Genomic DNA, 144179 nt, shown 5'->3' with positions numbered 1-144179 from the left:
TTTCATTCCAGTCCATTCCTTTAATTTAGCCATACTTTGAGTTAGAAAATTGGATATTTGTGTTTTTGTGTTTTATTGTTGTGTCATTTATTGAGTCTGTAGTTCTTAAATATGTGAGTTTAATCACTGTTGTTATTTGTACTGCTTTAATCTTATCCAGGTCATTTCCCCGGCTTATATATTTCTTTTTTAAGCATCTGCTGTGCAGTTTGTAAATTTTATAAAAGAAATTAGCGCACATGATAACAACAATGATTATCAAAAGTATATGTACCCAATATAAATCGATGTTGCTTGACTCTACTTTGTTAATGACGTTGGCAGTGGAATCCACTGTTTTTATGTCCAAAGTCATTTTTATGGGTTTTACATATATATTTGGTTTGTATGTGATATTGTAATTATTGTGGTCCTCTAATGAAATTTTACTTATTGCATTACTGCGCATCAAATTTAACAATCTTCCTGCCTAATTGTTCGCATAGCTTTACAGGCTACACTTCTAATCGGGCAGAAAGGATTCCGCTCAATTTTACAGTAGGTGGTGAAAAAAAAAGGTGCATCGTAGTGCACTCGCAAAAAATTATGCCACGCAGTGCAAAGGTTAATCTATTACTGCTGCTCCGGGATCCAGTGGCGTCGCGTCAGCTGGTCGTCGCCGGCCTGGCTTTGCTGACGCTCCCTCGTAGGTGTAAGAGACGGCCTGCCACTCACACTTGAATTATCGGCTGCTGCTGTCCTGGGCCTATGGGCTCAGGCGGCACCGGTGCTGGTCTTCGCACAGGTTGGTGTTCAGCTGCTGTTGTCCTGGGCCTATGGGCTCAGGCGATACCGGTGCTGGTCTTCGCACAGGTTAATTATTTAGCTTCATGCATGTATATTTGCATTCAGCGGTGTAGAGTGGTCCTGTGCAGTCCTTCGGGCAGTTTTGCGGCTTTTGCGGAATTGGCTTCGGAAGTGGTTGTATTGGTTTATTTTTATGTGTTGTTTGTATTGGTTGGTCGGCGGTGCGAGAAATGATGTGGCTTTTTATTGCTGGCTTCGTCACTTCTGTTTTCAGGAAGTCTAGTTCAGCTTGTAATTTCTGGGCTGTAGCCCACGGCGGCGGTGGCTGGTTGGTGTATAAAAGCCACTTTAATTTGGCTATTCGTTTCTTCATGCGATGTTTTACGCCAGCTCTTCCCATCACACTCTATTACTGGGTAGCGTTGTCCTTAAGTTGGAAAAGTACTACTTCCACATCGTAGAAATAATGAATAAATTTTTCGTGACTTTGGTCGACTGCTGGTCCTAGATTTCTTCCCGCTATGCACTGCCAATTCCCTCCATGGTGGGTGTTGAAATAAGTTCTTACTTCCAGCGCGATGTCTTCACTATTTGTAACACCTCTGCCTATAATGTCGAACATCAGTTCGAACGCATCCCATTCCTGGAATGCTGGTAGGTTGCTCCGTTTTACCCCTTGGGGCTTAGGGTAGGACATTGGTATTTTTTTTTGTTAGCACACTTTCACTTTTATCTCTTTTTGCAGGTTCTTTAGTCCTGTCACGGTCGCCATGAAATAAGTTTGTTCCGCCATGAAGTATTTCCTCCAAAAGGACAAGACTTGGTATAGTTTTATGTTTGATATTAATTGGTTTTTTATTTTATTTATGTTGGTGCGGCAATGGTGCCGCTCCAGAGTTTTTAGGAGTTAGCTAAGGGCAGCTATGATGCCGCTCCAAGGCTCGATGAGTTAGTGATTATACAGAGTTCCTTAAGTTATAAAGTAAGCTAAGTCTCGGAGCTGCGCTGCTCGCAGGCGGCGGCAGAGAGACGGTTGTGTATAAGTATTCTTATGTATAAGGAAATGTACTTATGTACATTGGCTATGCGCTCACGAGTGGAGGCGCGAGGGGGTATGCGCGTGTAGTCCATTTGATGCAAATATGCCGACACTAGCACTTTCTGAGTGCAGGCTAAGCCTTAGCGATCGGTTCATATTTCGGCCACTCATGGTTTATGACCGGGACTTTGATTTGGGATTCATAGAACATAGAATATAGAGGAGCGTGCCGATACATGCCGGATCGACCGGAGATATCTGGCTCAAGCCCTGGTGGTGTTGCCGACCGGCCGGGCCGAAAGTTGGTTCCGCACGAGCGGACTCCAGCAAGCCAGCTGGATCGAGGTCCGCCGAGAGTTCCTTGACTTCTTCTTGCCACCGCGATACTATCAGCGGCTGGAGGATGAGATAAGGATGCACTTTCAGAAGCCCAATGAGCCATTTAAGGACTACCTTATCGACATTCGCTTGCAGATGCGCCGGGCAGGATTCTCCTCGGACAAGGAGCTGGAGAGGATCTACGAAAATATGCTGCCGGAGTATCAACTCAACACCCGGAGGCAGGATTTCCGTACGCTGACCGAGCTAACGCACCTCGTGACCAACTACGAGGAGACGCGCAGCCGAGACGGGCGAGTGCCCGAGAGCCGCGCCCCGACTCAACGCCCGGCCACCGGAGCCAGCTACGCAGCCGACGGAGACAGGATGCCCACTCGACGACCTCAACAGGCGCCCTCTTCAGGCAACGCCCTCAACGGTTCCCTTAGCCGGAACGCTTGCACCAGCCAGAGCGCGGTGGCACCACGACCAGAAGCCGTCAACGTTTGCGACGCCTGCCGGAACTGTGGCCAATCCGGGCACTTCGAAGCCGAATGCAGGAACCCACGGATCCTATTCTACTGGGATTGCGGCCAACGAGGACGCAGGACGATTGACTGTTGTCGACAGCCACCGTCGGGAAACGGGCAAGGGCCTCGTGTGACCGGGAATCACCCGAGGAAACCGCCGTATCCCCGAAGCCAATAGGACCAACTCTCCATCAGTACCAGGGACGCATCCGCGCTACCATCCACATGGAGGGGCGACGGTTTATCGCTACCCTGGACACCGGAGCCACCCATAGCTTCATTAGCGAAGGGCTGGCTCAAATGCTGGACAACGGAAGGAACACACGGGACATCCGTACCCAGGTGAAACTCGCCGACGGAACATGCCGCGAGCTGACCAGAGCTCTGGCGGCAAATATCTACCTGGGGAGTGAACGGACGCCCACCATTCTCCTCGTGATGTCGGACGCACTGGACGACATACTCCTAGGAATGGATTTCCTCTGCGGGATCGGAGCAACTCTGCTATGCGGCGGGCAGACCCTCCGACTGCAACCGAACGACCAGCGAAGACCAACTACAGAGCCACGCTTTGACCAGCGGAGACCAACAACAGAGCCACGCTCTGACCAGCGAAGATCAACAACAGAGCCACGCTCTGACCAGCGGAGACCAACGACAGAGCCACGCTCTGACCAGCGAAGGGAGCCACGCTCCAACCCACGGGACCAGCCCGCAGAGCCACGCTCTGACCACCGAAGAACGACGAGGGAGCCACGCTCCAACCACGAAGAGCCACCAACGGCACATCACTCAGAGCCACGCTCTGATCAGCGAAACACATCGACGGAGTCACACTCCAACCTCGACGAAGAGCCACCCACGGCACATCACTCAGAGCCACGCTCTGATCAGCGAAGCACAGCAACGGAGTCACACTCCAGCCACCACGAAGAGCCACCAACGGCACACCATGCAGAGTCACACTCTGATCAGCGAAGGACGACAACGGAGTCACACTCCACCCACGCCGAGAAGCTACCGACGACAGCCCAAGGAGAGCCACGCTCTACCCATCGAGGGCAGCCAAGGGAGCCATGCTCCGAACTCGACGACCAGCCAAGTACCTCACCTCGAGCACAGTTTCGAGACACAGCTTCACCAACGACGGAGAACCAGCCGCCCTGTTGGAGACAGGCTTTGCCCGTGGCAGATGCCACAGCCGCGCAACGGAATCCCTTCCGTACTTCCACAAAACGTGTCCGCTTCCAGGATCACGTCGAGGAAACGCCGGAGCCGAGCCCGCCCCTATGCGGAACCGTCAACTCGGTGAGTCATCCCACAGAGGATCAGGTCTCTTTCCAGACAGAGGAACCCGAGACGCAGGATTACCCCGAGCCTTGGGTGAAGGAGTTCCTGGACCAGGAACTGGCCAAATTTGATACTCTCTCAGGGGTATCACACATCGCAGAGCATCGCATCTTCATGCGCACCGATCGACCCCTTAAACAGCGGTACTTTCCAAGGAATCCAGCCATGAGGGCCGTCATTGACAAGCAGATCAATGAACTCCTCCGAGACGGACGCATTGAACCATTGAAAAGCCCGCATAGCGCGCCCATCGTAATCGCGGCCAAGAAGAATGGCGAAGTCCGCATGTGCGTGGACTATCGCCAACTCAACGAGAACACCGTACCGGACGCATATCCGCTTCCGAGGATCCATCAAATCTTGGAGCGACTCCGGAACGCGAAATTCATCTCGACGTTGGATCTCAAAAACGGGTATTGGCAAATCCCAGTGGCCCCGGACAGTCGGGAGTGCACGGCGTTTACCGTTCCCGGAAGAGGGTTGTTTCATTGGAGCGTCATGCCTTTCGGACTTCACTCCGCCCCCGCCACGTTTCAACGCGCCTTAGACACGGTCATCGGTCCGGATATGGAACCCCATGCGTTTGCATATCTGGATGACATCATTGTCATCGGCTCCACACTGGAGGAGCATGTCGCCAATCTTGGAGAAGTCTTCAGACGTCTCCGCTGCGCAAACCTGCGCCTCAACAGAGGGAAGTGTCATTTCTTCCAGCGCCGCATCGTGTACTTGGGGCACGTGATCAGCGAAGCCGGAATCCGGATCCGGACAAGGAACACGGATCCGGACAAGGTCGCTACGATCCGTGGACTCGCACCGCCGACGAACCTGAAGGAGCTACGCAGGTGCCTGGGAATCGCTTCCTGGTATCGCCGCTTCGTGCCGAACTTCGCTGATGTTGTGGCACCCATGACATCGCTGCTGAAGAAGGGCCACAAGTGGGAATGGACGCAGAAGCAGGACCAGGCCTTCCAGGAGCTGAAGACGCTGCTGACCGAAGCCCCTATTCTAGCTTGCCCAGATTTTGCAGAGAAGTTTGTGCTACAAACTGACGCCAGTGATTACGGAATCGGAGCCGTACTCACACAGACCATCGAGGGAAACGAGAGGGTAATAGCGCCACCCGCAGGCTCAACACAGCCGAGAGGAACTACTCGGTGACTGAGAAGAAGTGCCTCGCCATCGTCTGGGCGATTCGGAAGATGCGGTGTTACATCGAGGGATACCGCTTCGAAGTCCTCACAGATCACCACTCCTTGAAGTGGTTGAACTCCATCGACAATCCAACAGGCAGGATTGCCCGTTGGGCATTGGAATTGCAACAGTACCAGTACGATGTCCATTACCGGAAGGGGGCCCAGAACTTAGTGGCCGATGCCCTTTCTCGCCAACCGCTGCCCATCGTGCAGCAAGCGGAGGTACAAGGAGTCAACTGTAAGTGGATCAAGAGGATGCTCCAGAAGATTCGGACTGAACCAGAAAAATTCCCGGATTGCCGAGAGGAGAATGGCCAGCTATATCGTCGCCTTGGACTCCGACCTGAGGAGGAGGAGTACACGCCCTGGAAACTTTGCGTAGGATCGGACTACCGTCACCGAGTACTCGAAGAATGTCATGATCACCCCACCGCCGGTCATCTAGGAGTCCGGAAAACCAGCACTCGCGTGGCCCAGCGCTATTACTGGCCTGGATTGTTCCGCGAGGTGACTCGGTACGTTCGTCGTTGTCCTACTTGTCAGCGATACAAGGTGTGCCAAGAGAAACCTGCGGGTCAAATGTTTACTCGACAGGTCGAGGAGCCGTTCCACATCCTATGCGCAGATTTCGTCGACCCACTGCCGCGGTCGAAACAAGGCAACACGATGGTTCTAGTGTTCCTGGACGCCTTCAGCAAGTGGGTGGAGCTAGTGCCGCTTCGCAAAGCTACCGCGACTCAGCTGGAGCGAGCCTTCAGAGAGCGGATTTTGAGTCGATTCGGTGTTTCTCGGACATTTGTCTGCGACAATGGTACACAGTTTACCGGTGGCTCGTTCCAGAAGTTCTGCCAGTCCATAGGAATGGAGCTGCAGCACACGGCGCCCTACACTCCGAGGCAGAATCCTACGGAAAGGGCAAGTCGAACGATCAAGACGATGATCGCCCCGTACTTAGATGGAGGCCAGCAGAACGAATGGGATCAACTCCTGCCAGAGATATCACTGGCCATCAACAGTAGCGTCTCTGACACTGCCGGATTGAGCCCCGCATTCTTGGTACAAGGCCGAGAACCGCGACTCCCGAAGACGTTGTACGACGAAGTTACCCCCGGACGAGGCACCTTAGAGGTTTCCCCGACAGAGCGAAGCGAACAACTTCAGAACATCTTCGACGTCGTCGGAAACAACGCTGGCCGCGCCGCCGCCGAGCAGAGCCGTCACTACAACCTGCGACGCGGCCGAGGGCTTCGCTGCGAAGCTAGCAGCAAAATACGAAGGACCCTTCCGGGTAGCGAAGTTCCCATCGCCGAACATCGTGCAACTGCACGTGCCAGGAAGCCGACGCCGGCGGACCGCCAGCCTGAACCAGCTGAAGCCGTACCACCACGAGGATGAGGCAGACACCGAAGCCGGAACCCACCGGGAAGACACCGACGCCGGAGACACCACGATCGAAGATGCCGACGACACCACTCTGGACGCACAGCCATCAGCCAAGACCGCACGGCGCAGGGGACCCATCCCACGCCACCAACACTAGCGACGAGCGCCCATGTAGGGGGAGATGACCATGTTTCGCAGGGGCCACTTGTTGACAGGCGCGCCTGTCCAACGTCCCGAACCCCCTAGTGGGGTGAACATGCGTCTCTTTCCAAAAGGCCGTAGCCGTAGCCGTAGCCAACCCTAGCCCACTCCATTAGCTAGGGCCCAGGGCTACTCACTAACACAATCTCATCTGTCCTTACAGTAACCGCCTTCAGCCCGCCTACCACAAGGCACGACGAGCCACGCGCTCCGCAGATTTCCGCCACCACCGAGGCCAACCAGACGATGGACGGACAAGGCCATCCGCCGACTCCCGCCCCGGCGCCACAGGACACCGCATGGATGTACGGTGCGGTCGACGAGCTCCTACAGGCGCTCCACGGCGCCGGACCAAGCCAGCCGCTTCCCAGAGGCAGCTTCGTCGCCCATAGCGCCGGCCCCTTCTGGCCACGGGCTCTACCCGTCGAGGTCATCACCATCGACGACGACAACCTGGAGAGGGCGAACCCGGACGATCGCTCCGGACCCCGTCAACCTCCCAGGGGCATGCCGCCTTTGGCACCTCTGCCCATTGGGCTACACAACGATCACTTCCTCTGGAAGTCGCCCACCACCGTGGCGATGATGAGGAGGGAGTGAATCCGGATGACCACGCCGGACTACGGCCGTCATCTTCAAGGAGAATGCCGCCCCTCGTACCCCAGCACATCGGCTCCTTTGGGTCACAACAACCCCCTCTGGAAGTCGCCCACCACCGTGGCGATGACGAGGTGGAGGCCCACCCGGACGACACCATACCGCGTCCAGCACCCTCAAGGGGCACGCCGCGCTTGGCACCCCTGCGCACCGGCCACATAGGGCCGCCGGCGCTTCCTCTGGAAGTTGCCCTTGACAACGGCAATGACGAGGAGGAAGTGCCCCTAGACCACAGCTTCGGACTCCTGCGGGTCAACCTCACCCCGCCCCAACGACGCGAGACTCCACCCGGAGTACACGCTGTCGACGTTGGATATGACTGGATCGCCTCGCTACCAGAGGATTGGTTCAGTTTCGAGCATCTGGTGGAAGACACACTGGGCGACCTCTTCGGCACCCTCGAGGACCCAGACGAGGCAGCCATAGGCCTGGACCAAAGGGGCCCACCGCACGCGGAGCCGCCGGCAACAGGCTCTCTCGGCCCTCTAGGCGCTGGGTACGACCTCGTCACCGATGACGAGGACAGCAGCGTTGGCACCCGTCGGAACTACAATCCGGCCTCCGAGGACGACGACGATAGCGACGCGACCGTCCTACACGACCCCACCGCGGAGGACAGTTGCGACATCCGGAGGAGGCCTCACCCCAGCACCCGCCGGACTCCGCCATATATGGGCGAAGTGGAAGCCGCCCTGGTCGAGTGCTTCGGGGAAATACCGGAAGGCCTCGACGATTGGGGGGACACCGGCGACAACACGCCGTCAACCATCTCGGCCGACGAGGACGAGGTCAGCCGGGATAGCAGCCAGCCAGACGCCTCGCGACCGTCGTCCCCGAGTCGGACTCCGCCCCACGCCACCGGACCCACTGATGATGAGTCGGCATCGACCATCTCAGCCGAGGAGGACGAGACCAGCCGGGACAGTGGCAGGACCCATGTCTCCAGGTCGCCACCCCCGCGTTGGACCTCGCCCAGCGTCGCTCAAGCCGGACCATCGCCACGGCAAGGCTGGACGCCATTCACGGCCCAGCCCAGGTCCCCTCCGCCCTCCTACGAGGACATATATGGCCCGAGGCCTTACACCGGCCCGCACACCCCCGCTCGCTGCGCCGCCGTCATCTCAAGGCGCACCATGGGCAGACAGCCCGCCCAGCTCATCCGACGAATCGTCGTTGGACACCGGCGAAGAGACCACCAACCCTCCGCGCTGAGTACCGGCTCCTGCAGAGTGGACCACGCCCAACGGCACATTGCCGGCCGCCTTGCTCCGCCGGATTCAAGGGCGGCTGGCGATACCAAGGCGACGGACGACCCGGATCTTGGAGGAGGAGGCGAGTCAACGCTTCCGCGTCCAAATAAATCGAAATGGGAAAGTCATCGTCACTCTCCAGTCCTCCCGAAGATGGGATGGGGTGTGACGAAGTCACAAAAGCCCCTATTATAAATAATGTAAATATTAGTTAGGTTCATAGTTAAGTTTAGTAATTAATATAGGGAGATAAATTAGGATTAGGCATATCATATACCACTGCACACACACACCCCTACACACACCACACACGCACACAGAAAACCGTAGATTTAACGGCACGAAGCCCGATCTTTATTTTGCCCAAGAAGGGCCAGATTACAAAGTAATTAGAAGACAGCAAGTAGGCGTGTACATTTTTTAGGGAACGACTGTAGGCCTACGTCAACTGGCCGCACTAAAACAGTCGCGGCCGCGCTGAAGACATTTCCCCTCTCCGCTGCCAACGCAAGCCGACGCAAGCCGACGCGACAGCGGCAGAGGCAGCGACATTTCCCCTCCGGGACGACAACAACGATCGGCATGTAAACAAGCACATCAAAACATAAACAAGCACGATCTAAACATAAACAACACGATCAAAACATAAACAAAGACGACAACAAAGCCGACGACAGAAAGCTGCGCTGCCCGCAAAATTCCGGGCAGAATTAGGCCACAAGGGCTCTGCCCAAACTTGGCCTTCTTCACTTCTCTGGCGACAGCAAACGCGATCGGTCAAACTCGGTCACCGCGACAAGTCCAAAAGGACTCGAAATTATCGAAGCCAGTACCCAAGTCCCAAAAGGACACGCGAGTGCCTAAGGAGCCTTCGGCTGACGGACACGTGTCCTCGCCCACCGACAACAGCGGGTGAACCGGCTGAGAGCCATGTCAGGGTAGCTTTCTGGAGTGTGGCGTAGGGCCAGGCTAGGTGCCGTTAGGCGTAGTCAAATCTAAGTTAGGAATAAATGTACAAAATCAAATATCGCTTTCTCCCTCTCACTCACACCGAACTCTGCGTAGCAACAATCAACCCTTATTTTGACGCGTGCCAAAGTGTTCTTCTCCCGCTCACTCACTCGCCGAGCTGGTGGCTGGGTTCCCCGCACCAACTTCGCGTGGCCGCTGGGCAAGCTCCGGGCCAGAGCAGCGGGACGGTAGCGGGATTTGTCGCCGCTGGATTCTCCCGGGCACAGATCTGGCGTGGGCATCGGGGCTGCTGGGTTTCCCGGGCCACGTGTTCATCGCCGCCGGCGCGTGTTTCCAAGTTTTCCCCTCCCCCCTCTCCTTTCCCTTTCGATCTGCATTCTGCCCGCCATCGCCGCTGGGTCAAACCGGGCGACGGAGATTGTGCCGATCGAAAGAGTCGCCGCTACTGGGTAACCGAGCGGGCGCAGGAAACGGAGGAGCACCTGGCCATCGCCAGAGTGATCGCGTCCAAGATTCCCCTCTTCCCTCTCCTCCCGACCGATCTGCATTTTGCCCGCCATCGCCGCTGGGTCACACCGGGCGGCGGAGATTTCGCCGGTCGAAAGAGTCGCCGCTGTTGGGCAACCGAGCGGGCGCAGGAAACGGAGGAGCACCTGGCCATCGCCAGGGTAATCGCGTCCAAGGTTCCCATTTCATCAAGTCAGATTTTTCCCCTTGAAACGAGCCCTTTCGCTGCCATTTTGCCCCTAGGAAATTCAATAAAATTCGGCGTCCATGTTCTGGCCGTCTCTAAAAATATAAATATTTCTGGAGAAGAATCCTGGGCCGCTGAGGTTTACCCCGGCCCAAGAAGACACATCCTTACAGAATGAATGAATGAACATTACACTGTTATGCCTCGTGATCAAAATGTTAATACCTAACAGCAAATCGACGCATTTCCGCGAAAGTATCGTATGTCACTTTTTTCCGAAATTGAGATTTTAATACAAAATTGTTAGGTACCTAATGTCTCACCACCCTGTGAAATATCATAACTGAAAGCCCTATAGTTCCGATAAAAATTAAGTTTCAATTTTGTCTTTTCTATAGTGCTTCGTAAGAGATTAAATCAGAAAAAAGCTTCTCCTGTAAAATTTGATTTTTCAACATACGATACTTTCACGAAAATGCGTCGATATATTTGTTAGCTGCAAAATTTGCCATTGCAAACAAAAGCACGTGTGCTTAGTTTGCAATTGTTACGAAATAATTTCTGAAATTAAACTATTTGTGTAAAACACCATTTGTAACGGGAAAAACTAATGGACACGAATTTCACAGGTTTCTACTACATGTTAAATTTATAAATTGTTTAAATTGTGCGTGTTAGAATGTGGTAGAATGTTTACTCCAGAAAGTCTGCGTGTTATTATTTATCGAGTGCATTTCAGATTAAAGCCGCCGCCTCCAAACCAAGATTATACAATAGAAAATTATTATTATTATTTTTTTTTTTTTTAGGCTTTGCTTTTATTTATTGAATCTTCTCATTTATGAGACTAACAATAAGTGTATCAAATCTTACAATACTACTGTGTCGCCTCTATTCCTCGGCGCACAACCTCTCATATAAACTAAGTTCTAGACATTAAGTATATATAAATACTCCCCTCCATATTATAGCTATATTATAAGCATACATCTTAAGACGGCACTGAAGCCACGTTCAATCATTAAATCTTTTAGTTGGCACTGGAGCCGTAAGCAAGACAACCTTGGAGTATATTTAAATAGGGATAATTAAGCTAACGAATAAGCTAAGTTCAGCACCTCAGAGATCGCTGAAACGGGTACTTTATCGACTAGTCGAACTAGTCGAACCAGATCAGTTCTCGGTGAACCGGTTCGAACCACCGGTTCACTCAAAAGCTATGACAGCTCGCGTCTTCCGGCATTCGCTCTCTTCCGTCGAAAACTTGGTACCGAGCAGACGTGCCCATCGCCGCGTCTCCGCGACCAAGTCACCTCTCTTCCGTCGAAAACTTGGTACCGAGCAGACGTGCCCATCGCCGCGTCTCCGCGACCAAGTCACCTCTCTTCCGTTGAAAACTTGGTACCGAGCAGACGTGCCCATCGCCGCGTCTCCGCGACCAAGTCGATCCTCTTCTGTCGAAACTTTGCATCGAGGCAGACGTGCCCATCGCCGCGTCTCCGCGACCAAGTCGGAAATCAAAGTGCATCGTGTCCTCGTTGACGACCGCGACGTACGCGACCACGCAGGGACATCGGCTACAAGAGCCCACGCATTCGCGCATATAAATTTTTGCCAGACAACGACCGCGATCGGCAGCCCCACGCCCGCAGACACGTGGGCTAGATTCGTAAGTTACAGGAGTCAATTCTGTAAGGCAGTAGTAGGACTCACCCTTAGATAAAACAATAAACTAACAATTGAACCTACCCGTAGTAGTATTTCCTTGGTAGTATTGGTCACGGTTTTCAGGTTTCCCCGATCTCTGTCCCGCTGGCGGCCCCAAAATACTGCGTTTCGGCATTTCCATTCGCACGTGTTTTACGGCCATCCAGCCTCCCATCGATCCCCTCCCGTGCTCCCCGCCGCAGCGTCACGTCAGCACAGGCTCTTTCCGTGCCCAGCGTGCCGCCGCGACTGGAGGACACTTGCTCCTCTGCCCCGCGCCGCTAGTAATCCTCTCCCGTGCTCCCCGCCGCAGCGTCACGCCAGCGCAGGTCCATTCCGTGCACAGCGTGCCGCCGCGACTGGAGGACACCTGCTCCTCTGCCCCGCGCCGCTACGAATCCTCTCCCGTGCTCCCCGCCGCAGCGTCACGTCAGCACAGGCTCTTTCCGTGCCCAGCGTGCCGCCGCGACTGGAGGACACCTGCTCCTCCGCCCCGCGCCGCTAGCAATCCTCTCCCGTGCTCCCCGCCGCAGCGTCACGCCAGCACAGGCTCATTCCGTGCACAGCGTGCCGCCGCGACTTGAGGACACCTGCTCCTCTGCCTTCGCTCAGCTAGGACTCTTTTCCCGTGCCCACAGCCACAGCGTCACGTCAGCACAGGCTCATTCCGTGCACCGCGTGCCGCCGCGACTGGAGAACACCTGCTCCTCTGCCCTCGCTCAGTTAGGAATCCTTTCCCGTGCCCACGGCCGCAGCGTCACGCCAGCACAGGCTCATTCCGTGCACAGCGTGCCGCCGCGACTGGAGTACACATACTCCTCCGTCCACGCCCAGCTTAGGAACCCTCTGTCATACCTGCAGCCGCAGCGCCACGCCAGCACAGGCTCCTACCGTGCTCAACGTGCCGCCGCGACTGGAGTACACGTGCTCCTCTGCCCTCGCCCCGCTAGGGACCCCTTCTGGTGCCCGTAGCCGCAGCACCACACCCCAGCGCTGGTTTCCCACGCACCGTGCATCGCCGCGACTACGAGTGCATCCGCGCCCGTATCCACTCCTAGATTAGGGACACTCCGACACCCGCTGCCGCCACGCCTGCATTGGCCATCCCGCGCACCGTGCATCACCACGGTGACCAGTGAAACTCTGCCTGGTCGACCCGTAGCTAGCCTCCGCGCCCAACCGGAGTTAGCTAACGCCTCTCTGACGCCCTGGCCATTTCCCCGACCCACGTCGCCCGAATTCTGGGCGAGATCAAGCTAATTCCGCCAGGAGTCCGCCGGAGTTGCCACTCCGCGCAGCCGCGAAAGCAGTACATACAAGCAGTGGGCGCAAGCAGTGCCTAAAAGCAGTTCGCGACGAGCAGCTTTTGTCAGGGACCGACCGATCAAGCAGATCGACGAGTCGGTAAAAGCAGCGCGGCGGCCAGCCATTGACAAGCAGCGCGGCTGCCCCGCCTGCTCCTAGAACATCTCGTGACCACATCGTCCGGCAGCCACGTTGCCGACCCTCGTTGATCAGAATTTAGTGCGCGCACATTCGCAACCCGGGTCCCATACGCTGTTATAATAATTTCCTACAAATATTTCCGTCCCCTCTAAATAAATTTCTTGAAGAGGATCCCTGGTCACGACTTACACTACCTAACTAGCAGTCATGAGACTGGTACAGAGTAAATGGCCCTGACTAATTATGGCTGGGTTGGATGGTCGTTACGTAGTAGGCGGCTTCTTCTGGAAACTCGTATCAAGTCCCTTGCTAAAGGATTTGGATGGGTGGAGAGTTTTTCCTTGTATGACGCTTTTTGTTTTTCTATTTCGTTCTTAACTGCAGGAATGCCGAGATCCCTGTGGATGTGTTCGTTGCGAATATACCATGGTGCATATAGGCTTTAGTGTGGAGTTGTAGAGCGGGACCTTGTAGTCTAGACACAGGGGCGATCGGGAGTTTATGATCCAGTGGAGGCTGCTGGCTTTTAGTTTTAGATGAAGTTTCTTGCATTCAATATGTCTTCGCCATGTTAGGCGTCTGTCCAGGTAGACGCCCAGGTACGTTACCACGTTGACTTCGGGGATCAGCGTGCTGTTCAGGTAGAGCGGAGGGCATGTTTGTCTGTTGAGAGTGAACGTTATGTACTTACACTTTTGTTCATTTATTTTAATACGCCAGTCAGATAGCCACTTCTCGACCATCTTGAGGTGGTTGGCGAGCTGGGTTGTTGCACGGACTGGGCATCTGGAACGGCTGAGGATCGCAGTGTCGTCAGCGAAAGTGGATAATGTTAGCTGGTCGCTTTTGGGGATATTCGCTGTGTATAGGACAAATAGGGTAGGCCCAAGTGCGCTTTCTTGTGGAACTCCAGCTTCGATTGAATAGGTGCCGGATGTGGTTGCGTTGCACCTCACTGCGAAGACTCTATTGTAGAGATACGACTCAAATACAAATACAAATACAGTTGGCGCCTTGCTGTCCGCGCTCACTCGTTTTACCACTTTTTAGTAGGCCCCGCCCCATGGGTCCTTTTCGTCGTCGTCACATAGCTTAAGGAAGCACACTCTCTTGCTGGACTTTATCGCTTTCTTTAGGGCCGCCCTTGTGATCCTGTACGCCTCACTGCGGGCTGGTAAGTTCTGAGAGCCGGGCGCTCTCTGGATTTGCCTTCTGGCTTGGTGGCAAGAGGAGCGGAGGTTTGCGATGTCATCGCTTCACTAGTACACCGGTGCGTGATGCTTCCGGAAAGATTTCCGTTTCTGCATGCTTGCATTGCATGCACGCTCGACAGCGACCGCCTTTTTGAGCGCAGCATCGTTGGCACAGTCTATCTTGTCGCTAGAGCGCTTGAGAACGTGTGACGGATTGTCGTTTCCGGTGGCTCAGGGATAGCTTGGGTTGGGCAAATATGCCGTAACTATAATTGTATGTTTATTGCCTCGAATATTACAACTGTTTAGAAAGATTGGGTTTAGTCTGTTGCCGGTGAAACGCCGATGCGCGAATGCCCCTCAGATCTCCTAGAGTGAGAACAGCTTGCGGAGTCCCTACCGAGATATAGAAGCTTATAGGGAGCCCTAAGGTCTTCCAAGATCGAGACGTATACAGAGGCCCTAAGGTTTACTAATATATCGAGACTTATACGGAGGCCCTAAGGTCTTCCGAGATATAGAGACGTACGTAGAGGCCTTAAGGTCTTCCAAGAAATATAGACGTAAGATATGGTCGGCGTCCGACTATGTATTACCGCTTTACCAGGATATCTTACTCCTTGTTGCTGGCTTACCCCTTGCTTCTTTGGAGGACTTGACTGATCGCCGGCCGAAAACTGAATGCTTCCCAAGGGCTGGAGCTCGCCTTATATAGCGCTCCGGTGCGGCCGAGTGTGACCGACGCGCCTGGAAAAATTTGCCATTAGAGTGTGGCCAGGTCCTCATTTGGGCCAGTGTGACCCTTTGCGCATGATCATGGCGCGCGCGCGCATTTAATTTAAATATATTCCATATTCATAGTTTTCTATTGTCTATAGTATAATCCCTATTCTATATTTTACGTATCTATTTGTGCGTGTCTGCGCGTCACAAACGCTTGGACGTTGAACGTGTCCTGCCGGTACGCCTTACTTGCGCTAGGCGGAACCGTTCTGCGTGGCTGGTTCTCGCCGAGAGAAACGAGGATTGCCTCGTGGTCGCTGGCCGTGTAGATCTCACTGATCCTCCACCTGGCCTGGCAGGCTAGTGCGCAGCTAGCGTACGTGAGATCTTTAATGGACCCAGCTCCAGCTCAGTTGAATGTTTGCTGGGTGCCCTCTTTGAGCAAAGCGATGTCCAGGGAGGCGAAAGTCTCCGGGATGGTCCGGCCTCTGGCGTTGGTTGAGGGCGATCCACTATGGTGTTGCTTCGTCCCCGGATGTCATTGCTGAGCTCGTCGATGATGCTGCTGAACGCCTCCAGGGTGAGGCTCGGTGCCAGGTAGCAGCTGTAGACACACAATCCACCTACTCTTCTGCGAACGAAGCCATCCGCCGATCTGACGTCGGACAAGTGAGAGGGTTCCCTTCCCCACATCCATATGGCAGCCTTTCCGGAGCGGTCCGCTGTCCATCCGTGTGTGCTCTCAGCCTTGTACGGCTCGCTGAGCACCACCACCTTAACGCCGCCGTGTGCGGGCTTCTTGAGGCTGTCGCCGCCGTGTGCGGACTTCTCGAGGCTGTGGCCGGCGTGTGCGGACTTCTCGATGCTGTGTCCGCCATGTGCGAACTCCTTGATGCTGTGGCCGCCGTGTGCGGGCTTCTCGAGGATGTGGCCGCCTTGGTGCGGGCTTTTCGATGATATTTGGGAAACTTCAGGGGGCGGTTGTGTGTGACGTCGATATGATCCCGTGGACTGTACTCGCAGTCGCTTGCCGCGGGTGTAAGAGAGACGACACATGTGAGTGAAAACAAGATGGCTGCGCTGTGGGAGTATATGTTAACCCTGCCTCGTGTTTTAAAAAAAATAAACTCGCAACGTGATTTGGTACACCTAAAGAGGGCAATCGCTCTCTCTCTCTGCTATTATTTTTTTATTTATTAGTTTATTTAGAAGTAAGGGGGAGGGGGGGAACATATGTACATAAGGAAAAGGTGGGGGTTTACAATGGATGAGGGCATAACACTCGCGGGGTACGGCCGCGAAGCAATGCTTCCTGCGGGCGCAGCTAAAGTCTACTCCTGGTTCCTGCGCCTCTCCTCGATCCTGAGCTTACCCATGATCGTAGCGGCAAGCTGGAGACTCCTCGCCAGTTTTCCTCGCTCCTCAGCATCTCTGGAACAAGGCTTTCCACGCTGATGCTGTTCCGTAGGAGGGTCTCAACCGTGCGACGCAAGTGCTCGGCTGTCTCCTCGACATCATGGCCGCATCGACTGCAGCCTCCACTCTCTTCGTTGCCGAACCTATGAAGGTAGCTTTTGAAGCAACCTTGGCCACTGAGGACCTGGGGCAGGAAGAAATTTAACTGCCCGTGCGTCCTCTTGGTCCACGCCTCCAGACACGGAATTAGGCGGTGCGTCTAACGGCCCTTAGTTGAGGCATCCCGTTGTGCTTGCGAAGCGATTAGAGATGCACTCTTCGCCGCAACTCTTTTCTCCTTTTGGACCTTCTCCAAATTTATCGGCGGGGTGTCACCTATAACTAGCGCCGCCTGGTCCGAGACCGTCCGAAACGCACTGCAGATGCGTAGAGAAGGCGACGCCATGGTGTGACTCCACACAGGGGCTGCATACAGCATGGTCGCTCTAGCTTCGCTCGGTAGTTGGAGCTTACTCGCTTGCCTTTGCCGAGTTCGGGGGGAGGTTTGCCTGCTTGATAAGCGCATTCTCTAGCTCCTCCTTTGTGGTTAGCTCGTCTAGGTCCCATATCTGGTAGGAGACCTGGGGCGTCATCGTGCGGATCGTGGCTCCAGCTCCCAGGGCTTATCGAAGCGCGGAGTACAGACTTGGGCTGTCAGACACCCGCGATCCGCAGTTTCCTCAATCCGGCTGAGTGGGGGCCTTACATCCTGGTCACGCATCAAGGCTTCTTGAAGCTCTTTGAGCCTAGCGAAGGCATTGTTCATGCCTTGGTTAATGCTCCGCACCTTCTGCTCGTTGACCTTCGTAAGCTGGTCTTCGATTATCGTCCCCATCTCCACTACTTGTGGTTGGGGGGCTCTAGGCCTCTTGGTAGGGTGCTCAGGCCCTGTCGGACTCGGGGAGTGCCTGTTGCGTTTCGCTAATGGGATGTATGAGATATCCCCTTCAGCGGTTCCGCCTAGGGGGGGGGGGGGGCAACGGTGGTGATCGCGGCATTTCCTGGCGGGCTGCGCTGTATGCGGGAGCCCTTCTGGAACGCTCAGTTCTTCGTCGACACTTTCGGGTTGACGTCGGACAAGTGGGCCGCCGGCGTCGCCGTAGTGGGTGAAATGTGCTTTAGTGCCTCCAGAATCCGTGCCCTTGCCGCGGGATCAGCCGCGGGTGGCTGCCACCTGGAGTAATAATGTTATTACTGGACATTAATTTTTTTTTTTTTCGCCGAATTCAAGGCTGCATTTAATACCTTATGCCAGGTAGGTTAAAAACTGCCGGCCACTATGGCTCAGATGCAGACCAAGTAGCCGCCCAATGTGGGTCAGACGCTACCTGGGTTTAGACTTGTGTGCAGCTGATGCCTGCTTCCAGGCTAGTTCCACTGCCGGCTATTATTGCGCAGACGCAGATCGCGTTGCCGCCCATTATGAGCAGACGCTGCGTGGATTTAGCCGTTAAGTGTGGCGAACGCTTCCACCAAATCGGGACGACACGGAGCCTTCCTCGCTGGTCGAATATTTCCCTTCGACTTCATTTTGTTTCGGGTGTGCCGGCAGGGCGGTGGGGGTGGCAGTCAGTCCGATCCATGACCTTTTCCACCGTTTGGCCGCGCGTGCGAACCTCGATTTCGATGGAACATGGCCAAATTCCGTCTCCTTGCCAAGGACTTCGAGCAGCAGCCCTGGAATGTATAGTACGGATTTCCTCAGCGATCGTTAGCTGAAAATTGTAGCATTCAGCTTCTGACACTTGTCAGGGTTTTTACCCCGTAAGAGGCGCTGCCACTCAGCTGCAGTGCGCTCGTTTCTCTACACTGCACGCCAGCTGATCGAGCAATCAGCTGACGTGACAGGCACAAATATGAGAGAGTGCGGCGATGGAAGAGAAGAATGAGAAAGTTTCAGGAAGAAAGATCCCCTCTTACCCCTAGCCATCGTCCGCCATAACATTGGGGCACAAAAGTGCCCTCCGCGGGTCGCAGGAGCCGTGCCTCGACAGGTAAATATGGAGGCTACACTCACACTGCATCCTACGTACTGCTACCACTTTTTTTCCCCTAGGGGCATTGCCACAGTACGAGTCTATGTCGGAGCACCCGCAGGGGCGTCCGGTCACCGCGACTTCACTTCACACTCACTCTCTGCTATGCTTGCTTGCCTGCGTGTGTGTGTCTCATGTGATTCGCTGGTCACTTCATCTAATAACTATGATAACCTCTCGTTTTAGGTTATGTTTGTGCCTTGCTTATGACTTTATGGGTGTTGGTCTACGTGTGCTAAGTTCTCTTGGGTTCATTTGTATGGGTAAACTGTTGAAGAAGTTCTGCCGAATGTCCGTGTGTCTCGCGAAAAAAAATATATATATATCCCTGATTCTTGTCCTCGATTGTAGTGTCTCTCGGTATATATGTCACTCCTTACGTACCGACTTGAAAAATTCCGCTCCTATGTGGCTGAACCGAATCAGGTTACCCAGATGGAGATGGGTCTTTAAGCCATATTTATGTCGTCTAAAATTCGTAAGTCCCATGTCCCTGCTCGGCCGTCCTCAGTCACGCCAGAATCTCTTTACAGAAAATTTATAAAGACAAAGGTCTTTGACGAAGATGGAGAGTGTCAGCCACCAGGGTATTAAGTACGAAACGGCTTTATTTCGGTATTGGCAAAAGAGCGAAAGGGGTCAGCGGTAACGCGGATTGGGTCTGGCTCACGGCACTCGCCACGAAGAGACCGAGGGGGATCGATTATGGGGACACTTTTCTAAGGTAGAATCTTCGGTCAAAAATCTAGGCATCCGCCAGGTGAGATCACAGACGGCACTCGCCGAAAGGGTCACTTCCATGTATCGGATGTGCCTCCGTCAGCACTCGCTGCCGTTCTAAATTATGCGGCCGGCGGAGCCTGGCCCCGGACAAGTATCGGATTTCGAAATACATACATTTTATTTAATTTCTCTCTGTGTCGGATTTTCATGATAGTGCAGTTCAAACGTTGCAGGAAAATATTCTAGATTTATGGGCGAATATAAAACCATAGCGAGGTATTTATTTTAGTATTTTAGAAATATTTTATTAATTAATTGACTTTTATTTTTTGTTAATTGTGTTTAATTTTGATTTCTCTTAGTGTTCATGTTAATATTCAGGCTTTTCTTTGCATTAAGTTAGCTAGTTGAATGAGGTTATATGTTACAGTTAGAATTGCTAGCCTACTCTCAGGTGATACCACATCGAGGCCCGCCGAGATTTCCATGTGCACGTGGCCCTTTTGGCCGTGTTAAAATCGCTGGCCACTCGTTGCGGTTTGCACACACACACACGTGGGGAAAGGTGGGTGCTCCGCCGCTGGTCCTGGACCGGCACAACTGTTTCCCGAATCCTTCGGCGCCAGTCGACGGCCGGTTTCCTTCATCGTGGTCTGGGTCTCCTATGGGTCGCCTGTTGGCACTCGTCCGGTGCTTAGAACCTCTCCATGTTAGCTTCTCTTGGTAACCCCTCGTCGTAGCTGCCCGGAGGGGCAAACGCCCTCTCCGCTTGCCAAATAATCTCTGTCCGGTGCTTGTAAACTCTCCTCGGTAACTGGTTTTTCATGCTTCGCGAAGTTCCGCGTGGCTTCGAATTGACTTCTGGAAGCTTCTGTCCTCGCTTCCTCTCGTTCTTTCCCATGGGCGCGTGCCGTTTTCGGGGTTGCTTGTCTAGTACGATCGTGTGCTCTCTCGCTCGCTATTACGCGGCGCTTGTCATGTGACCACTTTTCTTGGTGAATTTCTTGACGATGTGCTGGTGTGTGTGTGTCCGTGTAAATTCAATTGGGATGGGAGTTCGTTCGCCTTCCAGTTGTGATGGGAGTACGGGTCAGCGACTGTAAACCTAACTATCGTTAAATCTAACTTATTTTAAGTTCCCTATTTTACAGGCTTATTCATATTTATTTTAATACTTATTTATGGGGAGTCGGTTGACTCCTCACAAGGTGAAGTCTCGTGGATGAGCGCTCTCCATACGAATGTACTTTGGTTTTTCCGTTATGATGGCTTCCTCAATTGCATTTCCATACCTTTTATAATTTAAAGGTCGTTGGTGAGCCTCCTCCATCTGTATGTGCTTTGGATTTTTTTTAGCTCTAACGCCTCCAAACTTCTACACAATAAATGGACTGATGCAAAATGAATTAGGGTTGGGGTTAGTTACGTAACATTGGAGCATCTGCTCGCCGTTTCAGTTGGTATCATGGGCTTAATTGATTTGAGATTAATCCCGCCGCACAGTGGGCCAAGTGCCTCTGCTAGCAGAACTTTATTAATAAATCGGGTAAATTAATTGATATTTTAATGATATTTATACCCTTGCAGGGTATTATAATTTCAGTCAGAAGTTTGCAACGCAGTGAAGGGGACGTTTCCGACCCTATAAAGTATATATATTCTTGATCAGCATCAACAGCCGAGTGGATCTAGCCATGTCCGTCTGTCCGTCTTTCCGTCTGTCCGTCTGTCCGTCCGTCTGTCCGTTTCTACGCAAACTAGTCCCTCAGTTTTAAAGCTATCTGAATGAAACTTTACATATAGTCTTCTATATACTCTCACTGCTATATATGTCGGAACGGGCCGGATCGGACGACTATATCATATAGCTGCCATACAAATGTTCGATAAATTTTTCGAAAAAAAATTATAACTTGACTGTTTTTCAAAATTATTGCATCATTTTTGAGATGTAGCCATTTTATATTACTCCAGAATTTTGGTAAAAATGTTATGAAAATCGGACCACTATATCTTATAGCTGCCATAGGAACGATCGGGAAATTAATCGAAAAAAATTATAACTTCGTTGTTTTTCAACGTATTTTAATCTACTTTGACATATGAGCTTTTGGTATTATTTCAAAATTTTTGTTTACATTTTATGAAAATCGGACGACTATATCTTATAGCTGCCTTAGGAACAATAGAAAAAGTAATAGAAAAAATTATAACTTCGTTGTTTTTCAACGTATTTTTATCTACTCTGAGATATACAGGCCTGCTCCGGTAATCGTAAAATTTTTTCGATTTCGTTTTGGGCGAAAACGAAGCGTTTTCGTTTTTAGCTGCTCCGGTTTTCGGCAAAGTTCTGCTATCGGAATGTTTCGTTTTCTCATCGTTTCTCACTGCTCAAGCAGCTAACTTCTGTTTTTGGTAATAAGCAAACAACGTAAAGTACTGCCTATTATATTTACAATTGCCCTTTTTATAAGCCAGAAAAAGGCAAAAAATTGTAGAGTTAAGCAAATTTAGGCACCTAAGATGCTGCCACACTTTTCACAGTTTTAATTCCGGCGGTCTCAATTTATTATGTCGTTAATTTTGACCATTTAAGTAATCACATTAAATAGCATTAATTATAAACAACCATTTTGGCGGTCCTTTAAAGTTATTAATGTATTCATTTATATTCCATAAGTATTTTTAACTGGCTGTTTCGTTCCACCAACAATATGGCAACCTTGGCGATAACTTTTTGCGGTGAACCTATCGACCTATCGCCAAAACGAGAAAACTGGTTGAACACGGCAAAAATTTTTTTGTCAAATCTGAGGTGGGGTCAGAAATAAATTTTTTTAAAAATAACTACGTGCCAGAATGATCTTGTGGTGGTGTGGAATAAACATCAATATACCACTGAGTAGACTATTTTTTCCTTTTGTAAATAAGATCTGATTTCATATAAAAAAAGCCATTTAATTTTCATTCCGGCCAGAAAAAGGTGCCCGTTTTTCAAATCGAAAAAATCTTTCGTTTTCGATTACCGGAGCACCAATTTCTCGTTTTCAAAAACGAAAACGAAAAAATCTTGCCGTTTTCGATTACCGGAGCAGGCCTGATAAACTTTTTTATTATTCTAGAATTTTCGTATAAATTTCATAAAAATCGGACAACTATATCTTATAGCTGCCTTATAGGGTCTTCCCACACAACATTAAAGCGCATTTAGCATCCGTTGCACAAATGCTCCATAAGGTTTTGCCGTTCCGAATTTTCCCAAATGGGCCGGCGTTAGTTCAGCATTAAAATCTAACCACGGTTTGTTTGGCGATAGTTAGGCGATAGTTCTTCGGTGCAACTCTGATTCTTCTTCTTAATTTGACCATTCACCACGAAAATGTAAACAAATTGGCGTGGAACAAATGAGATATGGAATTTAAAACGTGGCGCCAAAGCTACAAGCATACCCAAAATAGATGTTGGCGTTTTTTCTGTATATTCTTGCCCCAATATGTCCCCAATTGTTACTATTTAATATAAACCGCCTACCTCTACTTTATTTTAAAGATTTTGGATGCCTATACCACCTATAGACACTCTTCGGGGAATTTGCTCTTTGTTAGAGAAAAATCATTAGAAAAACTAAAATTCCTTGTCATTTAATTCATTTAAATTTAGTGCGGATAAATTCTGACGCAATCTGTGCATTTTGCTGTTGTACAACAGCCAAAATAGTTGGTAAATGCTCCATTTCAAATTTGCAACTGCCAATTCGACAGTCTTTGTTTACGTTTTCATGAGCCACAGCTGATCGATCAGCTGTTCGGATGCTAAATGCGCTTTAATGTTGTGTGGGAACACGAGTTTCACATTTGTGAAAAATCCCAAACGTTCCTCACAAATGCGCTGTGTGGTAAGACAGTATTAGAAGCGATCGGTAAATGTATAAAATATGTAATACTGTCTTCCCACACAGCACATTTGTGAGGAACGTTTGGGATTTTTCACAAATGTGAAACTCGTGTTCCCACACAACATTAAAGCGCATTTAGCATCCGAACAGCTGATCGATCAGCTGTGGCTCATGAAAACGTAAACAAAGACTGTCGAATTGGCAGTTGCAAATTTGTTCCTCGCCAAATTGTTTACATTTTCGTGGTGAATGGTCAAATTAAGAAGAAGAATCAGAGTTGCACCGAAGAACTATCGCCTAACTATCGCCAAACAAACCGTGGTTAGATTTTAATGCTGAACTAACGCCGGCCCATTTGGGAAAATTCGGAACGGCAAAACCTTATGGAGCATTTGTTCAACGGATGCTAAATGCGCTTTAATGTTGTGTGGGAAGACCCTATAAAGCTGGGAATGTAAAACTGTAACTGTCAAACTGTAAACATAATAAGTATATGTCGGAGAGAAAGGCTTTCTCTGAAGTAGGCATGAGGCTTTATTGTGTGACCATGGGTTGAGCTGGTTACAAATCATGTAATAGGTACTAGTTCTGGTGGTATGGGGACTCAGTTAGTGAACTGAGTCTGGTGTGGCTTCGTTTGCGTTGCTAGGTGGTCACACTCGCGTTTGGCTACTTTCTTTTTTCTCTGACTTTGATGCAGCGAGGTTGTGACACGTCTGTGGATTACAAGAAAATATGAAAAGCAACATTGGCAGCGAAGACTCACCGCATCAGCCGGAGCTTGGTACGGATCAACAGCGGTTGAGGCAACAGGAGAACAATATCGACGACGTGGCTATAGAAAATACCTGTTCGCCGATATATAGGTAAAATGTAATGAAACTCTGTTTTGTGAGTGTTTTCAGCATTTAAATCTATAATATAAACCAATCTGCAAGGGTATACAAACTTCGGCGTTCCGAAGTTAGCTTCCTTTCTTGTTTTAAGATAATTTTCTTAATGTATTCTTGACATATTCTGAAAATATTAAAATTATTATAAAATATTAATATCTTACCTCAAGTAAATCTCATACTTTTGACATGAAAAAAAAATATACTGAATTTTGTAACTTTATAGTCTTTCAAAAAAATATATTTTTAAACAGTTTAAATTTAATTAACAATTAAATAAAAAAAAAATAATAACAAGAAAGGAAGCTAACTTCGGCACACCGAAGTTTGTATACCCTTGCAGATTGGTTTTGATGTTTATATTATAAATTTAAATGCTGAAAACACTCACAAAACAGAGTTTCATTACATTTTACCTATACTTATTATGTTTACAGTTTGACAGTTACAGTTTTACATTCCCAGCCTTACATTTTCTCTATATCTACCGATCGCTCCTATGGCAGCTATATGATATAGTTGTCCGATTTTCATGAAATTTATACCAAAATTCTGAAATAATTAAAAAGTCTTAAATCTCAGAGTAGATGAAAATACGTTGAAAAACAACGAAGTTATCATTTTTTTCCTATTAATTTCCTGATCGTTCCTATGGCAGCTATAAGATATAGTCGTCCGATTTTCATAAAATTTTTACCAAAATTCAGAAATAATATAAAATGGCAATATCTAAAAAATGGTGCAAAAATGAAAAACAGCAAAGTTATAATTTTTTTTCTAAAAATTTATCGAACATTTGTATGGCAGCTATATGATATAGTCGTCCGATCCGGCCCGTTCCGACATATATAGCAGTGAGAGTATATAGAAGACTATATGTAAAGTTTCATTCAGATAGCTTTAAAACTGAGGGACTAGTTTGCGTAGAAACGGACAGACGGACATGGCTAGATCGACTCGGCTGTTGATGCTGATTAAGAATATATATACTTTATGGGGTCGGAAACGTCTCCTTCACTGCGTTGCAAACTTCTGACTGAAATTATAATACCCTGCAAGGGTATAATAAAAACAAATTAAATAAATAGATAGATAGATAAGGCTATTCAGAATGTGTCGATGTCAACCAATGACCACTGCACCATGAATTAATATTTGTGAATGAAATTACACTGAACTTATATATAAGCTCTTCTCTGACTCTTGTTACTAATTCTAGTTTTTTGGAAACCCGTCTCGCAGTATTTCCATTGTTTGTATTTCTAGTGCTAGCAATAGGTATACCTACCAATAAGCCCACTTCCTCTCCTCACATGTCAACTAAATTGGCTACTTTTTTGACTTGGGCTTTCGGGCACAGATTACCAAGAAGCCTTCCTGGTCTCCCAATATCGATTAACTTTATTTTTCTGCTAAACTTTCGCTGAGCCATAAGCCAAAAAGACGTCTCCTTGCGATCGACATTACACTTATAAAGTGTAATAGAATCAAGAATTGGACGTGGTTTGCTCCTATTTTGGACATTTTTACACCACAGGGACTTACACTTTTAACAAATACTAACATTAGCTTAAATACGATTGAATCACATTAGTTAGCTCAAATAGCAAGGTCCACGCAAGGAAAGATTTTGCAGAGAGCGCTGTCTAAGCCCTTTGGCCTAAACCAACGGCCGATGTCTGCATAAAATCAAATTATAACCTTAACTGGACCAGTTTCTGAGACATACCTTATCCACAGCGAACTGGCACTTTTCACACTTTACTAGATCTGCAATATTTCCTTTTATTTATTAGCTAATATAATATACATTTTAAAGTCAGCCACATGTGTAAGTACGGTGGAAAACACTTACAAACTTTTTTGTAGGTGCTAATAGCTCCGCCGAACATAAGGTTTTAGCTGAAAGCTTTGACATAGCGGTGAAATCCAGTGATCTTCTTGTGCTCTTTTATTCCATCAGTTACAGCTGTTTGCTTTATTAATTTTAGCTAACAATAAACGCTACCTGTTTTTTTTTTCTGAAAAGTTGGAAACTACAGATTAAAGTGCTGTCTGGACACGATAACTCAAAATCAGCAATCCAATAGGTTTGAAATTTGTCACAAAACTTTTTAACCAATTCTACACACGTGGAGCTTTTTGTTTAAATTTTATTTTATATTTTTTTTTAACAAATTAACTTAATTTTGTTGTCAAAATATAATTTCCAATTTTCATAAAAAATCTGAAAAAATGTTAAAATAAGAAATCCACGTGAATTTTTTTGGGCACTTATCCTTTAACGAATGCAATATATTGTTCGTAATATTGAATAAATTTGTGGATAGTACAGATGTGTACATCCTACACCGTAAACCAACATTTTATGGAGTGTGCGGCATTTGAAGTCATAAATATGAAAAAATAAGAGCTTAGAAACAATAAATTTTTTAAAAGTAAAAATTAAAATATAAGGATACGGTTCATAGTTTAGATACATTTATAAAAAACATTTTTCCAATCTTCGTACAAAATTATATCTACCACCCTACAGTGGTCGCTTCTGTAAAAGGCTTGCTGTTTAATGTGTAGAACTGTGAAAACCACATTCGAAACTTCTTAATGGATGCATCTTCCTTTGCCAAGATTGGACTTCGGCGGAACATTTTATTATTCCATATATTAATATCTCGTTGGAACTAAAATATAGGTACAACAATTATTTTTATTTTAAAGATGGTTTACTTACCATAAGACTTTCACCACAAATAAATATTTTCATAAGTGGTGCAAAGCAACGAGGAGCATAAAATCGATGAACAACTTTTTGTAAAAGGGGCCCCATTGGTGTAATACTTTGAAAAACTTGAAAATTTCCAAGTAAAGTAGAATTAATCTTCAGGCATACAAAAGATGGTCCTATCTAAAAAATACACTTTAGTTGGAAATTATAAATACATGTAAGTAACAAACCTGTCTGCCAGAAATATCCATACGAAAACAGTAATACTTTCCAAATATTACCAATGCATGAGTAAGATTTACTTCCGCTAAATGCTTGCTTTTCCCGAATCGTGGAAACCAACTGTACACAAATAGATAAATAAAAATGGTTGAAACTATAAATTTGTTACCATTTTCAGATCCTTTTTGTTCAAAGTTCGAACTATATCAATAATCTAATAAGTAACTAATAAGAAAAAAAAAGTCTATTCAAGAGGCTTTGTTTTTTTAATTTTGGACTTATATCAACCAAGTATGACGATTTGTAGTAAGGTGCAGGGTGTTATAATTTAGTCAGAAGTTTGCAACGCAGTGAGGGAGACCTTTCCGACCCTATAATGTATATATATCTAGCCATGTCCGTCTGTCCATCTGTCCGTCTGTCCACCTGTCCCTCAGTTTTAATGAATGAAACTTAGCATGTAGTCTTCTATATATTCTTATTGCTATATATGTCGGAACGGACGACTATATCATATAGCTGCCATACAAATGTTCGATAAATTTTTAGAAAAAAAAAATTATAAGCTTTTATATATTTCCTTTAATTTTTTTCTAGTATAATATCATTCTTCCAATATGAGGGAGCATGTAACGTGTAACGTCGGGCTGCGGTGCTGTGACTTTGAGAATCGATACTTGCGGGGGCACGCTATAGAATCCGGTTTTGCCCGTCGGCTTGGGGGGTGATGTTCTTGCTTGTATCGACTCCAGCAATGGCTACCCTTTTATTAACAAATAGATCGAATTGAGCGTGCTGCGACGAAAGAAATGAGCAAAACAGAATCGGTATAGAGAATAAAAGATTCGCGGGAAAAATAGAAACAGAAGAGATGTCGAGATATTCAGGGATGCGAACCCACGGCTGTTGTTGTGGTCGCGACATGCCCTCCCATCCTTGATCACGCGGCTTAGAGCTGGGCTCTGGTGACCCCTTTGAAATTTCCTACGCACGCGTACACATCAGCAGAGTTCAGTTAAGTTCAAATTCAGAAATACATGGTTTTATTGTCCTTAGTTATCGACTAATTCGGAAAGAAAATGTTCGGAATTCAGTATTACTTAAAATTATTAGCAACGAGAGGGAGAGGGATATCTTAAGCCTAAACAATTTAAATTGATATAACTTAATTTAATCTTGAGATCATTTTTGTTCATTTTCTTTGAAATATTTCAAATTCTTTTCTTTAATGATTACTTTTGGACTAAATCGACCAATAACTACTAGACTTAAAACAACAAAATGCAACTAAAGGTATGAACTTTATTAAATGTCTTCAAGTGTGGCGATAATCTTAAGCATATTTGGTTTACTGTAGACAATGGAATTAAGCTTTACTTTACTTTTAGACCCTCTCGAGAAATACGAATGAAAACTTTTACCAGGTGTTTATAACTCCCTTTATGTTTCCTCCCGCGATGAAGATCGATCTTCCGAAGGGGTTATCTGTAAAGCAAATCAAGCGAGGCATCTTCTCGGCTTGACGAGTCAATTTTCGAGGAAATCTCACTAGAAATTCTCGCTGGTGCAGTCGCATGTGCTTATCTTCCGTTTTCCTACAGCCAACTGACTCTTTCCGAGTTAAATTCTAACCTTACGCAAACATTAGCTAAACTTTACAAGAGAATTTACGCTTTACATTAAATTTGGCCCTTAAACCTTAATATTTATAACTGAGGATTATTTCTTATAAGACGAGCGAAGAGTGAGGTTATGGCAGCGTGCCGATGTTAGCAAGCAAAGGGGCTGAAGTGAGGTAACGGCCGCATGCCAAAACCGACAAAAAAAGTGCGACGAACGTGAGGTTATGGCCGCAAGCCGAAGCCACCGGTCTAAGATGCGAGATAAATATTCAATTCCGGTGAGATGTCGTAGGACGGGCACCATTCTCCTTCTTTCGATATTGCTCCTTTCGGCGTTGAGGCACGAGTCTAGGCCTCCATCGTGGTCCTTTATATGCTCCTTTATATCTCCTTAAACTTCCACTCGAGCTGGCCTCAGGGGTGCTCCCCTAAGCCACGCGGTCTCCGGCTCGATCGAAGAAGCTTTTCGAATGGAAACTTCTCGAAATAATAAGACGCCGTCCTCGAGCGGCCGCAACCGCAATGCTCGTGACGCAATGGCGACGAGGTTGACCCAAAAATCAGTCCTTTATAAGCTCCCTTATATCTCCTTAAACTTCCACTCGAGCTGGCCTCAGGGGTGCTCCCCTAAGCCACGCGGTCACCGGCTCGATCGGAGAAGCTTTTCGAATGGAAACTTCTCGAAATAATAAGACGCCATTTTCGAGCGGCCGCAACCGCAATTCTCGTGACGCAATGGCGACGAGGTTGACCAAAAAATCAATCACTTGTTGACCTGCAAACAGTTAAACATTAAACTCACTTCCCAGACTGTTTTGCCAATTTGTTACTTTAGGCTTTGACTATCCACTTTTCACCCCGACTACGAGAGCTGCTGCTGCTACTGCTCGCGAACAAACTTCGGCGATCACGCGGACTCGGGGCAAAACCCAGTCAAGGCGAGACGTTTTCCCAAAACACAATGTACCCCTTTGGAGTCGGGATTATTTGCTCCTTAAGCACGCGCACGTCTAGCTCGAAAAATAGGCAGAGATAAAAATGATGGCGGAAATTGGCAACTGACGTTTGAAAGGAGTCACGATCAGCAACACTATATGCTATCAGCTGATTCTCGATAACTAACTCCACTAGGTGGCAACGTCATCACTAACTCCACTAGTTTTTTTTATCGATCTCCGATGGCGGGCAATTTAAATGGTCGCTTCAGGCCGTTACAAGCAGCGCTTGGCCCGCTTCATTTAGGAATTCAACCGGAATCCTAAGAGCTGCTCCCTCATTAAGAAACATGCAAGATGCGTCCCCTGTATCCATCGATGATTTGCTTCATATTCCCATCCATGGGCTGGGTACCAAAATTGTTTTGTTGTTCCGTCCACAATTGGTTGTGCCATTGCGTATTCATGGGGAGGTAGCGCTGGCAGCTTATGCTCTTACTTGGCTAATGTTATTTTCGCAAACTTTTTACACTTTCCACTTTTCTTGATTTGAGAAATTGGTGGTGGCTGATCGTGACGGTTGAGGTACAAACTAGAAGTGATTCTTAAGACACGGCTAGTCTTTACGTAGACCAACAAAAATATCCACAAACAAATACAAAAATGTTGGGCCAACTGTTGATATCCTTTGCATCCTCTTTTGAGGAGAAACCGTTAGCTAATTGAGCATATCGTATTTCATATGGACGTTTGTTTTGTTTTTTTCATATGTACGGTTCAGGATCGCTCTGGGCGGAGTAGGATCGCTGCGGTGCGTCCTTTTTCAATTGTCTCCCCCCTCGCTTTTTGTATATGATGGGTGCACGTGCATCGCTCCATCGTATCCATATTCTTTGTTTTACAAGTGTCCATTGACCCCTCTATTGACAGGATGACAGCTAAGCCTAATTAATTGCATTTTTATTGCCTAAACCATACCAAATTTTTACAGCTAACCTTTTAATTAATTGCCTTTTTATTACCCTTTTTTTTGCGACATCAAGCAATACGATTAAACATTTTTATACCCTGATATTATAATATTAGTCAAAGGTTTTGAATGAAGGATACAGTTGGCTGAATTATTGTAAGATTTGATTTGAATTTAGATAAATTATGAAGGCTAGCGTAAGTTAGCTTAGCGCGAAGGCGGGAGCATAATAAAGATCTCTGTCGCTCTTAATGAATTCGCCCCGTATTCGCCACCTTCGTAAAGCTAGGCTTTAAGGATAATATGTTTGGTGCTGTCGGGGGCCTCGCAAGTCGCGTCCTAAATTTCCCAGAGAAAAATATGCAGAATATGATGATAATGATTGGGGTTTGAGATCAATCGATCCGTCTTGGGTAGTGGCCGAGCCTTATGATCCCATTGAAGGTTTTACAGATGACATCAATAGCACAATTCGGAAGTTCAATAATAATTTTTTGAGTTATTCGGTCATCGCTGGGAGCCTTGTTCAGTTCCCTGATGACCTTCGTGATCTCGTTAGGACGAAATGATGTTCAGCAGGGTTCGGCTGGAAAAAGGCCTGGAGATGTGAGGCAAAAGTTTCGGCTCTGTCTTTGTCGCTGCTGGCCGACCTAATCAAAAAAATCGAGGGAAAAGCACAAAAGATAACAGCTTATGCGTCTGATATAAGCATAAATGATGTCGAAGGACAATGTAGAAGGAAGAGTGAAAAAGGCACCATACCGCTATACGCATCAAAGACGATGCTTAACAGCGTATGGGGACTCTCACCCGCTCTAATGCATTGGGTCTACATATCGGTAGTGCGTCCGAATCTGCTGTATGGAAAAGAAAACGTATAATAAGCTTATGGAGAGAACCCAGTGGCAGGCTCTGCTCTGCATATCAGGGGCGCTGAGGTCAACCCCTACCAAAGCACTCGAAGCCTTAATCGGTATATCCCCTAGATATCCAAGCGCAACTGACAGCATCAGGAAACTTGTCTCTACAAGGATTTGGGCACAGTTCAATTGGTCGAGACATGAGCAGTACATCTGACTACATGATATCCAGAATGTGCCTAGATGTAAACACAACAGTATTCATGGGACCAAATGACTGGACCGCCGGCTCCAATATGGTTGGAGGAGTTGAAGCGGGCATATACTGTGCAGACCCTGAAATGAGGCTGTCGTATAGGCTACCAATCTACTGCAGTATATTCCAGTCGGAAGTATTTGCCATCAGGAAAGCAACAGAGCTTGCGCAGAGCATAAACCGTCCACATGAGGCGGTCAATTTGTTCGTAGACAGTCAAGCGGCGATAAGTTCCATGCAATCATCAGCCGTCAGTTCCAAAAGTGTACTGGCAAGCGGGGAGTCACTAGATAGCCTGAGCATGACTAAGTCAGTGAGGATCTACTGGGTTCCCAGCCACCAAGGCATAGACGGTAACGAGACCGCGGACGAACTTGTAAAGGAAGGCGTCGGACTGGTGAGTAAAGGAGCAGAAAGCATTCCTGTCCCCCTAAGAACACTCCAAAGCGAGCTAGAGAGACGGGATGACGCAAACGCAAAAAGAAGGTGGAGGAGTAATTCCACAACCTGCAGAATATAAAAAATATTGTGCAAAGAGCGCAACGAGAAACTCACTCACTACGTGCTGCATCTTCCGCTGCAGATGCAGTCAAGCTGATTATTACCGACATCGCTAAATGCCGGAAAGTTGATGAATCCGGGCAACCGAAACCCTGAAGGAAGAATGAGATACCTAGGCTCTTCGGTTTTGGCATCCCTAGAAGATGCCTCCAGGAGGAAGCCAGGCGAACTCCTTGCCTTTGCGAAAAACACCTTGATCATCAAGGATCTCAAAATCTCAAGGCCCATTCAGGAATTTCCACGGGTAACTAAAAGCCATATTGGTCCCACGAGGGCCGTCCGAATAAACCTAACCTAACTGAAAAGTCGGCAGAGAGTAGTTGTTGTTGGACTTGAAAGTCGGCAGAGAGAAGTTGTTGTTGGACTCGAAAGTCGGCAGAGAGAACTTGTTGTTGGACTCTAAAGTTGGCAGAAAGAAGTTGTTATTTTGACTCGAAAGTCGGCAGAGGAAAGTTGTTGTTGGACTCTGAAGTCAGCAGAGAGAAATGTTGCACTCGGAAGTCAGAACAATGTTGACGGTCTCGAAAGTCAGCAGAGAGAGGTTTATATAGAGCATGATACAATCAAAATAGGCAGTCTATTCGGCAGTCAAAGTACTCGCGTTCTGCTTTATTGCTTGTTCGGCTTTTGTATTAAAGGGTTGTTTACGAATTTGTTTACAAATTAACCCTTGTGCGACATGACTTTTTGACACGAGTGCCGAAAACACGTCGATGGCGTTAAATTTATTAGAACACTAGCTGTGAGGCCTGCCGCGAGGTGGAGAGGAAAATTATGTCTTTTATGCGGCAAACCAGGGTCGGTTTTAAAGAGCTATTATTGAGTTTTCGCAAAACTGAATATATGCTCTTGGTGCTAGATACTCAATTTAATAGCCTCAATCTATTAAATGAGTTCAACGATGTTGAATTCCTTTGCGTGAAACTATCAGTTAATGGTACTTCCATTTACATGTTCCTACATTCTTCCATTGTCAGAACTTCCTATTTATTGAAACCATCTTTCCGCTGTTCAGTTGGTCTCCAAAAGACTTTCGGATAGGGACCATTTAGTAGTTCTTGGTGATTTTAACATCCCAGGGGCTATTTGGTCTCTTGATAATTCTACTAATACCTTGTTTGACATTTCGCTGTCCCAAGACAACCATGTTCGAAATTCCTTAGAGCTCTTGTTTGATCTTAGCTTTGTCTCTGATCCGGCAAGAGTTAGTTTAGCTAAGGTGGCGGCCCTGACGCAACCCGAAGATCACTATCATCCTACTTCCGATGTGACTATCGACATTGGGACTGTTACTCGAAATGACTCTGACTGTCCAGCCCAAGAAGTCTTCTGCTTTAGCAAGACGGATTTTGTACGGCTAGATAATTTCATAATTTATTACAACTGGTCCGATCTATACAAATGCACTGACATGGCGGAAGCCGTGGATATTTTGTACAGCGCTATGAATTTCTTTTTTATTGAATGTGTTCCGTTATACTGTCCGTCTACATCAAATAAGTCTCCTTGGTTTACCAAAGAGTTGACCCGCCTCGAAAATAAAAAATCAAGTCTGTATGCTAAACTTAAACGTACCGGTTCTCTAACTGTCCTATAAATTTATTTATCAGCGCGGTCCACTTTTACCGTGCATAACGCGCAGTGCTACAATAATTGTTTGACTCGTTGTAGGTCCCAGTTTTCTGAGGACCCAAAACAGTTTTATGATTTTCTTAAATATCATTCGTTATTCCTCTCCACAAAAAAGGTAGCAAATTGGAGGCCAACAATTACGGAGCAATCTCTAAGTTGTCGGCCATCCCTAAACTGTTCGAAAATGTTATTACTCCTCATCTGCAGCACCTGTGTAGGTCAATTATCTCTCCATGTCAACATGGTTTTATTAAGCGAAGATCAATTACAACCAATCTTTTGGAGCTCACTTCCTTTATTAAAAAGGGCTACCGAAATAACTTTCAGACAGATGTACTCTATACTGATTTCAGTAAAGCATTTGACTCTGTTAACCATTCTCTTCTTGTTCGGAAACTCGATTTAATGGGATTTCCAATTGGTCTTTTTAATTGGATCTCATGTTATCTAAATGGCAGGACGCAAAAGGTTCTAAAACTATCTAATGTTCTTAGGGTTACATCTGGCGTCCCGCAAGGGAGTCATTTGGGTCCCGTATTATCAACGATCTGCCCGATGTTTTCACCAACTCAAGAGTACTCTGATGACGTCCAGCTTTGTGTGCAATATAACGGTGCTACTTGCCAATCAGACTTACAGACAGATCTTAACAATTTTCAAACATGGTGCCGCGTGAACTTACTAAACTTGAATGGCTCTAAATGCGAGCTAATGACATTCTCTCGTGCCGTTCCTAAGCCTGCAACTTATACGCTAAACTGCTGCTCTTTAGAAAAAATTAATATAGTTGATGATTTAGGTGTCCATCAGGATCCTAAACTCGCCTTTATCGATCATATTTCGTGCATGGTGAATAAAGCTAGGGATGTGTGTACAATTTCGTCAAGAAGATAATTGCTCGCAGCTGCCACCAGCCATCTATTGATAAGATTGCATCTGGACGCTGCCCATCGACCTAAACAAACTCGGGAAACTCGCGATACCCGGGTCACGCAGGTCCGCGCACACATGTGTGATTACGGGCCATAAACAGAATCCCGCGATCGGTCACGTTCTTCACACCAATTGCATGCAGACGTCGCAGGAATTAGTTATCTAAGTAGTTCCCATGGCTGTATCCAGCTGTTTATGTTTTTATAGGATAAACCCATGTAACCCAAAAGTAGACCTAAGTAAACACCCTTTGACCCGAAAACATGTATATAAACCCCATGCAGTATCCAATAAAATCAGTACGAAAAGAACTCTTTGCGTATTCACTTCTCCGCAGCCCAATTGGTATTGTACTTATTGCGGCAACCATTGCCACTGGTACTGAACCTGAGGCACGCAATTAAAACCATTTCAGCATTAGGACTCGACACATGCCAACATTTTGAGGCAATTATTTTTGAATATTGGAATGAAATTAAAAACATTCATGTCCAAATACACAAAAAATTTCAAAATCCTAAGGAATTGGGATATGACGATTCCCGATATTTAATGGCCGAAGATGCCATTGTGTCCTTCCAAGTGACATTTGGAGGAGTAATGAAAGCTGCGACGGTAGTCAGTTCCCCTACGGCGGCTGCATTACCGTTGCCAAAGGTAACAATTCCCAAATTTGATGGAAATTACCTACAATGGCAACAATTTCATGACTTATTCAAGAAAATGATTCATGAATCAACAATACCCACAATTCAAAAAATGTTGTATTTAAAAACTAATTTAATTGGAGAGGCGGAACGTTTAATTCGTCACTTGTCGCTAACAGAAAGCAATTATGCGACAGCCTGGAAAATGTTGCAAGAAAGGTATAGCAACAAAAGAGAGCTATGAAACACTCTTATCCAAAAATTGTTAGATGTCGCACCCATATCTAATGATGCAAAAGGAATAAAGGCACTGCATGATAATATAAAAGAAACATTATCTGCATTAAATAATATTGAAATTAAAACGGATAATTGGGATCCAATCCTTTTACACTTATTAACAAAGAAATTGGATCGCCAAACACACTTGCTGTATGAGCAGTCAATTCCAGATACAAGGAATTTACAATCAATACAGGAATTTTTGGAATTCTTGGAGCAAAGATTTCTCACGCTGGAGGCCATATCCGGTGAGAAAATCAAAAAGCCGAGCACGTGTGCTGCAGGAGCAGAAGCACAATTTAATTGCTTCTTTTGCAAAAAGCCAAATCATAGCATTTTTAAATGTAATGATTTTTTAAAAAAGACTCCAGCAGAGCGACTTAGCTGGACGCAAAAGAACAAATTATGTGTTAAATGTCTGAGTGCAAATCATACCTCCAAAACATGCCCAAGGAGGAATTGCTTTACATGCAACAAAGGACATAATACACTACTGCACCTAAAAAGGGTTGCTGACAACCAAGAGACCATTACTGCAGCATCAGTAAATGGCAGACAAGAAAGCTACGTCCTCCTAGCCACGGCAAGAGTCATCGTCGTAGGCAACAATGGACAAATGGCTGAATTCAGAGCACTATTAGACTCTGGATCCCAGATAAATGCCATTTCTGAGAGAGCAATTCAGAAATTGTCATTGAAAACCACGAACTCTATGCTTAAAATAAAATGCATAGGTGGAAAGGCACACACGTCAAGCTCCAGAGTCAATGTAGAGATAAAGTCAAAATATGAAAACTTTGTCTCAAGACTGGAAGCGATGGTAATGCCTCACATTGTTGCTGATCAGTCGACATATCCAATCTCGACGGAAAATTGGAAAATCCCAAACATCACGTTGGCTGACCCTAATTTCGGAAGTCCAGGAAAAATAGACTTGCTGATTGGAGCAGAGCATTATTTTGAAATAATGCTATCAGAGAGTCAGAGAGTGGATTGTAGCTGGAAAAATATTAAATGAAGGAAGAACATCGTCCGTTTGTGCAGTTCTCATGGAGGCAGAGAAAGTAGATGAGCAACTACAGAAGTTCTGGGAGCTTCACAACTTTCAACCCGAAAAGAAGTGTTATTCACCAGTTGAAAGGCAATGTGAGGCCCACTTCCTAGAAAATATTCAGCGAGCACGTCAACGTCGTCCAGTTACCCTTTCTGGAGCATACATCAGCCCTGGGGGAGAGTCTTGACATTGCCACGCGACGATTCCTATCCCTAGAAAAAAGGCTGCAGAGAGATCATGTGATCAAAAAAGGCTATATAAACTTCATGAAGGAATATGAAGAGCTTGGACACATGAAAGAAGTTCCTTTGGTAAATTTACCAAGGGCACACTATTTCATCCCACATCATTGTGTGTTGAAACCAGAGAGTCACACAACAGTGTGCTTGGTTTCATTAAGCGGTGGTCGAAGGAATTCAATGACCCCTATGTTACAAAAACGTTATATACTTTACTTGTTCGTCCTATCTTAGAATATGGATCCTGCGTTTGGAGCCCTCAGTATAGCGTCCACAGTAAACGCATAGAATCGGTTCAAAAGAACTTCTTACTTTTCGCTGTACGCGGTTTAAACTGGGATGCAAACCAGAGGTTACCGTCTTATTCTAGTAGACTCTTACTTATTAACTTACCCTCCTTATCTAATCGTAGAGCCCTGCTTGGTATTACATTCTTATACATCTTAATCCGTGGTGACGTGGAAAGTACTGACTTGCTCGGTCAGCTAAATTTTCACGTAGCAATAAGAAACACTAGAGCCTTTTTACCATTAGTTTTGCCCCACTGTAGAACATCGTTTGAACTGCATGAACCCTTTAGAGTCCTCTGTGCAAATTATAATGATTTGTACACCATATCTTAAAACTTCAATCTTAACCTACTTAGTATGCATTCAAGCAACCAATCCGGCAGTATGCCAGTAGTAGTTTTCTCGCATTCTTTTCTAATTATTTCCTTTGCGCCTTCTAACTGCCAACAGAACAAGCACGTGCTTGGTGTCGCAAGTTCCACTTGATATGTACTGTACATAGTGCATCAACGTCTTGCAATTTAAAAAATTTAGACGATTAAATTATTATTTTCAGTCAAATGCCACCGAAATAACTGAAACTCAACAACGTGAGGAGCAAAGAGGCACGGCGCAGAAGTACTGAAACAGCTCAAAGAATCAGGACAGCAAAAGGTCGTGCACAAGAATCTCAAGAACATCGTAACGAACGTCTTCAAGAGAATATTTCGAAAAGAGCGGCACGAGAACGAAACATAGATACAGCACGAGTACAAGAACGTACATTTTTCGTTTGTATAGCTTTTAAATATACACCAGATATTAACTACTTTGCGCATTCAAAAAGTACCATCGGTGGAATGGATAAAGTATGCCAATATTGTCATTGAAATTTCGGAATGAAGCACCCGGCATGTGCTGTGCATCTGAAAAAGTTGTGCTGTCACCTCTACCCACTCCGCTGGAACCTTTATTATCCTTTCTTGCTGGCAATTCAGATAATACAAAACTATTTTTGCGTAAAATACGCAAATTTAATTCTTTCTTCCAAATGACGTCATTTGGGGCAACTAAAATTTGCGATCTTGCATCCAATGGACGTAATTTTGAAACTGCTTTCAAAATACGAGGTCAGGTGTACCATAAAATAGGGTCATTGATGCCATTGCCTGATGATAATCCGAAATTTCATCTAAATTTAATTTATGGAGAATTGTGAAGAGCGCGTGACGACTCGGTGTCAGTATAATTTCATTGAAGAAGCAGGAGATGAAAGAGCAATTGTGATGTTACTGGAACTTTTTTTAGGTGAGAAGAATCAACTTATTTAAATAATTAAAAGAGTTTCGACACGATTGAAAAATTGCATTAAGTGAACAATGCTGGTAGATTCAACGCAAGGCTTTAAACTGAAAGACAATTTTTGCACTGTTCTTCAGGATAAAAATGAATTGAATCAGAGTATTTTTCCGGACATACAGAATAATTACTTGAATAATAAACAAATGTTGATGTTGACGAAATTAACTTCCAGATACAACAGTTGTCACCAGGCAATCTTATTTCTATTTAATCAATCGATACTGTTGTTGATGAAAATAAAAGTGTAAATTTTCCAACTGAATTTTTCAATTCACTAGATATACCTGGAATGTCACCACATCTTTGATCAAAGAATGGTTTCCCTATTATTCTCCTATGTAATTTGAATCCGCCCCAATTATGCAACGGTACGCATATGGCCATCAAGAAGATCGCCGGAAATATACTTGAAGCAACCATTTTAACTGGGAAGTTTAAAGGAAAAGTGACGTTTTCCAATCATACCGTCAGATTCTACCATACCCTTTAAAATGCTACAGTTTCAATTCGTTTAGCTTTTATCATGTCTATAAATAAATCTCAAGGCCAAAAAATGTCCATTGTTGTTTACATTGAAAATTCCATGTTTTTCTCATGGGCAACTATATGTTGTAGGGAATCCGTCGAATCTACTTGCGTTACCTAAAGACAGGTTAACCAGAAATATTGTGCACCTATTAGTGCTAAATTAAATTGAAATTAAAAGTATTTATAATTATAAATATATTATTATATATAATGTTGTGTATTACACCAAATGATGAGATGTGCGTCTGCTTGGCTTGAGCTTCAGATCTTATCTCCCCATATATTTTCTTTGTCTTCTTTTACATTTAAGTTTACAGTTATTAGTTTGTATGTATGTTAAATGAATAAGTGTGACCAAAAACAATTAACTTATAATTGACAAATATCTAACATGCCCCTCCTTAAGATGATACTAATATTATATTATAATAATAGTTTACATTTTATCTATATTAATATTTCAGTCAAATTAATTACATTTTAACATTTCGTTTTCGTTTTCATTTCATTTCGGTTATACTCAATTTACAGTTTTAACATATATCTTGATTTTATCTTATGATTTTACATTTCTAGAGTTGAAATAATATTTTTTAAATTGTCTTCTTTACAACTCTTCCTCCTTGGCGTGGTCTCAACTCTCTTCTGGTGGGAGAAGTGTTAAGTTCAGATGGTAATTGATTGTTTTCATCTTCTATATAAACTTGATTCTCTACCGTAGAGTCATTGCTATTGACCACTTCGTTGTTGTTTGTAACTTCAGTTGCAACTTCATTGTTTCTTTCCATGTTTTCATTTCTTATTTGATCTAAATGTCTTTTTATTTCGCGATTATTGTGAGATAGAATACAACAATATGATCGAGGGCCTAGTTGTTCATTTATGGTTGCTTGAGTCCAACTAGCTTTCTTTGGATTTTTATAATCTCTGACCATGACCTTTTGACCTTTTCTAAACGTTATGTTGCGTTTCCCTTTATAATCGCTTATACTTTTGTTTTGCTTTGCCTCTATTTGTTTAGTGACTGTGGGTGGTTTTAAAAACGTGAATCTTGTTTTTAATGAACGTCCAAAAAATAACTTAGCAGGTGATTCTCCTGTTGTGCAATGAACAGTGTTTCTGTAGTCTATAAGAAATCTATTTAACATTGTGTCAAACTCACAATTTTCATTTTCTTTAATATTGGCATATAATGATTTTTTTACTGTCTTGACGAAATTTTCTGCCTGTCCATTTGTAGATGGATGCCCTGGTGCAGTCAGTATATGCTTGACATTGTTGTTTTTCATAAAAGTTTGAAACTCCGCTGATGTGAATTGTCTGCCATTGTCACTGACTAAAACATCAACTAAACCATATCGACAAAAAACTTCTCTTAACTTGTTTATTGTAAATAAAGTTGTGATCTCTTTGGTCTTAAAAACTTCAACCCATTTTGTAAAAGAGTCGATGACAATAAGCAAATAATAATTTTTGATAGGTCCAGCAAAATCTACATGAATCCTACTCCAAACTGTATCTGTCGATTTCCAGGGTATGAGTTCTCCTTTCTCAGGACTGGCCTGCAATTCTTGGCAAGGAATGCATGATCTAATCATCTTTTCAATTTCCAAATTAATTGCCGGCCACCAGACATAGGATCGTGCCATCATCTTGGTTTTAACAATTCCCAAATGTGACTTATGGAATTCGCTAAGTATCTTCTTTTGAAGCTTAGACGGAACTACCACACGGTATCCCCATAAAATACAATCATACTCAATAGATAGTTCACAAGATTTGTTAACATAAGCTGAAAATTCATTGCCTTTTAATTTTGAAATTGTACCGTTTTGAATTGCTTCAGCCACTTTTGCTAGTACAGGATCTCTTCTAGATTCCTTTGCTATGTCTTTAAAACTTAAATTGAATGAGTTGTTTGATTGAATGAAATTTACATAATTAAACTCATCAAAATCTTTGTGTGTTTCCCATTGAGGCATTCGTGATAGACCGTCAGCTAAGTTTGATGCACCTTTTACATATTCTACTGAGTACTCAAAACCTGACAAAATTACTGACCATCGCTGAATTCTTGCTGATGCCATCAAAGGTAAACCTTTTGATTCTCCAAAGATTCCTAACAAAGGCTTATGGTCCGTGCGTAGTATGAATTTAGTTCCCAATAAATATTGTCGTAATTTTACTACACAATAAACAATTGCAAGCGCTTCCTTTTCGAATGTGCTATAATTGATTTCGCTCTTTGATAGTGATCTAGATACGAAAGCTATTGGTTTAAGATCGTTATCAATTTTGTGTGACAGTATTCCAGCAACTGCATTGTTGCTAGCATCTGTTGTTAGCACGATTGGCAATTCCGGGTCATAATGTACGAGTACTTGCTCAGAAGTGATTTCACTTTTGATTTCTTCATATGCTTTCTGACAACTGCTTGTCCATTCAAATTGGGTGCCTTTGCGCAATAATTCATATAACGGATTCATTTTCTGAGCAAAATTATTTATAAATTTTGAATAATAATTTACCATACCAATAAATGCTCTAAGCTCTGACACATTTCTTGGTGTTGGTGCTAATGAAACACTTGATTTTCTATCATTAGTCTTGCTCAGTCCGTTTTTATCAATCATAAAGCCTAAGTAACAAATTTTAGATTTGAAAAATTCACACTTATGAGTGTTTAATTTTAAACCTACAGATTTTAATTTATTTAAGACAATTTTTAAATTCGTAATATGTTCTTGAAAATTGCGTCCTGTAATAGTTATATCGTCTTGATATACTACGACTCCCGGAATGCCTTGAAATAAGCTTTCCATAGCTTTTTGAAAAATTGCTGCTGCAGACTTAATACCAAAAGGTAGTCTCTTGACTTTTAATAAACCTATGTGTGTGCTCCAAGTACACATTCTTTGTGAACTTTCATCTAGCTGTAATTGATTATATGCATTACTCAAGTCTAGCTTGCTAAACAATATACCTCCAGTTAAGGCTGCAAAAATGTCATCTATTCTGGGCAATGGATACTTTACATCAACCAAATGTTTGTTTAATGTAACCTTGTAATCACCACATATTCTTATGTCACCATTTGGTTTTAATATTGGGACTAATGGTGTTCCCCAATCAGAATTATCTACATGCTCTAATACGCCTTCGTTAACTAACTTACGCAACTGTTTATCAACTTTATCTTTCCACGCTAAGGGTAAAGGTCTTGGTTTGAAAAATATTGGTTTTGTATCAGGTTCAACTTGCAAAGTGATTTTATGCACATTATAGCATCCTAATTTAGGACTAAAAACCTCTGCAAATTCGACTTTAATTTTATCAATAATATTTGAATGAATTTCAGACTCTTTAACCGAATTTATTTGCCTTAGCTCAAAGTTGAAAGATCTTAAAAATGTTCTGCCAAGCAACGGTGGACTTTTCGTATTTGTGACAACAACAACTATTTCTTTTTGTACGCCTCGATACTCTATTGTTGCATCGTACTCACCAACAATTTTAATTTTATCTCCATTGTAGCTTACATATGGAGTTCTGCACTCTCTAAGAGGCTTTTTGTTCGCAGATTTGTTATAAAATGAAGCTGGTACCAAAGTACAGGGTGCTCCTGTGTCGCAAGCAATGCTCATGGAACAACCATCAATGTTAACCTGCAGTAAATATACCTCACCAGAAGAGGAGTCTGAAGCCACGCTGTATATGGAAAAATCAAAAGCATTAGTTTCATAATTTTCAGAATTTGAATTTAATACACAATTTACGGTCTTATTTTTCGATCGACATACTGACGCTATGTGTCCAATTTTGTCACATACATGACAAGTACAGTTTTTATACTTGCAGTCATTCGATTTATGATTACGCCATCCACAGTGTTCGCAAGACTTCTGCTGCTTTTTGTTGTAATTGACGTCAACGTCGCTGCCAGAACTTCTCGAACCTTTTCCAGTACCTTTGAAACCTTTGCCGTTATTGTTTGCGTGATTACTCCACTTCTCTTTTCCTTGTTTCCTCCCGCTTTTAGAATAGTGTGCGCCGTTTATGTATCCAACTGTGTCGTCCGTCTTCTTTGTTGCAATTTTCGTCTCGATTATCATTGCCTTTTTTAGAGCATCGGCCAATGATAACTTCTCGTCTTCTTCGCATATTCGCTCAAATATTAACGGTGAGAGGCTCATAACGAATTGGTTTAAAACAAACGCTTCCAAGTGTTCGCCAAATTTACAGTTAAGCGCCAATTGTTTTACACGTGCATACCACTGTGCCACTGTTTCAGCATCTTCTTTGATCGCATGATGAAATTTCTTGCGTTCACGGAAAACAATTGTGGGGGGTGTGTAGTGAGTGTCCAGAATGTTACAAAGTTCTTTGTATGTTTTTGACACCGGCGATTCTGGGCTGCATAGACTGTGTAGTACACTGTAAGGTGCTGCTCCGATCGACCTCAGTAACGTAGACTTTTTTGCACTCTCTTCTGTGATATTCATTTCACAGAAATGTATGTTCAGTTTTTCTTTCCAAATGCAAAATGTTTCACTATTAGGCGAGAATTCGCTTACGTTTGACATTTGGTAAAATGTTGGCAGTGTTACCGCTTCACTTTTAGCCATTTTTGTTTTAATATATTTGTAATTACAATATATATGATGATATTTGGATTTTTGTGCGCAAATGTATATACAAATGCCAACTGTTTTTATTTCTTTTTACTCCTCGTCGCCAATTATGTTGTGTATTACACCAAATGATGAGATGTGCGTCTGCTTGGCTTGAGCTTCAGATCTTATCTCCCCATATATTTTCTTTGTCTTCTTTTACATTTAAGTTTACAGTTATTAGTTTGTATGTATGTTAAATGAATAAGTGTGACCAAAAACAATTAACTTATAATTGACAAATATCTAACATATAATATAATAAATATTACTGTTAAAGATTTAAGACTATCTGCCTTACCTACTGTCGCGGAACAAATTAGGGCTATCGATAGTTAGTCAGGTTTCAGTAGGAGTCAGTATTTATTGTGTCAGGATTTCGGAATGAATGTAATCGGGCACACTAATTTAGGCAAATGCAAGCTTAGAATTGGCGGATGAATTTATACCGATTTGCGCCATCACAGAGAGAGGGAAGGGAAACTGTGGTATGTAAGCTAAGGAAAACTGTATTGCAGGTTAAGTTAACTTATGTATTTCAGAATAAAACACTTGAACACGTTCACAACCGACGTTGTCCTTTGTTATCGCTATTTGAGAGGCGGTTAACGGAGTGTTAAGAAGGCATATCCCCGTGATCGGGCAAGCGGCGTTATTTTCTTTTATTCGCACTCTGCGAGATGTCTACACAGCATTCGCCCCGGCGGAGCCCCAGGCTGGAGGCCTCGGGTGCTCCCGCAACTGCGACACCCACGACCACAGCAACTGGCAAAGCGGCCAGCTCTGCGAGTGCAGCTGGTGATCGACAGCGGCCACAGACTCCGAAGGAAAGTGGGAAAGCTGCCAGTGAAGCGGCAAGTAATCTGCAGCCCGCAGCAAAGGGGCAGATTACAGACTCCACAACTGTACAAGTGGTGGCCCTAATGGAATGGATCGCACACCTAGAGTCGGAGCTGGTGAAGGCAAGGGCAAATGGAGGGCAAGCAGAGGCCGCCAGGGATCCCGTTAGAATCGAGACACGCGTGACGCGGCGTTGGAGTGAGCGGTGCGGCGAATACACCGCCATGTTTGAGTGGAAAGGCTGCCAGTGAAGCGGCAAGTAATCTGCGGCCCACAGCAACGGGACAGATTACAAACTCCACGAGTGGAAATGCTGCCAGTGAAGCGGCATATTTGAGCGGAAAAGCTGCCAGTGAAGCGGCATGTTCGAGTGGAATGCTGACACGTACGAGAGCAGCACCACGGCAGAGCTCGAGTGAGAGCCTGCCCAGGCAGATGAGTGACAATCTGCAACCGGAGCTTAGAGTGACGCCATCTTTGGATGAGCAGTTGCCGGCACAATTGAGTGCAAATTTGCCGACACAATTGAGTGGAAACTTGGCGTCGACGCTCGCCGGCCATTGGGCAAACGGGCAACCTGTCACACGGACCTGTACAACAACAACAGTGAGCTATTCTCCGCCATTTTGTGTTACCGCCACGGCGCAGCCTGAATTAGGTTACGTTCAGCCGCCACGGGAGCCAACACACAATTTGGAGGTATCTATGCCATCGTCCCTATCATATGGAGCGGCGACAACGAGCATACCTGGGTGGACTCCACGAAGATGGCCTGATCTTCCCGAGTTTGAAGGTCAGCCAGAGGAATGGCCAATATTCCTGTGTGCGTTTACGGAGACAACGGCAGCTTACTAGTGTACAGAATTGGAGAATAATCAGAGGCTGGTGAAAGCCCTGAAGGGTGAAGCCAGAGCAGCAGTGAAGTCGCTGCTTATCCACCCCAGAAATGTGCAAGCTGTTATGGAGCAGCTACGATTCCGGTATGGACGACCAGAGCTACTGATCCGTAGCCAATTGGAGAGCGTGCGCGATGTGCAGCCAATCCTGGAGGCTAATATCGCAAGGATCGTGCCGTTCGCCACAAGGGTGAGCAACCTGGCAGCGTTCCACCACGACGGGCAACCAGCACCTGGGTAACCCAACCCTGATGGAGGAGCTGGTCGCCATGTTGCCTGTGAGCAAAAGGCTGGACTGGGCGAAGCACGCGGCTACGATACAGCCATACCCGACAGTGGTGCACCTGAGCTAGTGGCTTCATGAATTCGCTAAATTGGTGTGCACTGTCACGGACGTCGGAATCAAGGAGCACCCGAAGCGACGGGTGTTGCACGCGAATAGCGTCCCCGAGGAGGAGCGGTATGCAAACCACCCCAAACGTTTCCCCATGTGTGAGGGACAACACGAGATCAAAGATTGCAAGGAATTCAACCACGCTTCTTCGACGATGCGGATCGAGTCCGCGAGGAAGTTGAGGTTATGTTTTTCGTGTCTGGAGTATGGACACATGACCCGGTTCTGCAAGAAGGGCCGCGAATGCAACGTCTACGGATGCCGGATGAGGCATCACTACCTACTCCATGAACCAGCTGGACATCCCAGACGGCCGCCACTCGCAGATGGAGGCCGCAGGATGGATCAGCAGAGCAGTCAGGACCGGCAGCTGCACAGAGACAGCAGCCGACGGATACGAATGCCACAGTCAGTGGATTCCAACGAGAATACCCGGCCCACGCCAGCCGCAGTTTTAGACGCGGGACGTGAGGAGGGTGAGAGGCGTTCTACATGCGATCGTCAGGAATTATCGCACCAAAGCCTGAGTTGTGTCGATTCGGATGGAGGCCACCTGCTGTTCCGTATTTTGCCCGTGACGTTGTACGGGGAGAATACGCAGGTAGACACCTACGCACTGCTCGATGAAGGGTCGTCTGTCACGCTCATCGACGACGAACTCATCCGCAGCCTGAAACTAAAAGGTGAGAGTCGACAACTGAATGTGCAGTGGTTTGGCGGAAAGTCCGCCAAAGAGCATACAAGGATGGTTAGCCTGCAGATCAGTGCAGCGGGCAAACCCAAGCGCCATGGGCTAAACAACGTTTACGGAGTAGCCAATTTGAACCTTTCGATGCAGAGCTTGCGTCGGGAAGATGTGAAGGCAGTGAAGGCGAATGCGCGCCTGCCTGTAAAGCCGTACAGCAATGCGGCGCCAAGGATCTTAATTGGATTGGATCATGCGCATCTTGGAATACCCCTCAGAACCAGAAGCTACGGATCTGGACGGCCATACGCAGCAGCCACCGCACTTGGATGGGTGGTATATGGACCGGTGAAGGGAAAGGCGTGTTCACCGCTTCAGAGATCGTGCCTCCTAGCCGTGCCTCAGGATAATCTTCTGGAGAAGATGGTCAGCGTTTATTTTGAGATCGAGAATTTCGGAGTGAAGCCGGCACAGCCAGTCGCAGCTGGCGGAGTAAAGCCGGCGCCGTCAGTCGCAGATGGCGGCGTCGCACGGGCCCTGAGTATCCTGGAGGAGACGACTAAACGAGTTGGTCAACGATATGAGACTGGGCTGCTATGGAGAGACGACGAGGTGAGACTGCCAGAGAGCTACAGTATGGCACTCAAGAGACTCGTCAACATTGAGCGGAAAATTAACCGCGATGTAGACTTCGCGCGGGCCTACGACAGAATTATGGATGATTACGTAAAGAAAGGCTACCCACGACGACTGGAGCCCCAGGAAGTCCAAAGGTCCCAGGAAGGCAAGGTATGGTACCTGCCGCGCTTCGGGGTGGAAAACCCGAACAAGCCTGGGAAAATCCGGCTGGTCTTCGACGCGGCTGCCAAGGTGAACGGCGTGTCACTGAATTCAGCGCTAATGAAAGGCCCACAGCGCTACAAGCTCCTCCCAGCGGTGCTCTTCCATTTCCGGGAAGGAGCAGTTGGGGTTTGCGCAGACATCAAGGAGATGTTTCATCAGGTATTGATGGGACCACAGGACAGATGCGCCCAGAGGTTCCTGTGGAGAAACGGAAACGATCGTCGGGATCCCGACATATATGAGATGCAGGTGATGACGTTCGGAGCTGCTCACCATGCCCGTGAATGCTTCGCAGTACAGCAGCACGGATCCGAGAGCTGTCCTGGCGATCAACGAGTATCACTACGTGGACGACTATATCGACAGTTTTGCCAGTGAAACAGAAGCCATCGCCGTCTCGACACGGGTGAGAGAAATACACGCAAATGCTGGTTTTGATTTGTGTCGATGTACTTTCAGTTCGGCAAGTGTGGTCAGTGCGTTGAACCCACTTGAATCCATCGCTAGCGTCAGATGGACCGAAGCTGAGGAGAAAGTACTTGGAATGTACTGGCAACCGGCAACAGACGACTTCAAGTTCGGCGTCAAATACCATCGAGTCCCAAGGAGCGTGATGACAGGGGAACGCGTCCCCAGGAAGAGGGAGTTCCTGAGCCTGGTCATGTCCACGTTCGACCCGATCGTGTTTTTGAGCTGCTATATGGTCACCGCCAAGATATTGATGCGAGAGATTTGGCGGAGAGGAGTCGGCTGGGACGAGCAGCTGCCAGAAGAGTTAGCAGCAGCCTTTGAGAGCTGGCGGCAAGGAATGAGCAACATTGAAGAATTCCGATGTCCACACTACTATTTCGGCGCTAGACGAGTGCGGGCACTACAGCTGCACATCTTCGTGGATTCCAGCCAGTCAGCGTTTGCAGCAGCGGCCTATTGGCGGGCCACTTACGAGAGCGGAGACGTGCAGGCGCATTTCATATGTTCCAAGACGAAGTGCGCTCCGATGAGGACAATGTCTATTCCCCGTCTGGAACTTCAAGCGGCAGTATTGGGTACGAGACTGATGGACACCATCAAGCAGGAGCACGGTGTGGCGATCAGCGGCTGCGTACTATGGACGGATTCTAAGACTGTGCTGCACTGGATAAGCAGCACCCACCGGAGATACAAGCAATTCGTCGGAAACCGGGTGGCGGAAATCTTAGAATCCACAGAGGTGTCCCAATGGAGATGGATCCCGTCTGCCGAAAACGTGGCAGATGACGCGACGAGGCCGCGCATGAGCGTGGACCTAAGTATCGGGTCGCGGTGGTTAAGCGGTCCCACATTCCTACGAGGACCGGAGGAGAGCTGGCCGAGATCAGGCGAGGATTGGATTCCCCCGATGCCAGATGAAGAAGAAATGAAATGTGAGTTTGCTCTGGTCATGACAAATTTTATATCTGTGCAGAGATTCTCGAGCTACAACCGACTGGTGAGGAGCACCGCGTGGGTGCTTAGCTTTATTCGATGATGCCGTGGACTACGTTGCGATCGAGAGAATCACGGGCTGACGTCGATGGAGTACGCCGAGGCAGAGCGCGCACTGATAAGGCAGTCGCAGCGAGAAGCGTTTGCTGAGGACAACCAAGGAAATGCCGCCAAGGGCAGCCGACTGTACGGGTTGTCTCTTGGGTCTCTTTACCGATTGGCATCTCTTAAGGTCTTGCATTGGTGCAACTGTGCAATTCGACGCAAGCTGCACCTTGCGAAAAGCATCCTGCCATCACCGGTTACTCGAGTACACTGCGGTCCTTGTATCCATCCAGATGACTCCTTTAAAGTTTTACACATGACACAACTGCCAACAACCTTCAAACATATTTGGTCATTTTGAAAAATCAACAATATTGATAAATCTTCCTAAGTCTTTTTCCAACCCAAATGCATAACGGATTTATAATTGTCCAACGAAGTGTAAGGGACACTACTGGCAGGCAACAATATCGTACATTTCTTTGTATTTTTAAAACCCTTTTCTTATGTCAATTCAATTTCAGATTTCTGTTCTATGCATACACTTTTCTGTCACTTTACTTTTGACTTGACTTTTCACTTTACGGTTTACGCGGCTTATCTCTCTTTATCTAACCGTAGAACCATGCTAGATATTACATTCATTCATAACCTAATCCGCGGTGACGTGGGAAGTGCTGACTTGTTGGGTCATCTTAATTTTTAAGTACCGTGTAGAAAAACTAGCTACTTTAAACCCTTAGTTTTGACCCACTGTAGAACATCCTGTGAAATACTTAAACCCTTAGAGTCAGTTGGGCAAATTTGAACGGTTTGTACTTTATAACATCTAATGGATACAGGCTTCCTAAACTATAAACTGTAAACTTAACGCATTTAGTAAGCATGCAAGCAAGGGCCATTTGTTTGTACTGTCCATATATGGACTATAGTGCACCAACGTCCAAAATGATGTAGATGTCGCAGAAGGAAAAGGAACGACATAGAGTTGGAGAGTCCCAAGCAGGTTGGTTGTGAAATTCAGGAATCATGCCACGTGCCAGAAAACGTTTCGCCTAAAGTCCAGTTGAGAACTCAGACAAGGAATCCTCGTCATATTAAAATCATACCATATCTCAAGATAAACATATTTTAACAACTTAGAAGCCATATTTTTGTTCTATTAATTTCTCGATTATTCATATGGCAACTACCTGCAATAAAATGAAATCAATTAACAGAATTTTAGTCAGACAGCTCATAAAACTTAGAGTCTAATTTTAATAGTAACGGACACAGTAACTGACTGATAGTCTGACAGTGGAAAAGGCTAGATCAACTCGAATGGTGATATACACTTTAGATGGTCTGAAATGAATCCTCTGCGTTAAAAACTTCTGCACAGAAAAATGTTTCGTAGGTTGAATACACTATTATAGGAATTGTATGTATTTCACGTTCCCGACATCAGAGTTCAATTTGCCTCAGTAGCTCAGTTGGGACAAGGGTTCGAATCCAGGCCGGGAATCAAGAAAAGTTAACTTAAGTTGCTTTTAATAAGATTTATATACTAATTTTAGTAATTTAATAACAATTTGTAGCTTTTAATAAAAAATTCTTTCACACAAAGTTTTGGAAAAACCAACATCAATATTAATAATGTTAAGCATTAAAAATGTTTCGCATTAACTTAGATCAATCTATTTACGATTACATTTTTTATTTTTAGTTTATTTTAAAAATAGTTTCTGGATTTATTTGGGTGGTAATTTAAGTTTGTATACCCCTTGCAGATTGCAATTGGATCATTGAGAATCGAGCCATTCTGGTTAAATAATTTTAAAAAATAAATAATAGAAAATATATAAAAGTTGTATATTTATACACACCATAAATAAAATGCTGAAAACACACACAAAATAGAGTTTCATTACATTTTACCTATACTTATTATGTTTATAGTTTGACAGTTACAGTTTTACATTCCTAGCTTTAAATTTTCTCTACATCGACCGATCGTTTCTATGGCAACTATAAGATATAGTTGTCCGATTCTCATAACATTTATACGAAAATTCTGAAATAATAACAAAAGCTCATATCTCAGAGTAGATGAAAATACGATCGTTCCCGATCTTTCCTATAAGATATAGTAGTCTGATTTTCATAAACTGAAAATGTGAAATAATTTAAATTGGCCATATCTCAAAATGTTGAAGAACAGCCAAGTTATAATTTTTTTTCTAAAAATTTATCAAACATTTGTATGGCAGCCATATTATATAGTCGTCCGATCCAGCCCGTTCCGACACATATAGCAGTGAGAGTATATAGAACACTATATGCAAAGTTTCTTTCGGATACCTTTAAAACTGAGGGACCAGTTTGCGTAGAAACGGACAAACAGAAATGGCTAGATCGACTCGGCTGTTGATGCTTATCAAGAATATATATTGCAAACTTCTGACTGAAATAATAATACGCTGTGTAAAAAAGTAAGAACATTAAACGGGTGAAAATTAATATTACCTTGCCGTCCAATGGTGATGTCCAAAACGTTCTGCGGAAATATTTTTAGGCGCCAAAAATTCAGCAATAAAGTTCTTTTTGTGAATTGCATCAAAGTGTGCCAAATCAGCTCCATTTTCTGGTATTTCTTGAATGTGGCAATTAATTAGGAATGAATTTTGCCCGTGGTAAACAAAGTTTTCTTGCAATCCTTCCATAGATAACGACAAATCCCAAGGTATTTCTGTTGGCTCAGAATGATACCAAATGAAAATATATCCGTTTATTTCTTGTGATATCCACTTTCTTAGTTTTGAGCCTTTAGGAACTAAACAGAATTATATGTTAATCAGTATGGCTTAACACCGAACAAGCTCTTCTTCGTTAACCGAAGCTCTTAATATACAATTATTAAAATATAAAAAAAACTTCATTAACTAAATTGCTTAAAATATTTTTTCACGAAGTAGTAAGATGGAAGTTGTTCCGGGTTTTACGCGACGTGCGTCGGATATCTTTGTTTAATAGAATGCAAATCAGTACTGAATACATGGAAATTAGGTATAGCTAGTAAAGGCTCAGTGGGCTGGAAATTCGGAGAGAGCGGTAGAGAAAGCATATGGGACATTTCGAGGCAGGTAGCGGGATAACACTCTAGAAAATTAGGGCCCGTTTAGCGCGAACCTGTCCCCCTCATCCCCTTGTGACGATAGTGCTGGAAGAACATCAGGAAGGCTTTGCTCGGTGAAGAGTAGGATACGCTGAGCGCTCGTTAATATGCAAAGAAGTGTGGTGATCTTCTTCGTACGACTGGCATATGTCGTCACTGCAGCAAGATCCTTTGGAATGGTGATGGGCCAGGCAATTAGCGCAGTATTTCTTCTTGATCACTGCTTAAGGAAGAAGGAAGGAAACGCTGACACTTCCGAAGAGTATAGTTCCCTTGGTGGATGGGCATGGGTGAGATAATATTCTTCTGCTTTTGCTTTTGCTGTCATCATATGGAACACAGTAATTGAAAGAGCAATCCCGGACTTGATGACCTCTGGCAAATCGATTTCTACATAACTACTTTGTTTGAATGTAAGTCGAAGGATCGTCTAACGTCATCTGGATGAAGCGTGGAAATATACGCATCTTTTGGATATTGGAACAATCTTCGTACTGAAGGATGACACATTATAGGGCGTCGGTTTGGATGAACGGAGGTGTAACATAGGAGGCTGAAAAGCTTCTACGGTCTCAGAGTTCTATGGCGCACCATTACCATAGGCAAGAATAAAATTCCAGCCATAATGAGCGCGTTAGCTTTGGAAGATTCGTGGAGAAAAAATAAACCAGGAGTAAACTGCAGTAAAAAAAAAAATTTGCTAAGTTGCGAATTGGAAACTATCGAATAAGCTTTATGATTGTTTATGGGTCTAAGGATTATTTATATAGACCGCCGTGTAAAGGTCTCGGAAAGTATTGATCTGTTCCATGAGCGTCATACCTTCCGTAAATAAAATAAAAATAGATTAGCCCTCGAAACCAACTCTGAACAAGCTTCGTGCTCTTTCTCGACCTTATTCCATAGTGTACAGGACTGGTTGAGATAAATTTTACACGTATACTGGATTCGATACTCTAGTTTCAAAGAGAATCAGACGGGCACGGATCAGACCTAGATATATTTTCGAAAATCGAATTTTATTTCTTAAATTATTTCTAAATGACGAAACTATACTTTGAAATTTAGGAACTATTCGTTATATAATATTTGCTGCTATTGTATTTTTTACTCTAGTATGTGGCGAACATTGGCTGATATAATTTTTTATAGCGAAACCGAGTTCACTTATAGACAGTGTGCCATCTGTGGCACGACGCAGTGCTGGTGCTAGCCAGCCTAGTCCCACTAGCGACGGGTCGCCAAGGTCTAGTTGAAAAGCACGGCTAGGAGAAGGAGCTGCGGGAGCTGGCAGGCCAGGTGGGATGCCTCGCCCAAAGGACGATGGATGCACAGGCTAAGTCCAGGTCTGGATGGTAGAGCTGGGAAAAAATCGATTCTCAGCGAATCGATTTTTTTCGATTTTTTTGAAAATAAAATCGATTAAATCGAAAACAAAACTTTTTTATTTTTTACTTCAAATAAATTTAGAAAAAACCAAAACTTAAATTTATTTACATAATCATTCTTAAACAATAAACCAAAAATGTATTCATAATAAATCAAATAAATTTTTCTGGCCATAACCAATGATTAATTGATTTTGATTTTTTTTAAAGAAAATATTTTGTTTCTTATTTTATGAATCTTTATTTTAAATAAAATTATTTATTTTAAATAAAATTATTCAAAGCCTTTATTTTAAAATTTAAATAAGGTAACTTATTTTAAATTAAAATATTTAAAATAAAGGTTCATAAAATAAGAAACAAAATATTTTCATATTATAAAAACAAAAAATCAAAATCAATTATTTACTGGTTATTTCCAGAAAAATAAAATAAAATTAAATGAGATCAATTCAATGAGATCACAAAAAACAAAAGAAAATATTTTCAAATTATAAAAATGAAAATAAATATCAAAATTCTAGACTAGCCACTGGTTTTTGTTGGCAAAAACGAGCTATCGGTTATGATACATCCAGCCTTACTAAATACTCGCTCTGCTTCTGTTGAGCTAGCTGAAACGCACAGATAGCGCTAAGCATTGACCTTGTCGATTAATCGATTCTTTCTAAACCGAATCGATGCATCGACCAAAAAGAAAGAATCGATTTAATCGATGTTGACATCGATTTTTTCCCATCTCTACTGGATGGAGCGGGACCACGGACAGGTGAATTTCTACCAACCCATCTGCTGAGCGGACATTGCTGCCCAGTCGTACTTTGCTTAACGCGGAAAAAAAAATCTGGTTAAAATAGATGTAGAACAGGGATGGCTTAAGGAATGATTCGCAATTCAGCAAAGCGGCAAGCTCTAAATTTAAGTACCTGAATCGAACGCTGCGAAGTTCAAGAAAGAAGACTTATCCCTTCGAACAAGGGTACTTCCTTTTCGGGATTATTATTTTTAATGCGACGTTTGCTGATAAACAAGCAATTAACTCCGCAATTATGTTATTATTTGCTTATAAAACTATATCGATTTCCTAAACACGGAATTTGAAAAACATCTAGGGAATATTTTCCATTTAGTGGGATGTAAATATCATATTTTCCAGATTTCCCTACAACTAACACAACCAACATTTCAATACTAGTCCCAAGCAATCTAATAAGCCCCAATGTCCTTACGGATATTAGGTTAGGTTAGGTTAATCCGGACGGCCCTCGTGGGGCCACGCATAGGCCAATATGGCCCATATATTTATATATCTATCCGGAGAAATTCATGGATGGACCTAGAGACTATTTATGGGGGTCTCGAGATCCTTGAATATCAAGGTGTTTTTCGCGTTCTCCTGAAGGCATCTTCTAGCGATGCCAGAACTGGAGAGCATAGGTATCTCATTCATGCCCTCGTTAGGGCCGGACATTTGCAAATGAGATGCTCCAAGGTTTCGATTGCCTTGGATTCATCACATTTCCGGCATTTGGAATTGTCAGTAATACCCATCTGACTGCATGTGCAGCAGACAGGCAGTGACCTGTAAGAATACCCACTAACATTCTGCAGTCCTTTCGCGGAAGATTCAGCACGTAGTGAGTGAGTTTCTCGTTGTGCTCTTTACACATGATTTTGATATTCTGCAGGTTGCGGCATTACTCCTCCACCTGCTTTTTGCGCTTGCATCAGCCCGTCTCTCCAGCTCGCTTTGGAGCGTTCTTAGGGAGACAGGGACGTTTTATGCTCTTTTACTCGCCAGTCCGACGCCTTCCTTTGCAAGTTCGTCTGCGGTTTCGTTACCGTCTATGCCTTGGTGGCTGGGAACCCAGTAGATCCTCACATTGTCGTGCTCAGGCTATCTAGTGACTCCCTGCTTGCCAGTAGATTTTTGGAACTGACCGCTAATGATTGCATGGATCTTATCGCCGCTTGACTATCTACGAACAAATTGACCGCCTCATGTGATCGGTTTATGCTCTGCGCAAGCTTTGCTGCTTTCCTGATGGCAAATACTTCCGACTGGAATATACTGCAGTAGCTTGGTAGCCTATACGACAACCTCATTCCAGGGTCTGCACAGTATATGCCCGCTCCAACTCCTCCTTCCATCTTGGAGCCGTCGGTGTATATAGTGAGGTATTGAGCATGGTCCTGACCTGACTTCTATTTGGTCCCATGAATACTGTTGTGTTTACATCCGGGCACGTTCTGGGTATCATGTAGTCAGATGTACTGCTCATTTCACGACCAATTGAACTGTGTCCGAAACCTTGTAGTGACCAGTTTCCTGATGCAACCAGACGTTGTGCCGCCTTTCCTTCTGACAGTTGCGCTTGGATATCTAGGGGATATATACCGATTATGGTTTCGAGTGCTTTGGTGGGGGTTGACCTCAGCGCCCCTGATATGCAGAGCAGTGCCGCTGGGTTTTCTCCATATGCTTATTATACATTTTGTCTCCATGGCTTGCCACCAGACTAAGACTCTATACAGCAGATTCGGACGCACCACCGATATGTAGACCCAATGCGTTAGAGCGGGTGAGAGGCCCCATGTGCTGCTAAGCATCTTCTTGAATGCATACAGCGCTATGGTGGCCTTTTTTACCCTCTCTACTACATTAGCCTTCCACGCAAGCTTGCTGTCAAGTACAATGCCGAGGTATTTGACCTGTGTTTTTGGGTCAGCCTAAGAGTCCTACCTTCTCCGCCCACTCACATATCTCCCTGAGCGTTGTTTCCATGATCGAGCTGAGGGTCGATGGACAGACTCCCGTGATTATTATGCTTATGTCATCCGCATAAGCTCTTATCTTTCGTGCTTTTCTCTCGAATCTCTTGGTTAGGTCGCCTACCACCAGATTCCAAAGGAGGGGCGACAGAACCCCACCTTGAGGCGTGACTCTGTACGCTCCTATCACCATGGAAGCGGTGCCCCAATCTGATTGTACCCGCCGGAAACTTAGAAGATTCCTTATCCACAAGTTGATGGCGGGGGACGAGTTGGTCGCTTTTAGGCGATCCATTATTGCGTCCGTGCTAACGTTGTTGAATGCCCCGGATATGTCCACGAACACTCCAAGTGCATATTCCTTATTGTTTAGGGTTCTCTCAATGGTGGCTACCAATGAATGGTCCTCCATTGGATAGGGATATCGCCCGTGCTTAAACAAGCTGTATATATTGCGTAGAGCCATGGGGTGATCACTTCCTTGGTCGCCTGCAGCATGATTGGGAATATTCCATCTGGTCCTGGTGCTTTAATCCTCGCAAACGAGTATAGCCCAGTGGATCCTTTTGAGGCGCAGGTATACGCTACCCATGCCCCACGCGGTCTTCCCGTATCTGGGATAAAGGATGTCCTCTGCTTCCTTGTTTATCTGGAGGACTGCACTTTGCCCCCCCTCCTTGGGTGATGGGGCCGCAACGTGCAGAACTTTACAGTCCGCGGTTGGGATATCCGGATTCTGACGCTGCAGCAGCTTTAGCGCCCGGTCCGTTTGGATTGCGATGGGACAGAGTACCTTCGCTTTTGGAGTGGATGGGATTAACTTACGGTCCACCACCTCTAGCTTGGCTCCCTCCCACAGCGCCTCCAACTGGCTGACCGCTTGCGTGATCCACTTTCTCGTCGGGTCATCTGTGCACTTTAGGATTTTGACCCCATTTAGCCACCCAGCGCCATCGAAGGTGGGCATGGGAGCTTCGGGATCATCCTCCATTCGTGCGTACAATGACTCAACGAGCCGCGCTTACACCACCTTTCACTGCGCCTCGGTCATTTTGCCGGCTTAATCGCTTCTGTCAATGAGGGCCACGATCAAGTGTCGTTTCGTCACCTCACTGACATTGTGGTTTGTTTTTGGGCTTTTTCGCCTTTTGGGGAGGGCCTGCCTCCTTAGGCCCGCGTTGCCGCTTGCTCCTCGGTGCGTCCATAGAGGCGCTTTCGGTTGAGCCAACACAAGGCAACGTTGGCAAGCGTCTCCTCCACCTTGTTGGCGAATCTGCCAGAAGATCTCATATGGGGGAGTAATTGGAGGAATCGGCAGAAGTGGTCACTCGTGTGGAGAACGAGGAAATCCTTTGGATGGGTGCAGGAATTTGTGGTGCGTCATCACGAGGATTCGGAACACTGGATAAAGTGTTGTTTGGATGCAACAACGAGTGATGCCGACCGTGACAAGTAAGACAGCTGTGGGCGCTTGTGCAATTACAGAGTGGATGACCGCTTGCAAACCAATTTAAGCACAGCTGCTTTTTCTGGATGTAAGATGATCGATCGACTATCGTCATCTGAAGGAAGCGTGGACACAAACGCACTGGATGGTTCTCTGCAGAACACAATTCACATCTTTTGGATATGCGAACAATCCGCGTACTAAAAGATTTTAGTACTCGCGGTGCCACGATGGATTTTGTCGGTTTGGACGGACTGAGGCGTATCGTAGGAGGCTGGAGAGAATCGATGTTTTCCAGAGTTCTATGGCGCTCAGTAAGGAACGAATCGAGTTCTAGCCACGTCGGAATATCGGTTTTATTGGGTAAAGATTGCTTCCATAATGAGAGCGTCAGCTTTGGAAGCTTAGTGGAACACAAATAAACCAATAGACAATCCCAATTATCCGTAGGAAGGCCGGACAGAGTTAGGGATGTGAGGCAATTTTGAATTGTATTCTGCAGCTGCTTCAAGGCTGCCGAGGATTCGCGTTCAATGGACTGCATGTTTAATAATTTTTTCAGTTGGCTGTTTACCAACGCGCGTTTATTTTCGAAACGCTCAGATAGGATGTTCCATGCTGAGCGGAAACCGTCGTTGGTGAGTGGCGAATTGGAAACTATAGAATGAGCTTCACCACTAGTCTTGGCATTTAAATAGAACAACTTTTCTACAGGGGTCAGCGTACGATTGTTGAAATAGACCGCTGTGAAAAGGTCGAAGATAATCGAAGCGAAGATAATCGCCCGAGAAAACTTCCGTTTCGCACGGAGGAAGCTGACAGCCACACGGAAAGGATTTTTGAGGCGCAGGGGGTTGGACTTGCGCCACTTGGGAGGAGATCGTATCGATCCGTTGCATGAGCTGGGCGGCACACCGTTCGTAAATTCAATAGGAGTCGTCGTATTTTGCCTTAAGAGTAGGCAAGTTGTCCTCCGCGCCCTCTAAGCCAACTGAAATTAGCTCTGAACAATCTTCGTACTCTTTCTCGACCTTATCCCATAGCGCTCGGACTTGGTCGAGATGGATTTGGCAAGAGTACTTGGATGGAGTGGGTGCTGCTGGATTGCAGACTCTGGACTCGAAGTGACTCAGACGGTCAAAGATCAAAGTAAATTTTTCTAAAATGGAAGGAGCCATTCTGAAATTTTTTACAAAAATTTACTATAAATATATATTACAATTTTCTTTATGGGTCGAAGCTGGATTGGGAAATAAGGAACCAATCGAACTCGTAATAATTATTTTTGATATAATAATTACCTTTGTGGAAAATTTTATTTTCTCCTTTGGAATTTAAAACGGATATATGCAATTTAATTCAATAATTCCGGTCAGCAGCGAATAATATACGGTCACACTAATGTGGATACGGAAGCGCACTTAGATTTCTAACTTAATTCGTTAGTTGGAATTTTAATATAAAATAATTTACAAATTATTTTATTTATCTGGACTTATGTGATTAACCGGTACTGTATTTTGGAACCAATACGTGTGTGTCTATTTGTGCACTTGCCGTATGCAAGTGCAAAATAGCAGAGATAAGGAGAGGCGGAAAAATTGCCAAATATCGGAGCGTCGTATGCAGACGATTATGTATGTATGTAAATACTTGGGTGAAGCTCAGCTCAGGATAGAGCGAGGGAGTAAATAAATAAATATACAAGTGCAGTTGGCGTTGCGGTGAATATATTTATTTATAGGAGCTGTGGACTGTATTGTTTTTTTTTTTTTATTAGATTTATTATAGTAGTAGAAGATCAGTAGTAAAAGTATCAGTAAATGTAAATAAATGCAAGCGGAAACACAGCGAACGTAAGGGAATTTACAACAATTCGGAACTAAAAGTTTCACTGTGGTTTAGGCATTTATTTAAACAAACATTTTCGGAATTTTGGAACCTGCAGATCTTGTATAAAAATTATTTGGATATAATTTCTCGGACAGCGATTGTAGTCTTATGGAGTGGACTGTATTGAATATGTATGTATGTACATATGTAAAAGTAAATAAATGCTAGCGGCAACACAGTTAACGAAAAGGAATTGAGAATTGAATTCTGACTGTGGATATGGCATATTTATTTAAACTCACACCTTTGGATTTTGGCACGGAGATTTAAAACAAATGTAGAAAATGTGGAAACCGAATTATTTTGGATTTTTGGAAGTTAATATGCTGCCGTAGTGTCGGATTAATCGGACTTGGATTTACACAATAATCATACAGAGAAGTTAAGACGAATTGAGCTTCGGAAAACCTAACTGTATGACCGGCAGCAATAATGTATTGGAAACTTATCTGGTGCGGTGTTAAAGCCACCGGAGCTGCTGGTGCAAACGATGAAATCCGGCTCTGATGGACCAAATGTTTGAGGGGGGCGGCTTTAAGCTGAAATGCACTCGATAAGAAAAACACGTAGGACTTTCGGGTTTTTACGCGACGTGCGTCTGTATGTTTATTTGTAGAAGGAGTAATTAGTACTAACAAAGAACAAAACTAAAGCTAGTGAGAGCGGATTAGAAGAAGAAGGGAGAGAAAAGGAGAGCGTCCGGGATCACACTGCCTCCCGAAATTAAACGCCTTGTTAAACAGCCGAAATAGTTTAATAACTATTAATTTTACTCCCACATCGGCCGATTCAGCCATCTTTTTTTCTGGCTCCGCCAAACTACAACATATCTCCGCGCGGAGCTATGTCGTTTTTATGCGACATATCTCCGCCGAACTGAAAACTATTGCAAATAATTTTACAAGTAGCCGTAACATACATATGGGCATTTCTACGATGATATTTTTTAAACATAGTTACATTATGAAATGTTCGAATTTATCAAATTTGAAACACTACCATCAGTTTTATTAACCTTCTAAAAACGAACTCAGAACTGCTTTCCGAATAAAACTTAAGTCTATAAGTAAATTTTTCGGGGCGAAGTTATGTCGCTTTAAAACGACATATCTTCGTCGAACTACAAACGACATATCGCTTTGCCGTCAAAAAAACCCCTATTAAAAAAAAAATACCAATTCAAAAAAATATATTTTAAGTTTTTTTTCAGTGCTTAAAATATTTTAATTTAATTAAATTAACAAAAATAAAACTAAAAAATTAATAAACTTTTATTTTTTTAATTCGTTTCAATATGACAAATATTATTTTTTCACATTGATTCCCTAAAAATGGCGAATTGGTTGGCATTTCACATTGTGAAGTTCATATATAATGTTAACAAAAATTACCAGATCCGTAAAGCTCAAGATATTCTCTAGGCGCAAAAAAAACGCAACTGGTATGCTGCATCTAGGCGGATCCCAACTACCAGCGGCTGGTTCTCAACAGAAGCCTCCCTCGGAACAGCCTTTGATCTCAGGACAAACTCCATGAATCCTGAGATCGACTGCTAGAAAATATACGAATGTGTCGCGGGAGTGACCGTGCCACCGGTGTTACTCATTTCCGTCTCGTCCCCTGGGGGTCTCAAAAAGTGACCACTCACAGCCCCCGTCCTGTTTCCTGTCAGGGTGTCAGGCCCGGACTACCGGCAGAAATTGCCAAAAACTCCTTATAGCAATACCACCAACGAAACAGTTGATGCCGCGGATATTTTTTACAGTGCTATGAAGAACGCGCAATGTTACAATAATTATTTGACTCGTTGCAAAGCTCAGTTTTCTGAGAACCCAAAACTGTTTTATAACTTTGTTAAAGCTAAAGCCTAGTACTCTGACGACGAAAATCCGCTGTACCATGTGATATAGCAGAATCGCTGTGTACAATTTCGTCAAGAAGATAATTGCTCGCAGCTGCCACCAGCCATCTATTGATAAGATTGCATCTGGACGCTGCCCATCTACCTAAACAAACTCGGGAAACTCGCGATACCCGGGTCACGCAGGTCCGCGCACACATGTGTGATTACGGGTCATAAACAAGAATCCCGCGATCGGTCACGTTCTTCACACCATTTGCATGCAGACGTCACAGGAATTAGTTATCTAAGTAGTTCCCATGGCTGTATTCAGCTGTTTATGTTTTTATAGGATAAACCCATGTAACCCAAAAGTAGACCTAAGTAAATACCCTTTGACCCGAAAACATGTATATGTCGGAGGGTCGTTTGTCTGGTCCATTTTTTCTGAATAAGTTCCCAGCAGCAAGTTCTGTTCGTCTTCGAAGCGTTTCTGAACTGTCTTCCAAAAAGTCTACTTTCGACCTTTCTACTTTCACTCAATTCACTCATTTCATAATCATTGTTGTCGTCTCTTTCTAACCTGGATGTCAGCGCTTCACGAACAGACCTCACTCGGCAGCAGTTTATATCTATCCTGCTCTGCCGTGCTTTCACTCAATTCAGAAAGGCCCTGCTCCGTATTTCAGAAAGGCCCTGCTCCGTATTTCAAAAGGCCCTGCTTCACATATTCTGACCATAGGAATAAAGTAGGCCCTGTTTCATGTGATCCGACACGGCCTTCCTGACAAATCACACGTCCTCGTGTGTTAACTTTAAATCACAGTATTATTGTCAACAAACATTTCATTAATTTTCTAAACATAAGTATTGACGCATTTAGACAAAATAAGCATCTTGGTTTCATGATAACATAACAAATTACATCTTCATTTTTTATACCCTTGCAGGGTATTATAATTTCAGTCAGAAGTTTGCAACGCAGTGAAGGAGACGTTTCCGACCCTATAAAGTATATATATTCTTGATCAGCATCAACAGCCGAGTCGATCTAGCCATGTCCGTCTGTCCGTCTGTCCGTCCGTCTGTCCGTCTGTCCGTCTGTCCGTCCGTCTGTCCGTTTCTACGCAAACTAGTCCCTCAGTTTTAAAGCTATCTGAATGAAACTTTGCATATAGTCTTCTATATACTCTCACTGCTATATATGTCGGAACGGGCCGGATCGGACGACTATATCATATAGCTGCCATACAAATGTTCAATAAATTTTTAGAAAAATAATTTTAACTTGGCTGTTTTTCAATATTATTCCATCATTTTTGAGATATAGCCTTTTTATATTATTCCAGAATTTTGGTAAAAATTTTATGAAAATCGGACCACTATATCTTATAGCTGCCATAGGAACGATCGGGAAATTAATCGAAAAAAATTATAACTTCGTTGTTTTTCAACGTATTTTAATCTACTTTGACACATGAGCTTCTGGTATTATTTCAAAATTTTGGTAAAAATTTTATGACAATCGGACGACTATATCTTATAGCTGCCATAGGAACGATAGGGAAAGTAATAGAAAAAATTATAACTTCGTTGTTTTTCAATGTATTTTCATCTACTCTGAGATATGAGCTTTACTTATTATTATAGAATTTTTGTATACATTTTATGAAAGTCGGACAACTATATCATATAGCAGCCATAGAAGCGATCAGATGTAGAGAAAATGTAAAGCTGGGAATGTATAACTGTAACTGTCAAACTGCAAACATAATAAGTATAGGTAAAATGGTATGTAACTCAGTTTAGTGTCTGTTTTCGGCATTATAATTTATGACATAAATATGAAAACCAATCTGCAAGGGTATACAAACTTCGGCGTGCCGAAGTTAGCTTTCTTTCTTGTTTTAATCATAATTTACAATTCAGACTTCTCTAATTACATAGCTTTATCAACTGGTGTATTTCCTTTTACACCGACATACTGACCCCCGCCATAACAATTCCATCTGTTATGGTGCGGTCTCCACTGACCCCCGCCATAACAATTCCTTCTGTTATCGTGCGGTCTCCACTGACCCCCGCCATAACAATTCCTTCTGTTATGGTGCGGTCTCCACTGACCCCCGCCATAACAATTCCTTCTGTTATGGTGCGGTCATTATATCCTCTCTTGGGATTCCAAGGCATCAACCGTGCCATCCATATCATCATTCCCCACATGGGAATCAAACGCATCTCCACTTGAGTCGTCTAAATCTTTAATCAACTTTAATCTTTAATCAATCAACATCATTGCTTATTTGTCTATTTGGCAATGCCCTTAAAAACTCATGCGCATACTTATACGTTCTTCTACTTGTTAAGGATTTTAACATGTACCGATCTCCATCTAATAGTTCAATTATTTCAAAAGGACCTTTAAACTTTGGATCAAGCTTTGTTTGATGACGTTCTTCATTTTTTAGCAATACATGATCTCCTACGCTATATTTTACTACTTTTGCCTTGTTCTTATCGAACCTGCGTTTGTCGTAACGAGCATTGGTTTCCATGTTTTCTTTAGCTTGTTTTCTTAAATTTTCCCTTTCAATTAAATTATCCTCTTCATCACCTATCGGCAAAAGGCCAAAAGGTCTAGCTTCCCTACCGATTAGCACTTCTAATGGGCTGACCTTGGTGACTCGATTGGCCGTACAATTCATTGCTAGCTGTACTTCTGGTAAGGCGTCTTGCCACGACCTCTGACTGGTTTCGACAACGGTCAACATGTTCTTAAGCGTGCTCATTACTCGTTCTACCTGGCCATTTGCTCTGCTCATACCTGTAGCAATTAAGTGTAGCTCAATTTTTTGGGAAGCACAAAATTCACTGAATCCTGAACTTGCAAAGTTACGGCCCTGATCCGCTATAATTCGATTTGGAACTCCAAACAAACACACGACGACTTTAACAGCCTTTATAGAACTTTCAGTGTCAATTTTTAAAGTGTGATGAAAATAAACGAATTTTGTAAACGCATCTACCAAAACAATAACGTACTCCTTTAAGTCATTTTTTCCACTCATCTTTCCCGTTATATCAATGTGCAGGGTATGCCACGGAATTTCTACCTTAGAAATCGGATGTAATTCAGCCTGCAATTTTCCTACTGGTGGCTTAGCTAATTTACAGGTGATGCAATTTTCGACAAACCTACGAACGTATTTCGACATGTTTTCGAACCAATAAAAGCCATAGACTTTATCCAACGTTTTCTCCCAACCTAGATGCATAATAGATTCGTGGACGTGATTAATCACTGCCCATCTAAATGCCCTAGGGATTACAGGCAAACATTTGGTTCTACCGTTTCTTTGTATTTTCCTATATAAAACTCCTTTACGCAGTTCATAAGTTTTAACTAAGTTTTCCGGCAATTCGTTATTTTTAAGCTTAGCTAATATCTCTGCCACCTCAGGATCACGTATCTGTTCAGAAATTAGCCAATTATCAGTTATCTCAGTCAATTCAACCCGTTTTTCCACAATTTTTTCCACACTTCTACTCTTTTTAACCAGGGGATTCCTTGACAAAAAATCTACGTGTGCCATTCGATCTCCTTTCGTATATTGGATGTCAAAAACAAACGACTGTAAAAATGCCCACCATCGATGCACCCTCGGCAATAGGTCCAATTTTGTACGACTAGCTTTTAGCGAGTTGCAATCAGTAAACACTACAAATTTTCGCCCCTGTAAATAATGACGAAAATATTTAATGGCATTGACGACTGCCAAAGTCTCAAGTTCGTAAGAGTGATATTTCGATTCAGCAGGTGATGTGCATTTACTAAAATATTCAACGACATGGGGCTTTTTATCTATTCTGTGTAGCAGTATTGCTCCATAGCCAATTGAGCTTGCATCTGTGTGTAGTTCTATGGAGTGTTGAGGGTCGAATATTGTTAGCACCGGCTCCTGGGTTAGAACAGATATTATTTTCATGCGAATTTCTTCTTGCTCTAATTGCCAAACGAAATCCGAGTTTTTTTTTGAGGTCAGGGAATACAAGGGTTTTAAGATCTCTGAAAATTTTGGCACAAACTGCCGAAAGTAAGACGCTAGCCCTATGAATTGCCTCAATTGAGTTACCGTTTTTGGGGGTGACAATTCGGTCAAAACCTGAATTTTGCGTGGATTAGGACGAACCTGTCCATTGCTCACTACAAATCCCAGATATTCAACCCTAGTTTTGAGAAAGGAACACTTCGTTACGTTAAATGAAAATCCAGCTTTGCTCAAGGTTTCTAGGACAATCTGTAATCGGTCTAAAGCTTCTTCTTTAGTTTCCGCCACAATTAAAACATCATCGATGTACACGATTGCGTAAGTGTGTGCTAGATTACCCAATGCTTTATTAAAAGCACGCTGAAACACAGACGGAGCGTTTTTTAAGCCAAAAGGCATAGTTAAAAATTCATATTGACCCTCAGGCGTGACAAATGCGGTACGCTCAATTGAATCGGGATGTACCGGTATTTGGTAGAAGCCGCTTGCCATATCGAGACTTGAGAAATAGCTTGCTCCCCGTAACCTAGCAATTTGATCTGCAATTAGAGGCAATGGGTACTTATCTGCTACTGTGTTCTCATTCAAAGCACGGAAATCAACACAAAGACGGTCACTACCGTTTTTCTTTTTAACAAGCATCATCGGACTAGCGAAAGGTGAACAGCTTGGACGAATAATATTAGATTTTAGAAGCTCGTCAATTTTATAACGAACATGTTCTTTCTCATCTTCACTAAGTCTATATGGCCTGCGCTGAACTGTTTTTTGTGGGTCGATTAACCTGATTTCCAAACTCCCTGTCGTTACACGAGTCTGTGGTATTCCGTCTATAAACCAATCAGAATAGCGCTTTAAAATGTTTTTTAATGCAATCTTGTCAGAGTTACTCAGGTCGCCATCGGAATCTACAATATTTTCATAATTAGCTAAATTTACGATGTTAACTCTTTTGGTTTTGTCAATGCTGAATTTTTCTGCGTCAATAGTTACGCTAAAGCCTTGGCTTAATATTTCGCGGCCAATTAAAACATCATATTTCAAATATTTGTCCATTACGATGTGCAATAAAATCTCTAGGGAATACTGTTCAACATTTATATTGGATAGAATCTGCATTGTACTACAGATGGAGTCGTTACCTATGCCATTTAATTTTACAATATTATTAAGTCGTTTTCCTTTGAATTTATCTGCAACACTTTCTTTAACTAAAGAGCACTCGGCTCCGGAGTCGAAGCAAAATGGAATGAGCTCACCGGATACATTTATTTTTCCCTTTGGCGGGGCCACAGTGCAAAAGTCCACACGCTTCTCGTACATCTTCTTCTTCTCGTTCACGCTGGTTTGGATTTTTGGACAAGAACTAGCGTAGTGTCCCTTTTCGTTACAATTGAAACATCGTATGTTGATCCAGTTTTTTACTCCAAAGTTATTGCTCTCGTTCTGATTGTTTCCCCTCGCGTTCTGTCCCCTTTCCAGTCGAATCCGGCATTCGGCGAGTTTATGTCCAATCTTTCCACAATGATGACATTTCACTGGGAACTTCATCTTCTTTCGCTCTGGACCCGTTGAACTTGCGTCACCTTCTGCATTGCGCTTCTTAAAAGCGCTTAAAAAAGCCTGTAGTTGTTGTTGTAGCTCATTGCGGCTTGTAACATTGGTTGTATATACCCAGCGCAACAAGCTGTTGTCAATCTGCGCCATATGTGCCAAAGCTACTGACACTGCGATTTCCTCCACGTCTTTGGATTTCCACTTGGACATAAGTGACGTAACAATCCGACTGCCGTACTCTGCGAATCCCTCTCCAGATTTAGGACGACCATCCAAAACGTTCAGTAGAATCGCTGTAGTTGTCTCCATTCCCACGAAGCGTTGAATGAACAGTTCTTTAAACTGTGTCCAGGTTATGCCAGCGAAACATATTTGCGATAACCATTGTGATGCGCTGCCTTCAAGCGCCTTGCTTAAAGTCATCACCAGACCGCTACCCTCTAGAACGTGGTCTGCAAATATGAGATCGACTGTAGTACACCAGGCGGAGGCGTCTGCTCCGGCACCATCGGGATTAAATTTGGGCAAGGTGACATGCGTAGCCTTATCGCCGTCTGCCGAAGTCCTTGGTGTCTGCATAGACTTAATTAGCTCCATCAGGGTCCTGTTCTGGGCTTCCAACGCTGCCATATATTGTCCAGGAGTATTGTCTGTAGGCGAAGCGAATCCCACTTCTGATGTCGGAGGGTCGTTTGTCTGGTCCATTTTTTCTGAATAAGTTCCCAGCAGCAAGTTCTGTTCGTCTTCGAAGCGTTTCTGAACTGTCTTCCAAAAAGTCTACTTTCGACCTTTCTACTTTCACTCAATTCACTCATTTCATAATCATTGTTGTCGTCTCTTTCTAACCTGGATGTCAGCGCTTCACGAACAGACCTCACTCGGCAGCAGTTTATATCTATCCTGCTCTGCCGTGCTTTCACTCAATTCAGAAAGGCCCTGCTCCGTATTTCAGAAAGGCCCTGCTCCGTATTTCAAAAGGCCCTGCTTCACATATTCTGACCATAGGAATAAAGTAGGCCCTGTTTCATGTGATCCGACATATATAAACCCCATGCAGTATCCAATAAAATCAGTACGAAAAGAACTCTTTGCGTATTCACTTCTCCGCAGCCCAATTTGTATTGTACTTATTGCGGCGACCATTGCCACTGGTACTGAACCTGAGGCACGCAACTAAAACCATTTCAGCATTAGGATTTATTCTGAATCCGCACATTTGGTGACCCCCGACTTGGAAACGCACTTGTTTTCGAAACTTGATTTAAATTAATTTAAATCAACTGCAGAAATCACGATAGTGATTATTGGGTCAACATTTGGTGACCCCCGACATCGAACCGCATTTTGTTCGACAGTTGATTAAAAAAAAAAAAATTTTTTTTCAAGTCAACTGAAGCAATCACGTTAGTGATTAATTGGTCAACAAGGCGACCAATCAGCATTTAAACAGAAGTTCACTTGGCGAACTCTGGTGCTAACTGCTATCAACTTGGCGATAGACAGTCAAAAAAAAAAAAAGAAGCAATAAAGGTCAACAAGGCGACCTGAGATAACTCAAAGCACAGATTTGGTCAACTCGGCGAACCAATCTGCAATTTCTACGTGATTACGATACTTTTACTAATATTAATAAACCACGGTGTGAGTCGAGGCACATCATAACAAAATACCTCTTAAGGTTTATTTAATAAAGTAAAATGGCATCGTCAAATATCACCACGTTATTGGATGAACAGCAGGCGCTGGGCGAGCGCATTCAATCTCTAATAAGGAACTTCAAGAAGGATTCCGACAGCAGGAAAACCAAACCTGCATATTATACGGAGCGTTTGGCAAATCTGGAGGGACTCTGGACAAATTTTGCCAGCAGAGATGCCAAAATACGAGCCATTTTAAAAGGAGAATCAAGCAGCCATCATTATTTTATAAATAATTATTTTATCGAAATAAAAAATTTAGTAGTTGAATACCAAAATATATTCAACACTAAGCTCGCGGCATTAAAAACTGAGACAGAGTCAATTGCATCTACGGAAGAGGATCTAGAAATTGAGTCCATGTTTCGCGAGCAAAGGGCGCTGATCGACAGCTTGGAGCGCATCATGAGCAAAGCAACGCTCGACACATGCCAACATTTTGAGGCAATTATTTTGGAGTATTGGAATGAAATTAAAAACATTCATGTCCAAATACACAAAAAATTTCAAAATCCTAAGGAATTGGGATATGACGATTCCCGATATTTAATGGCCGAAGATGCCATTGTGTCCTTCCAAGTGACATTTGGAGGAGCAAGGAAAGCTGCGACGGTAGTCAGTTCCCCTACGGCGGCTGCATTACCGTTGCCAAAGGTAACAATTCCCAAATTTGATGGAAATTACCTACAATGGCAACAATTTCATGACTTATTCAAGAAAATGATTCATGAATCAACAATACCCACAATTCAAAAAATGTTGTATTTAAAAACTAATTTAATTGGAGAGGCGGAACGTTTAATTCGTCACTTGTCGCTAACAGAAAGCAATTATGCGACAGCCTGGAAAATGTTGCAAGAAAGGTATAGCAACAAAAGAGAGCTATGAAACACTCTTATCCAAAAATTGTTAGATGTCGCACCCATATCTAATGATGCAAAAGGAATAAAGGCACTGCATGATAATATAAAAGAAACATTATCTGCATTAAATAATATTGAAATTAAAACGGATAATTGGGATCCAATCCTTTTACACTTATTAACAAAGAAATTGGATCGCCAAACACACTTGCTGTATGAGCAGTCAATTCCAGATACAAGGAATTTACAATCAATACAGGAATTTTTGGAATTCTTGGAGCAAAGATTTCTCACGCTGGAGGCCATATCCGGTGAGAAAATCAAAAAGCCGAGCACGTGTGCTGCAGGAGCAGAAGCACAATAAAATTGCTTCTTTTGCAAAAAGCCAAATCATAGCATTTTTAAATGTAATGATTTTTTAAAAAAGACTCCAGCAGAGCGACTTAGCTGGACGCAAAAGAACAAATTATGTGTTAAATGTCTGAGTGCAAATCATTCCTCCAAAACATGCACAAGGAGGAATTGCTTTACATGCAACAAAGGACATAATACACTACTGCACCTAAAAAAGGTTGCTGACAACCAAGAGACCATTACTGCAGCATCAGTAAATGGCAGACAAGAAAGCTACGTCCTCCTAGCCACGGCAAGAGTCATCGTCGTAGGCAACAATGGACAAATGGCTGAATTCAGAGCACTATTAGACTCTGGATCCCAGATAAATGCAATTTCTGAGAGAGCAATTCAGAAATTGTCATTGAAAACCACGAACTCTATGCTTAAAATAAACGGCATAGGTGGAAAGGCACACACGTCAAGCTCCAGAGTCAATGTAGAGATAAAGTCAAAATATGGAAACTTTGTCTCAAGACTGGAAGCGATGGTAATGCCTCACATTGTTGCTGATCAGCCGACATATCCAATCTCGACGGAAAATTGGAAAATTCCGAACATCACATTGGCTGACCCTAATTTCGGAAGTCCAGGAAAAATAGACTTGCTGATTGGAGCAGAGCATTATTTTGAAATAATGCTATCAGAAAACCTACACCTTCACAAGGGACTACCGCGACTACAAAATACCAAGCTTTGCTGGATTGTAGCTGGAAAAATATTTAATGAAAAAAGAACAGAAGAGGCAGAGAAAGTAGATGAGCAACTAGAGAAGTTCTGGGAGCTTGACAACTTTCAACCCGAAAAGAAGTGTTATTCACCAGTTGAAAGGCAATGTGAAGCCCACTTCCTAGAAAATATTCAGCGAGCACAAGACTCAAGATTCATCGTCCAGTTACCATTTCTGGAGCATACATCAGCCCTGGGGGAGAGTCGTGACATTGCCACGCGACGATTTCTATCCCTAGAAAAAAGGCTGCAGAGAGATCATGTGATCAAAGAAGGCTATATAAACTTCATGAAGGAATATGAAGAGCTTGGACACATGAAAGAAGTTCCTTTGGTAAATTTACCAAGGGCACACTATTTCATCCCACATCATTGTGTGTTGAAACCAGATAGTCACACAACAAAATTACGTGTGGTTTTCGACGCATCAGCAGTGACATCCTCTGGAAAGTCGTTAAATGATTTGTTGCACAAAGGCCCAACAGTGCAAAATTCATTAATGTCGATATTGCTACGCTTTAGAATACACAAATATGTATTCACTGCCGACATTGAGAAAATGTACAGGCAAATTTGGATTAATCCAAAAGATCAACACTATCAAATGATAGTATGGAGAAATAGCCCATCGGAAACGCTAAAATATTACCGTCTGAAAACGGTGACATATGGCACAAAATCAGCACCATATTTAGCAACGAAGTGCTTAGAACATTTGGCAACTAAACAAAGGCAGCATTATCCGGTTGGATCTCATGCACTTAAAAATGATTTCTACGTGGATGATTGCATCACTGGAGCAGACACAATGCCCGAAGCCCTGCAGATAAGAACTGAGCTAAACAAAATTTTGCTAAGTTCTGGGTTTAAATTACGGAAATGGTGCGCAAACAGTAATCAACTACTACAGGGATTAAACAAAGATGACATAATCCCTGAAGTTCAGTTGGAAGATACTGCGTATGAAGATTGCAGTGTCAAAACTCTTGGAATCATTTGGAATCCCAAGATCGACAAACTTTTCGGCAAAACACAAGTTGCCACAAACTCCAAAATAACGAGATGCGATGTAGTCTCAGAAATATTTAAAATATTTGACCCTCTTGGACTATTCTCTCCAGATGTCATTAAGGCCAAAATATTTATGCAAGGTCTGACCAAAGAGAAATTTGACTATAACGAAGAGTTACCGGAACATCTACAGAAGCAATGGATTGCATTCCGAGAAAGCTTACAGGCTTTGAGTGAAATAAAAATTTAACGACATGTCTTCGAAGGGAAGACACCAACGACGAAGGAAATACACACATTTGTAGACGCTTCAGAAAATGCATATGCAGCAGCAGTATATCTTCGAGCAGTTCACAAGAATAAGAGGGTAACGGTCCAACTACTAAACACGATAACCCTTCCTCGATTGGAATTAAAGGCTGCAGTGCTTGGGGCGCAGTTAACGTCCACGGTAAAAGAACAGCTATCCATGCAAGCAGTTCCTACATATTTCTGGGCAGATTCCGAAATTGTGCTTTCCTGGATAAATAGCCCGACCACAATAAAGGACAAATTTGTGGCAACAAGAATTACGACGATTCAGGAAGCATCGTTACAAAAGGAATGGAGACATGTCCCATCAGAACAGAACGCCGCGGATGTTGCATCAAGAGGAATATGTGGATCCAAATTCGCAAATCACAGTCTTTGGTTTTATGGGCCACTCTTTTTGTATGGACCAGCGTCAAAATGGCCAGCACCATTTATTGCATCTAAAATTGAGCGCATGGCCAAAACTGCAGAAACATGTTTAGGAGCAGTTAAAGAAGATAGCAGTCTGATATACAATATTAATCACGGAAATTCATTTTCCAAGGTACTACGGATAGTAGCTTATATCCTGCGGTGGAAAAGAAAACCACTAGTTGCAGGAGAAACAATAAATGTTGAAGAACTTGAACGAGCAAGGAAATTAGTTCTTCGCAGCATCCAGCAGAAGCATTTCATCGCAGAGTTCAAAAGTTTGAAGAAGTCTCGCGATGTCGAAAAGAGCAGCAACATAAGCTCTCTCAGACCGTTTATAGACCAGGACAATCTCATCCGAGTTGGCGGAAGGTTGGAAGCAGCTGCATTATCATATGATGCTAAGCACCCAATACTGCTTCCATACAATGACCCAATTGTCAAGCTTATCTTTGAAAAAGTGCACAAGGATAATATGCACTGTGGAGCCCAAGCATTAGTGGCCACTTCACGACAAAGATATTGGGCTATAAAGGCAAAAACAATTGCCCGAAATGTTGTACTCAGCTGTGTAAAATGTACCAGAGCCAAACCAAAATTGATGGAACAGATCATGGGACATTTACCACCATTAAGAGTAACGCAAGCAAGGCCGTTCCTTAATGCCGGCGTCGATTATTGTGGACCCTTTAAAATCCACTATAAAATTCGTGGAAAGAAACCACATACAGCATACATTGCCATATTTTGCTGTTTCGCCACTAAAGCAGTCCATCTGGAGCTAGTAAGCGATCTTACAACGGAGGCATTCTTGGGAGCACTGCGTCGGTTTATAAGTCGACGTGGAAGTTGTCAAACGCTGCACTGCGATAATGCAACCAATTTTGTTGGAGCTAGGAATAAGCTTCAAGAGCTGGAAGATGCCATCTTTTCGGAGACAGCCAGAAAGGCTATTATTGAGAGTTGCTCTAACAAAGGAGTCAACTTTAAATTTATCCCGCCAAGAGCACCTCATTTTGGAGGATTATGGGAAGCTGCTGTAAAATCAGCTAAGCATTTGCTGCTGAAAAATGTCACCACAGCGAATCTGACATATGAAGAGTTGGAAACAGTCATAGTCGAGATTGAAGCAATTTTAAACTCTCGGCCTCTAGTTCCAATGTCATCGGATCCAAATGACTTGACTGCAATTACTCCCGGTCATTTTCTTATTGGAGAACCACTAACCGCTCAAGCTGACAGCGAGCCTTCTCAGCAACCACAGTCATTGGGACAAAGATGGCAAGCTGTATCCAAGTTAAAGCATGGCTTTTGGAGTCAATGGTCAACCGACTATCTTCAACAATTGCAACAAAGGCAAAAATGGAGGCGATCATCAGCAAACATAAAGGAAGGAGCTTTGGTGTTGATCAAAGAAGACAACACACCAGTACTCCAATGGCCAATGGGACGAGTTGTCAAGATATTTCATGGAAAGGACAATTTTGTCAGAGTAGTGGAGGTAAAAACAGCAAAAGAATACTTCAAGCGTGATATCCAACACATTGCACCGCACAGTGGTTGGGCTTGTATGGAGACGCGGCCAAAAATACTTCTAGTTGATGTATCGTTACGAAATTAATATCAAAAATCAAGAAAAATGTTTTAAGTATATGTCCAAAAAATTGTCCATATAGCACGTCTATATCATATAGCTGCCATAGGAACAATCTGTTAAAAATCAACATTTAGTATGAAAAACTTTTTTGTTTTTCGAAATATCTTAATATCATACAACATTTTTATAAAATTATTTTTTTCCAAGAGCTAAAATTAATTTTTTATCTCTTAATGAGAATGTTGGTGAAATATAAGTGTCCAAAAGTAAAAAAAAAATTATTAACTTATATATTGTGTATTTTGTTTGTTTAGCATCAAATGTACACAGCTTAAGGGGTGCGTATGGTTAATTTGGTGTAAAACTACCCACTTTTCGAAAAAATGTTTTGGTGAAACGGCTAATGTTAACTTAATGAATTAAATACCATAAATTAGCAAAACATTTAAACAATTTTTTTTTTAGTTTTGTATTCAAAAATATTTACAAGATATTGCGAATCTCCTGAGCCCCACAAAATATTGCATTCGTTAAAAAATAAGTGCCCCAAAGTACTCAGGTGATGTTTTTATTTGTTTAATATTTTCCGAATTTTGTATCAGTATTGGAAGTCAAACCCCGGATTTTTAACTAAAAAGTTAAGTTAATTTGTTTAAAAAAGATAATAAAATTAAAAATTAAAAAAAACTCTACGTAAGTACCTGTATAATTAAATTATAAAGTTATGTTCAAAATTTCAAGCCGATTGGTTAAGTAGTTTTTAAGTTATCGTGTACAGCGATTTTCAAAATGGCATTTTTCAGGAGAGCGAATTAAACTTTGTTATACTCATACAACGAACACCAAACGACCTCCGTTCAACTACCCATAACTTCTTTAATTTTGCAATAATTGATGTAAAACTTTCGCACAATACTTTTATGATACTAAACCTTTATTTAACAAAAAAAAAAAAAAAAATTAAAAAAATATATATAAATCTTACCCTTGCATGTGTTAGTATTTTTAAGATTATAGGCACATAGGCAAATTTCGGCAAAATTTTTTTTCACATTTGTCACCTTAAAAGCCCGACAAACACATTGGCATACATATGAGCTGTAGATTTTTGTGGGGTCACAACTATAACTTTAGCTAAACATAAAAAATACGTTTAAAATATAGACCAGAAACATGATTATTTCACATTAATATAATGAAAACAATAATTTTTATTAATATATGAAATTATATCTCATTTGATAGAAAATTCCTTGAACTTCAAAATCCATTTCAAAAAATATTAATTTGGACACGTAATAAATGATCGGACCACTTCAAAGTTCGGTTTGGTTGTGAAACATTCGCGATGCGCGTAGCTGCGCTTTGCAAATGAACACGTGTTCACATCTTTGATTCAATTTTTAGAAAGTCCTGTTAGATTTCCAAAAAAATCTGGTATGCCATAAAGAAGTTTGGATATTTAAGAGACGATTTGTTTACTTTTCGTACATTTTTGTTGTAATAATTTTTTTTATTTTTGGCCTATGGGCGCAACCACTGTGCACCGCTGTTTCCGGAAGAAGAACCAGTACACAAACACCCTGTATCCGAAGAATCCGACGACAACAGCGTTGATGAACATGCATCGAAGAGGAAAAAGACATCAACTATGTCTACAGTGGCAATGACATTGATAGTAATGCTTCTAGTGTTACCATTAACTGTGGCACAATCCATTAACGTGACACAGTTTATGTCAAGGCCTGGAATTTTCTTCGAAAAAATTGGAAAGGGCCAACTTGCCACCACGGATTGGTCCATCGTTGTATATTACAATTTGAATCCCTACTGGCATGATATGAACACATTCTCAATGGGAGTTACGAAGGTTGGCCACGTATGTCCGCAATTTCCATATAAGGAAGCATGTACGAGTATGTATCATCATTTGAAACATCTGGAGGAGGACCTGCAAGCTGAAAATATGCTACTAGCAAGAACTAGAAAACAAAGAGCCCCACTCGACATCGTTGGAAATATAGCAAGTAGTCTTTTCGGTGTATTGGATTCAACATATGCCAAAGACATGGCTAGCACAATAAATAAGGTTAAATATAATGAGGAACACTTATTAACCTTATTAAAGAATCAAACGACCTTAATAGATTCAACAATTAATGTCATAAAGAGAGACGAAATTTCGAACTCTAAGCGACTTAAGTTGATTGAGGACTACATTGCTGACACAAGAAATGCCAGTAATCTATTTGATAAATGGTCGTGGTATACGTCACTGTCGACTCAGCTTGCGATGATGGCGTCAAATCTTCAACGTTTACAATCGGAAATAATTAATATATTAACCGATGTTCGTCACAACAAAATCAGCCCAATGTTGATATCACCACGACAGCTTAAGGAACAACTGGAGCAAATACGAAGACACTTAAAGACTGGACAAATTCTTCCAGTGTCTCCAAATAACATCCTCATGGCATACCAGATGATGAAGGGAGAAGGAGCTATTGTAGATGATCACGTCATTATTAAAGTCAAGTTTCCGTTGATTTCGTCACAAGTTTTAGACATCTACAAACTGACTCCCATTCCATTCATATCTCAGGAAGGGATCCAGTCAATTGAAACACGAGCACCGTTTCTGGCCATCAACAGTCATCATGATGAGTTTGTAGAAATGTCTGAGGCGGACTTTAAGACTTGCCAAGAACGGGCTAAGAATGATTTCATCTGCTACAATAAGCAAGCGATGTTCTCTTCAGAGACAAGTTGTGAGATGAAATTGTTTCACAATAACACAGATGCTTCTTGCAAACTAATAACTACAAAAAGAGCATTTTTATGGCTTGGAACGTATGCCGAAAATCAATGGATCTTTGCTACAAATTCATGCTTAAAGCTATCTGCTGTGTGTGTAGATGGCGCATCTGATATAGAATTACAAGGCTCTGGATGGTTAACTGCCAGACCTGGATGTACAATTCGAAATACATTAATGACAATCACGACACGAGAAGCCACAGAAACTAAACTTCAAGCATCATATGCTCGTTTTGGAGACATCGACTTAACAGAAACTGTGACAAAGAGCTCCAATACTACGAATTCCATCGATGTAAGGACTCTAAATGTCAATGAGCTGCTACAAAGGAAAATAGAACTGTTCCCGAAGGACACATTCAGGCTACCACATAGTCTTTCACCTATTGAGCATCATCATATCTCCATTTATGTTGGACTAATATTCGTGATGATTATTAGCATAATTCATTTCGTTAAAAAATGGCAAGTAACTCAACAAAATCAACGAGGCCATACCACGTCTGCAACTATGGCTACTCTCGCAACTCAACCGTTTACAGTCAACATTGATGATTGTTGAACATCCGTTCAACGGGCGGGAGAATGTACAATTTCGTCAAGAAGATAATTGCTCGCAGCTGCCACCAGCCATCTATTGATAAGATTGCATCTGGACGCTGCCCATCTACCTAAACAAACTCGGGAAACTCGCGATACCCGGGTCACGCACGCTGTATATTCTGCTAGGTAACCAGTGTGACCAAAAAAATGTAAGGAAAAGCCATGAAACGCCAGAAAAATGTACCTACTATGGCGTTTAATGCTATTCTTTGGCCACACTGGACAGCTGTTTGTAAACAAATTCGTTAATAAATATGACTTTAAAATGCCCTTTGTGGGTTAAATCCCATATTATGGGCTTCGCCTTGACAGCTCTTATCAATGCAACTTTTTCCCTTCAACCTTCCCTCTATTAGGGGTGTTTTTTTTTTTTTTTTTTTTTTGGGAAAAAAAAATAATGAAATTTTATTTGACTAGTGCACTGTTACCTAGATATTTGGCAACTAAACCTAATTCGAAGTTAATTCTATGTTTACAATGCGTTGTTATGGAGGAGTATTAAGTTAAGTTATGTTTACATAATTTGAAATGATTTTCATGTTTTGTCTGATATTTTATGTCAAGACCCTATCGGGGAGGTCTTGAGGGTGGTGACGTTTAAGTCTTCTCCTGACTCGTGTTCTGTGTTCAGCGGTGGCTAATCTTCTAGCCAGACTATTAGGGTGATTGTTTAGTTTTTCCATGTACTTAGTTGAAATAGTGTGAAGTTTGTCTCCAAGCTTGGGCACCTTTAGGTCTCGTTCAATGTCTCTAGTCCTCATATACCAAGGAGCCCCAGAGATCCTCCTTAATGTTTTTGCTTGAAGAATCCGTATCTTGTTCAAATGACATCTTGCAGCAATTCCATAAACTTGAAGGTCATAAAACAGGGAGGGGGCTAGAATTGACTTATATATCATGACCTTGGAGTAAAGCGATAGTTTGTTGCGGGGTGCCAGGAGCCATGCCATCCGGGAAACTTTAGCCTTAAAAGCATGCTGAATGTTCGCAACATGCCTGCCGAACGTAAGTTTACGGGCCAAGGTAACGCCAAGGTATTTATAGGCTCTATGGTGGTCAATGACTCTACCATTAAGACTGACCCCAGGACAGCTAGCTGCACGGTTGGTGAAAGTCACATTCGCACATTTGTCCGCATTGATGCGCACATTCCAGTTCATAGCCCATTCTTGGTAGGCATCCAGATACTCCTGTAAACCAAATGAAGCAGCCAAAATACTTGTATTTTTCACTAGCACAGCAGTGTCATCAGCGTACGTAGCTATTAGTAAATCATCTTCCGCGACTTCAGTTACTGGGGTGTAAGAATAAATAAAATAAATTATCGTTATAGCACGATATCAGCTGTTTACTCTCTTGATCTGGCAACGCCATTCAATTATAGCAGGTATCATTTTCGTCATCAGAGTACCCGCAAAATCGACGAACCAAAAAGTTCTTCTTCTTCCTTTTTTTACACCATTTTTTTATGTGGAGTTTGGCGGCTTGTAAGGATGCATTTGCTGGGGTCGGCGTCTCAGTTCTCCCAGATAAAATTTTTATCTTTGAAATAGTTGAGGAGGGGGTATCATGGTGTTGTATTTGGGAGAATTCTTACTCGGGTCACCGAGTCGTGTACTGGCGGCCACGCCGCGACGGACACTTATGGTAAGAAAATCTAGAAGACGGTTGGGCTGCATATAGGTGACCTGACTGTAGTTAACACTGGGGTATAAACTATGGTGCACGGCCCGGAATACTCACAGCCGGCACCGTCGCGGCCAATCCTGTCCAGAAAACCTTCTACGAAAATGCCCGGAGTACTCACGGACGGCATTAACGGAGGTAACACTGGTGGCCCTATATATTGCGCACAGGCCCGGAATACTCGCAGACGGCACTGTCGCGGCTAATCCTGCCAAAACAACCTACTGCGAAAATGCCCGGAATACTCGCAGACAGCATAATCGGAGGTTCAACGGTTGCACAAATAATTCTACCATTTCGACTTCGAGTTACTTTTACTTTTATTTCACTGATTTTCCATTCTAAGCCAGTGTTCCGATGTCTCGTTTCTCTGTTGTGTTAGCTTTCTAGTCACGCGTCGATCATTTTCTGGACTTAGCTCGTTTTCTGCCGTTGATTTCTCCACTTGTCGAAAACTTTCAACTTCTCTCGCCGCGTGCAAAAATCTTAGTCTCGGAAGTCAGCGTGGCCGTTGGTCTTGTTCTCGGGAAACCCTCCCTGTAGGATTTTATCGGGGGATTTCTCCTTGGTATTTTCCGTGGCGTGATCGTGGTTTGTGTCCTGGCTTCGGCAGGAAACTGAAACTATTCTCCTAGCTTATTCGATAGTTTTGGTTTCCACTTAGGGCTAACTTAGGCTACGTATTTCAAGGTATCGTCGCAGTTGTACTGCAGTATATTCTTAAATCTATTGATGGAAACTTAAAATATTTTCTTAATCCTAACTATGTACATGAAGAAGGAATATAAAATGTGAATCTTCACACCCCCCTTTACTTCGGGGTGGGTGAGAAAATGGTGACGCGCCCACTCTTGGAAAGATGGATCCGATAGTGTCTGCCGTCGATCCTCTCCTGGCGTCGGATGTCCCTGGTTCTTGGTACTCTTATCTTCCTTTCTATCTGGGTTTGTAGGGTTTGCGGGATCATCCGTCCATCCGTTTCGACGCGCCACTGGTCCGAGGTCACGATCATGGGGGATCCTGGTGGCACAACAGGTCCGGATCTCGGTGCTGGCTCAGGGGAACTGTCAGTGGAGGAGTTTTCTCTCGACCGGGTGACTCAGCGGCGCTGATTGGGGTGTCCTGGATATGTGACCTCCCGTATGGCTCCGAATGGGATCTTCTCCCTGGTCTGATGTCCCGTTTCCAGCCGCTGCCGTTGGATCTTGGTCTTGGTTCCGTTGTGTCGGCGTCTCCTCTTCGTCGCCAGGTTGTGCGACGTCAGAGTTGCCGCTCGTTGGCAGGAGCGTTACAGCCTCTGGCTCGTTGGGTGTCTTCGTGGTGATCTCAAGGCTGTCGCTCGGCCCGCGCCCTGTCTGCTTGGCCGGATGTGCTGGGGCCCTCCAGGAGCAGCTCGTTGGTCGTGCTGTTGCCGCTGGCTCGTCGGGTGTTGTCTTGACGGCCCCGGCGCTGCATCTCGGCCCGCGTCCTGGCTGCTTGGCCGGACGTGCTGGGGCCTTCCAAGAGCGGATCGTTGGTGGTGAGGTCGACCTCTGCTCTGGTGTTACGGGCTGCCGGCAGGTGCTTCCTGGTCATTGTGCGGGGGCTGTCATAGGGGCCTGGTCCGTACAGCTCTTGATAGGACGGCGGTGGGGTGACTTGTCGTGGTTGTGTTTCCCTCCACAGGGGCGTGCTACGGTCGTCTGAGTCCGACACCTCGATGACCTCATCCGCGGTGGCGTTGGACAGTCGTGTTCCTGATTCGGAACTTCCGCGTGCTGTGGCGAACGACCTGGCCGTGGTTTCTGTCTCGTCGGCGCTGGAGATGTCCTCGTACCGCGGCGGTAGGAGGGCAGCAGGGCGTCCCTGACAGATCTGCCAGCGCTGGGCAGTGCGGCGTCACCGGAGGACCCATCCGAGCTGGGTAACAGAGCGTCGCATGAAGATCCGCTGGAGTGGGACAACAAGGCATTGCGCGAGGATCCCCCCGAACTATACGGGATGGCGTCGCTGGATGCCCCGCTAGATGCCTCGCTGGAGTTGGGTAGCGCTGCGGTGTTGTGCGATTGGCCAGCAGTGGATCGGGGCCGTGGCGGGCTTGGGTTGCGGTAGCTCCCAAATTTGCCATCTGACTCCACCATGTCCATGTTGCTCAATTGGTCTCCTGGTGGGACGCAGAGGTCGAGGACGTCTACCAGAGAAAGGCCGGTAGCTTCAGCCTCCAGACCAGCTGGTCTGGCTCCCATAGCGGATCGCTCAGGAGGCCTTGAATGGAGTGGTTCAACGCCTCCTGCATCTCCACATCGTCGTTCTCGCTTACGGTGCCCGTCACTGGGCGTCTCAAGTCTCTGGAACTCATGGCGCTGTGGGTAAAGAAACTTAGTATATCTTAAATGTTCGATATCCCTATAAGTGCGAACGGCTAAACTAAACCTAGCTCCTTCCTACGTAACTCGTTCGTATATCTTATTCTAACAAAGGTTTTAGTATGGTCTAGTAGTGATAATAATGAACAACAGAAAAAAATGGTTTTGGGCGACCTGTCATTGAGTTCCCCTGATGGGGTGGGACGTTGGGTAGTCGCAACTACCAGCAAATGGGCCCTTTTCTCAAGACTTGGTCTCCTCGGTGACATCGGGTGGCTCGTCGTAGTCGGTGTCTTCATGATTATATTCCTTTACATCTCCTAGGCCGGCTGTGCGTCGTCGTCGTCGACTTCCAGGTACCTGTAATTCTAAACGTTTAGGCGACAGAAACTTGTGAACCCTGTATGGTCCATCGTATTTGGCCGCAAGCTTTGCGGTGAATTCCTTTGAGGCCTTGGATAGTACGTGACGGCGGAGGAGTACTAGCGATCCCACGGCTGGTCGCCATTCCCGACGTCTGAGATTGTAGTGCCGTCTTTGTTCGTTGGATACTCGCTCGCTGTTGTCTTTGACGAGCCGGAACAATTCCCGCATCTGTTCCGCCTTCTTTCCTGGTAGTGGCTGATTAGACGTGTGGTGCGGCGTGGCTTGATCGAACAGGGTATTAGGTTGTCTCGGTTCCCTCCCTTGCATGATGAAGGCGGGTCTAAACCCTGTCGTGTCCGAAACGCTTGAGTTTATGGCCAGCGAAAGTTCGGAGAGTAGCTCGTCCCAGGTGTTTTGTTCAGCTCCATCCAAGTACAGGGCCAGCATTGTTTTTATGGTCCTGTTTGCCCTCTCCGTTGGGTTCTGTTGTGGGGTGTAGGGAGCTGTGTGCTGAAGTTCCATTCCAAGGTTTGCAGAACGTTTTGAAAGACCGGCTGGTGAACTGGTCTCGTTGTCACATACGAATGTATGGGGAACGCCAAAGCGGCTCAGAATCCGATTCCGAAAGGATCGTTCTAGATGGGGTGTCGTCGCTTTCCGGAGGGGGACTAATTCTACCCATTTAGTGAATGCGTCCAAAAATACCAATAGCTTGGTATTTCCATGACTAGATCGTGGGAACGGGTCCATAAAGTCCGTACATACTATGCTGAACGGTTCGTTGACTTGGCGTGTGAACATCCGGCCGGCGGGTTTAAGTTGGCTTACCTTGTATTTTGGCACCGTCGTACGTACTTTGTGACTTCCCTGAAAAGTCCTGGCCCGTAATGCTTTTGCGCTACGCGTTTGCCGGTTTTCCGGCATCCTGTCGGATGATCGTGTCATTCTTGTAGGACTCGCTGGCGGTACTTTTGGCCAACGCATAGCTACCACGGGACCTGGTCTTCCTCCTGGGGTGTATTCCCCGTCATTCGGTACAGATGGCCTCCTTCGATCCGGTAGTCTGGAAATTTTTTCAGGTTCCTGAGTTACCTTGCGTCATCTTGCGAGCCCACTTGCACTGGGATGGTTCCACGTTGGCTTGTTGTACCGTGTCCAAGGGCTGACGTGAAAGGGTGTCGGCTACTATGTTAAATTTCCCTCGTCGATATTGAACGTCGAACAGGTATTGTTGTAGTTCGAGCGCCCATCTGGCGATTCGCTCGGTCGGGTGTCGATTGAGTTTAACCATTTTAGGGCCAGGTGGCCCATACGATCGCGAGTCACTCTTTCTCGGTTACTGAGTAATTTTCCTCGGCGCGGGTTAATCGTCGACTGGCATAAGCTATGACTCGCTCTACCCCATCGATGCTCTGTAGTAGGACTGCTCCTAATCCGTGATCGCTAGCGTCGGTTTTCAGGGAGATTTTCTGCGTAAAGTCAGGCACGCAAGCACTGGGGCTTCGGTGAGTCGGGTTTTCAGAGTCTCCAAAGCTTGCTCCTGTTCCGTGTCCCAACTCCATTTCCTACCCTTTAGGAGGAGTGTGGATATTGGCTCAACGATGGCTGCAAAGTTCAGGACGAAACGGCGGTACCACGACGCGACTCCGATGTAGCGTTGTAATTCACGGACATTAGTTCTCGAATCGCGGCAATCTTATCAGGCTCAGTGTGAATCCCTGGCTCGCTTATCACATAGCCCAGTGTTCAGAAAGAACACACGAACACGTATATACATAGACAAGATGCATATGTTACGTACTAAATCTTTGCAGAAATGCACTTGTCTATCTATAAGTACAACCGCCACTTGGGCCTACGTAAATACAAGCAACCCGAAATATGACCTGCGAGTGGTCTGGGTTTGTTTAAGATACCATGTGTGCTATCGGGATGACTGTGTGCTCCCTTATCGCACTTAGAGTATTTCCCACGATCGGGAACTGTCCGATGCGTGGGTCTAGAACTAAGATAAAAAATGTACATTCTCATGTTAGCTATTTAATAAAAAAAAAAAAAAATAAAATTCAGTTTGAAATATCAACTCAACAACGTCAGACGCTCGTTTCATTTACAGCCTCTCTCGACACCCAGGTATTTTAGACTCCGCTGAAAGAAACTACATTTGTCTCGGTTGAGTTTGAGATTAGCTTGCCTGAGTCGTCTAAAGACCTCGCGCAGGTTTTCGATGTGTTCGCCAAGAGTCGTGCCGATAACGATGATGTCGTCTAAGTACGCGAATGCTGAGGGTTCTAACTCCGGACCTATGACACTATCGAGGGCTCTTTGAAACGTCGCAGGGGCTAAATGTAACATGAATGGCATCACCTTCCAATGGAAGAGGCCTCGTCCCGGGACGGTAAAAGCGGTGTATTCACGACTGGCGGGCGCGACCGGGATTTGCCAGTATCCGCTCTTAAGGTCGAGCGTTGAAATTAACCGCGCGTTCCGTAAACGTTCCAGAATGTGATGAATTCTGTGTAGGGGTACGCGTTGGGTATGGATCGCGCGTTCAGCTGCCGATAATCCACACAAATGCGGATATCGCCTGTATTTTTCCCGACTAGTACTATTGGTGCACTATGGGGGCTCTTTGAAGGTTCGATCCGTCCATCCTGCAATAGTTCATCTACTTGCTTTTTGATGACTGCTTGCATTGCTTGATTTTCGGGAAATATCGCTGCTTGATGGGTTTATCATCCCTCATAATGATATGATGTTCCGCGATATTAGATGTGCCCGTCAGATAGTCGAACTTATCTAACTCTGTCTGCAGAAAAGCACTCACCCTCATTCGCATTCGACCTTCATCGAGTGCAGACGTGCTTACGGACGACCGCTACGCGGGGTTTATTCTCGAAGTGTTTTTTCATGGTGAAAAAGTAAATTCGGAACTCTGAACTACGTACGATAGTTAGGCAAAGCCCTACAGTACGTATGACAATTCGGACACTAGTGCGTGAGACGTGTTTTTGAGCTGCAAAGTTCATTTATATGGTGCCACGCGTAACAAGCTCAAAATAATAAGCGGCGATCAAAAGAATGAGCGTTGAAGCTCTGCAAACCGTATTATTCGTATTGCGTATTACTCAACTCTCGATATCGAAGTAGAAAAAATGTCTACCAAGCCCAACCCGGCTCTACTGACCGCCGATGACAAGAGAGCGCGCTCTTGCTCACCTGCCCTACTCACTCCATTTCCCACATCTTGGAGCTACCAATGCCAAACACCACCACCACCGGCTTCGATGGAAGACGCACCTACAACAAGCAGTGCTGAAATTTCTGAAAACGCAGCAAAAGCAACAGCAACAACTAAACCAAAGACCAATATTGCGAAATCGGTGCCAACGGCCACAGCGCCAATTTCAATGGTAACAAAAACCGTGAGCTCCGATAAGCAACAAGCGGTTCCGGCCATACAGACTGGCATGGATCGCTACATCCAAATTAAGCGTAAGCGTAACACGGTTGGTAACAAACCTAAGATCAACCGTGTCACCAAAAGCTACGACCCAAACAACTCCAACAAATTTTCTCCGCTAGCAGCTGATGAGAATAACCAAGCAGAGCCGGAGCAGGAGACCCAAAAACAGCCAAAGCCCCCACCCATTTATATTAGGGAGAAAAGCTCAAACGCCCTGGTCAACAAAATTGTTGCGCTGGTCGGGGACGGAAACTTTCATGTTGTTCCCCTGGTAGCCCCACATATTGGCCAGCAGACCCCAGGAAGATACACGATCTAATTGACTTCGCGGTGACAAAAAACATCCCACGAAATTTAATAAACGCCAAGGTTGAGTTCCCACATTGAGTTCCCACATTGAGCTAGCCCCCCAGCTCAATACTAAAGCCGACATCGACTCCTCCACCTCCGCACTGGAAGAGGTACTTGTGACTGCAGCCAGAATCTCAACACCACAACAGACGGATGTGCAACAAATCAAATTCAAAACGAACCAGCAATTTTAACAGCTTATCCAAGAAAAGAGGCGTCTGCGACGGGCGTGGCAAACCAATAGATCACCATGGTCAAAGCAACGTCTAAATGAAGCCGCACGCAAACTAAGCCGGGCCCTGAAGCAAGATGCCGAAAACGCACAATTAAGATATATGGAAAAACTCTCGCCAACCAGCACAAAGCATCCCTCACCCAAATTTAAGCTCACCGGCTGAAACCATCACCCCGATAAGGCAGTTATCTGGTTACTGGGCCCGCAGCAACAAAGACAGAGCTTAAACTTTTGCATCACATATCCAGGGCGTTTTCCAGCCTAACCCTGCTTCAAATCCATTTGAACCACCGCAAATCCACACTGAAACGGAATCTACTCCTGCATCATTTCGTCCGAACGAGATAACGAAGGTCATCAGGGAACTGAAGCCGAAAAAGGCTCCCGGCGATGACCGAATAACTCAAAAAATGATAATTGAACTTCCGAATTGGGCTATGTAAAATCTTCATATCTAAAATCTTCAATGGGATCATAAGTCTCGGCCATTACCCAACAAAATGGAAAAAATCTATAATTATAATGATACCGAAACCCGGAAAAGACCACACGACTCCAACAGCCACGCACTCCTCGTTCGTTAGGAAATCGATCCCCTCCGAAGCTAATGATGGCCTTGATGCCACAAAGGAAGTCGATTCCAAGCAGAAGGTCATCTAGCACCGTGGGCATCACTAGCAAGAACAGTTTTACTTTCTGGTGGCCCAGGTGAATGGTTACTACTAGGCCCTTGTGAGGTCCCGATGGGATCCATCTGCCAATGGGATCCGAGTGCGAATCTCTCGTATATCTTTTTTTCGTCCGATCTGGGCTGCCCGTTGTTCGCTAATGAAACTTCGTGTGGCTCCCCTTTTCAACATTCAGGCTGTCCCCCAAGAGTCCGGAGCCGCTCTAAAAGAGCTGCAAGGCACTCTTGGGGGACAGCCTGAATGTTGAAAAGGATTTTCAACTGGCTGTTGACGAGTAACCGCCGATTCTCGAAGCGGTCGGTGAGGCTTTGCCACGCGGAGATGAAGCCATCATTGGTCAGAGGGGCTTTGGACACGATGGCGTGCGCATCGCCACTTGTTTTGGATAACAAGTGGAACAACTTTTCACAACTCCGGTGTGAGGCGCGAGTTGTGAATATATATCGCGGTAAAAAGGTCTCTGAAGGTGGGCCACCGAAGATAATCGCCAGCGAAAACTTCTGTGTCCACTGGTGGCAATCGACAACCCATGGACGGGGGTGTGGGCATAGGGGCGGAAGCCTGAATGGACTGAACAAAATTCCTGTATTTAGGTGTTACGGATGAGAAGGTTGTATCCGGCTTTGGTCGGCTCAGAACAGGAATAAACAGAGACCCACGAAGTTCGGTTTCTTCCCGCAATAAATTAATCCACCAATAATTCGTAAAAATTATTGGCCGCAAAGAGTTAATTAATAATTCGAAAAATTATTGGCCACAAATAATTATTATTGGCCATAAATTATTACGGAGCCGGAAAGGTGGAATTAAAACCTTGGCTTTAGTTTGGGAGAACACGGGCACTGGGTTCTGCCGCCGGCAAAAAAAAACAACCCCAATAAAAAACACAGCCGCTGGCGGTTAATTTGGAAACGGCGAAAACACAAAACTCGTAGTCGCACCCGTGAATTGATTTACCGTTTTGTCATAAACGTTTGCTGTTTTGTAGCGGTATTTGTATATATATATTTTAATATATTTTAATAATATTTATTAGATTTTTATATTTATTTATTGGTTGTTCCTGTGTGGGAGGCAGAAAATATATATCGTATGGGCATGCATGCATATGGAAATATATGTGTATGTGTAGGGCTTGAGTTGCACAGTGGAGCTTCGAGAAGTGGACTGTATTTAGATTGGAGGAATAGCACAAATTATGTGGAGAAAAAAAATGGCACACAAAAAAATATCGCGGCAGCGGCGAACTGTTTGGCGAACAGGGAACTCCCGAAACAATTAATTTCCGGATGCCAAATATTAATTACGCCTTTATTTTCCTTCACCACACAATTTCACTTTGCCTTTTGGTTTTCGCGGAGATGCCGATATTTGGCGCGCGAGTAGGTGTGTATGTACACCGGAGCAACGGACGAACCGAGAATCGAAAAAAGCCAGGAATATGACACACACAAAGCGGAGGCGGATAGAAAATTTCCACGAAACGACGAGAATGGAGGAATGGAAATTCCTCAACTGCCGTTGTGTCAGGAAAACTCGGACTTGGAGTCGACACGGAAAATCTTGCAGCAGAGTGAACGCAATTTTGTGTTCGGACCACTGCTGAAGATCGGCAGAGAGGGTGGGGGGGGGGGGGGGGGAGACGGAATGTTCGTACTTATCTTTGGTGGAGAGAAACGCCGAGAACTGCTGGTGGGGCGGAGTTGAAAATAATCCCGAATCCAAAAAATCCGGCTCTGTAGGACCAAAGAGTGGCCTTAAACGCGTTTTCTTTGATGCGGACCTGCGCCTGGATCCTGCCCTGCTCTAGTCTTAAAACTTGGCTTACTGGCTTGGGGAAGCTCTCGGGTTCCTCGGGCGATCCCCGCCTGCTCGAGGCCCGTAGCCGTTTCCCGATCTGCGGCAGCACTCCACTGTGCGAAGGCCACGTCTGCTGCAGTCCCAGCAAGATAAAACTTGAGGCTGTCGGCACTCCCATTGGAAATGGCCACTTTTCCCGCAATTCCTGCAGGCGTTGGGCGCGTTGATCGGGGCCTGTCGGGGTCTGTCGACCCTTCCTGGTTTGAGGGTGCTCGTGCACCTATGTGGTGTTTTAAACCCCTCGTGTTCCTGACTGCTTGCTTGGTTTCCTTTTTCGACTTCTTACGATCTCGAAATTTACTACTAGCTGGGTCAGCTCGGCTAATGTGCGAAAATCCAGACGCCGTGTGGCTGCTCTTTCTTTAATATGTTCCATAAATCGGAGTGGGTCGCCGGATCCATCAAAGGTAAGACCCCATCGGGCCATCTTGTCCACTAATGTGGCGCAAAAGGTGCCCTCAGGTCGCGTCTGCGTGCCACGGCGTTCGTCCAACTGTAGCAGCGACGTCAAGTTAGGAGCCGAATTGGTCCGCGGTAACTGGAGGGTGTTACTCATGCAGACGCCCGATTCTCTTTCGCTCGTGTGTTCGACCACGACGGTAAGAGGCGACTTTTGGTCAGGAGTAACGGCATTCCCGTATGCCGCTTCCATTAATTGTCCTTGCGTTTCCGGCGACAGGTCCTCCCGCCTCGAAAACTCGACGAATCGTTGGCGTAACTCTTCGACGGCTCCAACGCTACTTGAACCGAACGCGGCGGTCAGGGTCTCGAGTTTCCGACGATACGAGATCCACTTGACTCCCATTACGTGAGGGTATACACGCGGTTCTGGTCACGTGACTTTTGTTTAAATTCTCGGCGATGGCACGAAAAATGTTTCCTTAATATAGTTTCGATGGCCACGGACTACTGCGTTGTTTATTGTTTGGAATGCCAGCAGCGAATGTTAAATAAATTAAATTTTTATCTGCGCGGTGCTCGTGGTTCACGATTTTAATTGCCTTGGCTTTGCACAATAAACTACTTTTGTTAGTATTTTCCCCATTAAAATTTTTCTCCGTATTTTCAGATATATTTTATTTCTTCTGTTTATTACTAACTTTCTAAGTTAACGTTTCTCTCAATGTATTCTCGAAACTTGAAAAAAAAAATTTTTTCTCTCAGTGTATTTTCCCTTGGCAGAATTTTCCCAGTGGTAGAGAACAACATGTTCTAGTGGCTCTTTAGGCCACGATGGTTGGAATTTTTTCCCAAAATTTCCTCAACTTCCCTGCTCGGGCGCCAATCTGTAAGGATGCATTTGCTGGGGTCGGCGTCTCAGTCCGCCCAGAGTCTCATCAAATAAAATTTTTATCTTTGAGATAGTTGAGGATGGGGTATCATGGTGTTGTATTTGGGAGAATTCTTACTCGGGTCACCGAGTCGTGTACCTGCGGCAACGCCGCGACGGACACCTGTGGTAAGAAAATCTAGAAGACGGTTGGGCTGCGTATAGGTGACCTGACTGTAGTTAACACTGGTGCACGGCCCGGAATACTCACAAAACCTACTTCGAAAATGCCCGGAATACTCACAGACAGCAAAATCGGAGGTAATACTGGCAGCCCTAACTACTGCGCAAATGACCGGAATATTCGCAGACGGCACTGTCGCGGCTAATCCTGTCGAGCAAAACCTACTATAAAAATGCCCGGAATACTCACAGACAGCAAAATCGGAGGTAATACTGGCAGCCCTAACTACTGCGCAAATGCCCGGAATACTCGCAGACGGCACTGTCGCGGCTAATTCTGTTGAGTAAAACCTACCACGAAAATACCCGGAATACTCGCAGACAGCATAATCGGAGGTTCAACGGTTGCACAAATAATTCTAGCATTTCGATTTCGAGTTACTTTTACTTTTATTTCACTGGTTTTTCCTTTCAAAGCTCTGTCTGTCCCTGTCGCACTCGTCATGCTCACCCTGCTTGCCGAAGCCAGTGTTCCGATGTCTCGTTGCTCTGTTGCAATAGCTTCCTGGTCACGCGTCGATCGTTTTGTGGACTTAGCTCGTTTTCTGCCGTTGATTTCTCCGTGTCTCGAAAACTCTCAACTTCTCTCGCCGTGTGCAAAAATCTAAGTCCCAGAAGTCAGTATGGCCTGTGGGATTTTATCGGGGGATTTCTTCATGGTATTTTCCGTGGTGTGATCGTGGTTTGTGTCCTGGCTTCGGCAGGAAACTCAAACTATTCTCCTAGCTTATTCGATAGTTTTGGTTGCCACTTAGGGCTAACTTAGGCTATGTATTTCAAGGTATCGTCGCTTAGTACTACTGCAGTATATATATTCTTAAAACTATTGATGGAAACTTAAACTATTTTCGAAGATCCCGAAGATCCTACTTTCGATGTGACTATCGAAATTTTTCTAATTTTGTTAAAACTAAATGTAAACCCATTACTCACCTTGCTCTCATTTGAAAATACAACAGCAGATAATGATCGGGCAATTGCCGATCTATTTCCTGAGTTTTTTTCAATCTACTAACTCCAACTTAATTGACTCAAATCAGACTTATTCTTAGATCATCCCAAATCGAACCAAATTTTCAGTCCTACTTTAAATGAAAGCGCTATTCTTTTAGATCTTCATCGTATTAAGCCAGTTTTTTACCAGGTCCCGACGGAATACCTGGCTGTGTGCTTAGGATTTGTGTAATCCTGTGTAATCCCCTTCTCAAATTGTTTGCCTTATCATAAGAAGCTTCCCACTTTCCCCTTATTTGGAAGGAATCATTCGTTAATCCTCTCCTCACTAAAGGTACCAAATTGGAGGCCAACAACTATAGAGGAATCTCTTAGTGTTCGGCCATTCCAAAACTGTTCCAAAATATCATTACTCCTCATTTGCTGAACCTGAGAAGGTCAATTATTTCTCCATGTCAACATGGTTTAACTAAGCAAAAATCAATAACAATTAAGCTCACTTCCTTATTATAAAGGGCTTTCAGACAGATGTAATCTATACTGATTTCAGTAAAGCATTTGACTCTGTTAACAATTCTCCTCTTGTTCGGAAACTAGATTTAATGGGATTTTCGATTGATCTTCTTAATTGGATCTCATGTTATCTGAATGGCAGGAGGTCCTCCTCTTTAAAAATAAATTTTCTAATGATCTTAGGTTTACATCTTGCGTCCTGCAAGGGAGTCATTTGGGTCCCATATTGTTTCCATTATTTATCAATGATCTGCCCAAAGTTTTGACTAACTCCAGAGTACTTATGTACGCTGACAATGTCAAACTTTGTGTGCAATATAAGGACGCTTCCTGCCAGTCAAACTTACAGACAGATCGTTATGGTAAATAAAGCCAGAGGCGTGCTCGGTTTTATTAAACGGTGGTAGAAGGAATTCAATGACCCCTACGTTACAAAATCCCTATACACTTCACTTGTTCGTCCTATCTTAGAATATAGATTTTAGGTTTGGAGCTCTTAGTATGACGTCCATAGTATACGCATAGAATCGGTTCAAAAAATCTTTTAACTTTTCACTTTATGCGGTTTTAACTGGGAGGTAAGCCAGAGGTTACCGTCTTATACTAGTAGACTCCATCTAATTAACTTACCATCTTTATCTAATGGTAGAACCATGCTAGGTATTAAATTCATCTATAACCTAATCCGCGGTTACGTGGGAAGTACTGACTTGATGGGTCAGCTTAATTTGCATGTACCGTTAGTTTTGCCCCCCTGTAGAACATCCTTTGAACTGCATGAACCCTTTTAGAGTCCTCTGTGCAAATTATAATGATTTGTACACCATAACATCTAATGTAGATAGTCTTCCTAATCTAAAAACTTTAATCTTAACCCACTTAGTAAGCATTCAAGCAATGTGGTTGCCAGTCGTAAACAGAAAATAAAACGAATAAGAAATAAGGAAATTGATTTGTAAACATTGCTAAAATTCAAATCGCATTTGATTTCGCATATTCCCACAAGCGAAGCGTAGGGTACAGCGAAGAGCGTCGAGAGAAGAGAAGCTGCTCCCGCATACAGCCTACCTGCATAGCGCTAACCCTTTCTCGTGTGCACCAAATGCGTGTAAACACGAAAAGGGAGAGCGACTGGAAGCAAACCGGCAGTTCTTTTGTCATTTTACGTTGCCAAAATCATAACTTTTAAACCAAATAAGATAATAAAATAATTTAAGCGCCATTTAACAGCCAATTGTTATTAAATTTACATATCAACTGGAAAATGTGCCACGCCCACTCGTTCCCTTTTCTATAGGGTACCAAAGTGGGAAAAATAGGTTTCTTTCAATGAAAGCAAAATTTTAACATTATTTTTTATTTAAGTATTGATCTTTAAAAAAACAACGAAGGGGAAGTTAAGCCGCTCACGTGCCATTGTCGAAACAGACTCGGATCTTGAGATCGTGCGGCTCTCCAAAGAGAAGGCAGAAAGCCTTCTCCACTCACCGAAACCAGGCATCAGCTCCCAGCGCAGGGACGGGCCAAAGCGGTCAAGCGAGGAAATAAGGCCAACGCTCAGCCGAAAGCGCCTCTATGGACGCACCGGGGAGCAAGCGGCAACGCGGGCCTAAGGAGGCAGGCCCTCCCCAAATGGCGAAAACGCCCAAAAAAAAACCGCAATGTCAGTGAGGTGACAAAACGACACTTGATCGTAGCCCTCATTGACAGAAGCAATGAAGCCGGCAAAATGACCGAGGCGCAGTGGAAGGTGGTGCAAGCGCGGCTCGTTGAGTTATTGTACGCACGGATGGAGGATGATCCCGAAGCTCCCATGCCCACCTTCGATGGCGCTGGGTGGCTAAATGGGGTCAAAATCCTAAAGTGCACAGATGACCCGACGAGAAAGTGGATCACGCAAGCGGTCAGCCAGTTGGAGGCGCTGTGGGAGGGAGCCAAGCTAGAGGTGGTGGACCGTAAGTTAATCCCATCCACTCCAAAAGCGAAGGTACTCTTCCCCATCGCAATCCAAGCGGACCGGGCGCTAAAGCTGCTGCAGCGTCAGAATCCGGATATCCCAACCGCGGACTGGAAAGTTCTGCACGTTGCGGCCTCATCGTCTGGCAAAGTGCAGTCCTCCAGATAAACAAGGAGGCAGAGGACATCCTTTATCCCAGATACGGGAAGACGGCGTGGGGCATAGGTAGCGTATACCTGCGCCTCAAAAGGCGCCACCCCGGGGATAATGATGCTCACACCCTTCTTCAAAACCGCCAAGCAGGCGAAAGATGATATTGTAGTATGCACATATATTGAGTACCCACTATACTTAGCGGGTACACATTGTAACACTAAGTTGCAATGATTATGTCATAAACATCAAGTGAACGAAATATGAACTACCCACTTTTGTATATATTGGCCGCTCACAAAGAATGCAAGTGTCAGCATAAATGCTACACGAGCGGACCACATGTATGTATGTGCATATACCTCCGCGCTCAGTCCAAAAGAGCATAGCTATGTATTTAAGAATATTTAAGAATATATACATGACTCTCTGCTGCCGCTGTTGGCAGCGCAGCTAAGGGACTTAGACTTCCCTAGCCTTAAATTCATATTGATTAAGACACACATAAATGAGAGTTCGGAGCGACAACAATGGTTGCTCCGACCAAACCAAGAAACTGAATGTAACATTGACCCAACCTAAAACTAAAGATACTAATAAAGAAAATCAAGTGAAAAACACAGAAACCAAATCCTGCATACTTATTTGATGGACATAATGCCTGGCGACCGCAAACATATTACATGGCGACCGATGGACTTCAAGGGACCGCAACTTTAAAATGGAAAACTAAACCAAGCAACAACAACACCGTGTGTACTGAAATCTCCAAATGGAAAGCTAATAAATTAATATAAGCCAACAACAAAAAAAAAAAAAAACACCGTGTGCACTAAAATCTACAGATGAAAACCGATGCTGGAAAACGGATCAAGAGGCAAAACGCAGTGAGTATTGTGTGATGTGCGGAAGAAGAAGTGGTGTGGTAAAAAAATTAAAGGCCAGAAAGGCCGAACTACTGAAGCTATTGAATAGCGGAAGTAATGTGAATTCGACCCACTCGGTAAAAATACATGCCGAAGTGGAGCATATAAAAAATATATTGAAAGAAAAAAAAAACAAACCACCAAAAACCACTGAGACAACCACATCCACCTACACTGTGATTAAAAACAATGCAAAAACTAATCTGAAGCAATCCCCTCCAGAAGAAGCTGAATTCCCACGATTTAAAAAGGAATGCCCAAAGGACTGCCCGGGACCTCTGGAGAGCCCGTTTTGCATATCAACCTGTATGAAGCCTGTGCGATGACCAGCACAGGCACCGCCTGAGCCCATAGGCCCAGGACAGCTGCAGCAGAAACTGCGAGTGTGAGGGGCAGGCCGCCTCTTACACCTTCGAGGGAGCGTCAGCGAAGCCGGGCCGGCGACGACCCCAGCTGACGTAGAGGACGTCACTGGAACCTGTGGAATCCTGCACAATATTTTTAAAAACATTTTGCACTGCGTTGCATATTTTTTTTAAATTGCACTACGATGCATATTTATACCCTTGCAGGGTATTATAGGGTAAGGTGGGGTAAACCCGACCTAGTAAATGGTTTTGGCTATAAAATGCTTATTTTACATCGGATAAAGTCGTTATATATACCAAATTAAAGGTTAGACCTTTGCGCAACTTTCTATGCATAGCATTTTATTCATACCTTTGAAAAGTTTTGAGATACAAGCGTTTTACGAAAAAGTTCATTTTTGCTATGTTCAAAAATGATGGGGTAAACCTGACCGCCTATGTTTTTGGTTGATTTAGTACAGATATAACCTAAATATAGGTTTTGCAATGATATATCAATCAAAGTTATGTTATATAATGGTAATAAAAGATAATAGAATTAAAAAAATGAAAATAGCAAAATAATTAATCAGTATCATCTGATTCGCTGCTCAAATAGCTTGCTGGCGTTTTTTGGTTCGAGTTGAACGTCTGGTTGGCTGCGATGTTGATGGTTTTTGTGTGATTGTTGTTTTTTTTGGCTTTTTTTGCGGCAGGATTTACCCCACTATTTAGAGGTCGGATTTGCCCCACGACGTAATTTTTCATAAAAACGCAATTAAAAAAGAAATTATGAAAAAAATGAACCAAACTTATATGCACTTTGTAGGACTTTATTCAAAGAATCTAAATCCACTTACCTTTTCATGCGATAACTTTGACAAAAAGAAATATCCTGCAGTTAATTATGCACAAAAATGAAAGTCAAAATTGTGAAAACAAACTTGTCGTCGTTTGACCATCTCAATGTTGACTAATAAAATGGTGTCATACCACCATTTTCATTGTTTTCGATGCTCTACACGACAACACTAATATTATTTTGCGTAGTGCTTCCGATTTTCGAAAACAGAGGGAGGTCGGGTTTACCCACACTGTCGGCTTTACCCCACCTTACCCTAATTTCAGTCAGATGTTTGCAACGCAGTGAAGGAGACGTTTCCGACCCTATAAAGTATATATATTCTCGATCAGCATCAATAGCCGAGTCGATCTAGCCATGTCCGTCTGTCCGTCCGTCTGTCCGTCTGTCCGTCCGTCTGTCCGTTTCTACGCAAACTAGTCCCTCAGTTTTAAAGCTATCTGAATGAAACTTTGCATATAGTCTTCTATATGCTCTCACTGCTATATATGTCAGAACGGGCCGGATCGAACGACTATATCATATAGCTGCCATACAGATGTTCGAGAAATTTTTGGAAAAAAAAATTATAACTTGGCTGTTTTTCAATATTATTCCATCATTTTTGAGATATAGCCCTTTTATATTATTCCAGAATTTTCGTAAAAATTTTATAAAAATCGGACCACTAGGAACGATCGGGAAATTAATCGAAAAAATTATAACTTCGTTGTTTTTCAAAGTATTTTCATCTACTTTGAGATATGAGCTTTACCTTTTATTATAGGATTTTGGTATAAATTTTATGAAAATCGGACAACTATATCATATAGCTGCCATATAAACGATCGGTAAATGTAGAGAAAATGTAAAGCTGGGAATGTAAAACTGTAACTGTCAAACTGTAAACATTATAAGTATAGTTAAAATGTTATGAAACTCTGTTTAGTGTCTGTTTTCGGCATTATAATTTATAATATAAATTTGAAAACCAATCTGCAAGGGTATACAAACTTCGGGCGAAGTTAGCTTCCTTTCTTGTTTTTTATATACTAGCTTGAACATTGAAACTCCGGCATTGGCCGTAACTTATTCTTTATTCATTGAAATTGGTTAATGTGCCTTAAGGGCCGTTAATAACGGAGTCGGTGACTCCCAACATAATCTTCCTAATTTGGAACATATAATAGAGCCAGCGGAAACCGCCCAGCTCGGCCGGAATACAGCCAGCCAAGGCTGAACCATCATCCCCTCCCCCGGAGCCAACTGACTGCAGCGAGGGACTGTGCGGGGAAGATATTTAAATCATAACTGGCGCCCAACTTCAGTAGAGAATCCACGACCCCAAAATATGTAAGTGGGCTGAACAATACTAATACAGTCATACTTCAAACACACGTATAGGGAAAAAATAAATAATAATCCCTACGAGTTTAAAAAAAAAAAAAAACAAACAAACAACATACGATTTAAATAAAGCAACTGCAAATGTGACTTACTAATAAATAAAGTGTTATAATATTGGCCGTCGTTACAAAATTTTTTTTTTCAGACGCCAAGCTTCCGGTTATTATTATAAAATCATAATATACAAAATTGATTTTGTCGAATTAAAACATTCGGCCACCCAACAACCAGTGTTTAGTGTCAAGCAATTAGTGGCCTTATGAGCTTTCCTGGCCCATATAGGGAAAATAGACGTGAGAGTGAAAGTAATAGTGATAGTGAGGAAGAGTTAGCCATTGAGCCCCGCGAAAATAACACAGGAACAATGAACGCGGCGCAAATAGAGGCGTTAATTCATACCGCATTATCTAATCAAGAACTGAGGATCAAAGCCGCATTCGCGAGTCAGATCAATGCTGTTAATGAACAGCTTCAGAGTTTGCGTGTAGAAGTACCAGAAGTAGAATCCTACCAGAGGGTAGCAGTAAAACCAAACGCAAAAAAATGCGATATACCATTACATGTAGTGAAGTCAATCCCAGATTTTACTGGTGTACAAGACGAGTACGTGGCATGGAGACAATCCGCCACCGATGCCTATGAGCTATTCGAATCGTATGAGGGCAGTGCCGAGCATTTCCAAGCCGTTACTATTATTAGAAACAGAATTAAGGGTCCAGCTCGCGCGCTGCTAGTTTCGTATAATGCAGTGCTTAATTTTAAAGCCATAATAGCAAGATTAGACTGCTCTTACGCAGATAAAACATCTTTGCGCCTATTACGGCAGGGACTTGAGTCGGTCCGGCAGGGCGACCAAACATTAATGCAGTACTACGATGAGGTCGAACGAAGGTTGAGCCTCGTTACTAACAAAATTGTCATGACACATGACGACGAAAGGGCTGCACTACTCAATACAGAAGTTAGGGCTGACGCCCTACACGTATTCATTTCCGGTCTAAAAAAATCACTAAGGGCTGTTGTTTTTCCAGCACAACCAAGAGACCTGCCAGCAGCACTGGCATTAGCTAGGGAGGCAGAGGCCAGCATTGAGCGAAGTATGTTCGCGGCGACATATGCCAAGGTAGCTGAGCAAAGAAATCAGAATACTGATTTTCACAAGGGCCAATACCGAACGCCCGAGAAACAAGGGAAAAATTCTGATGCCGATCGCGGACCAGAAAAAAACCCCCATTTTTTCAAAAAGCCAAACAAATATCAAAACAATGATTCATGGCGTAAACAAGACAACTGGGTAGATCAGGGTAATCCAAATCAACCACCAGAGCCTATGGACATTGATCCATCGTCTTCCAAATTCCGACAGCCTACGGGCTTTAGACAGGGAAACAACCCTCAATACCAAAATTTTCAGGGTTCAAAAAGACCAAACTCTTCGGAGAGAATGACTGGCCAAAGGCGCCAGCGGGTTAACAATGTTGAGCAAACCGCAAACGCGGATGATTCTCAAGATTACGAAAAAGCGGCCATAGCAGCACTTAATGCAATCGATGATGACAGTGACTCATTCGACGTTAACGACATCGTCAATTTTTTAGAGGAAGGTCCCGCTTGTCCTTCATTGAGCGAAGGCTGGCGGGGAGAACTATAAAAATCCTCATTGACACTGGAGCGGCAAAGAGTTACGTAAAGCCCCTAAAGGAGCTGAAGAACATAATGCCTGCAGCCTCCCCATTCACTGTGAGTTCCATTCATGGCTCCAGTAAAATCAAAGAAAAGTGCTTTATGCACATATTCGGCCAAAAGGCAAAATTTTTTTTACTTGATACTATCAACAACTTTGATGCCATAATAGGTTTCGACTTGCTAACGCAGCGGCATTAGATTTACGTAACAGCGTAATCAGGTATGGAAACATATCTGAACAACTCAAATACCACGAATGCGATAATGTGAACTTCACAAATATCGATGACTTAATAGTCCCAAGTTCAGTGAAAGCTGAGTTTAAAAAAACGATCCCTAAGAGGAAACAAGTGTTTTCGCACTCTAACGAGGCGCTACCCTTTAACACCTCGATCATTGCTACAATTCGTACGGAAACTGACGAACCCGTATATTCCAAGCTATACCCTTATCCCATGGGAGCAGCTGATTTTGTTAACACAAAAATCAAACAGCTGTTAAAGGATGGCATTATCCGGCCCTCTAGGTCTCCATTTAACAGCCCGACATGGGTTGTTGACAAAAAGGGACTTGATGCAGATGGCAACAAGAAAAAACGGCTGGTGATTGATTTCAGGAAACTGAATGAACGAACCATCGCCGACCGTTACCCTATGCCAAGCATTCCTATGATTCTAGCGAACCTAGGAAAGGCAAAATTTTTTACTACCCTAGACTTAAAGTCGGGGTACCACCAGATTTACCTGGCTGAAAAAGACCGTGAAAGAACTGCTTTCTCCATAAACGGAGGAAAGTATGAATTTTGCCGTCTACCCTTTGGACTGAAAAATGCGGGAAGCATCTTTCAAAGGGCAATTGACGACGTACTACGTGAACAAATCGGGAAAATTTGTTACGTCTATGTAGACGACGTGATAATTTTCTCCAAAAATGCTGCCGACCACGTCACACACATTGACACAGTCCTAAAATGCCTGTGCGAAGCCAACATGAGAGTGGCACCAGAAAAAACAAAATTCTTCAAAGAAAGTGTTGAATTTTTAGGCTTCATCGTTACATCAAACGGAGCCAAAACAGACCCGGAAAAGGTTAAAACCATCCAGGAGTACACTGAACCAAGAAATTTGTTCAGTCTCAGGTCTTTTCTAGGATTGGCTAGTTACTACAGAAGTTTCGTTAAAGACTTCGCTACCATAGCTAGACCACTTACCTCCATACTTAAGGGAGAGAATGGCACTGTTAGCAAACACATGTCAAAAAAGGTTGCCATCGAATTTGATGAGTCCCAACGCAGAGCGTTTGAGCGCCTGCGAGCCATTTTGTCATCAGAAGACGTGATACTAACGTATCCGGATTTCAAACTTCCGTTCGATTTGACCACCGATGCCTCAGCAAGCGGTATCGGTGCAGTACTATCCCAAAACGGCAGGTCTATCACAATGATATCTCGCACGTTGAAAGACTGCGAGCTCAATTATGCAACCAACGAAAGGGAATTATTGGCTATTGTTTGCGCTATAGGGAAATTACAAAACTACCTATACGGCACAAAAGAGATCCGAGTTTTTACGGACCATCAGCCCCTTACTTTCGCTGTATCCGAGCGAAATACTAACGCAAAAATTAAACGATGGAAAGCATTCATCGAAGAACACAACGCCAAGCTATTCTACAAACCCGGAAAGGAAAATTTCGTTGCCGACGCTTTGTCGCGGCAACACATAAACGCTATGCAAAACGAACCCCAATCTGATGTAGCCACTATTCACAGTGAACTCTCGTTGACCTACACGGTCGAATCTACCGATAAACTGCTACGTAAACTGCTACAGGAATCAAATAATCCTAGAGGAAGCAGACCAACCTTATTGGCCAATCTAGATATGTGCAACCCTACTAGACAAAACAGAAAATAACAAAAGGTTAGGAAATAAACTAACCGCACTGTACACAGAAGAGCGTGTACAAGCAGACATGGGAACGTCTGTTCTTATTAGAGGGAGGGTGGTCCACAAGGACAACCTCAGAAAATACCCCTCAACTTTTTTCCTTTTTTACTTTATTTTCGTACACACTACACCTTAGCATACTTACTCCATTTTTTTACACGGTAGACTTAACCTTTCGCCATCTTACAGTATCGCGGGAATTTTATTGATAACGTTAACTATGGTTAACGCTAGGATTACGGATTATTCGCACGCTCAATACATCCCAATCACGGACGGAATTGCGTTGGTATGGGAACATAGAAACTTGCTTAGACATTCAAGTAATTTGTCCGAATTTTCAATTATAGTAGAAGAAACTGCTAGGGTGTCCGATTTATTCCCACAGTCTCATATGGAAAAATTGTTAGACGTCGACACCGAACATGTTAGAAGTTTATTCTCTGTTTTAAAAATACACCATAGGATGGCCAGGAGCCTAGACTTCCTAGGCACCGCACTCAAGATAGAAGAGAAATAGAAGAGAGAGAAAGTCAGAGAAAGACGTATTTTTATGACCGCTCCGTGAAAATAATTAAAATCCTTTGTAATCTCACTTATTGTGGTGGAAAATACATTTAATTCCAAAAATCACTTAGTTTTTTATCTGAACCGATTGAAAACACTTTAAAAAACGCTATAAAAGTAATTAAAAGTGCAAAAATAATTTTTGTTTGCGCGCGAAGTAACAAGCAAACGAAACATAAAACACTCAAACAGAAGTGGGCAAGGAAGAACACAGAAGACAAAGCATAATCCGTCGCACGCACACAAACAAATGGCTCCAGCACCCAAGCGCCAGCGTGAAGCTACGTCCACGGACTTAAAGAAGGATCGACCCTCTGATGCGCCGTGTCCTAAATTACTGGACATCATCGAGAACAAGCTAGCCGAACAAACAGCCAGTATATCAGCCACAATAACTGATGCGGTTCAAGCATCCGAAAGCCGCATACTACAAGAGCTGGGCGAAAAGGTAAATGTGATGAGTGAGACCATTGAAAAACTCACTCAAAGGGTGCTCCAGCTGGAGAGAGAAGTCGCCGGTGTGGAGCAGCTGAAGAAGCGGTTGTTGCAGCTGGAGGCCTCTGCTCAGGAGGCAAAACATTTGGGTGGGCGTGCAAGCCCAAACCCAATTTCCTTTTTTTCGGATTGGCTTTAAGTTTGTGAATGTCTCTATTATTTAAAGTAAAAATTATTACGATAGGTAATCTATTTTTTGTGTAATTACCTGAGAGTCAACCAATTTTCTTTTTTTTTCCTTATTGTTTGTGGGGAAGACAACGAATTTGCCACCCTTTAGTTCATAATAAAAAACGCACGATAGGTATTTTATTATAAGCCGTGTTTAATGTGTTTGTTTCATCGGAGCTGCAGACTGTGTGTGTGAAAAGCTTGGCTTCAATATATATACATGTTTATGGGATAACAAATGTAGTTTTGCTGATAGATAACGCGACAGCTTTAGCGAGATAAGAAAAGAGTAGCAAAGAGAAAACATAAGAGCGCTGCAGGTGCAGCGGCACACCTATGCGCGCGTGACTAGGTGCCGGCGGTCTGCTCCGAACATACTCCCCCCGTTGGAAGAGGTACGGTTCCAACCATCTCGGAGTCGAAGGGCAGAGCGGCTAGTTTGGCGACGGCTCTCTTGATAAGACCCGTAGCGGTACGGACCATAGCTACTCTGATGACGCCGTCTCCGCCGGGTATGACGTCCTCGATGCACCCAAGCTGCCATTTCAATGGGGGAATGTTGTCATCCTTCAGCACCACTATGCTTCCAACCTTGATGTTGGACGTTTCGACGCGCCACTTGCTCCTTTCTTGAAGAAGGGACAAATATTCGCTGCTCCATTTTTTCCAGAAGTGTTGTTGCATCTGGGTCACCCGTTGCCATCTGCTGAGGCGGTCTTCGCGAAGATGAGTGATGTCAGGCTCAGGAAATTTTGTGAAGCTTGAACCCTTCAGCAAATGCGCAGGCCTTAGCACCTCAAGGCTCTCAGCATTTTCTGAAATTGGACAGAGTGGACGGGAGTTAAGGATGGCAGAAATCTCATAGGCAAGAGTTCTTAGTTCATCGATGGCTAAGACGGATGCACCGACGACTCTGTAGAAGTGATATTTGGCCGACTTCACAGCGGCCTCCCATAAACCACCGAAGTGCGGGGCACGCGGAGGGATGCACTTCCAATCGATCCCATCAGCTAAATAGGCCGAAGATATCGATGCCGTGTGTTGCTCGCTCAAAAAAAGCTCCTTCAGCTCGGCAAGCTCGCTCTTTGCACCGACAAAGTTCGTAGCATTGTCACTCCAAATGGTACGCGGACTGCCTCGAAGGCTGATGAATCTCCTCAGCGCTGCGATGAAAGAATCCGTCGTGAGATCCTGAACCACTTCCAAATGGCAGACAAAAACAGCGATGTAGCACTTGTGGGGTGCCTTATTTCTGGTCTCTGCTTTATGATAGAATGGCCCACAATAGTCCACACCTGTTGTATGAAAAGCTGGATTAGGCTGCACTCGATTTGCTGGCAGGCTACCCATGACGTGCTCCCAAGTCACAGGCTTCATTCGGAAACATCGGACGCATTTGTTGATGACGCTGGCGACGAACTTGCGGCCTCCAATCGGCCAGAACCTTTGCCGTAATGCGGCCAGCAACGCCTATGATCCTGCATGCAAATATTTTCGATGATAATAAACGATGATTGCCTTGGTGACTGGATGATCCTTGGGCAACAGTATCGGATGCATCGTATCGTAGCCCAAGTTTGCGTTCTGAAGTCTTCCACCAACTCGAAGTAACGCGTCGGATCCAATTATAGGCCTAAGCGTAATCAGCTTGCTTTTCTGTGGACAAGGCTTGCCCTGGCTAAGAAATCCATACTCCTTCGCCAAGTTAACCTGTTGGATGCTCCTCAAAAGAAGTACAGTTCCAGAGTTGATCTCCTCCACCGAAAGACGTCCTTTTAAAGGCGCACATTTGGCTCTGCAATTTGAAATGAACCGATAAATGTATGCAAATACTCGCTGCAACTTGTCGAAAGAGTTCAGGTATTTGCAGTTTGAAGAACTATCCATGCAAACGGTCCCAAATAGAGTCGCAGAACGGCGCTCTGGAAGATCCTTTACTACATCCAGCAGGGACGGCCAATTCGACGAACTTTGCAGAAGGAATGGAGGCCCGTTAGCCCAAAGGGAATGCTCCAGCAATTCTCTCGGGGTACATCCTCGCGATACGACGTCAGCTGGGTTTAAGGCTGTAGGAACGTGATGCCAAGTCATTTCTTTCGTCATCTCCTGAATGTTCCCGATTCTGTTCGATACGAAAACGTTAAACTCCCTCGGAGGTTGCCGAATCCACGCTAACACAATAGACGAGTCCGACCAACAATGAAAGGCGCAATCAAAATCTATGGTTTCCTTGACGTTTACGATTAACTCAGCCAATAAAAGCGCTGCAGAAAGCTCTAATCTTGGAATTGTTAAGGCCTTCAATGGAGCTACTCTCGACTTGGCACAGAGCAGATGGACTTTCAATTCTCCATTGGTCTCTGATCGCAAGTATAAACACGCTCCATAAGCTGATATGCTAGCATCGCAGAATCCATGCAACTCAACGGACGTCCTTGGCTGTAGCACAAATCGTGGAAATTTTAAGTTCTGTACGACCGCTAACTGTGAGGTCAACTCCCCCCATGACGAAAGAATGGGCTCTGGCAGTGCGTCATCCCAATCCACGTTCGCACTCCATAGAGATTGCAGAAAGATTTTAGACCTCGTGACAATTGGAGTTATTAGACCAAGCGGATCGTAGAATTTGGCTATAAGTGACAATGCAACCCGCTTGGTGGGTCGTTGATTGGTTGGCAGTTGAGAAAAATTAAATAGGAGTTCATCAGAAAATGGATCCCAGACTAGTCCCAATGCCTTGGCGATATCCGATCCATCATGAAATTTGATTAGCTGCTCCTTGTCGCAGTCAAACTCTCCTTCCAGGGCTGCTGACTCATTCGAACACCATTTGCGGATTGGAAAGTGGCCTCGCGACAGTAGTTCCTTCACCTGACGACGAATTTCTCTCACCTCCTCAACTGAGTCCCCACCAGAGATTAAGTCATCTCTACGAACAATTCTTGCTCCAATAGGAAATGATTCCTCCTCATCGTAAGAGAGTTGATGCATGGCTCTAATAGCCAAGAAGGCAGCAGGCTTAGTTCCATAAGTTACCGTGTTCAATTTAAAAACACTCAACTCATCCGTGGGGTTCTCTCGCCAAACGATACACTGCAAAAAGTCATCCGGGTGCGAAACACGCACGCAACGGTACATCTTGCAGATATCTCCACAAAGGGCAACTTTAAAAAATCGAAAGCGAAGCAGTATGTTAAAGATTTTCTGCTGAATAGTTGGCCCTGCAAGAAGTAAGTCGTTAAGAGAACTACCAGAAGTCGTTTTGGCAGATCCATTAAACACGACACGAAGCTTCGTGCTCGTGCTCTCCTGCTTATGCACGCAATGGTGAGGCAAAAAGAATTGTGGTACCGATGGTTCCTTTTTAACAAGAGACATGTGGCCTAAATCGATATACTCCCTCAAAAATGCTAAATACTGAGCTTTCAGGGTTGGGTTTCTATCCAGTTTGGCTTCCAAACTCCTAAAACGACGACGAGCCAAGCAATGAGAATCACCTAGAGATTTGAATCCTGAAGTAGACATGAGCCGAACAGAGTATTGACCGTTTCCAAGTCTAGTGCAATTTTGATTGAAAAGTTGCTCGCATCTCAAATCTTCCGGCAATAATGATGGCTTTGACGAAGTGAAGTCCTCAATTTCCCAAAATCGCTTTACTATGGCGGCGAGTGTGTCATCAGGATGATCATCAGGGTCCTTGACTATAGCTGCTAAAACCGATTTGTGATTTGGCATACTCGATATCCCTCCAGAGACTATCCAACCAAGTTTGGTGTTCTGAAGAGTAGGCAAAGTCCTGTCCAAATGAATTTTTCCCAGGGAAATTATTTCGAAAAACAAACCAGCGCCAAGCAAAAGGTCAATTCGTTGCGATTGATTGAAATACGGATCAGCGAGCGAAATGTTCTGCGGAATTCTCCATGCTGTAGCATTAATATTGAAGTGGGGCTGATAATCCGTGATACTGTGAGTCACAACAGCAGCGAATGACGCACGATAGCTGGCATCCCGTGATTGCGCAACAATATCGACTGTGTTATCAGAAATCATGGAAGATTCTCCTATCCCAGAAATAGAAGTTTGCGATTTTTTATGCTTCAAATTAAGTTGACTAGCTAAGCAAGAGGTTATGAAGTTTAGCTGAGAGGCAGAATCTAAAATTGCTCGGCAAGGCATAAATGCTCCAATTCTATTTCTCAAGTAAATAATTGCAGTCGGAAGCAACACGTAATCAATCGGCATAATATTTGAGGCTTTGGGTGGAGGGCTTGATATGTGATGATCAGGATGAGGTGATGGTTGAGCACATGACACTTATGCTGATGATGAAGTGGATGGCAATGGCTGAGAGCTCGAGGATGGATCGATGGATTGATGAGAGATTGATGGAGATGCAAATGAGATGGATGGTGCGGATGGGTCATGGTTCATGTGTAACAATGAATGGTGCTTCACGCGGCAATATCTGCAGTGAGTCGACTTGCATTTCTGCAAACTATGCCCCTTGCGCAAACAGTTCAAGCAAAGGTGCAACTTCTTTGCTTCTCGATACCGAAGATTCGGACTCAAATTTAAAAATCGAGAACACTTTGGCAAATAGTGATCCCTTGCATCGCAAAATAAACAAATCGGCTGACTTGAGTTAGTGGCAGAAGCAATAAGTGTATTTGGGTTACATTTTTGCATGCTTTTTCCCACCTGCTGGCCTGGTGTTTGCGTTACCAAGACTTGATCCAAGTTTTCCATCATCCTGCACCTCTTCTCCAAAAACGACTCCATCGCATCCCAGGTAGACAGCTCGGTGATTGACAAATCCTCTTCCCGTTTTCCCGCGTCCTCTGGTCCAGCTTTCGAGTGACGATGTGTATCAAAAGCCCATTCAAAATCTGATGCGTAGTGGCCAAGGTTCGAATCGCTCGCAAATGTGAGTTCATGCAATCACTGAGCTCCCGAAGACCCTTTGACGATCCCTTCTCGACACCCTTTAAACCGAATATTGCCTGTACGTGTGCCTGAAAATGTAAAACCTTGTTATCAAATCGATTTATCAGCAAATTCATAGCCCTATGATAATTAGCATTTGAGGGTTCGAGCGAGCGTATGGTCTCCAGAGCCACGCCGCCTAAACTCGACCGCAAATATTGTAATTTCTCAATATCACTTAGCTCATCATCATTTCCGATGACCGTCCGGAACGTCGCCAGAAAATCCGGCCACTCAGCATAGGATCCATGAAAACGAGCAATTTCCAGATTTGGCAAACGAGGCTTAATAGATCTAAAAGAATGATCCGGGTGGTTAGGCATTTCAATGGATTTTGAATTGGCAGCGGTTGAAGCCGGCAATTGCGACTTGTGATGAGCAGCTAAGCCTCGGCTTAGTTTCGCCCAGGGTTTGCATTTACTACTCCAGAGCAGCAAAATTCATAAAAATATTGCTATGCTATTGCTACCGCTCTCGCTTTGACGAGAGCCGTAGCAGAGCCGTAGCAGAAGATCGGCAAATGCTTTGCTATAGCTATAGCGTAGTTTTTTTTACTTCAGAAACTACGCTATAGCTATAGCAAAAAAACTCAAAAGCAGTGCTCTGCGTAGCCGTAGCCGTAGCAAAAAATTGAGAGCGAAACTTTCGCCTTTACATCCATGAAAACTCCGGAAAATTCAATCCGATGGTCGCTCGAGATCTCCGTAAAATCCAGTCGCTCCAACGCTGTCTGCGCAGCATCAAATGCCTCGTTTAAGGAGTTGATCCAATCCATTCGCGCGAGTAAATCAGCTTCATCAAACTGATTGACCGAATCACCATTTAAATAAAACTTCATCGAGTTTATTTGCCTCAAAATAGAATCGGCTTTGGCTCGGTAGAAGTCCACGTCACTTGGGGATTCATTTGGTGCCCGAACCGAATTTTCCGTATCAGACATATTTTTTATTCGATCACGAGAAAAAAAATAAAATAAATTAAAATGTCTGACCGCGTCAGAGGCACGAAACACCCTATGCTTTCTACCGCGAAAATGTAGAGGTTACAAGCGTCGCCGAAATGCAACGGAACCTTAAACTTGTTGTTGTTGTTTTTGCCGTTAAGTTGCCTGCTTAGCAACAGCGAATATATGCGAACGAATGTATGTACATATGTATGGCGGTGGCTATATGTACATATATATATATGCACTATGCGCTAATAAAAATCGATTCAATTCGATTCACTTTTATGCCAAATTATTTGCACAACACAGTTTTGATTTTTCACAGCGCGAAATGTACAAAAAATCAAACGGCTGGCTGCGCACTGTTTGTATGTATGTTTGTGTGTTTGTGACCGAATGCCCGCAAACGACAGCAAACAAGCGTTTTGTTTAAACGATATTAAACAATTACGAAACCGAAATGCAGACTCCGATAAATATCACGTCGGGGTCACCAAAATGTTTGTGGGGAAGACAACGAATTTGCCACCCTTTAGTTCATAATAAAAAACGCACGATAGGTATTTTATTATAAGCCGTGTTTAATGTGTTTGTTTCATCTGCTGCAGACTGTGTGTGTGAAAATCTTGGCTCAATATATATACATGTTTATGGGATAACAAATGTAGTTTTGCTGATAGATAACGCGACAGCTTTAGCGAGATAAGAAAAGAGGAGCAAAGAGAAAACATAAGAGCGCTGCAGGTGCAGCGGCACACCTATGCGCGCGTGACTAGGTGCCGGCGGTCTGCTCCGAACACTTATGATGCAAAAATGGAAACAAAGTTTAACTTTGATTGCTCATATCTTCTATAAAAAAATTGATTTTATTGCAAATTTTGAATCCATGGAAAATTTCCTATCGAATAAGTATGGTTAAAATCGTTTTTGCGACAACGACTTTTTTGATTTTTGCAACAGCTTTTGTTCGAGAGGCGCTACTGTGCGCCGCAATAACGTACCTCGTGGCCGAAAAATTCAAACTGTTTTCTGGCAAAGAAAAAGAAGTCCACCAGTGCAGAAGGAGTTTCGGAGGATCGAACCCAGCACAAGGGGTAAATATTTCAGTGAAAGTGCAAATGAAAAAGACGCTGTTTAAGTGCATCTTTTTACATAGAAAAGAGACAGCAGAACCGCCGGCCGGCAACTTCAGCGCCAGAGCGGCGATATCACCGGCTGGTGAACATTTTTGGAGGTTGCTGACCAAGATCAGAGCAACAACCGCCGCATTTTGGACGTACCGCGTACGATTCTTTGTTTTGATATATCGATATTTTTCCATGTTGGAGTAGAGTGTAATAGATCTTGATGCTGCCGCAATGCGAATTACAAAATAACACTAAACTTTGAAAAGATACCCGCAAACATATTCTCACGAGTTATCATGGTAGGGAGAGTACCGAAAGGGATGGCGAATAACATCCAGCCACCCCTACTCCTGGTGTTTTTTTTATTAGCTTACTGATCCATCGGCGTATCTTAGAATCCGAATATATCGTTGTTGTTTTAAATTAGATTACAGAAAGTGCACTTAAAAATTTTCTTTCGCGTAGTGCAGTATGTATATAGGGAAGATGAGGAAAAACCCACGACATATTTACGAGCTTAGCACAGAGCAATGCTAGCAGTGCACGAAACCGAATCTTCTAAGGGTAACCTTAGGGTAACTTAGCGTACCCTTAACCCGTGTAAAGACTGGCTGCTGTTATAAGTCAGATGGGCGCACAAGTCTTGTCCCGGCTGGGGCTCGTCGGCTAATTTCTGCTCCCTCTGGACTTTGCCTTTCTTTATTGATCCTTAAAGTTAGATTTAAAACTGCTTACTACGACGAAAAAATATGAAAACCAAACACAAACATCTACACTGGAAAAAACTGGAACGAACATGGGTCAATAACTAGCGCGCTTCGGATGACGTGAAGCGGCTTAGCCCTCCCTTCTTTGGCCATCACTTCCTGTTTGCTTCACATTTGATGACCCCTATGCTAACCCTTTCAAGGCACTCCCCTGGGCCTCATGCTAGCTGAAGGCAAAATTCAAAACTAATTAGAACATTATAATATTTATTTTTCTTAGGCCTAAAAACATTAGTTTGTAGAAATGGTAAATTCTAAAATTGGCTTTGACATTTATGGAATAAATAGAATGAATAAAATGAATATTTTCACGCGGATAAAATTAAACAGATATGCAACTAAGGAAAATTTCGCCCAGTGTGGAGGACAAACAAATTGGATGCAAAGGAGACCAAAATTAAATGACATGGACTTGAACTCGCGTCTTCATATTTTCCACTTTTGATATTTTTTCCCACTGAAATCTCGCCCGATGATCTGGCAAATGTGCCAATGCACTGGTTTCAACTCACTCTGATTCCTTTAATCCGGCGAAGAAAGCGCTTTCCCGCGTAGATCCGTGAGCATCGCTGTAAGGAGTAAACAAAAATCACTTTTGCCAAATCTTCGGCTCTGGGAACTCTAAGTTATATTTTTGTCTAAATTAGATCCACATGGATCCCGCCTCTACTTTGCTTCACTTTTCCTTTTTCCTCCTCACTGATTTTTTTTTACTGCTACTAAACTAACATATTTAACTCTACAAACACTAAACAAATATATAGTTTAAAAATTCCTAATTTTAAATAAATTTTCTGCTGCCGCTGCTGCTGCCACTAAGGTGACTCTTTTAAGAAGGGATGAGCCGGAATGGCATTTATAGGAACAGAAAGATTTATATCTGGTGTTGAGGGTGCATGTCATCTGGTGGCAGCCCGAATTAAATAAAAAAAGCTAATCACATCCTATCCGAGCGTTCCACTAACAAAAAGAAAAAAAAAGACGCTGGAGTGTCTTGGTGGCCAATTCGGGCGGGAGGTGAACCTTATCCACCTCTCCCTTATGGTGATGCTGGCCTCCCGCGCTTGGAAGAACCGCTTGATTGCCGTCTGCTTTTGCACTTCCTCCGCTCCCCTCGCTTCCCGGCTTGCACTTCGACGAACCGCTTGGTTGCCGTCTCTCGAATTGGCGCCGAAGAAACCCGCAGGTTGCCGATTCCTGAGCGTTTAAACATTTGATTAGATTGCTATTTTCTGTTTTTGTGCCCGTTTGCGTCTTACCAGCGTGTAAAAAAAATCACAATTGGGTCGCTGATGAAAAATCCCTTAGAATCTTCTTCGGAGCTGAATCCAACCGCCTTTGGTCGCAGCAAAAGAGGTAATAGTTGCTCCCTACTCATTTCCTCAAGCGCCAGCCGATCGCCCTTTCCGACGTCGAGAGCTCCTCAGCCGAACGGCGGAAACTTGTCCCTAAAACTTTCTCTTAGGTTGCCTTGCTTTCCATTGCCCGCCCGCTAGAGGTCCCTTGCCTGCCCACCAATCCACTCCTAGGTAGCGCCACTGGGCTCTATGACCAAGCGTTACAAATACCCCCCGCCAAAGATCGGACTTGGGGGTAGATCAACCAAAGCCGATCCCAACTAAGCTTGGGTCTACTGCTTCAAATCTTTAGCGTGGTAACGACCAACTGAGCGTCCTTGAAGGTCTTCCAAGTCATAATAAGCACTGCCCACTTTCTTGCGGATCCTAGCCGTCACATAGGCCTAGCTTAGAGCTATATCCGGCTTGGAAGTTACTCTGCTTGAAGTTCTTCCGGAATACCTCCTGGCCAACAGTATACGAGACTTCTCTAGACCTCAAGTTGTAGTTCTTCTCGTTTTTCTCTCTTTGCTTTCCCATTACCTCTAGAGCCTTCATTCGGACTAACTCTAACGAATCCGGTTTGGAAAATGCTATAGACCTGTCTTCTAAAAGATGGAGAGCTCTTAACAACTTGTAGTTCGCACCTGACGAAACATATTGTTTACCGAAAACCATGTAATACGGCGATGTTCCTAAGCTCGAATGAACAGCTGTCCACAAGGCACAGGCAATACTGCTAAGCTCCTCGTCCCAGTTCTTCTGATCGGCTTTCACATAGGAACGGATGGCAGCCACTACTGAGCGATTCACCCGCTCGAGTGATCGAGCACTATGAATATTCCCACATGCCCGCTTCTGGATCGCGGATAGGGCCCCAAGAAGTCCATGTACAACTTCTAAAAGAACCTTTGCGACTCTGGTGCTGCCCCCATTGGCGGTCTTTGGATACGACTCGGCGCCTTTGTTGCCTTGCACACGTCACAAGCGAGGACATACTCTTTGACATCTTTAACCAAACTGGGCCAATAGTATCACAATCTAACTCGCATTAGCGTCTTATGAATGCCACCATGTGAGGCTAGTGGACTCTCGTGAGCTTCTGCCAAAACCTCGGCTATTAGCTCCGGCGGAATCCAAAGTTTCCATGCACAATTATCGTGCAGCAAATCACCTGTCGCATGTTCGCATCTTTTGTACAGCCGACCATCCTCGACCTTGAGATCCGGCAGACTATCTTTGTTGGCTTCAACTTGGTGCGCCACAGCCTCGTACTCTGCTGACTTAAAAGCTTTATTTTCTAGATCGATTCCTACACTACCATCTACCGCTGCCATCTGGTACCACATTAAGTTTCCCACTACGGTGCTCAATTTTGAACTTGAACCCTTGTAATTTCAAAGCCCACCTTGCTAATCGGGAATTCAGGTCGGTTCGAGACATAAGCCACTTAAGCGATGCGTGATCTGTGATCACAGTGAACTCATGTCCTTCGACATAAGCTCTGAAACGACTAATGCAGACAATGGCTGCCAAGCACTCCTGCTCAGTAACCGAATAATTCCTTTGGGCCTTGTTTAGTTTTTTTGATACAAAAGCAATCGGAAATTCGTTACCTTCTGGGGTCTTTTGCACCAACACACCGCCCACTCCAGTTTTACTGGCATCGCAATGAATGTAGAAGGGCTGCCCAAAATTGGGACTACGCAGAACTGGTGCTGCGCATAGCATGCTTTTCAGTTTTTCGAAAGCTTTCCTTCCTTCTGTAGTCATGACAAACTTGCATCTAGGCTTCAACAAATCTGTGAGTAGCGAGGCTACAGAAGCAAAATTACTTATAAATTTTCTGTACCACCCAACCATCCCGAGAAACCTCCGCAGCGCCTTCAAAGAATTTGGCATTGGAAATTCAGTCATGGCCGAAATCTTTTCAGGATCTGTTTTGATGACTCCTTCGCCAACTATGTGCCCCAGATACTTCACCGTGCGCCTGCAGAATTTGATTTTTTCGACGTTCAAGGTCAAACCCGCCATCCTGACATGTTTTGCTAACCGTTTAAGAACTGTTAGGTGGGACTCAAAGCTATCCGAAACAATTAATATGTCATCTAAGTAGACGAAAACCTCATTCCTGAGATCCGCCGGTATCACCTTGTCTATCAAGCGAGTCATGGTCTGAGAGGCATTGGTAAGTCCAAACGGCATGACTTTATATTGATACAACGGCTTGCCTGGAATGGCGAATGCAGTCTTGTCCCGAGACTCTGGATCCAAAGGTATCTGCCAGTAAGCATCTTTAAGATCTAAGCTCGAGATAAAAATTGCCTTAGGCAGCCGACTCAAAATTCCATCGATCTGAGCCGTTGCCTCACCCGCATCCTTTTTGGTAAATAAATTGACTTTTCGGCTATCCAAACAAAGCCTTACTTTTCCTGGCTTCTGCACAAGCACTACAGGAGAAGACCATGCGCTGTCAGACTCCTCGATGACTCCTAACTTCAACATCCGGTCTACTTCAGCATTAAGGAGCTTCTCAACAGCCGGAGATACAGGAAAATGCCGCTGCCTTACGGGCTTAGCATCTCCTACATCTATGACATGCGACAACATCGAAGTTTTTCCTAACCCGGAAATAGCAAATGATGGAAATTCCGCAATGATTTTCTGCAGCTGCTCTTTCTGGCTTGACGATAACTCATGCGATTCGGGACTTATCTCAGCTACTTGCATTTCTGGCGGTAATAGATTAAATTTGGCACAAAAATCGATTCCTAGATAAATGTCCTGACTCAGCGAAGGGATTATAAAAAATTCTAGCTCCTTGACATCGGATTCGTAGGTGACAGGAGTTTTTCATCGGCCAATGACTTCTTGCTGGCTGCCATCTGCAGTATGTGCAATGGACATGCCACGTTTGAATGGAATCCGCTTGCTTATGATTTCCTAAGCTAAATTTCCACCCACTACGCTCATGGCCGCTCCTGTATCTAGCAATCCTAGAACGGTTCTATTTAGAATTTTCACCTCTGCATAAGGACGCTTATCGCTTTTCTTATAGCGGATTGCATTTATAGTTTTGGCTGCTTCCCAAAATGATCTCATCCGCTTGGAATTCCTAGAGGCAGTTTTCGGAAGGACAAAGTCCTGAATTGGCAAAGAATCTGGCTTATAACTTAAATATGACGTAATTATCTTACTGCTATTTGGATTTAAATTTGCGAATGTATTACTATTTATTTCTATATTTGCATTTACTGGTTGTCGTCGCGATTTGAGGACTGAGGGCGACGAACACGCGTCAGTTGACGAGGCTGTGTGTTCGCCATGGAGTTTTTTTGCTGGCATTTTTCGCAAGATGGCTTATAGGTATTTGGGACACCACAACCATAGCAGAAAACTTTTCGATTTCCTCCACAGCACACTGGTCCCAAAGTCCAAAATTTGTGCAAGAATCCAATTTTTTTTTTTAAGAGTTGGGCAAAAACAATATTTTATTGCGATAGAGTAATATTCAGGGCAATTGAAAATAATAGAGTTTCAATTGAAATTGCATCCCTGCGATCGCTGGCAGCCCTAGAAATCAGCTGATCGTTTACCGCAAACTTTGGCATTGCTTTCTCGTGAAATTAATGCAAAGTTTGAAAACAAATTGTGTAAAATCTAATATCTCGATTGCAATAATTCAAAATGGATAATAATTGTGCTGGTATGTGAAATATTATGTAATATTGCAATATTTGTTATATGTGTAATTTCTTTATTAATATGTGTTTTTGTGATGTTATGTGTTTTAACAATTCTAACCTAACTTTTATCGTGTTCCGTGGAATAAAGGTATATAGTATTTAATCGTATTTAAGAAACTATTAATACAGATGTTATCTTTAACATATATATTTTTTGATTACACTAATTTTTTTTGCCCCTTTTTGCCCCATTCTATGAAATATTGTTTTTTGACAGACAACATCGATTTGAGCTATGCTGAAATGGTAGAGGTTTGGCTGGCAAATGGTCGTGAAAATAAAAGTATTTATGATTTTGTGCTGCAGCATATTATTAAAACATTAAAGGAACATATAAAGAACTCAATAGACAAGAAAATAGAAAACCCTGTTGCTGCATTAAAAACACGGTTAAACAATTGTAACCGGGATGTTTCAAAACTTAAGAAGAAGCATGAAAATTGGCTGGCATTACGTTTCAAAATCAAATTATTACCATCTGATTTTATGGAAGAGGCCCCCAAAAATGCAGGACGCCCACGACTAAACTATGATGCAGGAAGTTGCCGATTAAAGCAAAGATTAGCTGCTGATCTTTCATCTAAAAATAATAACGACGTTAATCTTCTTGCTCATGCAGCAAACTTGGCTGCAAAAAAGGCGCGATTGACCGTTGAGGAAGTATCTTCCAAAGCAGAGCCTGTACCTTTCACTCCAGAAGAAGCCTTAGACTTTTTAATTGAAAACGGCTTTACAAAAAAACAGTATATGAGCATAAGGCTGCAAAGTAAATGCAGGAATTGCGACATTTATCCGAGCTACAAAAAAATTATCGCTGCAAAAGATAAGTGCAGGCCTAAAGGAATAAATATTACGGAGTCTGTCGCTTCTGTTTCACTACAAAACATGCTTAATCATGAAAATGCTGCTTTTTTATACATGAAAAAATATCCCTGGTACCCAATGTCAGCTACGGTACATAAAATATTACTACATGGGTCTCAGATCGTAGCCGCATCCCCCCTACCTCTTGGCTGTCTAGGTGAGAACGCATCTGAGGCTCGAAACAAGATTTATAAAAATGATCGACGTTCGCATGCAAGGCAAAATAGTCGACTGAATACCATGACAGATGTTTTTTGTAGAGCACTCGATTCGTCGGATCCATTTGTTTCCAGCATTTACATCAACTATAGACTACTTGCCAACAAAAAATACAACAGTTATCCAATAGAGGTTATTCACCTGTTAAGACAACCAAATGTAAATTTCTTAAATAATAATATTAATACAGATGATGCACATGATGATGGAGATGACTTGGACACAACTGAATTTACTAATGACTATTCTTTTGATTTAGATGTAGAAAATGATTAATTTAATAAATATATGTGATAAAAAAAATAAATAAAATTACCCGAAAACTTTCCTCATTTTCTATTTTAGTTATTTTTTCATTTAAAACATTTATTTTCTGATAAGAAACTAAAATCAATTGACAAACGGGCGTATGAGTAATTTTGTTGTTTATAAGGGGAGGTAAGGAAGGCGTGGCCCGATCGCAAAAAATTTTTGCACAGGCTTTTTATATCCAACAACCATTAACTGTACCAAGTTTCAAGGGTATATCTCCATTTTTCTAATTACTGCACAAATTTTGGACTTTGGGACCAGTGTGCACAGTCCTGGTACCGATGACCTTCTTTGCGGCAGTTCCAGCAAATCAGAGCTAGCGCCTCCCTCTAATTCGCCCTCGGAAAATGCCGCCGCATCTTCTACTAGCTACTAATTTCGGCCACCTGCTTACGAGCCTGCCTATTACCAACATTTCGCCTCATTTCCTCGTGATACTTCTCTCGCCGCCTACACATTTCCCTAAGCTCTTCGACGGAATCTATTTTGAAATTCAGCAGCTGATATCTGATTTCAGGCCTTAGATTCCTACGCAGAATATCAACTAGCCTCTTTTCAGACAGAGGAGCCTCCAAATAGTCTATCAGCTTGGCGATGGCCTCGTAGAAGCAATCGAAACTCTCATTTTCCCGCTGTTTTCGATCCTTAATCGCCTCTTCGATGTCACCCTCCGTTCGAGTGTCCTTGAACTGCTTCCTTAGTGCCTGACAAACAAGTCCCAGCGAATATTCTTTGAGGCTTTGTGGAATCTCCAAAAGAATTCCCTAGCCTTGCCATCGAAGAGAATACTGGCATTACTGCACAAAACTGGAAAGTTTCTCTCTAAAGTCTGCTGCGTTTTGGTTTCCACTCGGTAAATGAAATGGTCCACAGGAATGCTTCCTGGACTACCATCGAAGTGTAACTTCCAGCCATTATTGATCTGCACTACTTTATCTGGCCTATTCGCAAGATCGGATATTTGGCTTCTGGGGGTTTGTCGTCCTGCAGGCTGACGCTCTTCGGGAATATTAAAATTCGTCTGATATTGATCCTAAGCTACCGAAACTGGAGAAGTGTTTCGCTTTAAGGAAAGCGACTGAAATTGTGCAGCTACATTTGTTTGAATTAGCTAAGCCATATTGCTGGATATTTGTGCCATCAATCTATTCTGCATTGTTTTCATAGCTTCCGTAATTCCCGAAGCCTGCCTCGAGCCCTGTGTTGCAGAACTCGCCGATACAACCTCGAAACAAGCTGTGTTCCCATGCTTTTTGTGATAATACGGGCATGACACTGGCGCATTAATTAGAGACTTCATTAAAGATTTGACAGCGCTATAGCGTTTTACACAAGTGCGAGCAAGACGACTATATGGCGCTCTAATGCATTAGAATAATAGCTATTCATTGCCGCGATAATCGATAGTCTACGTAAAATATACCAGATACTCGATAACAAAATACGGGTTTAATGAAGAAAATTGTAATTGAAAAATGTATTAACCAGCTCATTGACAGTATGGTCTCACAATGAGAATTTTATTTCTATATCATTTCGCTGGTTTTTTGAACTGAAAAATATTAGAAAATTAGGAAAAATAATATGTTTTGCGGTGGCAAGGTTCTTGCGCTGTAAAATTAATTAAACATTTTTTTTTGTAATAATTAAAAAAATTGGAAGTATCATAAGTTAAAAACACAAATTTAAAGGATTCTGCATTTATTTAGGCAAGAATACTTCGACGAGGAATTCAGAAATTCATAGTAAGACGCCGCGAATAGCGGCCGTTTTTTTTGTTTACCTTTTACGGTCGGTGTGACCGTAGTCGTATCACCAAAATAATCCAAGCAAAATGACACATATAGTGGACTCTTTCAAGGTTCTAATGAAGTAGCTAATTAATAAAAACTGCATTAGTGTATCATATGGGCATAAGCCGTGAGACAAGATCTATGGTATTCTTGTTTGCACTTAGTTTTATAATAATTTTCCGGCACAAGCTCTTTTTCGCACAAAGTGCATAATACAACCTGAGCTGCTTCCTCTTCCTCCATTGCGGCAACTAAAAATAGTCGAGTCTTTTTACAACCTTTCGCTTATTTTCAGATCCTTTTATTTATTTTTATTTTACGAAAAAAATTCTCCAAACCAAACAAGTCCTGGCTGATATTCAATAACTAATACTAATAATCCTAACTAATCTCTAATAATACTACCTAATATTATACGAATAAATAATAGGTAATAAATAATGACTGACAATTACTCAAAAAAATATATGCTGACAATAAATAATAAAAATGTGTGACAATAAAAATAAATAAAAATAAACAATAAAATATCAACGTAAACACCAAATTCGTAAACACAAATTTTGCAAACGCAAACTTTGTAAACACAAACTGCAAACGATAAAGAAAATAAACATTTATTGCCTTCAAGCATAGCTTGTTCCCAAGTTTAACCCTGATCATATGTTCCCCAGACAAACGCTAGACGAGTGGAGCAAAAAGAAAACAAAGCAATCAACAAAAAACAACAAAAACAATGCAGCTACTAAATAGCTCTGCAAGCTCTCAAGCAAACGCTTATACATTTTTTGTCAATTTTCTCTATCTCCTCTGCACCCTCTACTATTGCGACCGGGCCTATTGTCTTGTCCATCATCCGTGGCCAGATAAACTCTTCTAAACGAGTCTAGCCTGTATATCCATGCGTTTAATGGTCCAAATCTGCCCTGATCATAATGTGGATACTGAGAGCTCTTCGCTAAGGCTTGTTGGCCGTGGCCAGGGAATAAACTACTGTTATAAGTCAGAGGGGCTGCTGTTATAAGTCAGAGGGGCGCACAAGTCTTGTCCCGGCTGGGGCTCGTCGGCTAATGGGTGGTATTTCTGCTCCCTCTGGACTTTGCCTTTCTTTATTGATCCTTAAAGTTAGATTTAAAACTGCGTACTACGACGAAAAAAATATGAAAACCAAACACAAACATCTACACTGGAAAAAACTGGAACGAACATGGGTCAACAACTAGCGCGCTTCGGATGACGTGAAGCGGCTTAGCCCTCCCTTCCTTGGCCATCACTTCCTGTTTGCTTCACATTTGATGACCCCTATGCTAACCCTTTCAAGGCACTCCCCTGGGCCTCATGCTAGCTGAAGGCAAAATTCAAAACTAATTAGAACATTATAATATTTATTTTTCTTAGGCCTAAAAACATTAGTTTGTAGAAATGGTAAATTCTAAAATTGGCTTTGACATTTATGGAATAAATAGAATGAATAAAATGAATATTTTCACGCGGATAAAATTAAACAGATATGCAACTAAGGAAAATTTCGCCCAGTGTGGAGGACAAACAATTTGGATGCAAAGGAGACCAAAATTAAATGACATGGAATTGAACTCGCGTCTTCATATTTTCCACTTTTGATATTTTTTCCCACTGAAATCTCGCCCGATGATCTGTCAAATGTGCCAATGCACTGGTGTTAACTCACTCTGATTCCTTTAATCCGGCGAAGAAAGCGCTTTCCCGCGTAGATCCGTGAGCATCGCTGTAAGGAGTAAACAAAAATCACTTTTGCCAAATCTTCGGCTCTGGGAACTCTAAGTTATATTTTTGTCTAAATTAGGTCCACATGGATCCACATGGATCCCGCCTCTACTTTGCTTCACTTTTCCTTTTCCTTTTTCTTTTTACTGCTACTAAACTAACATATTTAACTCTACAAACACTAAACAAATATATATGTCGGATCACATAAAACAGGGCCTACTTTATTCCTATGGTCAGTATAGGTGAAGCGGGGCCTTCTGAAATATGGAGCAGGGCCTTTTGAAATACGGAGCAGGGCCTTTCTGAAATACGGAGCAGGGCCTTTCTGAATTGAGTGAAAGCACGGCAGAGCAGGATAGATATAGACTGCTGCCGAGTGAGGTCTGTTCGTGAAGCGCTGACATACAGGTTAGAAAGAGACGACAACAATGATTATGAAATGAGTGAATTGAGTGAAAGTAGAAAGGTCGAAAGTAGACTTTTTGGAAGACAGTTTAGAAAACGCTTCGAAGACGAACAGAACTTGCTGCTGAGAACTTATTCAGATAAAATGGACCAGTTAAACGACCCTCCGACATCAGAAGTGGGATTCGCTTCGCCTACAGACAATACTCCTGGACAATATATGGCAGCGTTGGAAGCCCAGAACAGGACCCTGATGGAGTTAATTAAGTCTATGCAGACACCAAGGACTTCGGCAGACGGCGATAAGGCTACGCATGTCACCTTGCCCAAATTTAATCCCGATGGTGCCGGAGCAGACGCCTCCGCCTGGTGTACTACAGTCGATCTCATATTTGCAGACCACGTTCTAGAGGGTAGCGGTCTGGTGATGACTTTAAGCAAGGCGCTTGAAGGCAGCTGCATGTAGAAGCGAGCTGATTTGTGTGATTCAACAGTGACAGTATCGGGTGAGCCCTTTCCAATTATTCTTTGATTTGGGAGCTAAATTGGCTAAAAGATGGGAATAGAGATGTGTTTGATTGCAGTGTTGTTTGCCCATCTGCCTTCCCATTGGCGAGCCCTGTGCTACGATAGGTTGTGCTTAGACTATCGGAAGCAATATTCGAAAATGGTTTCGGACAGTGGCCTTTGCCGCTTATGTCAGACCCTGTGAAGGAAAAATGTTTCTGTTGAAAAATAATTAATTAAAAAAATTACGAGTTGCCGTCTGTTTGGTCTGCCGTGCCGTTTGGTTTGAAGAGTGCGTCTTCTACCTTCATCATGCAATTGTTAAGGCGTTTGGAATTTATCATGATTATTTGCGATAGTTTACATAGATGACGTGTTAATCATGGCAAACTCGGAAGAAAAGGCTTTCCGAAGGCTGAAAGTTGTATTAAATGTGTTGACTGTACCAGGGTTGTCATTTAACGTTACCAAATGTGGGTTTCTTGAACCTACTACGCAGTATCTGAGCTATGAGGTGTGCGGTGGAGAAATCAGACCCAATTCCTAGAAAATCCTTACGTTAAAGGTCCGTCCTTTTAATCGGTGCAATTAAGAGACCGTCGTAAGACCATTTATTGAATTGGTGCCTTATTTTCAAAAACGTGTGCCTCGATTTTCTCAGATCATGAGACATATTCCTCGGCTTCAAGTATCTTTAAGTGAAATGACGATTTTTAGAAATTGGAACGAACGTTTTTAATATTAGATGTAAGCTCTTGTGGATATTGTGCAATGCTAATACACTTAATTAATGGAGACACTTATGTTAGTGGAGTGTATGGGTGGAACTATATACGATGTGGAGTCCAAATGGCATTTATATGAATTGGAAATATTGGCTGACTTACAATTATTCTAACATTGTGGTATTATTTGCTCAAATGAGAGTTCGTAATCTATACCTATTGTAATTGTAATGATTTCAAAAACAAATTAACTGAAGTGCAACATAGAATGGAGGAAGAAAAAGCGCAAGGCAAATGTGGATTTCTTTTTGTGTCCAGAATTCACGTGACTGATTTAAATTCCAATAAGTAAAAATAAAGCGACAGAAAAACGTCTGAACTTAGAATGGAAATCTAATAACTGAATGATCAGAGTCAGGATTCAGGATTGATTGATATAGTTTATAAACAACTCAAAATAATTGAAATTAAATTGAGCTATGAAGGGGGGTTCTTAAAAATACACAGAGGTGTGAGATAATGTTGTCTGCCAGTAGTGTCCTTTAATTTTGTTGGATAGTTATTAATCAAGGTTATAAATCCGTTATGTGTTTGGGTTGGAAAAAATAGACTCAGCAATATTTATCAGAATTGTTGGAAATGACTAAGTTTAAAGATTGTTGAAAATTGTATCATGTGTAAAGCTGTAAAGTAGTCATCTGGCTGGATACCAGGACCGCAGAGGTGATGGCAAGATGCTCTTGGCGGGGTGCAACTTGCGGCGAACTGCACAGTTAGTAGTGCAACCAATGCAAGCCCTTAAGAGATGCCAATCGGACCCACCCTTTGGGCTTGATACCACCACATGACACAGAGAAAAGTATAAAGAAAGAGAAATTTAAAGTTACGTTATGCTGGTTCGGAAGAGCACTAATTTTGATAAGGCAAGATTAATTTAAAATGAAAAATGAAAATGGAAAATATGTTAAAAATGAGAGAGAAAAGAGAAAGAAATGAAGATGGAAAATAAAAATGAAGATCGGCACCAAACAGAGTTTATAGAAAAGCTTGATGGTGGCTGATATGTTTTGAGATATCTGTCAAGTAAGCGAACTTTTATAAGTATGCGCATGAGTTTTTGAGGGCATAGCCAAATAGACAAAATAAGCAATGACGTTGATTGATTAAAGATTAAAGTTGATTAAAGATTTAGACGACTCAAGTGGAGATGCGTGTGATTCCCATGTGGGGAATGATGATATGGATGGCACGGTTGATGCCTTGGAATCCCAAGAGGGGATATAATGACCGCACCATAACAGAAGGAATTGTCATGGCGGGGGTCAGTGGAGACCGCACCATAACAGAAGGAATTGTTATGGCGGGGGTCAGTGGAGACCGCACCATAACAGAAGGAATTGTTATGGCGGGGGTCAGTGGAGACCGCACCATAACAGAAGGAATTGTTATGGCGGGGGTCAGTATGTGGGTGTAAAAGGAAATACACCAGTTGATAAAGCTATGTAATTAGAGAAGTCTGAATTGTAAATTATGATTAAAATGAAGATGTAATTTGTTATGTTATCATGAAACCAAGATGCTTATTTTGTCTAAATGCCTCAATACTTATGTTTAGAAAATTAATGAAATGTTTGTTGACAATAAAATGTAACGAGTACTGAAATTTGAGAATACTGTGATTTAAAGTTAACACACGAGGACGTGTGATTTGTCAGGAAGGCCGTGTCGGATCACATAAAACAGGGCCTACTTTATTCCTATGGTCAGTATAGGTGAAGCGGGGCCTTCTGAAATATGGAGCAGGGCCTTTTGAAATACGGAGCAGGGCCTTTCTGAAATACGGAGCAGGGCCTTTCTGAATTGAGTGAAAGCACGGCAGAGCAGGATAGATATAGACTGCTGCCGAGTGAGGTCTGTTCGTGAAGCGCTGACATACAGGTTAGAAAGAGACGACAACAATGATTATGAAATGAGTGAATTGAGTGAAAGTAGAAAGGTCGAAAGTAGACTTTTTGGAAGACAGTTTAGAAAACGCTTCGAAGACGAACAGAACTTGCTGCTGAGAACTTATTCAGATAAAATGGACCAGTTAAACGACCCTCCGACATATAGTTTAAAAATTCCTAATTGTAAATAAATTTTCTGCTGCCGCTGCTGCTGCCACTAAGGTGACTCTTTTAAGAAGGGATGAGCCGGAATGGAACCGGGCATTTATAGGAACAGAAAGATTTATATCTGGCGTTGAGGGTGCATGTCATCTGGTGGCAGCCCGAATTAAATAAAAAAAGCTAATCACATCCTATCCGAGCGTTCCACTAACAAAAAGAAAAAATCGATCAAAAGAAGGCGCCGCTAACTCCGAGAAGCTGGAGTGTCTTGGTGGCCAATACGGGCGGAGAGGTGAACTTTATCCACCTCTCCCTTATGGTGATGCTGGTTGCCGTCTCTCGAATTGGCGCCGAAAAAACCCGCAGGTTTTTCCTGAGCGTTTAAACATTTGATTACATCGCTATTTTCTGTTTTTGTGCCCTTTTGCGTCTTACCAGCGTGTAAAAAAAATCACAATTGGGTCGCTGATGAAAAATCCCTTAGAATCTTCTTCGGAGCTGAATCCAACCGCCTTTGGTCGCAGCAAAAGAGGTAATAGTTGCTCCCTACTCATTTCCTCAAGCGCCAGCCGATCGCCCTTTCCGACGTCGAGAGCTCCTCAGCCGAACGGCGGAAACTTGTCCCTAAAACTTTCTCTTAGGTTGCCTTGCTTTCCATTGCCCGCCCGCTAGAGGTCGCTTGCCTGCCCACCAATCCACTACTAGGTAGCGCCACTGGGCTCTATGACCAAGCGTTACACCCGGTGAACACAGGCCAGGGAGCCCTGACGGGCAACCAACGATCCTAGTCTGGTTGATACAGAAAGACAAGGGCGAGCTGACTAGCTGGCTGGCTACTACAGCGACCAATCCGGCAGCACGCTGGTAGTAGTTTCGTCGCACACCTAACACGAACAAGCGCGTGCTTGGTATCGCAAGTTCCACTTGATACGTTCCGTACGTAGTGCATCAACGTCTTGCAATTAAAAAAGATATATTTAAAAACCCATGAGCCTTTACAGTTTGAGCATTATGAAAATGCAAGTGGGACGTGTTTGGATTATATTTTACTACATAGCTTAAAATCAACTTTTATAATAACGGCATTACTTACCTGATTTACTGTACGGAATGTTCATGCAGACACCATCTGTGCCTCGAAAACTCCATTGATGAAAAGGGCATTCAATACAGTCGTCTACAACGCGCCCCCCAAGTCCCAAATTCGCTCCTAAGTGCGGACAATAAGCATCTAAAATATATACCTTATGGGTTTTAGTGCGAAAAACTACCAGATGTTCCCCTAAACAAGACAAAAATGTAGCCTGTCCGTCTCCGAGCTGGGACGATTCTAGAATACCATACCAACCGTTGGGAAAAGGTGGAGGCATTTCGGCTGTAATTGGATTTCTTACTTTACGTAAACGGTTAACAGAATCACGTTTCAACCTATTCGTAAAATTTCTTGTTAATTGTGAACATTTTATATCGCTCTGGTGCTGAAAATAAACAGAAAATATTAAAAGACTTATAATATACTTTCGCGGATCGGATTAGGGCTATCGATAGTTAGTGAAGTTTCAGTTAGAGCCGCAAGGAGTCAGTATTTATTGTGTCAGGATTTCGAAGTAAATGTATTAGGGCACACTGATTTAAAAAGAGGCAAGCTTAAATTTGGCGGATCAAGTTACACCGATTTGCGCCATGACAGAGAGAGGGAAGAGAAACTGCGGTACGTAAGATAAGAGAATTGTATTTCAGGTTAAGTCAACTGATGTACATATTTCAGAATAAAACATTCATTCTATCCACACCAACACCGTTTTAACCAACGTTGTCCTTGTTATCGCTACTCAAGAGGCGGTTAACGGAGTGTTAAGAAGGCATATCCCCGTGATCGGGCAGGCGGCGTCATTTTCTTTTATTCGCACTCTGTGAGATGTCTACATAGCATTCGCCCCGGCGGAGCCCCAGACTGGAAGTCTCGGATGCTCCCACAACTGCGACACCCACGACCACAGCAACTGGCAAAGCGGTCAGCTCTGCGAGTGCGGCTGGTGATCGACAGCGGCCGCAGACTCCGAAGGAAAGTGGAAAAGCTGCCAGTGAAGCGGCAAGTAATCTGCAGCCCGCAGCAACGGGGCAGATTACGGACTCCACGACTGTACAAGTGGCGGCCTTAGTGGAAAGGATCGCACATCTAGAGTCGGAGCTGGTAAAGGCAAGGGCAAATGAAGGGCAAGCAGAGGCCGCCAGGGATCCCGTTAGAATCGGGACACGCGGCGTTGGAGTGGGCGGTGCGGCGAATACACCGCCATGTTTGAGTGGAAAGGCTGCCAGAGAAGCGGCAAGTAATCTGCGGCCCACAGCAACGGGACAGATTACAGACTCCACGAATGGAAATCTGCCAGTGAAGTATGAGAGCAGCACCACGGCAGGGTTCGAGTGAGAAGCTGCCAGGCAGATGAGTGACAATCTGCAACCAGAGCTTAAAGTGACGCCATCTTGGGATGAGCAGTTGACGGCACAATTGAGTGCAAATTTGCCGCCACAATTGAGTGGAAAATTGGCGCCGACGCCCGGCGGCCATTGGGCGAACGGGCAACCTGTCAAACGGACCTCTACAACAACAGTGAGTTATTCTCCGCTATTTTGTATTACCGCCACGGCGCAGCCTAGGTTATGTTCACCCGCCACGGGAGCCAAAATACAATTTGGAGGTATCAGCGCCATCGCCCCTATCATATGGAGCGGCGACAACGAGCATACCTGGGTGGACGGCACGTAGATTGCCTGATCTTCCCGAGTTTGAAGGTCAGCCAGAGGAATGGCCAATAGAGCTGGGAAAAAATCGATGTCAACATCGATTAAATCGATTCTTTCTTTTTGGTCGATGCATCGATTCGGTTTAGAAAGAATCTGTGCGTTTCAGCTAGCTCAACAGAAGCAGAGCGAGTATTTAGTAAGGCTGGATGTATTATAACCGATAGATGTGCCGCTTTAAAACCCAAAACTTTAAATAAGCTCGTTTTTACCAACAAAAACCAGTGGCTAGTCTAGAATTTTGATATTTATTTTCATTTTTATAATTTGAAAATATTTTCTTCTGTTTTTTGTGATCTCATTGAATTGATCCCATTTAATTTAATTTAATTTAACTGGAAATAACCAGTAAATAATTGATTTTGATTTTTTGTTTTTATATTATGAAAATATTTTGTTTCTTATTTTATGAACCTTTATTTTAAATATTTTTATTTAATTTAAAGGCTTTGAATAATTTTATTTAAAATAAATAATTTTATTTAAAATAAAGATTCATAAAATAAGAAACCAAATATTTTCTTAAAAAAAATTAAAATCAATTAATCACTGGTTATGGCCAGAAAAATTTATTTGATTTATTATGAATACATTTTTGGTTTATTGTTTAAGAATGATTATGTAAATAAATTTAAGTTTTGGTTTTTTCTAAATTTATTTGAAGTAAAAAATAAAAAAGTTTTGTTTTCGATGTAATCGATTTAATCGATTTTATTTTCAAAAAAATCGAAAAAAATCAATTCGCTGAGAATCGATTTTTTCCCAGCTCTAATGGCCAATATTCCTGTGTGCGTTCACGGAGACAACGGCAGCTTAACAGTGTACAGAATTGGAGAATAACCAGAGGCTAGTGAAAGCCCTGAAAGGTGAGGCCAGAGCAGCAGTGAAGTCGCTGCTCATCCACCCCAGAAATGTGCAAGCTGTCATAGAGCAGCTACGATTCCGGTATGGACGTCCAGAGCTACTGATCCGTAGTCAATTGGAGAGCGTGCGCGATGGGCAGCCAATCATGGAGGCTAACATCACAAGGATCGTGCCGTTCGCCAAAAGGGTGAGCAACCTGGCAGCGTTCCTGCAGTCCACCACGACCGGCAACCAACACTTGGGTAACCCAATCCTGATGGAGGAGCTGGTCGCCAAGTTGCCTGTGAGCAAAAGGCTGGACTGGTCGAAGCACGCGACTACGATACAGCCATACCCGACAGTGGTGCACCTGGGCGAGTGGCTTCATGAATTCGCTAAATTGGTGTGCACTGTCACGGACGTCGGAATCAAGGAAGCGACGAAGCGAAGGGTTTGCACGCGAATAGTGTTCGCGAGAAGGAGCGGTATGCAGACCGCCCCAAACGTTGCCCCATGTGTAAGGGACAACACGAGATCGAGGATTGCAAGGAATTCAACCACGCTTCTTCGACGATGCGGATCGAGTCCGCGAGGAAGTTGAGGTTATGTTTTTCGTGTCTGGAGTATGGACACATGGCCCGGTTCTGCAATAAGGGCCGGGAATGCAACGTCTACGGATGTCGGATGAGGCATCACTACCTACTCCATGAACCAGCTGGACATCCTAGACGGCCGCCAGTCGCAGATGACGCCGCAGGATGGATCAGCAGAGCAGTCAAGACCGGCAGCTGTACAGAGACAGCGGCCGACGGATACGAATGCCACAGTCAGTGGATTCCATCGAGAATACCCGGCCTACGCCAGCCGCAGTTTTAGACGCGGGACGTGAGGAGGATGAGAGGCGCTCGACATGCGATCGCCAGGATTTATCGCACCGGAACTTGAGTTATGTTGATTCGGATGGAGGTCACCTGCTGTTCCATTATTTTGCCCGTGACGTTGTACGGGGAGAATACGCAGGTAGACACCTACGCACTGCTGGATGAAGGGTCGTCTGTCACGCTCATCGACAACGAACTTATCCGCAGCCTGAACCTAAAAGGTGAGAGTCGACAACTGAATGTGCAGTGGTTTGGCGGAAAGTCCGCCAAAGAGCATACAAGGATGGTTAGCCTGCAGATCAGTGCAGCGGGCAAACCCAAGCGACATGGGCTAATGAACGTTTTCGGAGTAGCCAATTTGAAACTTCCGATGCAGAGCTTGCGTCGGGAAGATGTGAAGGCAGTGAAGGCGAATGCGCGCCTGCCTGTAAGGCCGTACAAAATGCGGCGCCAAGGATCCTAATTGGATTGGATAATGCGCATCTTGGAATACCCCTCAGAACCAGAAGCTACGGATCTGGACGGCCATAGGCAGCAGCCACCGCACTTGGATGGGCGGTATATGGACCGGTGAAAGGAAAGGCGTGTTCACCGCTTCACAGATTCTGGAGAAGATGGTCAGCGATTATTTCGAGATCGAGAATTTCGGAGTGAAGCCGGCACAGCCAGTCGCAGCTGGCGGAGTGAAACCGGCGTCAATCGCAGATGACGGCGTCACACAGGCCCTGAGTATCCTGGAGGAGACGACTAAGTGAGTAGGCCAACGATGAGACCGGGCTGCTATGGAGGGACGACGAGGTGAGACTGCCAGAGAGCTACAGTATGGCACTCAAGAGACTCGTCAACATTGAACGGAAAATTAAGCGCGATGTGGACTTCGCGCGGGCCTACAACGGAATTTGGATGATTACGTAAAGAAAGGCTACGCACGACGACTGGAGCCCCAGGAAGTCCGGAGGTCCCAGAAAGGCAAGGTATGGTACCTGCCGCACTTCGAGGTGGAAAACCCGAACAAGCCGGGAAAAATCCGGCTGGTCTTCGACGCGGCTACCAAGGTGAACGGCGTATCACTGAATTCGGCGCTGATGAAAGGCCCACAGCGCTACAAGCCCCTCCCAGAGGTGCTCTTCCATTTCCGGGAAGGAGCAGTTGGGGTTTGCGCAGACATCAAGGAGATGTTTCATCAGGTATTGATGCGACCACAGGACAGATGCGCCCAGAGGTTCCTGTGGAGAAACGGAAACGATCGTCGGGATCCCGACATATATGAGATGCAGGTGATGATGTTCGGAGTTGCCTGCTCACCATGCTCGGCGGGTTATGTGAAGACCGTGAATGCTTCGCAGTACAGCAACACGGATCCGCGAGCTGTCCTGGCGATCAACGAGTATCACTACGTGGACGACTATATCGACAGTTTTGCCAGTGAAACAGAAGCCATCGCCGTCTCGACACGGGTGAGAGAAATACACGCAAATGCTGGTTTTGATTTGTGTCGATTTACTTCCAGTTCGACAAGTGTGGTCAGTGCGTTGAACCCACTTGAATCTATCGCTAGCGTCAGATGGACCGAAGCTGAGGAGAAAGTACTTAGGATGTACTGGCAACCAGCAACAGACGACTTCAAGTTCAGCGTCAAATACAATCGAGTCCCAAGGAGCGTGATGACAGGGGAACGTGTCCCCACGAAGAGGGAGTTCCTGAGCCTGGTCATGTCCACGTTTGACCCGATTGGGTACTGCTATATGGTCACCGCCAAGATATTGATGCTGGGACGAGCAGTTGGGACGAGCAGTTACCAGAAGAGTTAGCCGCAGCCTTTGAGAGCTGGCGGCAAGGAATGAGGAACATTGAAGAATTCCGATGTCCACGCTACTATTTCGGCGCTGGACGAGTGCGGGCACTACAGCTGCACATCTTCGTGGATTCCAGCCAGTCGGCGTTCGCAGCAGCGGCCTATTGGCGGGTCACATACGAGAGCAGAGACGTTCAGGCGCATTTCGTATGCTCCAAGACGAAGTGCGCTCCGATGAGGACAATGTCGATTCCCCGTCTGAAACTTCAAGCAGCAGTATTGGGTACAAGACTGATGGGCACCTTCAAGCAGGAGCACGGTGTGGCGATCAGCGGCTGCGTACTAATGACAGATTCTAAGACTGTGCTGCACTGCATAAGCAGCACCCACCGGAGATACAAACAGTTCGTCGGAAACCGGGTGGCGGAAATCTTAGAATCCACAGAGATGTCCCAATGGAGATAGATCCCGTCTGCCGAAAACGTGGCAGATGACGCGACGCACAGTAGCGCCTCTCGAACAACAGCCGTTGCAAAAATCGAAAAAGTCGTTGTCGCAAAAACGATTTTAACCATACTTATTCGACAGGAAATTTCCCATGGATTCAGAATCTGCTGTAAAATCAATTTTCGGATTTTTTTTGTAGAAGATATGAGCATTCAAAGTTGAACTTTGTTTCAATTTTTGCATCATAAGAAAAAAAACGGAAAAATTTGTTGACTTTCAGGTAATATTACACAAGAACTATATTACCTATCGCCATGATTTTTGCTTTAAATAATAGACACATTCATAAACTGTTACCCAATCAAAAAAAATGGGAATTGGGTTAGGGCTTGCACAGGTAAATCGTTACCTGCCAGGTGTCCATTTTTTTTCATTTTTTTCTGGCTAAAGTAGTCTATATCTTTTTTGGATGGGCTGAGCCACTATACACACTATAACTACGACCTTTGTGGATCTATTCTGGACCAAAATCAACTTACATCTGCTGCGTCGAGCTGCGTCCCCGGAAATGCAACAGCATAAACCAAAACTACTCAGGGTTAAATATACCAAAATACCGACTCAGCTTTATACTAACCAAAAAATATACTAACTGTAGCGCGTGACGGTTACACGTTGAAATAAAAAAAAATTTTTTTTTCAGTTTTCAAATTATTTTTATCTGAGCAAATACATAAAATTAAGGATAAAAAATTAAATAAAAAATATTTTTAAAAAATTGTCTTCATTGAGAAAAAAATATTTCTTTACTTTGATACCCTTTAAAAAGGCGAATGAGTGGGCGTGGCTGATTTTCCAATACATATGTAAATTTTACAACAATTACCTATTAAATGGCGTTTAAATTATTTAGTTATCTTATTTTGTTCAAAAGTTATGATTTTTGCAACGTAAAATGAGAAAAGGCGCTACTGTGCGACGAGGCCGCGCATGAGCGTGGACCTGAGTATTGAGTCGCAGTGGTTAAGCGGTCCCACATTCCTACGAGGACCGGAGGAAAGCTGGCCGAGATCGGGTGAGGATTGGATTCCCCCGACGCCAGATGAAGAGGAAATGAAATGTGAATTTGCTCTGGTCATGACAAATATTATATCTGTGCAGAGATTCTCGAGCTATAACCGACTGGTGAGGTGCACCGCATGGGTGCTCAGATTTATTCGATGATGCCGTGGACTACGTTGCGATCGAGAGGATCACGGGCTGACATCGATGGAGTACGCCGAGGCAGAGCGCGCACTGATAAGGCAGTCGCAGCGAGAAGCGTTTGCTGAGGACATCCAAGGAAAGGCCGCCAAGGGCAGCCGACTGTGCGGGTTGTCCCCATACTTCGACGAGGACGGAGTAATGCGAGTCAGCGGAAGGATCGACGACGCGGCGTGTGTGCCATAGAACGCGCGACGGCCGATCATACTGACTCACACGGAGGCACTGGCGGAAATGATTGTGCAGCATCACCACGAGAGGATGTGCCACCAAAACACGGAGGCAACTATCGGAGCGATCCGGCAGAAGTTCTGGATTACGAACTTACGGAGGCTGCTATGCAAGGTGGTGAGCAACTGCAACGTCTGCCAGCTACGGAAGGCACGCCCAGCGCAACCTGTAATGGGTCCCCTGCCAGAGGACCGGCTGGAGGCCAACGGATGGCCGTTTAAGTGGATTATTTTGGACCGCTATTTGTGACTATTGGACGTCGCTCTGAGAAAAGGTGGGTGGCATTGTTTACATGTCTAACCACAAGGGCTATCCACTTGGAGATGGCTCACGATTTACAGATTCCTGTATAAGCGCTATGAGGAATTTCATGAGCCGCCGTGGACCGGTGGTCAGGATAAGGAGCGACAACGGGAAGAACTTTGTTGGGGCCAATCGAGAGGCCCAGAGGTTCAGCGAAGTATTTGAGACTGCGAAGACCCAAGGCGAGCTGTCGTCCAAAGGAGTCGAATGGATCTTCAATTGCCCGGCGAACCCAGCGGAGGGTGGCGCCTGGGAAAGGATGATACAGTGTGTCTAGAAGGTCTTGGCGCATACTATGAAGGAGCTTGCACCCAAGGAGCACGTAATGGAGAACCTGTTGATTGTGGCGGAGAGCATAATGAACTCTCGTCCGCTCACTCATCTACCAGTGACGGTTGACCAGGAGGCACCACTGACGCCCAACGATCTGTTAAAAGGAGGGAGGGATGGGGCCAGCACGTCGAGCCCATTCGTCGAGGAGATCTGGTGTTCATATGTGATCCGGCCATACCACGAAGAGTGAAAACGAGGTGTCGTGGAAGAGGTATTCACCGGAGTACCTCGTCGAGCAGCGGTGCGGACTAACGATCGAGCCAAGACGACAATGCGTCCCGCTTCGAAGCTAGCTGTCCTGGACGTGGTGAATGCTTTGCTTCACGGGGGCGGGGATGTTGCGGAACGGATTAGGGCTATCGATAGTTAGTCAAGTTTCAGTTAAAGCCGCAAGGAGCCAGTATTTATTGTCTCAGGATTTCGGTGTAAATGTATTAGGGCACACTGATTTAGGTAAAGGCAAGCTTAAATTTGGTGGATCGAGTTACGCCGATTTGCGCCATCACAGAGAGAGGGAAGAGAAACTGCGGTACGTAAGATAAGAGAATTGTATAGGTTAAGTCAACTGATGTACATATTTCAGAATAAAACATTCATTCTATCCACACGAACACGTTTACTACCAACGTTGTCCTTGTTATCGCTACTCAAGAGGCTGTTAACGGAGTGTTGAGAAGGCATATCCCCGTGATCGGGCAAGCGGCGTCATATACAAAAAATCTTAAACAGGCCTGCTCCGGTAGTCGTACAATTTTTTTCGTTTTCGTTTTGGGCGAAATCGCTCGTTTTCGTTTTAAGCTGCTCCGGTTTTCGGCAAATTTCTGCTATCGTTTTGCTATTGGAATGTTTTGTGTTCTCATCGTTTCTTACGCTCAAACAGCTGATTTGTGATTTTGGTCAAAAGTAAACAAATTTAAAAATGCTTTTTATGTGTTTAATTACGTGTTTTGAAGCCAGGAGGAGGCAGAAATTGCTGCAATTAAAAAAATATATAGGCATCTAAATGCATCATCGAATCATTTAAACGGCATTGGACAGGTAATTGTTGTAAGATATATATATATATTTGGGGTCCAATTTTTTGTTGGGAGGACGTTGTACATATGGTTTACCATCACTCCCAAAGGCATTAAACTTGGATTCGTCGCTCCAAACAAAAAATACACTAAGAAGACCGTTAGTAAAGATAGAAGGCATTATGAACGGCGAAATGTACAGGGACATCCTTTTTAACAATTTATCTGGAGAATATGCCGATAATTTGCCACTTGCCTGGATATTTCAACAGGACAACGACCCGAACACACGCAAGATAGTCAAGTCGTGGCTTAACCAAGAGACAATCAATGTTTTGCAATGGCCACCGCAGAACCCCGACTTGAACCCTATAGAGAACTTCTGGGGAATTCTTAAACAAGTTGTAGGCCAAAAAAACAGCAAATAAAAACGATTTGTGGCATATTTTGCAAGAAGAGTTGAAGAAAATCACCCTTTAACAGTGCGCACGTCTTGTGGGTTCAATACTAAAGCGTTGATCCACTTTTCTTAAGCAGAAAGGTCATCCCACTCAATATTAAAGTAAATTTATTAAAATTATAAGGAATATTGGGCAAATTTTAACTTTTTCAATCATTTTCTTCCAGGTGGCTTAAGGGGGTTTCCTGAATTAGGTGGCCAAAAAAATCATTTTTTTTTTTATTGCTTAAATAGATAGATAAACTATCTAAGAATATACCACAAAAATTTCAGAAGCCAATTCGAAGTATTTTCGAAGATACAGAGATGAAAGCAAAGGAGCGCCCAGCAGGTTTGCAGGCGCTTGGCGAACTTTGAAGCGCGTTTTCTCCACTATTAATTTTTACGATTCTTTCGAATTGGCGGGAAAGATAACAAAAAAACTAATTGACCGATTGAAACGAATGAAGGCTTATTCTCTTTAGAATTAAATTCTCTTCTATTTGAACTAAAACGGTTGTTGAAAACCGCTTTTTATATTTTTTACAGCATGTTAAAGTCAATATTTTATCCCGAAAAATGCAATTTTGACTTTAACATGCTGTAAAAAATATAAAAAGCGGTTGCCCGTGATCGGGAAAGCGGCGTTATATACAAAAAATCTTAAACAGGCCTGCTCCGGTAGTCGTACAATTTTTTTCGTTTTCGTGTTGGGCGAAATCGCTCGTTTTCGTTTTAAGCTGCTCCGGTTTTCGGCAAATTTCTGCTATCGTTTTGCTATTGGAATGTTTTGTGTTCTCATCGTTTCTTACGCTCAAACAGCTGATTTGTGATTTTGGTCAAAAGTAAACAAATTTAAAAATGCTTTTTATGTGTTTAATTACGTGTTTTGAAGCCAGGAGGAGGCAGAAATTGCTGCAATTAAAAAAATATATAGGCATCTAAATGCATCATCGAATCATTTAAACGGCATTGGACAGGTAATTGTTGTAAGATATATATATATATTTGGGGTCCAATTTTTTGTTGGGAGGACGTTGTACATATGGTTTACCATCACTCCCAAAGGCATTAAACTTGGATTCGTCGCTCCAAACAAAAAATACACTAAGAAGACCGTTAGTAAAGATAGAAGGCATTATGAACGGCGAAATGTACAGGGACATCCTTTTTAACAATTTATCTGGAGAATATGCCGATAATTTGCCACTTGCCTGGATATTTCAACAGGACAACGACCCGAACACACGCAAGATAGTCAAGTCGTGGCTTAGCCAAGAGACAATCAATGTTTTGCAATGGCCACCGCAGAACCCCGACTTGAACCCTATAGAGAACTTCTGGGGAATTCTTAAACAAGTCGTAGGCCAAAAAACAGCAAATAAAAACGATTTGTGGCATATTTTGCAAGAAGAGTTGAAGAAAATCACCCTTTAACAGTGCGCACGTCTTGTGGGTTTAATGCTAAAGCGTTGATCCACTTTTCTTAAGCAGAAAGGTCATCCCACTCAATATTAAAGTAAATTTATTAAAATTATAAGGAATATTGGGCAAATTTTAACTTTTTCAATCATTTTCTTCCAGGTGGCTTAAGGGGGTTTCCTGAATTAGGAGGCCAAAAAAATAGTTTTTTTTTTATTGCTTAAATCGATAGATAAACTATCTAAGAATATACCACAAAAATTTCAGAAGCCAATTCGAAGTATTTTCGAAGATACAGAGATGAAAGCAAAGGAGCGCCCAGCAGGTTTGCAGCGCGTTTTCTCCACTTTTAATTTTTACGATTCTTTCGAATTGGCGGGAAAGATAACAAAAAAACTAATTGACCGATTGAAACGAATGAAGGCTTATTCTCTTTAGAATTAAATTCTCTTCTATTTGAACTAAAACGGTTGTTGAAAACCGCTTTTTATATTTTTTACAGCATGTTAAAGTCAATATTTTATCCCGAAAAATGCAATTTTGACTTTAACATGTAGTGTTAAAGTCAATATTTTATCCCGAAAAATGCAATTTTGACTTTAACATGCTGTAAAAAATATAAAAAGCGGTTTTCAGACAGTTGAGGAGGGGGTATCATAGTATTATATTTGGGGAAAAATTCTTACTCGGGTCGCCGAGTCGCGTACCGGCAGCCATGCCGCGACGGACGCTTATGGAAAAAATATATATGAATATGAGAATCTATAACGCATATGTATGGCTACGTTCTGACACGATCGTAGCTAGCCCTGGTGGTGAAAACTTTACGCGTGTGCCCGAAATACTCACGGCCGGCACTGTCGCGGCCAATCCTGCCCAGAAATCCTTCTACGAAAATACCCGGTGTACTCACGGTCGACATTAACGGAGGTAATACTGGTGGCCACAAATATTGCCACAGGCCCGGAATACTCGCCGACGGCACTGTCGCAGTTAATTCTGACCAGCGAAACCTACTACGAAAATGCCCGGAATACTCACAGACAGCAAAATCGGAGGTAATACTGGCAGCCCTAACTAATGCGCAAATACCCGGAATTCTCGCCGACGGCACAGTCGCGGCTAATCTGGCAAGCGAAACCTACTACGAAAATGCCCGGAATACTCACAGACAGCACAATCGGAGGTATTACGGCCAGCCCTAACTACTGCGAAAATGCCCGGAATACTCGCAGACGGAACTGTCGCGGCTACTTCTGGCACGCAACTCCTACTACGAAAATGCCCGGAATACTCGCAGACAGCAAAATCGGAGGTATTACGGCCGGCCCTAACTACTGCGCATATGCCCGGAATACTCGCAGACGGCACTGTCTCGGCTACTTCTGGCACGCAAATCCTACTACGAAAATGTCCGGAATACTCGCAGACAGCAAAATCGGAGGTATTACGGCCAGCCCTAACTACTGCGCAAAGGCTCGGAATACTCGCAGACGGCACTGTCGCGGCTAATCCTGTCGAGAAAACTACTGCGCACATGCCTGGAATACACAGACGGCACGATCGGAGCTTGACACTTGCACAAATAATTCTACCACTTTGATTTCGAGTTACTTTTACTTTTATTTTTCTGGACTAATCCCTATCTGTCCCTGTCGCACTCGTTATGCTCACCCTGCTTGCCGAAGCCAGTGTTTTGGTGTCTCGTCGGTTGGTTGATGCCACTTCCTGGCCACGCGTCGGTTGAATCTTGCACTTAGTTTCTTTTCCCGTCGTTTTCTCTGCTTCGCAAAACTCTCAACTTCTCTCGCCGCGTGCAAAAATCCAAGTCCCGGAAGTCAGTGTGGCTGTTGGTCTCGTTCCCAGGAAACTTTCCCTGTGGGATTTTATCGGGGATTTCTTCTTAGTATTTTTCATGGCGTGATCGTGGTTGGTGTCCTGGCTTCGGCGGGAAATTCAACTATTTTCCTAACTTATTCGATAGTTTTGGGTTGCCACTTAGGGCTAACTTAAATTATTTAACTTCAAGGTTGCTGATGGGTGCCCGGTTCTTGTCGCAATTCTGTTGGTGTACGGCTGCCCGCGCCCTGGCTGCTTGGCCGGACGTGTTGGGGCCCTCCATGAGCAGCTCGTTGCTGGTGTTGTCGCTGCTGAGTCGCCGGGTGTTGTTGTGACTCTGCTGTGGTACGGTTGCCCGTGCCCTGGCTGCTTGGCCGGACGTGCTGGGGCCCTCCATGACCAGCTCGTCGCTGAGTCGCCGGGTGTTGTTGTTCTCTGCCCTGGGGTTACGGACTGCTGGCAGGTGCTTCTTGGCCATGGTGCGGGGGCTGTCGTAGGGGCCTGGCCCGAACAGTTCCTGGTAAGACGGCGGTGGAGTCTCTGGCCGTGGTTGTATCTCCCTCCACAGGGGCGTGCTTCGGTCGTCGGATTCCGATACCTCTATGACCTCATCCGCGGTGGCGCTGGACAGCCGGGTTCCTGCTTCGGAATGCGCTGTGGCGAACGACCGGGCTTTTGTTTCGTCGGCGCTGGAGATGTCTTCGTACCGTGGCTGTAGGTTGGGCATCTCGACGGTCGTCCTGGCCACTTCCCTGATAGAGGGCAGCATGGCGTCCCTGCCAGACCTGTCAACGCTGGGCAGTGTAGCGTCGGCGGAGGAACCACCCGAGCTGGGTAGCAGCGCGTCGCAAGAGGATCCGCTGGATCCGGGTAACAAGGCGTCACGCGAGGATCCGCCCGAACTGCCTGGGATGGCGCCGCTTGATGTCCCGCTGGATGTTTGACTGGAGCTAGTTGGTACTGCGCCGTTCTGCAGTTGGCCAGCAGGAGATCGCTGCCGCGGCGGGCTCGGGTTGCGGTAGCTCCCAAATCTGCCGTCTGGTTCGACTTCTCCATCGCCTATGCTTCCCAGCGGGTCCCCTGGTGGGACGCAGAGGTCGAGGACATCCTCCAGGGAGAGGCCGGTGGCCTCAGCCTCCAGGATCAGCTGGTCTGGCTCCCACAGTGGATCGCTCAGGAGGTATTGTATCGAATTGTTCAGTGCCTCCTGCATCTCCACGTCGTCGTCTGCGCCTACGGTGCCCGTCACTGGGCGTCTCGGGTCTCTTGAACTCATGGCACTGCTGGTAAAGAAACTTAGTATATCTTAAATATTTGATATCCCTATAAGTGCGAATGACTAAACTAAACCTAGCTCCTTCCTACGTAACTCGTATTTTCTTAGTCTAACAAGGTTTTAGTGATAATAGTAAATAACAAAAAAAAAGTTTTTGAGTGGCCAGTCACTGAGTTCCCCCTTGATGGGGAGGGACGTTGGGTAGTCGCAACTACCAGCAAGTGGCCCCCTCTTCTCAAGACTTGGTCCACTCGGCGGCAGCGGGTGGCCTGTCGTCGTCGGTATCCTCGTAATGGTATTCCTTTACGTCCCCTAGTCCGGCTGTGCGTCGTCGTCGACTCCCAGGCACCTGTAATTGTAAAAGATTAGGAGACAGGAACTTGTGATCCTTGTATGGTTCATCGTATTTGGCCGCCAGCTTTGCAGTGAATCCCTCTGAAGCCTTGGATAGTACGTGGCGGCGGAAAGGTACCAGATCCCACGGCCGGTCGCCATTCCCGGCGTCTGAGATTGTAGTGCCGACTTTGTTCGTTGGATGCTCGCTCGCTGTTGTTTTTGACGATCCGGAGCAATTCCTGCATCTGTTCCGCCTTCTTTCCTGGTGGTGACTGATTCGACGTGTGAGTCGGCGTAGCTTGATCGAACAAGGTATTGGGTAGTCTCGGTTCCCTACCTTGCATGATGAAGGTGGGACTGAACCCTGTAGCTTGAGTTTATGGCCAGCGAGAGTTCGGGGAGTAGCTCGTCCCAGGTGTTTTGTTCAGCTCCATCCAAGTACAGGGCCAGCATTGATTTTATGGTCCTGTTTGCCCTCTCCGTTGGGTTCTGTTGTGGAGTGTAGGGAGCTGTGTGCTGAAGTTCCATCCCAAGGTTTTTGCAGAACGTTTTGAAAGACCGGCTGGTGAACTGGTCTCGTTGTCACATACGAATGTATGGGGAACGCCAAAGCGGCTCAGAATCCGATTCCGAAACGATCGTTCGAAATGGGGTGTCGTCGCTTTCCGGCGGGGGACTAATTCTACCCATTTAGTGAATGCGCCCAAAAATACCAATAGCTTGGTATTTCCCTGACTAGATCGTGGGAACGGGTCCATAAAGTCCGCACATACTACGCTGAACGGTTCTTCGACTTGGCGTGTGAACATCCGGCCGTCGGGTTTAAGTTGGCTTACCTTGTATTTTTGGCAGGTGGGGCACCGGCGTACGTACTTTGTGACTTCCCTGAAAAGTCCTGGCCAGTAATACTTTTGCGCTACGCGCTTGCCGGTTTTCCGTGTCTCGAGATGTCCACTCCTGGCCAACGTATAGCTTCCACGGGACCTGGTCTTCTTCCTGGGGTGTATTCCCCGTCATCCGGTACAGCTGGCTTCCTTCGATCCGGTAGTCTGGAAATTTTCCTGGTTCCTGAGTCACTTAAAGTATCATCTTGCGCACCCATTTGCATTGGGATGGCTCTACGTTGGCTTGTTGTACCGTATCCAAGGGCTGACGGGAAAGGGCGTCGGCTACTATGTTGAATTTCCCTCGTCGATATTGAACGTCGAACTGATATTGTTGTAGTTCGAGTGCCCATCTGGCGATTCGTCCGGTTGGGTTGTCGATTGAGTTAAGCCATTTTAGAGCCAGGTGGTCCGTCACGACTTCGAACCGATACCCTTTCAGGTAGCAACGCATTTTGCGAATGGCTGAGTAATTTTCCTCGGCTCGGGTTAATCGTCGACTGGCATAAGCTATGACTCGTTCTACCCCGTCGATGCTTTGTAGTAGGACTGCTCCTAACCCGTGATCGCTAGCGTCGGTTTGCAGGGAAAATTTCTGCGTAAAGTCAGGGCACGCAAGTACTGGGGCTTCGTTGAGTCGGGTTTTCAGAGTCTCGAAAGCTTGCTCCTGTTCCGTGTCCCAACTCCATTTCCTACCTTTCCGGAGGATAGTGGATATCGGCTCTACGATAGCTGCAAAGTGCGGGACGAAACGGCGGTACCAATTCAATGTGTTCGTCGAGAGTCGTGCCGATAACGATGATGTCATCTAAGTACGCGAGGGCTGAGGGTTCTAACTCCGGACCTATGACGCTATCGAGAGCTCTTTGAAACGTCGCGGGAGCTGAATGTAACCCGAATAGTATCACCTTCCAATGGAAGAGGCCTCGTCCCGGGACGGTAAAAGCGGTGTATTCCCGACTGGCAGGCGCGACCGGAATTTGCCAGTATCCACTCTTAAGGTCGAGAGTGGAAATGAACCGCGCGTTCCGTAAGCGTTCCAGAATGTGATGATTTCTGGGTAGGGGGTACGCGTCGGGGACTGATCGCGCGTTCAGCTGCCGATAATCCACACACATGCGGATATCGCCTGTATTTTTCCCGACTAGTACTATTGGTGCACTATGGGGGCTCTTTGAAGGTTCGATCCGTCTATCCTGCAATAGTTCATCTACTTGCTTTTTGATGACTGCTTGAATTGCTTGATTTTCGGGAAATATCGCTGCTTGTCATCCCTCATAACGATGTGATGTTCCGCGATATTAGAAGTGCCCGCCAGATGGTCAAACTTATCTAATTCGGTCTGCAGAAAAGCACTCACCCTCGGATCCATGGTGTCCGGTGCCGCTGTCAAGCTCGGGTTGGTGTCGATGCTGGCTAGGCTTTCCTCCCTTCGGAGGTCCGTTGATGTTGATTTGTCAGGCCTAACGCCGTCTTCGCTTTCCACAATTGGTTCTCGGAACCGGACTTTCCTGGTTGGTAGAGGTGACTCTGGCCCTTGTCGGAAAGGATTGTGTTGCCGAGCGGTCTGGCTGCTGGTAGGCAGGGCCGAAGTCCAACTAAGCTGGGTCTCCCTTACCATCGGGTCTCCGTGGCGGTTTCGGTTACGTCTGGCACGATTCGGTCGTCTGTGTTTGACTGTGGGGTCTCCTTTGTGTCCTCGTTGCTCCTGGATATTCCGGAGGAATCAGCCACGCACTCCTCGTTCGGTGCGTCGTTCCTCGCCGACGTCTCCGGGCTTTCCTCGATGCTTCGCAGGATTCCAGAAGGAGCAGTCACGCACTCCTCGTTCGGTGCGTCGTTCCTCGCTGAAATTTCCGGATTTTCCTCGTTGCTTCGCAGGATTCCAGAAGGAGCAGCCACGCACTCCTCGTTCGGTGCGTCGTTCCTCGCTGAAATTTCCGAATTTTCCTCGTTGCTTCGCAGGATTCCAGAAGGAGCAGCCACGCACTCCTCGTTCGGTGCGTCGTTCCTCGCTGAAATTTCCGGATTTTCCTCGTTGCTTCGCAGGATTCCAGAAGGAGCAGCCACGCACTCCTCGTTCGGTGCGTCGTTCCTCGCTGAAATTTCCGGATTGTTTTGTTCCTCGCAGGTTAATTCCGCCCTCGAAGCCAATTGCAAGTGTTCTCCTCCGCAGCTAATAGTAGCTAGTAGTATGTCATCTAGCACTGTGGGCATCACTAGTAAGAACAGTTTTACTTGCTGTTGGCCCAGGTGAATGGTTACTACAAGGCCCCTGGTGAGGTCTCGATGGGATCCATCCGCCAATCGGATACGGGTGCGGATCTCTCGCCAATCTCTTTCACGTCCGATCTGCGCCGCCCGCTGTTCGCTAATGAAACTTCGGGTGGCTCCCGTATCCAGGGTGGCCTTTCCTTTGATGCGGACTTGCGCCTGGATCCTGCTCTGCTTTAGTCTTAGAACTTGGCTTACTGGCTTGGGGAAGCTCACGGGTTCCTCAGGCGATCCCCGCCTGCTCGAGGCCCGTAGCCGTTTCCCGATCTGCGGCAGCATTCCACTGTGCGAAGGCCACGTCTGCCGCAGTCCCAGCAGAATAAAACCTGCGGCTGTCGGCATTCCCTTTGGAAATGGCCACTCTCCCCACAGTTCCTGCAGGCGATGAGCGCGTTGATCGGGGCCTCTGATTCCGGCATTATGGTCCCATGCTGTATCTCGGCACCTGTTCCGTTCGGCCCCTCCGGGTTTGAGGGTGTTCGTGCACCTATCGGGCCACCTGTAGTTCCTCGGTGGGGTGCATTAAATCCTTCGCGCTCCTGACTACCCATTTGGTTTCCTTGTCCTCGACATCTTATGATCTCGAACTTTACTACTAGCTGTGTCAGCTCGGCTAGCGTGTGAAAATCCTGACGCCGTGTGTAAAGTTGGTACTCAGGCAACATATTTTCGTACACGCGCTCCAGTTCTTCCGCCATGGTGTATCCCGCTCGTTGCATGAGTATGCGGAGATCGATCAAGTAGAATTTGAACAGCTCACCTGGTCTCTGTGTATGCATCCGTATCTGATCTTCCAGCCTTTGGAAGTACCGTGGTGGTAAGAAAAATTCCAGAAACTCCTTCTTAAAAGTTTTCCATGTCGTGCCCTGCAGTCTGCTCGTTCGGAACCCGCTCTCTGCCCTTCCGGCAAGGAGCACTGCCATTGCCTGGGGTAGGGCCCTTAGATCGACCTGAAACGTGGCTGCTCTTTCTTCAATGTGTTCCATAAATCGGAGTGGGTCGCCAGATCCAGCAAAAGTAAGCCCCCATCGGGCCATCTTGTCCACCAATGTGGCGCAAGAGGTGCCTTCAGGTAGCGCGCTACGACGTTCGTCTGCTTGTAGCAGGGACACCAAATTAGGAGCCGAATTGGTCCGTGGTAGCTGGAGGGTGTGACTCCTGCAGTCGCCCGATACTTTTTCGCTCGTGGGTTCAACCATGACGGCAAGCGGCGATTTTTGGTCAGGAATAACGGCATTCCCGTATGCCGTTTCCATTTTTGCCAATTGTCCTTGCGTTTCTAGCGACAGATCCTCCCGCTTCGAAAATTCAACGAGTCCTTGGCGTAATTCCTCGACGGTTCCAACGCTACTTAAACCGAACGCGGCGGTCAGGGTCTCGAACTCCTGTTTCCGACGATACGAGATCCACTTGACACCCATTACTTGAGGGTATACACGCGGTTCGGATCACGTGAAGTTTAAATTCTCGACGATGGCACGAAGAAAAAAAAATATTTTCTTAAATATTGTTTCGATGACCACGGGCTACTGTGTTGTTTTCCGTTTGAAATGCCAGCCGCCAATGTTTAATTAATTAATTTGTATCTGTATGGTGCACGTGGGTCACGATTTTTAATTGCACAATGCACGCGGTTTTATTTTTCGGCGACGAACGACTGTACTTGTTTTGCACGAGGCTCACAATAAAAAAATGCTCTTGCTTTTTGCTGGTCTTGACCGATGTTGACTGCTTGAGCTCTCACGAACGACTGTCCCGATTGCGGAGAGTTCTCGTTGTTATATACCCGATGACGGCGCGATCACGTTGC

General features: G+C 44.4%; 3 protein-coding genes across 3 annotated transcripts; 2 read left to right on the top strand and 1 right to left on the bottom strand.

Moving 5' to 3' along the window:
- Positions 1-26893: 26893 nt before the first annotated feature.
- nvd (cholesterol 7-desaturase nvd) lies at positions 26894-125267 on the bottom strand. Its single transcript, XM_041774847.2, has 6 exons — positions 125257-125267; positions 125079-125195; positions 51890-52196; positions 27403-27514; positions 27179-27352; positions 26894-27128 (listed from the first exon to the last, which is right to left on the bottom strand). Exons 2-6 carry the CDS (start codon positions 125101-125103, stop codon positions 26970-26972), a joined length of 777 nt encoding a protein of 258 aa, XP_041630781.2. The 5' UTR covers positions 125104-125195; positions 125257-125267; the 3' UTR covers positions 26894-26969.
- A 4026-nt stretch (positions 125268-129293) lies between these two features.
- Positions 129294-130322, top strand: LOC138928703 (uncharacterized). Its single transcript, XM_070286207.1, has 2 exons — positions 129294-129309; positions 129376-130322. The coding sequence occupies exons 1-2, from the start codon at positions 129294-129296 to the stop codon at positions 130320-130322; spliced, it is 963 nt and encodes a 320-aa protein (XP_070142308.1).
- A 29-nt stretch (positions 130323-130351) lies between these two features.
- On the top strand, positions 130352-130771 carry LOC121502085 (uncharacterized). Its single transcript, XM_041774849.1, has one exon. The coding sequence runs from the start codon at positions 130352-130354 to the stop codon at positions 130769-130771; it is 420 nt and encodes a 139-aa protein (XP_041630783.1).
- Positions 130772-144179: the final 13408 nt, after the last annotated feature.

Source organism: Drosophila kikkawai, chromosome 3R, assembly GCF_030179895.1.
Source record: "Drosophila kikkawai strain 14028-0561.14 chromosome 3R, DkikHiC1v2, whole genome shotgun sequence".
Classification (NCBI taxonomy): Eukaryota; Metazoa; Arthropoda; class Insecta; order Diptera; family Drosophilidae; genus Drosophila; species Drosophila kikkawai.
This window is presented reverse-complemented; position numbering and strand designations above follow the sequence as displayed.

Coding starts and splice junctions, on each gene's coding strand:
- nvd (XM_041774847.2), bottom strand. CDS start 125,103: ATGAACATTCCGTACAGTAAATCAG. Junction 52,197..125,078: donor CATTCCGTACAGTAAATCAG/GTAAGTAATGCC, acceptor AATTCTGTTTAG/TTCCTAAAGGCTCAAAACTA. Junction 27,129..27,178: donor TTTGTGGTGAAAGTCTTATG/GTAAGTAAACCA, acceptor CCTATATTTTAG/TTCCAACGAGATATTAATAT.
- LOC121502085 (XM_041774849.1), top strand. CDS start 130,352: ATGAGGAACATTGAAGAATTCCGATGTCCACGCTACTATTTCGGCGCT.